General features: G+C 60.0%; 1 protein-coding gene across 9 annotated transcripts; it reads left to right on the top strand.

Moving 5' to 3' along the window:
• The first annotated feature begins 19,341 nt into the window (after positions 1-19,341).
• RXRA (retinoid X receptor alpha) lies at positions 19,342-116,155 on the top strand. Of its 9 annotated transcripts, XM_077139607.1 has the most exons (11): positions 19,367-19,437; positions 28,610-28,705; positions 82,503-82,747; positions 88,118-88,268; positions 89,417-89,596; positions 98,050-98,219; positions 102,169-102,298; positions 105,832-105,964; positions 108,039-108,130; positions 110,406-110,511; positions 112,307-116,155. In XM_077139607.1, the coding sequence occupies exons 1-11, from the start codon at positions 19,410-19,412 to the stop codon at positions 112,452-112,454; spliced, it is 1,479 nt and encodes a 492-aa protein (XP_076995722.1). In that variant the 5' UTR covers positions 19,367-19,409; the 3' UTR covers positions 112,455-116,155. The 9 variants fall into 9 exon arrangements, with proteins under 9 accessions (XP_076995734.1, XP_076995722.1, XP_076995772.1 ...); XM_077139619.1 differs by lacking the exon at positions 28,610-28,705 and having other exon boundaries at positions 19,342-19,437; XM_077139657.1 differs by lacking the exons at positions 19,367-19,437; positions 28,610-28,705 and adding an exon at positions 28,763-29,029.
• The last annotated feature ends 22,065 nt before the right edge of the window (positions 116,156-138,220 follow it).

The following is a 138,220-nucleotide window of genomic DNA, read 5'->3' on the forward strand; positions in this document are numbered from 1 at the left end:
TTCCCATGCCCCATGGCCAGTGCTAAGGATGGGCTGTGCAGAAAGAGTATGTGCTCACTTCTTTTTTCCTTTCTACTCACAAAAGAACCGTTCTGGCCTCCTCTCTACACACTGGGGACATACAGCTTGTGCAGGAACTTGGCGTTCACTCAGAGGCTACTGACCACCCCAGCCTTGGCAGAAGGAGCTATCTTTTTACCCCAGTCAGTGCCCTCTCCCTGCTGTACCCCATTGTCCTTAGTACCGGGCCACTGAGACCATGGCCCCCCGACACAGCCAAGTCCAAGGCCAGCCTAGCCCTGCTGTTTTGCTTTTGACGTGTCTTTCTCAACAATACCCTATTAAAAGTTGAAAATACATTTTCCTCCTGCCGATCTCTTTCCTTTTCATTTAGCAAACATTGATTTTTCCCCCCTCCTGCAGATGGAACAGAAATGAAATCACACGTGTCTCTTTGGGGTGATTTAGCTGTCAGAGCTGGAGGCAATGGGCAGACGTGGGCTTCTCTGTCACCTCATCCACGGGTCACTTCATGACCTCAGATGGTCATTCAGCCTTTCTCCTCCATCGTGTTCCCCCTGGCTAGAGAAAGAGACCCTAGCTGAGCAGGAGGCCCTTATTCGGCAGCCAGAGGAGCCCCCCCCCCAGAGGTTCAGATAAAAGCTGCTGTAAAAAAGCCAAGTTCAAGGTTGTGTCAACACCAAACACCATGAAGTGGCAATTATCCAATTAACTTGAATGGCGTAGACAGCGCCGCCAACGTCTGCTCTGCATACCCCCTTCCCAGTGGTTTCCCAAGCTCAGTCAACTGTGGCAGGCAGAGAAGATGTTGGGAAACAAGGACCGGTTTTCCAGTCACACTCTGACTGCCCCTCTCTGTGCACAATTTCTCCCACTCTAGAGAGAAGTGGGGGTAATAAAGCTGCCTTACCGTATGGGGGTAAGGATTCATGGGGAACCTTGATGCCAGTCCCTGGAAAGACCAGGGAAGTGGGAGGGAGCTTCAAGGGGGTGCACTTGGGGAGGGTGCGGATTTGCATCCAGGACCTGACATCGCTATCAGGGTCAACATGGGCATGCGACTTTGTGCCCAAGTTTCTCCATCTGTTCCATAGGGATTCTCAGAGAGGTACAAGCACAGGGTTGGTGCTCCACAATGAGGGCAGTTGCCGCGGCAGTGATGGTGGTGATGATGTTGATGAAGATAGTGATGGTGATGATGATAATTTTGATGATGTTGATGAGGATGGTGATGGTGATGATGATGGTGATGGTGAGGATGTTGATGAGGATGGTGATGGTGACGATGACAGTGAGGATGTTGATGAGGATGGTGATGGTGATGGTGATGATGGGAGGATGTTGATGAGGATGATGATGGTGATGATGGTGAGGACATTAATGAGGATGGTGATGGTGATGATGATGGTGAGGACGTTGATGAGGATGGTGATGGTGATGGTGATGATGGGAGGACGTTGATGAGGATGGTGATGGTGATGATGGTGAGGACATTAATGAGGATGGTGATGGTGATGATGATGATGACGGTGAGGATATTAACGAGGATGGTGATGGTGATGGTGGTGGTGACAGTGATGATGGCAAAGATGGTGATGATGGTGAAAATAGTGATTCTGGTGTTGAAAATAATGGTGATGCTTGTGAGAATGGTGAGGGTGGTGATGTTGATAATGATGACAGTGATGGTGAAGACAGTGATGGTGACAATGATGGTCATAATGATAAGGATGATGGTGAGGATGGTGGCAAACTACCTGTCTCCTGGGTTCACTGTACAGCCAACCAAGGAAACTGTCTTGCCAGAGGGCCCTCCCAAAGTGATGCCCCTCACCTTGAGTGGTGGGGCCTATTTCTTCCCCCTTTGAATCTATGGCTTACACAACCAATAGAATAGAGTGGAAATGATGCCAGTGTCTTCCAAGGCTAGGTCAGATGCATCTTTGCAGCTCCCTCCAACCCTGGCCCCCTTGGAAAATTCTTGGAACCTTAAGTGTCATGCAAAATGTCTGACTACCCTGAGAACAACATACTTGGACATGTAGGCACTCTGGGTGGCAGTCCAAGTTGAGCTCAGCCTTACAGTCAGCTTTCCAAAGAGCAAGACATGCGAGTGAAGTCACCTTAGGCCCTCTAGTCCAGCCCAGTTGCCAGCCGTAAACCATCAAGTGAAATTAGGCAGTGCCACATGGGGCAGAAGGATTATCCAGGTGGATCCTGATAGAATTCCTGACCCACACAATCAGAAAATATAATAAAATGGCTGATTTAAGCTACGAAGTTTTGGGATAGTTTGCTATGCAGCAATGGAACAATGGGTCTGCATACTTCTGGTTCTCAACCATCCAACACTTCCCTAAAGGAGGAAAGACAGTGGGAAGTGAGGATGGAGCTAGAGTCCAAGCAGGGCAACCGCCTGCTCCCTTCTATGCCCATGCTGGAAGGGAGTGGGATCGGGGAGGCGCTCACAACTCTGAGCACAGGTTCTGCACCAGCCCCTGTGCTCAACAAGCTTCAGGACCATCCTGGGGGAAAGAGGATTTCCTTCGTCACCCATTTTATAGATGGGAATTTGGAGACTCAGAGTCTCGGGGGCTAGCCCAAAGTGCTGGGACCAAAATTTGGACCCAGCTCTGCCTGACCCCAGGTGTGGGCTGCATCCTAAGAAACTGAGGGATTGACAATTAACAGATGAGAGGTGGCTTTCTGAATCTCTTTTTCTCCTCAGAGTCCCCCAGTTCCTGGCCTTGACATGGAATGAAGCCCATTTATCTACCAGATCCCGTCCCCTTCAAAGACCAGTCATCTTCGCAACCATGGGCGAAGTTCAAAGTCTTTTCTGATCAGACAAGCCCAGCATAAATAGTTCTTCTTACTTCATGTTGGGGGCTTAGAAAGAAAAGACAGCCACATGTGGAGAGCCAGGGGGCCCAGCAGAGCCCTCAGCTTGCTGTTTGGGGAATCATCTTTTGACACCTGCTCCGGGGCCCCTGGGGGGCCATGGTCCTGGATACAGAGCCAGTCCTTAAGGTGGTGGGGGCCATAGGGACATGTAGATGTGGGGGTCTAGGATTCTTAGGGGTTTGGGGTGCTGCAGCAAGCCCTCCCCAGCCTGCCACTGCCTTGTGACCATCTGCTCACATGTTTCCTGGAATGGGCTGCTCACTGTCCCCTACCCCAGCTCGTTCCTAGGACTGACGGCTCTTGCTCTCTTCAATCTCTCCAGGATTCCCATCCTGCCACCCTGGGGTATAGAGCAAAGACTCCCCAGACCTGAAACAATAAACTTGGCACCCCAATGTCAGACACAGCTGCTTGCAGTTACCCTGTCCTCTGCACCCCTCTTGCCCAGTAGAGCCCAGTAGAGGCTGTTTTGAGCTGTGAGCTGACCCTCTGAGATCCAGAAAGCCGAGGACTGAGGAGGTGGAGACGCAAGTGAGGGCTCGGAGTTCCAGGTCATTCTGCTTGCAGAGCCCCCTGCTCTCTTCTGCACCACACGTGGGTCCTTGGACCTCTTCTGTTTGTTATCTTTAGGTGACACTCTGAAGGGGACCTTGCAAGCTTGGCCCAGACCACCTCGAACCATCCCTTTTGATGCCTTCTCCACCCTCTTCTCTCCAAAGGAGTGCTAGCACCCAGAGACAGTTTCAGGGCACATTTGCCAGGATCACCTTTGCCCGGGCCACCACCTACCTCTCTCTCCTCCTCCTTGTATTTTGCAATTTTATTGTGGTATAATTGAATTAGCAGCTTAGGTTTAAAGCATGCAATTTGACCAGTTTTGACCCATGATATATACATATATATATCTGTGAAACCATCGTCCTAATCAAGAGAAAGAATATCCCCATCCTCCCCAGGGGATTACCTCTTGGTGCCCACCTCCCTACCCCTTGTCCCAGGGCTGGAACCAGAGCTAGAAAAGGAGGTGCCTCTGGCACAGCGTTTAAAGAGGCACGGCTCTCAGGAGTGGACCCTGCACTTGCAGGACCTGAGAGGGTGGGTCTTGTTGAATTTTGCTCCCTAGCATCCTCCTCCCAATACCTGCTCTGCTCCCCCCCACCCCAGGCGACCACTGATCTGTTTTCTGTCACATACATTAGTTTACCCTTTCTAGAATTTTATGTCTGTTCTGGGGGGTTTTTTTTGGCTGTTACTAAGGGTATTTACTGGGTTGCGAATTGACAGTTCTAAGGCCATGAAAACATCCAAATTAAGGCGTCAGTAAGATGATACCTAGACTCTGACGAAAGGCCACCGGCATCTGGAATTTTTTTTTCTTTTTTGGCTTTTACAAAGGGGATTTACTAGGTTACAAACTTACAGTTCTAAGGTGTATGTATTCTTTTTTAATTGGTTTCATTCATGCATTATAGTCATTTTGAGATCCAGTCATGTTGTTGCATTTATACGTTTTTATCGCTCTGTCGTATTCTATTGTGTGGCTATACCACAATTTGTTTATCCATTCTTCTGTTTGTGGACACTGAAGCTCCCAGATTTTGGCTATTACAATACAACTCCCATCAAAGTGTGTATACAAGATTTTGTGTGGACAAGTGTCCCAGGAATGGAATAGTTGGGACATCGTGGATGTACGTTCAACTTTTTAAGGAAATTTCAACATTTTTCCAAAGTGCTAGTACCCTTTTCTATTCTCACCCCAAGTGGAAATGGTCAGACTTCTAAATTTTAGCCACTCCTGTGGGTGTGTGGAAGTATTTCATAATTTTAATTTGCGGTTTCCTGATGGTTAATGAAGCTGAGCATGTTTTTAGGAGCTTTTTGGCCATTCAGATATCTCCTTTCATGAAGTGTCCAAATCTTTTGCCAATTATTAAATGGGGTTGTTTGAATTCTTCTCACTATTGATATTCAAGAGATCTTTATATATTCTGGATACCAGTCTCCTCTGCGATTTATATGTTACAAATATTTTCTCTCAATGTGTGCCTTGCCTTTTCAATTTTTAACAGCATCTTTCAAAGAATAAAGGTTTTAAGTTTTGGTGAAACCCAATCTATCTTTCAAATTTCCTTTTAAATTTCATGATTTTTGTGTTCTTAGAAACCCATGCCTACCCCAAGGTCAGAAAGGTTTCCTCTTTTATTTTCTTCCAGAAGTTTTGTAGTTTCAGGTTTTATACCTTGCTCTAGACACATTTCAAATTAATGTCTGTAAAGTGTGAAGTAAGATCAATGTTTCCTCATGTCTACCCAGTGATTCATCAGCATTTTTTGAAAGTTTTCCTTTCTCTATTGAATTGCCTTGGCACCCATGTCAATAATCAATTGGCCATGTATTTATGGATCTAGTACTGGACTCTCTATTTTGTCTCATTGATACATAAAAATAACTTTTTTTCCATCAGTGTCAAACTGTCTTCATCAATGTAGTTCTATAGAAAGTCTTGAAATTAGGGAGCAAATTAGGAACAAAAAATTCCAATTTTGTTCACTTTTTTAATAAGTGCTTTGGCCATTTTTCATACAAATTTTAGAATTAGTTTGTCAATTGTTGACTCTATGGATCAGTTTAGGGAAATTGTCATCTTAACAGAATGACAGGCCATAGATGTGGTATATTTATCCATTTTTAAGATTTTCTTTACTTTTTCTCAGCACTCTTGTATTTTTCATTATAAAGATCTTAGATGTATTTTGTTAGACTTATTGCTAAGCATTTTATCTTTTTCTGCATGCTATGGTACGTGGATTTAAAAAAATTTATTTTCCAATGGTTTGTTGCTAGCATATAAGAATATGATTGATTTTTAAAAGTTTGACACTGTGACCCTTGCTTAATTCATTTATTGGTTCTGATAGTTGTTTTGTACATTCCCAGGTGTTTTCAATGTAAACAATCATATCATTGGCAAATAGACACAATTTTTCTTCTTTTCCAATCCTCGTATCTCTTATTTCTTTTTCTTTGTTTATAGCATTGGCTAGAACTGCCAGGAAAATGCTGAATAGCAGTGGTGAGGTGATAACCTGATGCCGTTACTGATTTCAGGTGGCAATTTTGTTTTCACTGCTAAGTATGATGCTGACTTAAGATTTTAGGTGGGTTTGCTCTATCAGTTGAAGGAAGTTTCCTACAATTCCCAGTGGTCTAATTTGCTTGGTTTTTGTTTTTTTTTTTTTAATCATGACTGGGTCCTGAATTTTGTCAAATTCTTTGTCTGAATTGTTTGAAGTGAAAATATAATTTTTCTACTTTAGTTTGTTCATATGGTGAACTCTACTGATTGTTTTTCAAATGATAAATCTACCCTGAATTCCCTATATTCCCCACTTGGTTACAATGTATTATCCTTTTTATATACTGTTGAATTCAATTAACTAACATTTTGATGAAGATTTTATCAAATCTTTGATAAAAGATTTGAGTATTTGATAGAATTCACCAGTGAAACTATCTAAGCCTAGAGTTTTCTTTTGGGGAAAATTTTTGATAATTTCTTTAATATTTAGAGCTTATGAGACTTTCTGTCTTATGCCAGTTTTGATAAGTTTAATTATAAAATTGTTCATTTTCTCTATATTGTCAAAATTTGGCAGATTAAGTTGTTCATAGCATTCTCTTATCTTTTCGATGCTTGTAAGATCTGTGGCGATAATTTCTTTTTCACTCCTAATAGTGGTGATTTATATCCACACTCTCTTTTTAACTTAGTCATTCTAAGGATTTGTCTTAGTTTCCTGGCTGCTATAACAAATACCACACAATGGGACTTTATTGTCTCGTAGTTTTGGAGATTGGGAGGCCTGTTTTCTCCTGGGAATGGTAGAATCCTGGCAGGCTGTTGAATCTCGGGGCTCTTTGGCTTTCCCATCATGTGGCGATGTTCTCTCCTTTTCCCTCCAGGTGCCCGCTGACTTCCAGCTCCTGTGACTTTCTGTCTTAAGGCCTGTAGTAAGAGGAGTAAGGCTCACCGTAATTCAGTTAACTATCCCTTAACTAAAAACAACTTCTTCAGAAGTCCTATCTACATAGGTTCACACTTGCAGGAGTGGGTTAAGAACGTGTTCCCCCCCTCCACATCAGGGTGCATAATTCAACCTACCCCAGTGTTTGCGAATTGTTGATATGTTTAAAGAACCAGCTTTTGGCTTTGTGAATCATATCTTGTCTATTTTCTATTTTCATTGTCTTTATCTCCTTCCTTCCACTTACTCTGGGTTTAGTTTGCTCTTCTTTTCTGTTGATTCAAAGTAAAACCTTAGATCATTGACTTTAGATCTTTTTTTTCTAATAGGAGCTTTTAAAGCTATACATTTCCCTGTAAGGACTGCTTTAGCTGCACCTCATGCATTTTGATACATGAGCTATTTTTTAGATGGCAACATTTTTGCCTGTAAAGGCTGGATCCAGGAACCACCCCTTCCTTTCTTTCCCAGACACTAGGCAGAAATAGTCCCACAATGTGGAGAATTCCTCCAGTTTTGGCCAGCTGTAGAGAGGTAAATCCATCAGTGCCATCCATCTCAGGAGCCATTCTGCCTGGTTTCACTCTGACACCATCTGTCCGTCCTCCGTTGTTGCCAGCAGGAACTGGGCCCCAAGCAGCCCTGTCTCTTATCTGGTGTCATGGCCCCAGTTCATTGGTTCAACCCATCTGTGCCAAGGTCCATACCTGAGGCTGGGCCTCAGGCTCCGTGTATCAAGTGAAGGTCTTGGTCCTTGGGTCACTGTTAACCTCAACCATGTCTGTGAGCATATAAATCTGCATCTGGCCTCCTCATTTAGGTGAGAGATGGAACCTGACTCCTGATAATAATTGTAAAAGGATAACTCAAAGTGCTCTTGTTTCACCCTCCCTACAATGCTCATGGAGTCAGCCTTGCCCCTTTAACAGATGAGGAAACCAAGGCTCAGAGACATTTGAGAGGTTGGTCCAGACCCAGTCACACAGCTAATCCATGGGGGAACCGAAAATTCAACACAGGCCTTGCTGTAACCAAAATCTGTGACTTCCCCTGAGGGCTGGGAGACCCAGTGACCTTCTGCAAAATGGCTAATGCTGACGTGGAAGCTGTGTGGCCTTGGTGTCCTCTTGCTTTAGCTGGAAGTGAAGTGCTGGCCAGGGGTGGGGCTGGGGCCCTCTGCTGTGAGAGTGGTGCCTTCTCCCGAGGGTCTCCCAGCAAAGACGGCTTCCCGGAGAGGGGGGTTCAGTGCCTGGGGTGCATTGCCTCTGGAAGAGCCAGCAGGCCTCCCTGAGTCACACGGATAATTTCTGGAATCCCGGGAAGATTTCTTTTGTTCACATGTTCAAGTCTGTTTTATTCAAAGCAGAATGCATGGCATGTTTACTCTCTATGTGAACCATGCCAAGCTCTTTGGCCCTCCCACCACACTGGGCGAAGGTGATTATTGGTGCACATTTTACAGGAAAGGAAACGGAGGCCAGGGAATTACTTGCCCCATTTCATGGAGCTCCAACCTGCTGTGCTGAGCCCTGGATCATGCCCTGGAGGCACAGACGTCTTGCCCTTTGGACTTCACTTTGGAGGGGAGAAGCTGAGAGGACCCTGCACGGAATTACCCCAGGCCAGTGGGAGTCAGGCCTCACCCCATGGAGACCCCACCCACCAAGCCAGCAGGGGGTCATCTGAGTGGAAATGCAGTGTTTGTGGGCACACATGGCTCCAGGACCCAGCAGACGAATGCCAGCGGGAAACCAGGCTCCCTTATCATCCCTGGCAACCATGGCAGTCTTCCCGCACCCTGCGATGCTGGCTTCAAGCAGAGGTGAAAGGATGCAATGGGTCAGAAGGCCCAGCTCCACCCGCATCTCCCCCACCACACACCTTCGTGGGTCCTGCAGTTGGCAAGCTCCTCCTGACTCCCGTGAGAGGGGGCCTCCATCCAGCCCAGAGTGGCCTGTTGGTCCCCGCCAGAGCAGCACGAGCAGGGCGGATGGGTGTCTGTGGAGGGAGGCAGTGAGGGCTAAATCCTCTCCAATGGGCCAGTGTGTGCAAGCGTGTCACGATGGGGCGTGGAGGGGCCCTTGGAGCCCTTCTTTCAGCTCCCTTGGTGGGCCTGGGTTGGCTGACTCCTAGACAAAGCCTGTAAAAGCTCCTGCAAAAATGGCTAGTGAAGGTCGCTGCGCCCAGGGGCAGGCATGTGAGCAGCAGGCCGGGACCCCCGCGAGGCGCTAATCCCCTGTTCCAAAGTGGAGTTGAAGGGAGGGTGGTGGCCTCTCTCAGCTTCCAGAGTCTGCTGGAAGTTTCTCAGAGTCGGAGTGCTTGGGAGGCCTTGCAAACTGGGTGACCTTGAGCAAAAGTCCCTCCCTTTTGGGGGGGGCCTCCTAGTTCCCATTTGTAAACCTAGTGGGGAGCAGAAGGCTGTAAAGGGCTGAGGGTGGCCTGGGGGCATCCTGAGTCTCATGTGAGCCAGATGGAGGAGGGGGGCGGGTTGGGGAGAGCTCAGCTTAGCTCAGCAATCCTGGGAGAAAAGCTGGCCTGGGTGGGTGAGATTGGCTGTCTCTGGGGCCGAGGGTGGTGTGGACCCTGCAGCCGAGCTGGCATAGGGCAGCATAGGGCTGGCAGTGGGTGTTTGCAGCCACTGCCCCCAACATCCCCTCCGCATGTCTGGGCCTGACCCACTCTACCCTGATTGGAACCATGCTCTAGGCTCCCACCAGACCTCCCTGCTCCCCAAGGGGTGCCCCGGGGGAGCTCAGGGGCAGGGCCCTTCTTTTCTCCTCCTTGGCAAGGTGCCCAGCCCAGCTTCAGGGTTGCAGTCTGAGAGTGAAAGCACCTTGGACGCAGCCAGAGGTGCCGATTTTATCATCACCAAAGCACAGATCACTCTAGCCTCCTGGGACTCCTGCTGGGAGGGTGTCAGTCACCTGCTGGGAGGGGGTCAGTCACCTGCCAGTCAAGGCCATTCCAAACTTTGCCAGCACAACTTTCAGAGCCTGCCTCTCTGCTGCCCCAAGAACACCCAAGCGCCATGGCTACCACTCCGAGCCCCACCCACCCCAAGAAGTCTTGTCCTCCCAACTCCGGGAAGCCCGGCTCTGCTCCGAGACCCCCTCTGGAGCACAGCATCCAGATACCTGGTCAGAAGCCCTGAGCCTCTTAGGGCATGTCTAGCCCCTGGTCTGCATTTGCCCTCCCTGGTCTGTGGGTGTCTGGCTGACCCTGGTGGATGCAGGCTGGCATATGTGGGACTGGCCTGCAGGGCACGCGACCCACACCAAGGGTCCCTTAGGAAAAGGAGTAGGCCGGGCTGCACTGCCTCCCTCCCCATGTGCACTCTCCCCCCTTGGCTCACGGCAGGCCCATTTTGGGGTACTGGGCTCCGGTAACCCTCCTTCTGCTGCTCAGCGAACCTGTTCTCCAATCTCAGCCGCTCGGCCGTCTTGGCAACAGCCAGCCATGCAGGCAAGCCAAGCGGCTTCCGCATCAGCTTTTTCAACTGCTGAAATGATCTCACTTGCTGTGCTGTCGTCCAAATATTTGGGCCATTTAGATGCAACCTTCTGTGCTTGTGAAATTAAGTGTATTATTAATTTCGCCTGGCCCGGTGACAGGGTGGGTAGATCAAATAAATAGCCTCACGGTGGAGCAAGGGACGGGCCAGCTGTTCTTCTTGGCACAAAGTGGACAGAGTGGGGCCTGTCTGGGAGGGGGGCTGGAGACCCCCACGACAAGGGGGACGAGGGGGTCTTCCGGAGAAGAGGAGAGACGGCTCCAGGAATGAGTCTCCATGGCTGTGAGACAGGGTAGGGACGGGGAGAGTCCTTCTGAGGGGGGGATATGGGGCCTGGGGCTGGGGCTGGACAAGTACCCAGGAGCCAGGCCACACCAAGGGTTTAGATGGCTTTCAGACAGGCCTTTGTGAACCCTATTTTTTCTGATTACGAATATTCATAAAGGCTCATTACAGAAGACAAGGAAAAGTACAGGGGAGGCTACGAAAATCCCCACAGTCTCATGACCACTCTTGTTACCATTAACTCATGAGGGCAGGGATTTCTTTCCAGATTTATACATATAGTTTTTCCATTGGAATTTTTCTGTTTATAATTTTAAATTGCCACCGTGCACTTGGCCATGTATTATTTTGAGTCCAGGCACGTATTTTTTCGAAGGACCGATCCAGAACACATTTCACTGGGTGCGTCATCACTGGCCATTGAGGCTGCGTATTATCCTTGTGGCTGTGGACAAACACCCCCCCACACACCGCCCCCCACCACTGTGGCTGAATCTTTCTCTGAGTTCCTGTGTCCTAAGGACCCTTTCTGGGGTGGGGCGTAACTGGGTCAGATCCTGGCAGGGCCTTTGCTCTGCTCTGGGAAGAGCTGATGGCCCGGGAGAGAGTCTGGGAATCACCCCCTACGGGGTGTGGGGTTATTACAGAGGAGGAAACGGGGCTGGGGTAAAGGCAGGCTCAGCAGATGCGGGCAGCTTCCTGGTCTGAATCCCAGGAAGGGGCACCCGTCGGGAAGTCCAGGCACCAACATCTCTGGCTGCCTGACGTTTGTCTAGGTCTGATGAGTAGAGAAGGTCAGCTCTGGGCAGTCGCATGCCAGGAGCTCCCTGGAAGCTGGCCACGCTGTGGCCCTGCCCCCGCCACGAGCTGTGGCTCGTCCTGGCCACGTGTGGTGACCCTGTGTGTGCCAGCCAGGGCGGACGCTCACCTTGGCTGGCATCTGTGCAGATGTCCCACCACTGCAGGAACCTGGCAGCCCTGGAGCCTTTGGGGCACACGGCCGTTCTCTTCCCCCTCTGCAAGGGCAGGACTTCAAAGCCCTGAGACACAGGTCACCCCTAAAACAATCCTGCTTCCAAGGGCCCATGCTACCCACCCTTCACCCACTCTGTGGATGGGGCTCAGCCAGGACAGAATCATGCCCACCAAGAGGCCACAGTGCCCAGCAGGCTCGGGGACAAGTATAAATACCAGGGGGGATGGGAAATTTCTGGCCACATGGCTGAAGCCATGCCACGCTGCCAAAGGCTTCCTGAGCACCTCCATGGACAGCGGGGTTAGGCTGTGCTTTGGCTGTAAGTGCATGGAGGATTCCATGGTGCCTGGACCTGCCCACCCCACCACCCCTGCCTCCCTGTTACTCAGCCGGAGCAGGCCGGGGCTGGCACACCGTAGACCTTATCATTCGCATGAGACCTCCACAGGGTGCAAACTGTTCTGTCTCACCACGCAGGGCTGGATGCGAGCCCCACAACCTGAGAAGACACTCGGGCTCAGATCGGACAAAGCTCTACCCCCCCAAAGACCAGGGCTCCCATGCCCCCCACCTGCCTGGGATTTATCTTGGATACATAAGTACAGTTGGTGAGCCCCAAAAGCAACAAGCAAGAAACAAACTTGGCTTTTTGCAAAAGCTCAACGTCTTCCAACAAAAACAACCAACTTCCAAAAGCAGCTCTATGGGATTAGAGGGACGAGAGGGAATCCCAGCGTGTCCCATCACTGCTCCCCGGGCAGGGGGTGGCTCTCCCCAAACACGCACAACCCCTGTGAGTTGGTCATAAAGCCCTCGGCCTCACTGCCTGAGGGCAAGAGTGACTGTCTGGGATGGAGGGGGTGGGGCGGTTGTTTCCTGATTTGGGTGGTCTGTGAGCCCTGTGTGTCCTGGAGGCACCTCCAGGGCTGGGGGTTGAGCAGGCAGGATCTGGGACCCTAACTGGCTTCATCAGTCCATGCTCCCCTTCCCTGTTTTGCACCTGGCCTTCCACGGAGGCCACTGGAGGAAGGGCCTTTGCCACTGAGCCCACTCGAAGCCCATGGGACCTGTGTCAGCAAGATCTCCAGTCCCCTTCCTGGGTCTCATTGTCCCTTGGGTGGTGGGGACACTAAATGCTAACACTGGGAAGGAGGTGAGGACAGAGGGGCAGTACAGGGTCAAAGGGAGGTCTGCAACCCCACTCAGGGAGCCCCTGACGCATGCCAGGCTCAGGAGGCTCTGTGAGCAATGCAGAAGGAGCTGGGAGCCAGGGGTGCCACCGAGTCACAGGGACTTAGTGGTGCAAGGGCCTTCTGGAGGTGGAGATGACAAGCACTGGAAGGCCAGCGGGGGCAGAGGTAGCAGGTGCCCTAGGAGGAACGGGATCTTCTCAATGAGTGGTGGCAGGCAGCTCCAGGGGTGCAGCCTAGGAAGTGAGACTCTCTGGTGCTGCTCTCCCCTGGGGCTCGCTGGGCCCGGTTGGGGACAAGGAGCTATGAGGCTGCTGGGCTGTGACTTCATCTGCAGGAGAATCCCTCCCCTCTCGGCCCCAGGGCCCACAGAGTCGGCATAAGCTGGGGCCCTGGGGCTGTGGAACAACGTCATTCCTTCACTCCCTCCCTCACTTGGTGACATCTGTGGGGCCCAGGCTGACCCCAGCCAGGACAGACACAAAGCCGGAGGGCCCAGTCCCTGCCCAAGGCCCAGGGTGGGGGTGCCGAGGAAAGAGAGGGACCATCCAGGCTCAGTTGGGGGGTGGGGTCAGCACACTGCCCCAAGGGCCCACCCGGAGCGGAATCTTCCCTTGGAATGTGGCATGGCCGGGTGTCCAGCGGCTGCTCCATTCTGAGCACAGCCTGAGAGAGCGGGAAGGGGCCGGCAGCAGGGACATGACTCAGGGGATGGGGGGCAGGGCCTCAAGGAGAGCTGGGCTGAGGAGTTTGGACTTCACCCCCAGGGCAGTGGTTTAAGCTGGGGAGTGACCAGGAAGGGTGCTGCCCTGTGCTGGGTGGAGACCGGCACAAGACACCTGAGCCACACGTGGCCTTCGCTGAGGTCTCCCGCTGGTCCTGGAGGAGGGACCCCTGTGGGGGGATGGCCCCTGCACTACAGCCTGGAGCCAAGCCAGGCCTACTTTGGAGGCCACCAGCCAAGGCTGCACAAAAATTTGTCCTGGATGGTGTTTGCAGCCCCAGTTGCTGGCAGCCTGGGGGTGGCGAGCGGCCTTTGAAGTGCAGTTTCTTTGGAGGCAAGCACCAGGGAGAGTGAGGAAAACTCTGGGTTACTTTCCCCATTCTTCAGTGCAAAGCGGTTCCTCTTTATGGCCACCATCAATAATCACTCCAGCTCCCCATTGCCGCAGTTGCCACATATATAATATTTAAACCACATTGGGGGGATGACAGAGACATATGGATATTTTTAATCCCAACAGGCTATTACATTCCATATCATGTCTGTCAAATAAATATTATGAATCATTTCCCGTTATCTTTATGGGGCAAGTTGACTTCGTCGGGGAGCTGGGCCACTGGAGGCTCTTTCCTGCATATTTATTCACCTCTTATGTATATGTATGTGAATAGAGGGAGGTTTATGGAGCAACTGCCAATAATAAATGCCCCGATAAGACACATTAGCTTCTCACATGATGGGCAGTGAGTGGAGTGGGCCTGGTGGAGATGTTGGGATCGCATGGCTCCTTAGAACTTGCCCAGGCTCCTGTGATGTGCTTACATCAAGCTCCCTGTTGATACACTCTGGTTTCACACTAAAGGTCCTCTGTGATTAGCTGGCCTACTTTGTATTTCTCCATTTTGTAGAAGAAGAGACTGAGGTCCAGAGAGGGCCCCTGACGTAAGAGTTGGTGGAGAACCAGGTTATGGTTTTCCCTTCCTGGTATCTGCCATTTTCCATACCTGTTTCCTTTCCCTTTTCTCTGGACTGGAACCTTGGCTGGCACCTCTTTCCCAGGCTGACCCACCCAGGGAGGTGAAGGAGATTATTGAAGGCAGGAGTCCAGGTTGGAGGTTCCAGAGCTCGCCTGGGGTTTCTGACCACCAACCTCAGCCCTGAGCCTGCTGTGTGACCTAGGCTGGAGGCCCCTCTCACTGCCTGTGTCTGTGGAACAGGGACAACAGGAGTCTGAATGTGCAGAACCGTATGGGCTTGGAGGGGATACACCTGCAGTGTACCCGGGAAACGTCCGGACCCAGAGCCCTGTGGAACTTCCCGGGCCTCTGCGTGCTCCTGTCCCCCCAGGGCATCTGTGCTCCTTCCAGAGGCAGCCATGGGTTCTGGCCATGGGTTCTGGTGGTGGAACCCACCAGCTCCGGCCCTGGAGCTGCCCCATGGGACTGGTCCTTCTCCACAAGCAGCCTCCAACTACTCAGCCCATTCCCCTGAGCTGGTTTGCTCAGACTACTGTTCAGCCCTTGGGAAATTTGTAAATGGGTTCCCACCTCATGACAAGGGCAACCTGCTGTCCCTAGAGGTGTTGATTTATGGGGTGCCTAGTCTTTCTTTTGCTCCTATACTAGCTTGGGGGTCTAGGGCCAGCCAGCTGACCTCTCCTCCTCTCCCTCCTTTAACCCCTCTCCTGCTCTCCTCTCCCTCTTACCCCTTTCCCTCCCCTCCTCTCTTTCCCTCCCTTCCTCTTCTCTCTTCTCCTCTCCCCTCCCATCTCTTCTCCTTCTTTCCTAGTCTGGACCAGAGCGAGGGCAAGCAGTTTTTCCATGTCTCCTGAACTGCTGGAGGGGAAGGGCACACGTGGTGCAGGGCTGGGATGGGGGCCGGATCCCCTGGGTCCCAGCTCCACCTGGCCCTGCTGTGTGACCTTGGGCCAGCCTCTTGTCTCTCTGGGCTTCACCACCCACCTCCCAGCTTGAGTCATTTGCCACCACAGGCAGAAAGTGTTACCCCCAAAGGAGCCCTGGCAGAGGTCTGGTTGTGGGACTGGAGGTGAGAAATAGCACCCTGGGCCCAAGCAGTCGGAGGCAGAGAGTCTCGCAAGGACAGGCTCGGAGGGCCTGAGCCCCTGCCCTGCCTCCAAACCCTGCAAGGTCCTGCTACCAAGTCACTCAGGGGCTGTGACTCCTGGACCCCACAGACTCTTTTTTCGGGGAAAGACCTGAAGCAGCAATGAGCCCCCAGCAGCCCTGGCCTGACTGTCCAGGCAGCAGCCTCAGAGTGCCTGGCCTGAAGCAGACATGGAACTGTGAGAATATTATTCCCCAAGCAATGCCGCAGACTGTTTCCAAGGCTGAGATGAGACCGGCGCATAGAGCAGGCCAAAGTCCCTAAAAAAGCATCCTTCAGGGGAGGTTAAAAAAAGCCCCAAACAAAAAACAAGAAACAAAACCCTCTTAGATCCCAGGTTGTAAATAGGTGGATATTACTATATAAATATTTTTGGCTGTAGGAGCCCACAGCAGGAAGGCCGAGGGGTGTTTTTTTCCATGGTTAGATTGGACCCGGCTGCTCCAATTGGCAGCCGCTGTCCCGGGCAGTTTCGTGTGGGATCATTTGCACCAAAGAGCCCCAAATTGAGGGGAGAGTGAAAAATAGTGGCCGCAGAAATAACAAGTGGCGTCTTCATTTTCCATCAAGGAGCCAGGTGGGTGTTTGCGGTGGGGCCTCCCTGGCAGAGCGGGTTCCCCTCCTGCCCCTCTGCCCCATGAGAAGGAGAGCACCCCCCACCCCAGCTTTGCTGGGCTCTGGACCCTGAGCTCTCCACGGTCCACGTGGTCTCCAGCAGCCCTGGTCAGAGGCAGGGGCTCGATGACGCCTTTGTGAGTTCCTTGGGCTCGGTGGCCCCTCTCGGCGCCCCGCAGCTCCAAGCCTTCCCTTCGGTGCGGAACCCAAGTGGAAATCTGCCTGTGTGTGGCTCCTGTCTCTAGGTTCCAACAGTTCCAAACCACCCTTGAGTTTTCCGTGGCAGAGGGGTGGGGCAGGGGCACGGGAGAGGAGGGCTTAGGGTGCCAAGTCTGCCCACCATTGGGAGGAGACTTGGGTTGCGCTCGCCAAGCCTTCAAGGCGTCGCGGGACCAGCTTTCCCACCAATGCCCAGCGTGCCGGGACCTGCCGGCCAAGCAGGCTTCTCCTTCCGGGTGCCCCGTGACCTCCCACCTCCAGGCTTTTGCTGAGCCTTCTGCCTAGGTCCTGCATACTCTCTCCTCTGCCTTACAGGACGCTTCTTCCTGTAAAACCCACGTCAAGTGCCACCCATACCAAGAAGCAGCCCTGGGTTCCCTGGCTAGATGTTGCCTTGCCCTCCCATCACTGAACCTAATGCTTCCGTCTGCCTGTCACGTTCCCCCTTTAACTCCAGCTTCTCGTGGGCCTGTCCCGTTTCTCTCTCTGCTGTGGCTCCTGAAGGACAGGATCCCAGACCTAATTCATCAACTTGGAACAACAAAAATAATGATAGCAGCTGCCACTTACTCAGCTCTTGCCTGCTGATGCCAGGCTCTTTCCTGCACTCTCTCATTTAGTCATCTCTGACTCAGTGGGCATGTGGGCTGATGCCACTTCACAGGTGAGGAAACGGAGGGGACGGGCCTGACTAGGGCCACACATGGTGAGAGGCAGAGCTGGACACCGGCTTCCTGCTCACACCTCCACCTGACCGAGGCCGATCCTTGCTAAAGTCTTGACGAGTGTTTGTTGAATGACTGAATGCACCCACAGAGCCTAAGGGACATGGCAAGATGGCAATGCTGGCCCAGTGGTCACTGTGTGGGCCTGGGACAGGCCAGTGCTGGTGTGCTAGGTGGCTGTAAGTTTCCAAGGACAGCCTGGTGGTGGAGACCCATGCTGTTGTGTGCCCTTGTTTGGCCACATTGCCTCCCCCAAGCCTCACAGCATTCACAGTTTTTGGTTGCTGATCACCTGTACTAAAGGGGGTCCCTGGGGGGTCAGAGCACTTGGCCCCTTCTTGCTGTAGCCACAGCTGTGAGGCATCCAGTGTGATGCCAGCAGGCCAGGGTGAAGGCAGCTGCTGATATGCATCACGGCCAAGAGTACAGTCTGGGGGACAGGCAGACCTGAGAACCATGCCTGGCACATGGCCAGCGCCCAATATGTGCCAGTGCCTGAACATGCCCCCTCTCAGTCCCTTTCCTGTGTGTCTGGCCACCCCCAGCCCTGGTGGGGGGAAATCACCTTTAGAAGTGTGGTGTGCCCAGCTGTGCCATGGAACTGGGGATGCGGGGATTAACGGTGGGGCCACATTTAAACATGGGCTGCTGTGGAGGGAGGGCAGGGCCGGGGGTCACACTCACCAGGGTAGAGCTGGGCAGGCAGGCAGGGTGCCTGGGAAATAGCAGAGTAGCCTTCTAGAGCAGGATGCCTGTGTGAACCAGTGAGCCCCTCTGCCTCTGGGAGTGGGGGCTCTCCTCCAGGAACCTGGGTCCCCCAGGGCAGCAGCTTGGCATGGCTGCGCTGGTGCCTGGCCTGGCACAGGCAGGCCTGCTGGGGAGGCTCTGCTGGGCTGGGCCCAGGTAACACGCCCAAACCCGAATTCCAGACTCCCAGATGGCCGACCAGGCCCAGGCCAGCCCGGAGCAGAGGCGCTTCCTTTCGGTTTTAAACAAACAAGTTGGGAATTAAAAAGTCAGTATAGAGAACTACCCAAGCTATAAAAATAGCCACCAGCAGTGAATTCAGTGCCCAGCTCCTGGCAGTCTCGTTCCTTTCAAGAGGTGCCCATACCTTGGGAGTCAATGCCAAGACCAAGTGTGAGCACAGGTCCCCCTTCCCGGGCAGCCTGCCAGCTGCCCGTGGGCTCCACGGGACAGGGAGTTAGGGCTGGGAGGTGGGGAACAGGGGGAGATTCCGGACCAGGGCCCCTGGACCTCTGCTGGCCCTTATTCTGCTGGCCTCAGTTTCCCCACGTATCAACAGGGGTGGGGGTTGGGGGAAACCTGCCCCCCTGTCCCCACCCTGTGGGGGGCCGGGATGGCCTGGGTCTGTGTCCGTGGTGCAGAGTGCAGCTGGCCCAGCTTTGTGTGGCCGCCCCTGTGGCCACGGCAGACAATGGCCCGGCCGCGTCGGGCCCTCCAGCCGCCCTCCTCCTCCTCCTCCTTCTCCTCCTCCTCCTTCTCCTCCTTCTCCTCCGGGTGGTTTCTTTTTTGGGGGCAGGGCCGGGAGGGAATTCCGCCCCGTCCCCGCGCCGGCCCCCGCCGCCCCCTCGCGGCTCCCGGGCAGCCCCGGCGGAGGCAAACTTGCAAGTTCGCTCGCGGCTCGCTCCAACTCGGCGGCCGGGGCGGCGGATCGTGGCGGGCGGCGCGGGCGGGGCGGGGGCCGGGCTCGGGCTGGGCGCACAGGTCCAGGCCGCGGCGGCGGCGGCGCTGCGCCGAGTCCCCGCCCGTCGCGGGCCCCCCGCGGGCCCCCTCCACCCCCCCGCCCCGGCCGGCGCCGCAGCGCCGCGGTCGGAGCGGGGCGCGGGGCGCGCGGGTGCGCGGCGGCGGCGGGTGCGCGCGGCGCGCGCACACAAGTAGTTTACATTGTTGGGCGACTTTTGCAACAACTCGCCGCGCCGCGGCCTCCGCGCGCCGCCGCCGCCGCCGCCGCCGCCGCTGCCGCCGCCGCCGGCTCCCCGCCGCCCGGGCCCGGGCCGGCCGCGCCGGGGGCCGCGCGCTCGGGGCTGCTGCTCGGCGCCGCCGGGCATGAGGGAGGCGCAGCCATGGACACCAAACATTTCCTGCCGCTCGGTGAGTGCGCGCGGGGCGCGGGCGGCGGGCCACCGGGACGGGGCGGCCCCCAGCCCGGCCCCACCGGACTTCCCCGCGCTGGGCGGGAGTGGGCGGGTGGGGGTCGGGCCGGGTAACTTTTCGGGGCTGGCCGGGCGGGGGGCGAGGGCGCGCAGTTCCTCCCTATCCCCTCCCACCCCTCGGGCCCTGCCGGGCCGCCGAGGAGTTCGGGGGAGTGGGAGTGGGCGCGCCGGGCTGGGGGTGCAGGCTCGCGCGGGCCCGTGAGGGCTGCCCTTGCCCTCCCTAACCCCCCTACGCGGCTAGATTTCGCCCGGGGCTGCACCCTACCCCGACCCCTCAGCCCGGCCCTGGGCTCCCTCCGCGGCCCGCGTTCCCAGCCGGCGGTGCAGAGCCGTGCCCGGCCCCCTTGCTGCCCAGTGTCCTGCGCCGGGACCCGGCCGAGCCGGAGGAACTTCTGTGCGCCGAGCCGCCCTCCCCGCATCAGGACGGGGCCTGAGCTGGGCCCCGCTGCCCTTTGCAGCCCCGGCTGCGCCTCCAGCAGGCCCGGGCCGGGCCCCCTTGGGTACGTGTGCCCCTCCCCCCAGCAGCCCAGGCCTGGGTGGCAGGGGCGCCCAGGAGCCTGTGGGAGCCAACATGGAAGCAGGGAAGGCCCCGATCCAGAAACGGGGCCCCTTACTCTGGCCGGCACCCGGGCACTCTCTGGAGCTGGCGGTGTCTTCCCAGGAAGGACACCCCACCAGGCACGCAGGGCCCCTTGTCCTGTACCTTCCTTGCCCCGGCTGCCCGCCAACTCCAGGCAGGAGACCTGGCCCTCGCCCCAGCTCGGAAGAGGACAGGACATGGCCACTAGCCCTCCCCGGGGCTTCAGGGCCAGCCCGAGGCAGGGTGTGTGGGGGCACTTTACAAATGAGGGCCGGGAAGGATATTAATTCGATAGTGGGGACAGCCGCCAGCCTGTCAGGGCTGGGTGAAGGATTTGTGCTGAGTGGAAATTAAAACAGCTGATTATGAATGAAACCTGCGGTCCATCCCCCCGGCCTGCCCACCCCGCTGAGGCCTGGGGTGCAGTTTGGAGGAGAGTCCAGCGCTGGGTGGTAGTTCTCCCTAGCCCGGGAGCTGGGCAGAGCCCGGCACATTTGGTGAGATGGTGAGGTCTGGTTGCTGGCTGGGGAGAGGGTCTCACCCGCTCCCAGGACTCACTCACAGGAGGGCATTATGGCAGGATAACTGGGTGGGGACATTTCAAAGTTTGTCAAATCCGAGGTGACCCACCCTTGGACTTTTTATACTAATGAAGACCAAGCTAAGCGTGGGCCGAGCTGTCTCTCGCAGTCCTGAGGGTGGGCACTCAGACCCACTTTGCAGATGAGAAAACTGGCTGGCAGAGGGGAATGTCTTACCCGAGGTCGTGGGCTACAGAGTGCTGGATTCGAAATTTGAACCCACAACAGTGGGAAAAGAGTCCGGGCAAGCTGAGACTGCTCAGGTTCTCTGTGGGCCAAAGACCGTCTGCTTTCCCCCATGAACGCTTTGTGCTCATATGCATGTGCATATACACGCATACACGCTCAGTTCTGCTCTCCCAGAAGGATGCCTCAGGGAAAAGAATGGTCAGTTTTCTCTGGGCCCTGACATGGCAGGGGCTTGGCTGCACCTTGACTGGGTCCTTGGCCGTGGGAGGGCTGCCAGTGCCTGATGTCCCAGAGGGCAGGGGCTAGTTCCAGGAGTTGGTGCAGGCCGGTGCACCCGGGCCTGGGAAACGAGAGCACTCAGGCCACAGGATGGCTGTGTCAGGGGTCCCTGCGGCAGAGCAGAGGCCGCACCTCCACTCCTGTGCCCTGGGGGCCTGGGTGGGCACTCCCTGCCTACAAGGAGGCTGGGTGCCCTCTGCTCCCTCCACTCTCCTCCCACCTGGCCTGGCCTGTGGCCTCCCAGGCAGCCCACATCCCAGGCCTGAACTGAGAGTCCTGGGCTGTGATGACATTTTATTTTTTTCTAAGTGTGTGACCATCTGTGAAGTCCAGTGGAGTTGAAGGTCCATCTAAGCGGCTACTTGCCTAAGCCTTTTTGTCAGCTTATCCTAATCCTTGTTGGGGGGGTGAGTGTCGGAGTACCCTGCCCTTGTCCCCAGGCCCTGCTGACAGCCTGGAACAGGCCTGGGGCTGCTGAGAAACCTCCACCGCCTCCTTCAGCTGTCTGATGCTTTTGGAGCATTGGGCAAGCAGGGCTCCCTCCTCAGCGTCCAGCCCCTCTGGGTCTCTGGGGGCCCAGGGCACCTGTGTTCCACCTGCCCCTGGGCGTCCCACCCTCTGCCCGTTGAGCTTCTGGGTGAGGGCAGGCTCAGGCCCGATGTCTAGCTCTGGAAGGCGCTCTTGACAAGGCCCCTGCTTTCTGCCTGGCCGCCCAGGCTGGCCGTGCTCCTGCACTGGCCGGGGACTGCTGTCGGCCTAGTCAGGGGGCTTGATGGCTGAGCTGACAGTGTCCAAAGGTTCCAGGATACGGCATACTCTTCCCGCCGCTGCTGGCCCCTTTGCCTGTGGAGGATGGGCTCTCTGAGGGCTGTCAGATTCCTGGGCCAGCCTGGAGCCCGGGTCAGGGGGGCTTCTGGCATCATCAGAGCCCTTGGGACCTAAAATAGAGCACATTCCGGGGCCTCCCGAAATAACAGAGTCATGTGACTCCTGGAAGGCAGGACTTGGAGTCCAGCTCGGGCCTGACGAGGCAGTTCGTGTCTCAGCCTGGGCACTGCCGGTTGTTGGGGCGTTTGTTTGGGTAAACTCCAGAGGGGGGCTCCGCTTGTTGATTGCGGACGTGTGAGGGTGAGAACAGTAGCCCTCAGAGGCCAGCCTGACCATGGCCATTGGCCTTGCCTTGTCTGCATCCATGCCTGGGGCCGGCTGCTGCCCCTGGGACTGCTGGGGTCCAAGCACACAGCCCCAGCCCCAACTCCTCTGGGTCCCCAGGAGGGGCCAACAGAGGGAAGGGAAGCACAGGGTCCCGCCCCCAGGAGCATACGGGGTACAGAGCCGGGTGGGCTGGGTTCCCCACTCCACCGGTTGCTTGCTGGCCTGGCCGAGCTGCTCTTCCAGCTGTGCCTGTCCTTCAGGCCCCGTGGGGAGGTGCGGGGAGTCACACCTCCAGGAGGCCCTGGCCTGCTTTCGCTCTGCTCTCTCCACTTGCCCCCTAGGGCTCAGAGCGAAGTGTTGGTGGGTGGTATCCATGTCCTTTTCTGTGGGCACAGAGTGGGTGCCAGGCAGGGCCCAGCTTGGATGCAGGAGGCCCTGGCATTAGGAGAGGGGCCCTGGTGGGTTGTGGGCGGGACACATTCCAGCTGTGCTGTGCGTGGGTAGGGGTGGGTGGGGAGAGGCGGATTGCCTGGGCAAGCCCGTTTGCTGGGTTGTGTGGGGTCTCAGGGATGTGGCTGCAGATGGTGAGCAAAGCACAGCCTGTTAGGGGATGCGGGTTACTGGGGCCTGGCTCGGGCATTGCCGGCTGACACGGGCACAGGCCCTGGGCTGGCCGTGGGCCAGGGCACCACCGTCGGGGCTTTGCAGGCTGAGGCCTGCCCTGCATCCCTCCACCACCCGCGGGTTATCTAGGTTTGGTGGCCCCATCACCTCATCTGTTTCCAGGGGCCTGGCATTGGTTGGGCCAAGGTGATGCTAGGGTCCCAGGCCTTCTTGTCCAGTCCTCCAAGCTCAGAGAGCCCAGGCCTGGGGCATAGGGGCTGGTGTCCGTTTGGGGGTTTACCTCCTTCCAGATGTTTGTCCCAGTAGGTCGACTTAGGGGATGTGGTGGAAGGGTGGGGGGGGATTTGCATTTGACAAGGGGTGCTGCCACCGTTTGCTGTCTTCCTCCTCCCACTGGGTCACTCACTCCCGCCCTCCAGCCCTTTCTGAAATGGCCCAGCCGTCCCCACGTGGGGGGAGGGAAACCTGGTACCTATACTTTTCTGGAAGGTGCCCTGGCAGGCCCCTGTCTCCACTGGCCTCAGTGCTCTGTCTGTAAAATGGGCATGTGTGTGCCCTCCTGGTGCTGGGGAGGGCACGCTGTGGGCTAGTGGGTGTCAATGGAGCTGCATTCTTTAAAGCCCAGGGCTGCCACCGCATCCTCCCCATACCTCCATGCCCAGGTCAGGGCACTTGCGAGGTCTCCGTTGTCAGAGCAAAATAGGAGAACAAAGCAGAGACAGCCGGTGGTGTCATTAATGGACACGGGAAGGGATGTGGGTCAAGGGAGCAGCGCTCTCCCCCCATTCCTTCGTGCACCGAGAGGACGCTGCTGGAGCCCCTTGTCTGGGTAGAGAGCAGACCCTGCCATGCATGCACCAGGCCCGCGGTGTTCACAGCACCCACCTCCCCTCCCAGGGAGGGATGGTCCCCAAGCACCAGATCCTGCCTGGTGCCCAGACTCTCCCTGGAGGCTGGCAGGAGGCGGTGGGGCGAGGCAGGACACGTTTGCACACCTACTCGAGCCGGGTGTGAGGTGTTCTGAGCAGTTGTGCCCCAGCGCCTCACAGACAGAGAAATTGCACCCTAGAGTTACAAGGCAATTGTCTAGCTCAGCAGCCGAGTGAGTGTGAAATGGAGCAGAAAGCAGCTCCATAAAATTGGCCCAGGCCGGTGTAGGGAGGGGTGGGGAAAAGCAAATGCATGCAGGGTCTGGGCGTGTGCACGCTCACACATGCTGATAGGCACACACTTGCACAGACCCCACTGACATACACTTAACACTGCCACACCCACGTTCACTCATTCGCATGTAAACAGACACTCAGGTGCATTCACAGGCTCACACTAACATTCACCACCTGCTCACACTCACACACATGCACACCCCATATGTACTCTCTCTCCTACTCACCCACACTCATACCATCATACCTACACTACACACACGTTACACAACTCACAAACTCATGCCCACATGCACTCACACATATGCACACTCACATGAACACACATTAACATCCATGCATTTACGTTCACTCACATGCACTCACGCATACACACACACACACCTACTCTCACACATGCGCACGTGCACTTCACATGCATACTGCCCTGGGCCTTCCCAGGGTGGCCCCAACAGACAGTGGACAGGCTCTTCTCAGGACTCAGCCCTGCTGAGCAGTCACACCCATGTGCTTGACTGAGCCTGGGGGCCAGACCTGCTTCCTGTGTCCCCATGGCAGGCTAGAACCCTGGAGTCTGGCCATGGCTCCCTCGGAGATCCAGTTTTGCGGTGGGTTCTGCAGGCGAAGGAGGGGTGCCACAGATTTGGGGCCACCCCAGGTGAAAGGAGGAGGCAACTCTAGCTTCAGCTAGTAGGCTAAGGCTGAGAAGGTCTGGGGTGCAAAAAGAAACAAGTTCATGTGGCTGGAGCCGGGAGAGGTTTATGAGGGATGAGGCTGGAGGGAGACCCAGAGCCTGAGCAAGGACCTTTAGTGCCAGGGCCAGGTCTGGGGGACTGCTGGGCCTGGCAGGGTGCTGGACACAGTGAGAGTGACCTTTCTTGCGTATATGGAGGGTGGTCTGGGAGTAAGGTGGGAGACCCATTTGGAGTGGCTCAAGGCTGGCCATCTCTGGCCAGCTTGCTGGGTCCCAGTTGGAGTTTTGGAGCCCCAGCAGTGGCCAGCAGGTCCCCAATGCCCGGGCCATTTGCCCCTGACTTGGCTGAGCCTTTAGTACAGTGGCTGGAGCTAGGGGCGCCGAGGGGCTTTCTCAGTGTTAGGCTAGGCCCTTGGGGTGTGCTGGGATGGCCTTTCCTGCTCCCTGCCTTGGGTCTACCCTTCCCTGGCCTCCCCACGTAGGAGCCTACAGATGAGGGAGGAGGCCTCCCTGAGCTCTGGCCCCCAGCACCCCAGGCACCTTGTCTGGAGGGAGAGCAGCTCACACCACCCTGTCCCCTCCCTGTATGTCTTCCAGCCCCTTCCTGGTCCTCAGGCCCTTGTCTGCTGTCCTGGAAGTTCTAGCTGTGTGCCCTCTGCTCAAGGCCTGGCTGCTCATGGCATAGGTGAGGGGCCGAGAGGACGTGGAGCAGCTTGCAGAGGGGCCAGTTTCCTGCCCGCCCTCATGGGCCTGGTCTCCTAGGAAGGCGGTAGGGCAATATGACGCTTGATTGAGCCAAACCCTGGCCAGGACCGAGTGCTAGGCCCAGAGGTGGGCTGAGTTGTGGGGCCCCATCCATGGCCCTGTGGGGCGGCCTGGCCTCTAGGGTCGTGGCTGGGAATGGGTCGGCAAGGGTCCTCTGGGGTCCAGCAGGGAGCCTGAAAAGAGGATGCCAGGGAACCGGGGGCCTCGGGGTGAGGGCTTCCTGGGGTTCTCCCTGCCCAAGACACTCAGTGGGTCCCTGATGACCGGCCCTTGGCTCCCAGCTGCTGCTGTGGGTTTCACCTGTGGGGGGCCTTTGTCTGAGACGCTGCTTCACTGGGGTGCAGAACCTGCCCCCTGCATCCCTGCTGTCCTGTCCAAATCCCAGTCGTCTCCAGTATGGGCCTCCTTTTCCTTGACCACCCGCGGGCGCGAGGCTGGCAGTCCAGAGTGTCCAGCGTGGAACAGAGGAAGGAGATCCTCTGGGTGCCCGCAGTTCAAAGCGTGCCGGGTGTGGCCCAGGACCTGTAATGAGGTTACTGATTGAACAGGCTTCCTGGGGCAGCCCCTAGCATCCTGGGAGGCGGGCACCCTGGGAGGGCCCTAAGTATCCTGTAATTGGCCAGTTTCACTTGAGTGACTGCACCAGCCCTGGGCATAGGTCATTGGTGACAGCCCAGGTGGCCCCAGTCACTGTTGCACTGGACCTGAGGTGTTCGCTCCTGGCTGCAGTGTTCCAGGCAGACCCCCAAATGGGCAGGGTGCCCCTCAGGCCCTGTGCGCCCCGTGTCTCTGCTGGAGTCCCCCTGCCCCTCCCCGACCCTGCCGCCTCTCCCCATTCCGTTCCTCCTCCTACCCATTCTCCTCTCTCTCCACCCCTCCCCCCTTCTGTCTCTCCCAGATCCCCTCCCCTTCCCCCCCCACCCCGTTCCTCTCTGTCTCTGCCCCTTCCCACCATTTCCCCTTCTCCCTCTCTCAGCCCCTCTCACCTCTCTTACTCTCTTACCCTCTCTTCCCTGTTCCCCCACCTCTATCCCTTTCTCTTCCATTTCTAAAGTGGTGGGGTTTCCCCGGCTTTGGTCCTGGCGCCACTGTGCGTGCTGTGGGTGGCGGCCCTGCCTCGCGGAAACGGGGGTTAGCGGACCCTGTGCGCAGGTGGCGGCAGCTGGCCACCCATAACGCCCTGTCTGGTTTCCAATGCGTCCGGCAAGCACCCACCCAGGGGGCGGGAGGTGCTCACTCAACCCAAGGAGTGGGGCGAGGACTCCCCGCTCGGGCCCTTTGCATAGCACGTCACCCCAGGCGGTTCTCCAGTGGCTGTCCCCATGGAGCATGGGTCTCGGCTGTGCCTGTGTGGGCTGGACTGCCTCTCTGAGCGGCGCAGTGGTGTCTGTGCTGTCGCAGGAAGGGGTCTGGCCCAGGGAGGTTAGGGATGTGGCCAGTGAGTCCAGGGTCACGTCCTCAAGAAAGGTGTACCTCGAGGTGTCTACCGTGCCCCTCCTGCGGCCCCAGCTTTGTAGCATCCCACGGTGGCTTTGGGGAGAGCCATCAGAGGCTACTGCCAGGGAGATGTTTTGACTCTGGAGCTCTGGGGGTGGGCACTGTCTCTGGGCCACCCGGTCGCCCTCTCTGTCCAGCTGTGTCCTGGGGCCACAGGCAATGGCTCTGTACCTGCCCTAGCTGAGGGGAGTGAGAACAGGGCTGGGGGCTTGTCCAGGGTTCCTAGGGGAAGGAGGCTGTGGACTCTGGGCTGGCTGGAGCGGGGCGTGTGGTCACCTGGCCGGCCTGGGCTGTTTTGAACTGGAAGTGTCAGAGCGAAACCCTTTTGGGCTGAGAAGTGTATTCTGTGGAGGTAGTGGATCTTGAGAATGGGAGGTGGGCAGAGGGGGGCACAGACGAGGTGCTCAGTCCTAGTGTCAGCGGCTATCCCAGGCAGGCCTTTCTGAGCTGGGACCTCCCTCAGCATCAGGCAGTCCTGTAGCCTCATCGAGCCCCTCTTCTCTCCCCTTGCCTTTCTTGGTCTGAGGCTCCAGGCTAGTGACCTTCCCTGTGTGATGTACGCACCCTGTCCACGTCGCCTTGCCTGATGATTGGCCTTTCGTGTGCACCTAGGTTAGGGAGGCTCCGTCCCCCAGCTCTTGAGACTTGGTCTGCTGGGCACACAGCCAGCTTGCAGGACTTGGTGTTTTTGCTTCCATGTTTTTGTTATTTCAGAAGCTATTGGGGGAGCATCTAGGCCCTCCCCCTTCTGCCGTGGGCTGGCTTGAATGTTGTGCTCTGCCCTCTGGGCAGTCCTTGCTGGTTGAGGAAGCTGCAGGTGGCCTTGGCAGCTCGGCAGAGCAGGGGATATCAGCAGCAAGGAAGTCATATAGGAACTCAGAGGAAGGAGCCAGAACTGACTTCTTCGGAAAAGTCAGTGAGGCTTTCCAGAAGAGGGGTTCTTGTAGTTGGGCTTTGAGGGGTGAGGAGGAGTTTGTTGGGTGGAGTATGAGATGAGAATCAAGGCAGAGAGAATAAGTGGACCCTCCCCAGGGAGTTCTGGCGCCAGTCAAGGGTCCAGGGAAGGGAGATCCATGTGGGCATGATGTGGATTTCCCTGGAGAATTCCAGAACCACTGGTCTGCAGGTGCAGCTCCTCTGGACTGCCCCCTAGTTTGTGCACATCTCTGTTTGTGGGGAACCACGCGGGCATGGGTGGGAGAGGGGGTTGTATGGTCAGCTGACCTGGCAATAATTAACCCTTGGTGGAGATGAGACCGTGCCCTGGTAGCCCCAGCCTGGTAGCAGTCAGGCCCCTGGAGTCAGTGCTCAGCTATCCTGACTCCCTCTCTTTCCTGGGCCCTGGAGAGCCCTGGTCTGTGTATGGGTGACCTACCCCATGGCATTGCACCAGCTCAGGGATCCTGGGGCCAGTGACCACTGTTGGGCCTCTTTCTGGGGGGAGGACCCACCCCTGTCTGTGTTCCTGCCACAGCCTCTGCCTCACTCTTCCCGGGGGCAGCTTCAGTGTCATCTGCCCAGAAGTCTCCTCCGTGTGTGAGCCTAGGGCTGTCTGGTCTCATTCCCCTCTCCTCTCCCAGGCAGAAGAAAACAGCTCTGCTGGGACCAGAGTCCACGGGAGGTGGCTGAGCCGCTCCCACCCACCCCAGCCCGGGGACTTTCTGCCCAGGATCAAGGTCGGGAAGGAGGGCCGGGGGGCGGGGGCCTTTGTCATTGGGTGCCAGGCTCTGCTGGGCCCATGCACTGGTGAGGCGGGTCCTGGCCCCTTGAGAGGGGTGGTGCTGCTGGGTGTTTCTTGGGCCATAGTGGGGGTGGGGCCTCTCTCTTCCCGAGGACTGGCTTGGCCCACCTTTCCCAGAGGCTGGGACCTCAGCAGCTTCCCCAGGGTTGGACCTAGGGCTGCAAGGCTGATGGAGGCAGTTCAGCTGGACGGGGTGGTGGCACGCTCGGGGCACTGCTGGCTCAGTCTTGGCTCTGCCACGTGAACTTTGCAACTCTGGGTGCGTTGCTTCCTCTCTCTTTATCTCGGTTTCCTCGTTGGTAAAATGGAAGGAAGGATGTTGGACCCCGTTGAAGGTGGGAGATCCATGGCAGGAGGGCTGCTGACGGGGCCCTCGGCAGACACCACCAGTCGGGGTGGCTTTTTCCCCTGGGGCCTGGAGACCTCAGAGTCTTCTCAATCCAGTGTTCCCAGCACCCCCTCCCATGGGTGGGGTTGGCACACAAGTCCTGTTTACTGCTGAGTCCATGGTGCCAGGCGCTTCCCAGGCCTCATGGAACGTTTGCTGAATGAATTAATGCACTGCAGACAATTCCCCTGGCCCCTCAATTTCAAGAATCTCGGGAGGGGTTGACTTGTCCCTTGCAATTCTAATCTTTTAAAATTATCATTCCTTGAAATGCCATCCTCCATAGGGTCTATTCTGACTCTCCAGGGAAGGGCAGCCCTCTGTTTGCCTGGTCTAGCCAGGCGCTGCTTCCTGGGATCCGGGAGCATGGGTCCAGAGTTCCCTGCCTGGCATCGCCTGCTGCCAGCGGTGGCCCCCACCCCACTGACCCTGCTTGTTTCAGAGGCACTGCTACCAGCTTTCCCTGGGACAGATTCCCCACTTCAGAGAGCACAGCACCCCCAAGGCTGCCCATCGCAAGAGTCGGTTCCTTCTGCTTTTGCTGAATGTGTCATGTTGAAACTTGGCTGAGGAGGCATGCAGACCTGGCCAAGAGATTCACAGCAGACCTCCCTCCTTCCTGCCACCCATCTCTCCATCCGTCCGCCAGTCCTTCTAACTGTCCACATCTGCCTGGTTCCTGCTGGCTACTGGGAAGGCAGAGCTGAGTGAGGCCCAGCCCCCAGGAACAGTGCTCTGTGGTCCTGGATGGGAGGCCTCTCTGAGCCTGTCTCTGTAGATTGGCCTGTACCTTCCTCAGAGGGCAATGAAGCTGGAAGGCTTAAACAGGGCCTAACGCCTACAGTGACCATGGGATTAAGGTTGGCTGTAGTTGATGAGGGCCCTAACAGGTTCAGAACCTCAGAACTGGGTCATGAGGGATGCATAGGAGTTTGCCCAGTCTCTGCATCCTCAGACCCATGTCTTTGCTTGGCACCTTCAGAGACCTCCCTGGACAGATCTTCTTACATCGACAATCCACCCTGCATCTCAGAGGGTATCTTCCCTGGACAAGGATCAGCTCCCCAAGACCAGGGAGTCCCTTGAGGCTTGAAGCCTGTAGCAACTTGTATCTCTGGCTACATTGGAAATAGAGTGAGAATGGAGATCTTGAACCCAAAAGAGAAATGGGACAACAGGTTTTGTTCAGTTCAGTCACTTGTATTGAACACCAACTGTGTACCGTCCCTGAAAGGTCCTGGGGAGAGCCATGCCAGTGTTTATGAGGTGCCTTCTCTGCCAGAGCTGTTCTGGGGTCAGGATGCAGTCTGGGGCTGCAGCCTAGTGTGGAAGAAAGTGTGAGGGGTGTGGGAGGCAGGGAAACCTGTGGGATAGGGAGGGCAGAGCCATAGGGCAGGGGCGGGGAGCTCCCTGGGAGAGGGACCCCCAGTGGGAGGCCATGCACAACACACTTTGGGCATCTAGGGAGAGCCAGGAGGCCCATGCACTGGAACAGAGCGAGGAGGGGGAGAGCCGGGCATGAGTGGGGGTCTGCAGAGCCCATAGAAGGGTCTGGATGTTCTGCCCTATGGAGATGGGGCTTTTGGAGGTTCTGGGCAGGGAGGGACCCATGTGGCCAGAGCTGGCTAGGAGGTGCTGCTCTGTGTTGGGAAATGTGGGGTGGGGTGACAGTCCATGCTGGAAGTGGTGATTCTTCAGGGGTGACTTATCTGAAATGAGGAGTGACATGAAAGGGGGCCCCTTCTTCCTATCCCCTGCTGTGAAAGCACAGTATCGCCTGGCGGGCGGTACAGATGGTACAGATGCCTCAAGGATGGAGAAGGCGAATGGGTGCACGGCCTGCTGAGTGGATGGCCTACTGAGGCATCCCCCTGGGCTCCCCGGAGGAGAGGTTTTTGCACCAGGCTTTGGAAAGTGGGCCCTGCACCCGCACTTTCCCCTTCTGTTTCCCAGATTGCACTTTGTGCTGGGGACCTGGGCCGTGCTCCCACTTGTGAGGGTGAGGAGGGGACGTGGCCGCTGCCCTGATGGACCTGTGGCCTCCAACCTGCCACTGTGATCAACACACCTGGCAGCTGAAGCCCAAGAAGGAGCCACAGCAGCGGGGTGGGGGTGGGGGTGGGGGTGGAGAGGAAAGAGGAGGAGGGTCTCATATGGACCCTCAGCCTGTGCCTTGAGTAGTAGAGTGGGGGTGGTGGTCCTTGTCCCTGCCGTGGGGCGTGGGTGGCTGCCAGCACCCCCGGAGGCCCTGATTCGCTCCCAGGCCCGGCTCTGTCTCTGCCCCAGCTGTGCCCTGCAATTATCTGCTGGAAGAATCCGTTGAGCAGCTGTTAGGAGAGGATATTTCCCCTGCACACACACAGCGGCAGCTGGGAACACCGGGGAGGGAGGGAGATGGCAGGTCCTAGGTCACCGGTGAGCAGCTGACCCGCGCCAGGGAGGCTGGACATACATGATGCGGCCCCCGCCCCCGAGCTCCTCAGGCAGCCCCTGTGTGTCTCTTGCCTGGAAGGTGGCCCCGGGCATTTTGGAAGTGGGAGGTCCCTCCTGAACCCCCACTGGCTGCGGGAGGCATCTGCGGGTGACTCACACAGCCCGGGGTGCAGGGGGCTCATGGCCCACGCTTTGGGCTTCCCCGGGCCTGGCTTGGGTCCCAGCTCAGTTTCCTCATCTGCAAAGGAGGCTCTTGGGGCCCTGCCTCCTGGGTGGTCCCAGGGGTCCCAGGAGTTGCTGGTGGCATGCGTGGTGTATGTTGGTTAAGTCTGTGCTGCATTCAGATGGTGGCGGCTACGGGGCCTTTGCTCTCACCTGTCCCCATAACTCAGTTCCCTGCTGACTTATTTCTGGCTCCCTGTCGCTGGCGTGGGCCCTGGTTTATAAAAATAAAGTGCTGGTGGTGTTTATAGGGCATCCTCGTATAAGGGGCGTGATCTGGGGCCACGTGGCTGCAGGATACGTGTGCCCCATGTCTGGTGCCAGGTCAGCGGGGCATCCTGGGCAGTGCGGTGTGCCTGGGCCAGGTCACGAGGTCCTATGGCACGGTCACCCACTCATGCTCAGTGCCCTGCTCCCGTGCTCTCCCTGGCCTAGATGCACAGAGCAGGGTGTCATCCGTGTGTCTGGCAGCGGCAGTGGGGCCAGTGGCGGCCAGGCAGTTTGGGTGAAGCCTCTGCAGCTGGCGGCGGAGTGGGGAAGGGGGTGGCAAGGACCCAGAGTGGGGTTGATGGGCTGTGTGTGTCCCCCACTGCCCCTCAGCCATCCTTCCAGCCTGGTGCTGAGAGCAGCTAATGGGCCTCTGGGGTTCCTGGGGTCACTGGACCCCCAGAGCAGGCCCCTCCAGGCTCTGTAGATAGCCCACCCTGAGTCTCCTTCCCTCCCCTGCTGACCCCTTGTCCCCCTTACTGGCCAGCCCTGCCCACCACTCCCACCCTACCCTGGCCATCTCTCTGAGAACAAGATGACTGTTGTCCCCACCCGTGGCTGGACACTTCAGTTGGTGCTCTGCCACCCATGCCAGGAGAAGCTTGTTCTCCGAGTGCAGACCTGGGTCACTGGCCCGTGGCTTAGGGCTCTGCCCCTCTTGTCCTCCAGCCTGTCTCCCATGTCCATGGGGCACCCCCTACCCCATGCTCTCGGCTCAGCCCAAAGCATCTCCAGGCCCCAGGCCCGGGCACAAGGAGCGACTCAGCGAGGGCGGGCGTGCTGCCCTCTGCTCCCTCCCCGCCCCGACAGTTCTCAGGCCCATGACCGTCCTTGCCAGGCCCTTCTCAGGGGCTTGGGATGGGGGCAGGCGGATCCATGCCTATCTCTTAAACCAGAGTGTGTGTCTGTGAGCCTCTGTGGGTGTGTGTGAGTAGGTGTGTGTACTGTGCCTGAATGTGAGCAAGTGAGCATTCCTGTGCCCCATGTGAGTGTGTGTGTCTGTGCCCGTGCCTTGTGTGTGTGTAATTCTGGGTGTTTATACACGCCTGGGTACCTTTTTGTGTGTGTGCCTGTGCATGCATACGTGCCTTTGTGTGCCTCTGAGTGTGCATATCTCTGTGTGTGTTTATGTCTTGGTGTCTGTATTTCTGTGTGTGTGCGTTTCTGTATGTTTGTGTGTGTGACCCTGTGTTTCTTTGTGCATGCCTGCGTGTGTGTGCCTGTGTGCGTGCCTGTCTGTGCCTTGTGTGCTTCTATTTGTATTTCTGTGTGTGTATGTGCATGTCTGCGTGAGTGTTCCTGCGTGTGTGTGCGTTTTGCATGCATGCGTGTGCATTTGCCCTGTGAACCACTTGCCCCGCACTGGCCTACATGGGCAAGTCAGGGTGTAAGATGTGCTTGTCTCCCAGCTGCCCATGTGGGGGCCCGGGGCAGGGAGGGTAGGTGCCAGGCCAGCCCATGGGGCCTGGGGTGGTGGGGATCACAGTAGCCCAGGAGTCGAGTGCTGACTGCAGCGCGCTCTGCCCACGTGTGCTCCTCAGCCCTGGGATGTGAGCCCTGCAGCCCGTCTCTGATGGGGAAATCGAGGCAAAGAGGGGCCTGGCTCCTTCTGGGGCCAGGCGGTTGGTCAGTGGCAGAGCTGGGATTTGCAGCCGGGATCTGGGGGCCTTTCCTGGAGATGTTCCCTGCCCGACGCTCCGGGTGAGTGGCTGACGTTCTGGATGCCACCGGGTGGGAGACAGGGACATTGCTTGGTTGGGAGGGTCCTGGAGCTGGGTAGTTGAGCTGAGGCAGGGGTGGGGGGCCCAGTGCTTCCTACACAAATACCAGCACTGACTGGAGCGTTTTTATTTTTATTTCCTATTTTTACTTCCCTGTTGGCTTTTTTTTAGCAATTCTGGGTTAGATGTCCCCTGATCCACCCTTGTCCACCTGCCACCTGGACCCAGCCTGGGGCTCAGACAGGACACAGTGGTGTGTATGTTTCACCCTGGTGGAGGTGTGGCAGCCTGGCTTGCACACTCTTGCTGACGGGGAGCTCCCTTCCTCCCTCCCTCCAGAGCATTTGGGGACCAGCCGCAGGCAGTGGGTGGTGTAGGAGGATGAGCCTTGGTGAGTGACTCAGTTTTCTCCCGCTTTCCCTGACTCTTGGTTGGAGACTGAGGCTCAGGGTGGCTTGACAGGAGGAAGGGTGCTGGTGTGGGTGGGTCTGCTGGGTGGGGCAGACCCTGGACTTGTGGGTAAATAAACATGCCATGTTCCTGCCTCCGACCCAGCTGGAGAACTAGCTGTGCTACAGAGTCCACAAAGCCCACCCTACGGGGCCAGGATTGTGTCTGCAGAGAGTCCGGCCAGCCAGAACCTTATTGGGGGTGGTAGGTGCTGCTGTGTTTGGGACATGGGGACCTCGGGCATCTGGGGGGCCCTTGCCTGCTGGTGTGAACACAGCCCGGGTGTGCCAGCATTTGACTGGGAAAGGGGGTCCCAACTGTGGGATCCCGTGTGGAGAGAGCGCCCACGCCAGAGGTCACCGAGGGCCCATGTGCCTGGCCCAGGCCAACTCTGTTACATTCCATGAATCCGGGGGGCAGGACTGGCCCCCTGCAGATGAGGGGTGGGCTCAGGTCATTTGGCTTGAAGGGAGTGGAGGGGCCCCTCAGAGCTCTTGCCCTCTGTTTCTTGCTGCATGCTTGGTCTTAATTTACAGTCGAGGAAGCAGAGGCCTGAGAGCTGTGGTGGCTGCTTTGTGTCCAAGCCCCCAGCCTGAGCTCCCGGCTCTGTCTTGCTGCTGCGAAACAGGGTTCTGGAGGGCTTCCCGGTGGAAGCCACAGACTTGGGCCTTGAAGGGTAGCCAAACCGGCTGAGGGGGAATAGGGCTGTGGTGGGGAGTCTTTTGTGAAGCCAGGGGCTTCCAAAGCCTAGGGTTGGGGGAGGTGGGCAGATGGTGGGTCTGGGGCAATGTTTCGTGTCCAAGCCCATCTGGGGTTGTGCTTTTGGCCTCTGAGGATGGGTGGGGAGGGGGTGGTATGGGCATTGGCCCTTGCTTGGGATGGGCTCAGCCTGTGTCAGGCCTCTGGGGGAGGGGGGCGGGATGGTGGTGACCCACTTTAACGAGGCGTCTATCAGTGCCCAGGAAGGGGGATGGCCTTCCAGGGCTGTGCCAGTGTCACCTGCCGGGGGGTGTTGCTGCCCAAGCACACGAACCCTGTGACGGTCATGGCCGGGGCTGAGTTCCGGAGGCCCGGCAGTGCTCCCCACACGCATACCCGAGGGGGTGCCAAACCTCTGCCCCTGTGGCTTAGAGCGGCCCAGATTGTTCTGCAAGGAACGTTCTGTAGACTTAGGCCGTCAAGAAGAGCTACGCTTGGGGTATCCAGGCAGGAGGGTGGGAGAGGCTGTGCTCCAGGGAGGGGACACAGCTGCTCTGAGGCCCCCAGGTAGGACAGGCCCTTCCTCGCCTAGGGAGCTCGATTGCCGGTGTGGCCAGGGGTGGCTGGCGAGAGCGAGACAAAGAGGCACTTGTGGTGGGGGTGTGGGGGCCAGGGGTGTGAGCAGCACATGTGGGGAGAATCGGGCCTCTTAGGGCCAGTGGACCCTGTGCGAATGGCTGGGGATTTAAGGGGTGCGTAAGGCCAGGCCAGGGTCTGCCTTTTGGGAGCTGGTCAGGTAGGTGGGCTTATCCATGGGTGCTCTAGGACTGGGTGAGGCAGTGAGGTGGTGGCTGAATGGGTGCTGTGCGCAGGGCTTGGGGGATGGCGGGCTGGGTCCTGCACCTTGCATGCGTGCGCAGTGGCAGCCCGCACAGGACGCCTCGTGCCGTATAAAGCTAACGGGTGTCAGCCCGTTTCTCCTCGCAGGGAGGATTTTCTGCTCCCATTTTACAGATGAGAAGACAGAGGCCAGAGAAGTCAGGGGGCTTGTGCAAAGGCCCACACCCCCAGTCGGGGTCGATTCAGACTCAGGCCACCCCTGCTCCAGGTCCCTGTCCCAGGAGGTGGGGACATGTGGGTGTAGGGCCTTTTCTGAGTGCCTGGGAGACTGTGCCTGCCTGGGGCTGCTGTGCGGAGCTGGGTGACAGTGTTCTCGGCTCCTCCGCCCTTGGCCCCGACCCCGCTGACCACCTGGCTGCTGACCGTGGCACCTCCTCATGCCATGCTGGCTGGGGCCCTTGGGTTTAGGAGGGGCCCCCCCTTTCTGTGTGGACCCTTTAGGGGACATGATGACACCGGTGCTTTGTGCCTCAGGATAGCCCCTGCTCAGAGCCGGGCCCACTGCCTGGAACCCCCTCACAGGGGCTGTGCCCTGTCATCCCTGTCTGCTGTACCTGGTTCAGCTCACGGCCAGCACCAAATCTGCGTCCGCCTGGCATCCTCTTGAACTTGGACAAGGTGGGCAGAGGCTCTGGGGTCATGCCGGCCCCTGCAGGGGGCTTCCCCAGCGCTGGACCCCTCCGAGTCCTGCACTTCTGGTTTGTAACAGGATGTGACGACAGCCCCTGCCTGTGTGCTTGGGGGCCGCTGGGCGTGGACTGGTCCCTCTGTGGGGCGATAAGCAGGAGGGAAGGTCCCGTGTGGCCCTTGATGTCAAGCTGCTTGCCAGCTGGGGACGTGGGGTGCCGAGGTCTTTCCCACGCTGCCGTTTGTCCCACCCACGCTGTGGGTCTCCCGTGTGTGGTGCCAGGCGGCTAGAGCTGGTGAAGGGCGTGGCGGGCTCCGTGCGGCCCTGGGGTGGAGCTGCACCCGTGGGCTGTGTGGTCCGTCTGCGTGTGGAGTGGGCTCAAGCTGCTGGGTGGCGGCGCCCAGCCGTGCCTGTGCCGCCTCGTGGGTTTGGAACATTCTGATCGAGAAGAGAGTGGAGGCTGCCTGCCTCCGCCCTGGCTCTCCCCCAGCCTCCTTGCTATGTCCCTCCCCACCCTCTCCCTGGCCTACTGGCCCTGGCGTCTCCACCTCTGGTCTCCTTCCCCTCACCCTCCAGGAAGAAACGTTTCCCTGGGAGGAGAGGTTCCAGGGATAGCTGGCCCCAGACCGCCTTGGGGCCCTGGAATCTCCCCGGGCGGTGGGGGGGGTGGTTATTTTAAGCCCCTCTCCCTGTCCGGTTCTGCAGCCTTCCCCTGCCCAGGGTCTGGGGAGTCACGTGTGTCGAGGGCGTGATTCCCTGGTGGGTGGGCTCTGCCCGGGGCCCCCTGCCCCCTCCAGCAAGCGCCTCTGAGCTGTGCGGTCGTGTCATTCTGGGTCTGCCTTCTTCCGTCCAGCAGAGAGGATTCCTCCAGCAAAGTGTCTCCTCCCCCAGTTGGGAGGGGTCTCCCCACCCCCCTTCAGACCACATCCTGTCCTGAACTGTCTCCCCTGTGGGGGCCTGCCTGGCTGAGCCCTCTCCAAGTTGAGCCTTGCTGAGGCTGTCCCCTCTGCCTGCTGCCTCTCTTGCCTCCTGCCCCTTCCTCCGGGAGCCTTGTTCTGAGCCCAGCACGTCTACCCTCCCTGGGCTCCTACCTCCCTGGGCCTCCTTTGTGGGGGCAGGAGGCGTGGGGGTGGGGTCGGGGTCCCGCCCCTGGGAGTCTTGGCAGTGTGGACGAGACAAGTCCCCTCTACCTCTGTCCCGGGCTCCAGACCCCCAGCCCCAAGTGTGCCCTGCGGGCACTGACCTGCAGGGATGCTGGGGGTGGGGCTGGCTCATCTACCCTGGGAACCCAGCCTGGTGTGAAGACCTCCACCCTGGTGGAAGGCACCGTGATTTGAGTCCCGCCCCTCAGTGCTCCTGACTCAGTAGTTGCAGGATAGGGGAATCTGGAGGTTTCTTGACAAAAAAACCCCGCCAGCCTGGAGCCCCTGCACATGCCCTGATTTCTCTTTTGAAGGCAGGAAGTGGAGTGGGATCCCCAGCAGGCCTGTGAGCACAGAGGTTGGGGTGGGGCTGGGGGCAAGGGCTCTGGGCTCCTGAGTTTCCTTCTCACAGCCTCTTGGGGCTACACTGACAGATCTTGCTCCTCCCTGCGCCCCAGCCCACTATGGCTCCCCAGTGCCTGTACTACTGACCCGGCCCGGCCCTTACCACACTCCTGCCGTGGCCCTACTAGGCTCCCTGCATCCTCAGGAGTGCCAGGCTTGCTTCCCCCTTGAGATCTCCCCCAAGGCTGCCCCCTACCAGCCAACCTAGATGCTGCCTCCTCCAAGAAGCTCCCCTAGGTTAGGCCTCCTTCCACACTTCTCCACTGCTGGGCTTCCTCTCCCCACACACTGGTGGTGGTGGTGGGATCGGGGCTCTGAGGCCTGGGCTCTTGCTCTGGGCCCAGGGCCCCCTGTAGTCAGATACATGAATATTGAGAAGCAGAGAGGAGGGGTGCTGGCAGCAACTGCCTAGTGTGGAGTCTACCTCCAGGGCCTCCTGTTGTGGCTGCCAGCCTGGCTTGGGGCTGGGCAGAGGAGCCCAGGAGCGAGTTGGAGGCTGGGAATTCCAAGGCTGCCATGTGAGCTACAGGTGAACTGAGTGACTCCGTTGCCCCCTGAGCTTCCAGCTTCTTCCAGTCTTGCAGATTTGGACACCCCTTACCCTGCCCAAATCATTCAGCCCGGAGACTGCCACCCAAGCGTGGGGTTTAGGCAGGGGGCTTCTGCTCTCTGAGCCTCAATCCTCTTATCTGTCCTGTAGGGCTCCTGGCTCCTGCCTGGGGCAGTCTCCAGGCTCCATGCAGGGGCTGGTTAAGTGTAGTTGCTGGAAGGGAGGCTGGAGGCGAGCCCAAGATCCCTGGTGGGATTTCCGCAGCCCCTCAGGCAGTCGGTGGTAGGGGTGTACCTTTGGCTCATGGCGTGTGGGACCCTGCCCTGAGACCACAGTGGTGGGGGCCAGGGGGATGGTAGGAGTTTGGAGTGAGCGTCAGCATTCTCCATCACAAGCAAAGACCCCGTGGCTGGCCATGGACAGTGACGTTGCCTCCTGGGCACAGGCTGGCCTCTGTCCGCCACCTGGCTTCAGTTCCCGCTGCAGCCCGCACCTCCCTCCTCTCACAGCCATCAGCCACTTCCTTAGGTCCCCGAAGGCATTTGTGAAGCACGGAGCTAAAAGTGGCTTTTCCTGTGGTGGTGGGCCGAGCTGGAAGGAACTGTGCTATGTGCCCCCACACCCCCACTGTCAATGCACAATGCGCAGCGAGAGAAAGTGGAGAATAATTACAGTTGCCACACCCCGGTTCATTCATGACTACATCTAGGTCAGCTCCTAGCAAAGAGGAACCCAGGGTGGGACAGTTACAGTGCTGCTGCTGCCTTGGTGTGCTGTACCCAGATGCCGCCTCCAGGAAGCCCTCCTCAGCGGCCTTGCTGGAAAGGGGCTTCCCCGTGCCCTGATTCCCTGGGAAACTGCGTTTCATGGTGTCTTAAGTCCAGTGTCTGAGCACCCCTTTCTCTGGTACAGTGCAGACTTGGCTCCTGTCCAGAGATGGGGAGGGCGGAAGTGGGAAGACTTCCAGGGATTAGGGCACTGCAGGGACAGCCCAGAGTGCTGTGACGTTGGGGACCTCCATGACCCTCCATCATTCCTCATTCTAAAACATTCTCCCTGATCATGCCATCGTGTTCTTGGGTCCCTTCCATGCTGCCATGGGCCTTAGGGTGAAGTCTGAGCCCTAGACCTGGCCCTTCTCCAACACCTCCCAGCCCCCTTGCTCATGGCATGCTTCCCACACAGAGACTGGGCTGGGCCTGTCCCCATTCAGGACCTTTGCACGTGCTGTGTCCTCCACCTGGAGGTCCCTCCCAGGAAGCTGCTGCTTCCCTAAGTCCCGACTGGGATGCTCCTTCCAGGGGGCTACCTGTACCCCTGCTCTGCGCCCTCACTGACCATCACATCAGCCTGCAGGTTTTCCACCCAGCACCGCCCGCTGATTTGTGGGTATCTCCGCCTGTCCCTCAGGCCACCAGCATGAGTGGTCATATGGGCAACGTGTTGGGTGCTGGGCACGTGGACAGAGAATGGGGTGTCCCGGTACTGGAGTGGGCTTGACCGGGGGGGTCAGGGCCCTCATTTTGAGGGTTCTTATGCTGTCCCCACCCCCTGCTCCCTTCTACTTGGAACTAGCTGAGTTTGAAGCTGGAAGTCCTGAAGAAGGGGTGAAGGAAGGGCGCTGTCCTGTGGGGAGTGCCCCCCTTACCCCACACTCATCTCTGGCGGGAGAGGTGTCAGAGGCTGAGATGCACCCCCATTCCCCCCAGCACGCGACCGTTCCCATTTTACAAGGGGTCACTGGGACCTGACCTGAGGCCACTGGGGAGAGTGTCTCCTGGCTGCACACGTTGGCCCAGACCACGGGGTAGTCCCCGTGCAAGTGGAGGGCAGGTGTGTTGGGGCAGTGCACTCACCTGGAAGGCCTAGGTGGCTGCAGGGAGAAGGGACAGAGAAAGGGTTAAAGAGCCGAGGGAAGTGATCCTATGTCTCCTTTCCTATGTGATTTAATAAGAATGCAAATCTCGGCAGGCAGAGGCCGACTTTGCCGCCTGGCCATGGTGTTGACAGATGAATTATGGGCACTGAGTGGTCACCTACCTTTGTCTCTGCCTCCTCAACAGTGCCTGGTCCCCACTCACTGAAGAGGTGGTCTCTGGAAAGGACAGGGTCCCCCTGCAGCCCACTGGGGGTTGGAGCCTGAGGGCAGTCAGAGGATTGTTGGGATGTCTGCCCAGGAAGCAGCCTTGGGGGGTCGTTACAGCCAGGCTGGGGTCACGGCCTCCTCCTCTCTGACTGCACGTGTCCCCCTCCTCCGGAGGAGCTTGGGCACTGGGCTGGGATGGCCTGGCCCCCTGGGTTGATACTACTGATGACCCTGGATACGTGGGGGCGTGCATTAGCAGAGCTTGAGGAGGAGGAGGCAGCCATGCAGAGGCCTGGAGGAAGAACGTTCCAGGCAGAGGGGATGGCACGTGCCAAGGCCCTGAGGTCAGGGGCTCAGCCTGTGGGTGGGTCAGCAGAGAAGCTTCCTGGCAATGAGGGGCCATTGGGCCCAGCCAGAGGCAATGGGCATCAGGTCTACCCTAGCAGGAATAGGGAGCCTTTGGAGGGGTTTGGGCTGGAGTATGGGCTTGGGTTCTGGTGTGAAATAGACCCTTAGGTGCTAGTAGGAGTGGACCAAGGGGCGGGGTGAAGGCAGGAGGCCATGTGGCAGTGGCCACGGTGTGGGGGCGATGGGATGGAGGAGTGGTGCATCTGGGTCACGGTTAAAGCCATGGCCAGCAGGACTGGGGGTGGGCCTGGGGGAGGGGCTCAGGGGACTCTGGCTTTTGAGCCTGGAAGTTGATGCTCTTCATGGGGTAGGGGCAAGTCATGATAGACTTTCCTGGGTGGGTGGGCCATGGAGAGGCCCACATAGGGCCCACCTGAGGGCTGGAGGGGCCAGAGGTTGTGTTGCCCGGCTCCAGGAGTGGAACTGGCCAGGTCTGTGGTTGGCACTGGGAATGCTCCAGAGGGTCCAGCTGGCCCTTCCCACAAGGCGGGCATGACTGTTGGTGATGTGATGGGATGCAGGCCTGGTGGGGCAGCAAGCCGCTGCAGGTGCCCAGGCCGTGGCTCGGATTCACTGCTGTAGCTGTCGCTGTCCCCACCAGGTGTCTGCTGCGAGCTGGCTGCTGGGCTCAGCCTGAAAGTTGGTCACCTTTAGGGAGCATGTGGGGCTGGGTCCCTGCCCGCAGGTGAGTGCTGGCAGGACAGGGACAGCTGCCTCAGGGGGGAGCTCCCCCCCCACACTTGTGCCCGCCATCCCACCAGGGGCCCATCAGGCCCTAGAACCCTGACTTGGCTCTGTGTGGGCATCCAGGCTGCGAGCCCCTGGCTGGGTGCAGAGGAGAGCAATGCCCGGCCTGCCCTGCCCTGCACGCCCTCCTCTTCTGGCCTCTGCTGGTGCCGGGAGGCCCCTCCCCGTGGCCTGGAAGTTTGTCGGCTGGACCCGTGCGTCATGCCGTTCGTGAGCACACACAGGCCCAGGCCCAGGGAACCGGGCTGCCAGATGGCCAGGCGGGTGCGTCCACCCAGCGACCACGGAAGCCGTTGTGCTGATGGCTCGCCGTGATTAAACGACCTGAGGGGCGGCCAGGCCGCTGGACAGTGTCATGCTCTCTGGCAGGGGCACGTGAGCTGGGCTGAGGCTGCATGGGTGGGGGTGGGGAAAGGGGCCCGGCCTCGGGGAGCCCTTGGGACTGGCTCTGGGAGGGGAGCGAACTGGGCAGCATGCACATCCAAGCACACCGGGCCTCTCCCTCCCTGGCCCCCACGGGCCTGCCGGCTGCTTGGGGCAGCCCCTTTGCCCTCCGAGCCTCGGTTTCCTTTGTGAGGCTGCCCTGCATCGTGACTGGTGGCTCTTTGAACCAGCGGCCACATCAGACAGTATGTTGTGGCCATGGAGGGTATCCTGCTCCCCTTTCTGGTCTCTTCTACCACCGCCACCAACCCCCCCGCCCCCAGCAGGCCCAGCAGTGTCCGGCTAGTGCTTGGGAAGGATCGGGCTGCCCCAGGCCATGCCCCTTAGCCTGCTCTCCCCTGGAGTGTCTTTGGGGAGCTCGAGGCCCCTGCTGGGTGAGGAGTCCTCTCAGGGCCGGGTCGTGGCCGCCCCCTCCCCCCAGCCTCGTTCCCGTGCCTCCCTGGGGCCGCCTACCCGAAGTCTCCCACCTGGGCCTCCACTATCCTCTGGGATGCCTTTGTGCCCTGTTCATGGCAGAGGTGAGAGGGAGGTGGGTCGGGTGTGGGGGACAGGGTGATGCTCCGCTGCATGTGGGCGGCCCAGGGGCCCGTGGAGCTCAGTGCCGACCTGGGTGCGCAGCCTGGGGGTAAGCGCCACTCTACCAGGTCCTGGCCTGTGTCCTCCCTGCACCACAAGGCAGCGGTTCCATGGATGGGGCCCCTGACGTGTCCGGCGCGAGCCCGGTGGGGGCCACCACCCTGCAGGTACTGGCAGCCGCCACTGTCAGCCCCCTCTTGTCCCTCTGGGTGCGCCCCTCCCTCTCCCGGGCCCTGTTCCCCTGTGCCTCGGCACCCAGGGTGGTCAGAGGCCGGCTCGGGCAGCCTGGGGGAACTTGGCTTGTGACATCCTCCATGCAGTGCTTACGGGGCCTGCACCCCGTTTGTGAGAAACTTAGTATCGGGGCCCTGACCCCTCTGAGCACTTGGCTTGCTACAGAAGTTAAAATGCAGCTGGGGCCTCGGGACTGGGTGTCGGGGTTGAGGCCCAGGCCTGGTGGGGAGGAGCCGCTGGGCATTGCTGAGTGGCCGGAGGTGGAGGCCCGAGCCTGGGGACACAGAGACCCCCTCTGTGGAATGCGTCCTGGGGGAGGTCACCCCAGGAGACCGGGGTCTGCAGCGGGCTCACCATGTGGTACAGGGCCCAGAGAGGGACACCAGGACCCTGGGCAAGCACGGCTGCGGCCAAGGCCAGGCTGGTCCCAGCTCCCAGCCACGTGCGGTGAGCTCTTTCAGACGCCCTGACATTGTCACCCAACCGCAGTGTCTCCCTGGCTGGGGGAGTCCCCGCGGGAGGGCAGGGATCCTACACTGCGGGAAATGTAATCCCTTCCCTGGCCTGTGAATATTTCATCAACGGATTAAAAATTGAAGCTGACTGTCGTCTGCTCCTCCGGGAGGCCAGTGAGGGTGGCCAGCTCCGTTTCAGGCCAGTTTAGGTATTTTTCTTGATAATGGAGAAGTGTCAATTAGAAAATGACACTGCTGTAAAATGCCGTTGTGTGGCCTTCTTTAATTAAGACTGAGACATAATAACTGATCAGCTGCCAGGGGTGAATCTGTCACCCTCCAAATGAGAGGTGGGTGGCGCAAGGTAGGAGTGGTCAGAGTGGGTGTACGGGAGCCCAGAGGTTTGCAGAGGACACGTGTGGGGTGTGAGTGCAGGCCTGTGTGTGCGGGCACATGTGCACATGCGTGTGTGCAGACGCGTGTGCGTGAGCCTGTCTTTGTTTGTTGGAAGGGTCTGGTTTGTGTGTGTCTGATGAGGTGAGTCACGTGTGTATCTGAATATCTGGGTTGGGGCGGGGAGGTTCTGTCTGTCTCGGTTGGGTGAGGAGGGCCTGTGTGTGTGTCTGTGTGTCCGCATGTGTCTGTGTCTGTGGCAGGGTGGGCAGGCCTGGCTTCTCACTGACCAAGACTCTCCCCATTTGTAAGGCTGTGATTCCATGTGGCTGTGCTGCCCAAGTGACCCCACCCCTGAGAACCTGGGGAAGTGGGAAGGCCCAGTGATGTCTGAGGCACCACCCCAGGGCTGGGCAGCTGGGCACAGTTGGGGGAGGGACCTCTGGAGGCTAGAGGTGGGCCCGCACGTGTGCCCCAAGGGGCGGCCTGGGGCCGCAATGAGGCTCTGGGGTCCGGTGGACTGGCGCCAGGAAAGGGGTAGGGCTGGCCAGGGGGGCGGGGCAGCCCAGAGGGTGAGTCAAGAGGCAAGTCAGAGGGGTGGGGCAAGGGGGTGGGGTGGGGCATAGGGGCAGGGTGAGCCAGAAGGGTGGGGCAAGGGGGTGGGGTGGGGCATAGGGGCAGGGTGAGCCAGAGGGGTGGGGCAAGGGGGTGGGGCGGGGCATAGAGGCAGGGTGAGCCAGAGGGGCAGGGCACCCTCAGAGGAGCAGATTGGGGTAGAGGGGTGGGGAGAGGCAGAGGGGTGGGACAAGGGGGTGGGGCAGGGCAGAGGGGCGTCAGAGGTGTGGGCGCCCCTGGTGGTGGGAGGGCCTGGACCAGGGAGCTCTGTGAGAACAGAGCTGCCCCAGATGGTGCAGTAGGAGGTCCTCAGAAGGGCACATGGCAGTGTGTGTGTGTGTGTGTGCGCGTGTGTGCAGTTGGGCCTAGGAATCACCATCAGGGACCCGGTGCATCAGGCCCTGGAGAAGGATGTGTGAGCCCCGCCTCTCTGCCCCCACCTGGCCCCCGTCTGCCCCCCAGCCCTGCCTGCTCCCACTCGCCCGTGCCCAGCAGCAGACAGAAGTGGCCCCTGGCCAGAGCAGCAGACGGAGGGAAGGTGAGCATCCGGGCCCCTGACCACACTCCTGCCCTGCCATAGCCCTCTGCTTCCCTTTGGTGGGGTTGGAGCTGCCCCTGGCTTAGACAGTGAGGAGCTCGCTGGCTGACTCGCTCGGGTGCTGGGTTCCCAGGGAAGGCCTCGTGCCTGCCCCTGGGTAGTTGGGGGTGCTCTATGTAGCAAGAAGTTTGAGCACAGCAGGGTCAGCTCATGGTCAAGTAGTATCCACATGGGCCTTGACGGCCCCGCCGTGGGGTGGGGGAGGTCCTGCTTGGGGACCCCATTCCCTTTGGGGCTGCCGAACCCTCGTGAGCCTCTTACTGTGAGTGGGGATGCAAGCCAAGCGCCCCCGGGCACCTATGGGGATGTTTGTGATTCTTCCACGCCCCTGGGCCCGAAGAGGTGAGTCCGGGCTGGTTTTTTTCCTGTCTTTGTTTTTCTCCCTGAGGACACTTGTGCCCCACGTCCTGGAGTGGAGCACCTCGGCCAGGGACCAGAGGCTGTGGGCTGGGCGGGGACTGTGACGTCAGTGGCAGCGCTCAGTGGCTCAGGGCTGCAGGCCGAGCAGCCCAGGTCCTTACTGTGCCTGGAGAGTGGGAATGCCGTCTCCCTTTGGAACTGGGGAAGAGGGTACTGGAGCTGCTGGGGTGGGGGAGGGGTGCCAGCGAATGGGGCTGGGGTGTGAGGAAAAGCTGAGATTTTACTTTCAAAACAAGAGCAAACCCTGAGTTGAACTGGCTGAACTGGGGAGGAGCCTTGTTTACTTTCTGGAGTGGACTGAGAGGGCTGCCGGGCCACATCCCTAACTGTCTCCAGCCGGCCAGTGGTTGTGGGCAGCCTTAGGCCAGAGTGGGAAGAGTGAGATGGGATCTCAGGTGGGACACAGTGTGTGTGTGTGTGTGTGTGCTATGTGAGTACACATTTGTCTGTGCAAATGTGCACGTGCACGTGTGTGTGTGTGAAGGGGTATCTTGTGTGCCCAGGTGTGCATTTGCAAGTGTGCCCATGTATGGGCATGTGTATATGTTTGCATATGTGCACGTGTCAATGTGTATGCACACACACCAGATGAGTTTGTATACATGCCTGTCTGGAATCAAGCATGTACAGGTGCACGTGTGTGCGTGTGCAGGTGTGTAAGAGTGCATACACTGCACCTGTGTGTGTGCAGCTCATCTTCCTTCACCTGGCCTAGCCATGGACTTTCCTTATTCTCAGCAGTTCCCCACCCACTTTCTGGGGCATATTGACCTCACTGGCAGGGTCTTTCTGCCAGTGGGGTCCCCGTTGCTTCGGCTGGACAGTCTCCTTCCCGAGCATGGCCTGCACAGTCCCCTCCTTGACACAGACAGAAAGTGGGGAGGTCATTAGGTGCTCTGCCCAGCATGGGGCAGGAAGACCTGTGCCCGTGGCGCTGTTGACGCCAGGCCTGCAGGGAGGAGGAGGGGACCCCCTCTCAGTGGCTCTGCTTTTGGTGTATCCGGGATGTGGCTCATTTGCAGGCATGGGATGCACCTGTTCGGTGAGCCCAGCTACCTGGTTCTCCCCACAAGGTTATGACCTCTTGTTGTGGGTGTCCGTGGAAGTTGGGGACAGCTCCAGACACATCCCCAGCCATGCTGAGGGCAGAATGGTCTGAGCATGGAGGAAAGTGTCCCCAAGGTGCTGGGGAAATGGGATCAGATGCTGCTGCAGAGGGTAGGGCCCAGGTAACTGGTGTTACCTGAGTATGGACAGGTGGCCACCAGGTCTCTGGAAAAAGAATTGGGGTGGGGCAAGGACTCAGACCAAGTGCCATTGCCTCCATAAAATCACCATGTGGTTTGCTCTGAGCAGTTGGCTGGGGCTGCCTGGAGCTCAGCAGTGTGGCATCCTGAGGCCATCGATGAGAGCAGTCCTGGGGTGCATTGGTGATGTCTGCCAGGGAAGAGCATGGGCAGCCTAAGGTGTTGTGCTCGGTAGGAGTGCGAGGGTTGGTGTGTAGGGCTCCCTTGGGCCCGGACTCTGCTAACTGGTATTTTTGGTTAAGGTTTTCTTACTTGGGTATCACATCTCAGGTGGAGCAGGGCAAGGTACAGACCCAGAATTGCGGGGGGCCATGGAGCCCAAGGGGGAATGTAAGTGGCTGCCCACAGGGAGGTGTCTGAAGCTGCCTTTGGAGCCTGCCAGCTGGGCCGAGCTGAGCACCTATAGGCTGGGGAGCTGACTCCTCTGTGGGAGGGGAGGATCGCAGCCTCCTGCTTCAGTGCTCTCCAGCCTGAACCCCAACGGGTTGCTTGCAACAGGCACTCACGAGGCAGGCAGGGGCCCTACCCATTGTGCAACTTGCACCTGAGCAGGGGAATTCCTCCTAGGCCCGGCTCTTCCCTGCCCTGGAGTCTGCATTTTTTGGAAAGCTTCATGGCACTGTTGTCCCAGGGAAGCTAGGGCTTTGAGGAGGTTGGCTACCAAGTGAACCTGTTTTTGTTCCCAGGTGTGGGACAAGCCCTGGGGTGGGGAGGCAGTCTCCTGGATGGCTGCTGGGCCTCAGCTTCCACCTGCAGGGTGGCGCAGCTGGGCCCCTGTGGGCAGGCAGTGTGGATGGAATTGTGGCTGGGGCATTTGTCCAGGGCCAGGTCCCTGACGTGGCTCTCAGCTATGGGACCAAGGCTAGGCTGACTTCTCCTGATGACCTGGAAGAGTGAGCCCTGCTGGTGTTTGTTCCTTTCCCTCCACCTCAGTGGCTGGGGTGGAAGTCTTCTTGGGAAGCGCCCCGCGTAAGCCCAGCTTCCCACCTCTGCAGCCTGCAGAACTAGACTGGTTGGACCCGTGGAGTGGGAAGTAACTGTGTTGGGCCTTCTGTGGGTGGTCCTCACTGTGCGAAGGGGAAGCCCAGCTTGGGGCCCTGGACAAGTTACTTACCCATCCAATCCTTGGTTTCCCTACCAGTAAAATGAGGAAGCAGGGCCTTGCAAAGGTGGGAAATGCTTGTCTAGCTCATACTTGGACACATCCAGGATGTGACAGTGGGTTTTGGGGACACGCGCCTGGCCTCAGCAGAGATCAGGACATACGGGTCTAAGATTCCAGATGGCCAGGCGTAGGGAGGCCTGGAGCTCCCCTTCTGTACTTCTACTATATGCCTGCTGGGGCTTTGTTGGCCAGGAGCACCCTACTGTGTGCCCCCTGGGACCTTGACGGCCAGTAGCGACCCTATTGTGTGCCCACCAAGGCCCGGCCAGCCGGTAATGTCTTACTGCTTGTCCACTGGGTTCCTGATAGCTGGGAGCATCATGGTGTACCTGCCAGGTCCCAGATGGCTGGGAGTGCCCCTACTGTGTGCTGCTGGACTCTGTCAGCTGGGATTGCCCCTATTTGCCTGCTGGGACTCTGATGTCTGGGAGTGCCCTACTGTGTGCCTGTTGGGACCCTCATGGCCAGTAGTGCCCCTACTGTGTGCCCACTGAAACCATGACATCTGGAAGTGCCTCTATTGTGTGTCCACTGGGGCCCTGAGAGGTGTCTGTGTTATGTCTAGAGTTGCATAGCCCTGGACGAGGGTGTCTCGGCCCAGTTTACAGAACATTCCTGCCTTGCCCAAGGGTGTGTCTCCCCACAGGCCAGTGATGACCCGGTTTTCTGAGCACCCACTGTGCACGGGCCCGGGCTGTACACGTATTGGACTGTTCAGTGACTGAGTAGTGCCCTTGGGCCACTGGTGTGTGTGTGGGGGGGGGGTGGCCATTCTCATGGGCTCCCCTGGAAGGAGAGGTGGTAAGCTTGGCAGGGTCGGGGGGATGTCACACACTTCTATAGTGGTGGGTAAAGGAGCTCTACTCAGGGGGTCCCAGCTCCCTTTTCCCTGCCCTCCCAACCCCAGCAACCCCCAAGAAACCTCCAGGCCCCCGAGCGGGGCAGGTGGGCAGCTTGACAGCGTATCTTGATGGAAGGAACAGCCAGGATGGAAGCAAAACAACCCAGCAAAACAAAAATCCACCCCCAAAGCCAGCCCAGCCCACACCCTGGGGCCTTCTTATCTGCATCTCCAGGGCCCTGTTGTAATCCTGGGTCCTGGGCTTTTGGTGAAACGCTGATGGGCAGATATGTGCCTGGGCCCAGCTGTCTGGGGCAGTCGAACAGGTTTGGTTCCTACTGGGTGGAGCAGGCTTTCCCTCTTCCCAGGAGGAGAAACCCGGGCAGGGTTCATGGCAGGGAGGGCCCCCATACTGCCTGCCACTCCCCTGTGGATGAGACTAAGGAGCAGCTTGTAGCTGCTCTGACTAGGGAGAAGTGACAGCAGGGAGGAACTAGAGGAGTTAGAGGACCTTCCAAGAGCTGGGCACCATGGGGTGTGGGTGCACAGACTGACTTGGATGCAGGAGGCCCTGGGCTGCAGTGAGGTGTGGCCCCAGGTGGGCTTTCTCAAACAGGTCCTTACTGCCTGCGCACCTACCCGCTGGCTGGCTCCTCTGGGCCATCCTGGAGTCTCAGCACCTCTCCCAGGTCAGAGTAGAGCCGCTGAATTCCGCCTGGCCCTGCTGGGCATCCTGTCCAGGGGGTGGGCATGATCCTGAGCTGTGCCCAAGGCTAGGCAGACTGTCACCAGCCCCTTTCAGGCAGGAGGCATTGAGGGCACAGGTTGTAGTGGGGGTGAGAAGTTAAGAAATGGGCAGCTGCAGTCCAGGGCCAAAGGGCTAGAGTGGAGCTGGAGGGTAGGCTTCCTGGAAGAGGCAGCAGCCTGTGGGTTCTAGATAAGGGAACAGAAGGAGGAAAAGCATGTGCAAAGGCCCAGAGGTGAGAGAGAATGGGATGCCTCTGGAGAAGTTCTGGGGTTCAGCATGGGGCATGGGAGTCGTGAACTGAAACTGGTCTGGTCTGTGATGGCCTGGGCAGCAGGTTCTGTATGGTGTCTGCATGTGACCTTGTGGTTGATGGGGAGCATGGATGTGTTGTGAGCAGGTGTTGATTGGGCTGGTTTCAAGGAACCCGCCAGCCTTTGGTCTGGATGCTGCCATAGTTGACCAGTGCTGCTCCCTACCCACTGCTTTCCCTCTCCCAGTCTCCCCCTCCCCGGTTGTCAGCTGGATGGGGCAGGGCTGATAGGCAGATCCTCTGGGCAGGCCTGGGCCAGGGCTGGGGCCTAGTGGGGCTGAGCAGCTGTCTTAGGCATGTTTGCAGGTAGGAGGTGGGCCGTGCATGTGGATGGGTGGGGACTGCAGGCAGACAACATTCTCTGTGAAGGGGGAAAGATGTTGGGGTCCCAGAATTCCCCCAGAGTCCAGTGGAAAGGAAGAGATGGGCAACTCGGAAAGGACAAGTTGGAAACAACTGAGAGACTCATACCCCGGGGGGGTCTTCCATCGAACCTTGAACTCCCCTCCCCGTTCCCACTTCTTGGCACACTCTTTGGTAGAGGCCCCCCTCAGTTCAGGGAGCGGTTACTGAGAACCTCCTGGGCAGGTGCCAGGTGGAATGGGCGCAGGAGAAGTCTGAGGCAAGGCCCCAGAGACCCAGACCTGCAGCTGAGAAGTTGGGGACCAGTGCTGCAGTGTGGACAGCTGAGGCTGGCAGAACACCTGGAAGCAGCTTTGACTGTGATGTGTAAAGAGAGGGAGCCAAGGTGGTCCTGCTGGGGGTGAGGGTTGGGGATCCCCTGCCTGCAACCAGGGGCACTTTGGAGTAGAATTCAAAAGCCACTCATCTCACAGTACAGCTGGGGAAACTGAGGCCCAGAGCAGCACCTGCATTTGAGCAGGGGCTCCTTCTCCTGACTGTCTGTCTGATGGACCCACTATGGGAGGCCTGGCCAAGACGGCTGGGTGTCTCGGAGGGGGCTGCCCTGGGCTCCCAGGTGCCGGAGCTCAGTGCTGTTCCCTGGCAATCTTGAGCTAATTAATTACTGCATGAGCAGGCACTGTGTGTCAGGGGTTGAGGGGGCTAGGAGCAGGGGTGGGCAGCCCTGCATCCCAGGGAGGTGGCTGACCCCAAGTGGGAGGGCTGGATTGCATTCTCTGGAACTTGTCTGAGAAAGAGCCCCTCTCCCAGGTTCTACTCTAAATCCCCAAAGCCCAGGAATCATCTGGGGCTGGGAGCCAGGAGAGCAAGGGGTCTGGAGCCAGGCATGGGTGAGGTGGCAGCAGGTATCCCTTCCCCAATGCCAGGCTACCTGCCCCCTGAACCCCGCCCAGCGTGGTCTGACCCTACCTGTCCTGAAGTCTCCAGGAGCACACTGCCTGGCCCCTGGGCCCTCCTGCTGGGTTCCCCCTGGGGCCTGTTGGAAAAGAAGGCTTGGCTCTGGAAGGGGGTTTGGGATGTGATCTGGGTGGGCTGGGGAGGGACTCCCTCAACTGGGGAGGGGGTTCAGATCCAGGCAAGCACGGTGTACAGGATAATTAGCAAGTGCTCATGCTGGCTGCGGGCTGGGGTTTTCTGTGTATTGGATGGTCTCTGCTTGCCGAGAGGTGCCCGTTTTACCGTAGAGGAGGCCAACTGAGCCCCAGCGATAACTCTGCCCTGTGCCGGGCCGGGGTCTCAGAGCTGGGCCCATGTGCGTCACTTTGGAGGGCCGGCCGCCTGAGCCCCTGTGGGCTGCAGATGTTGCTTGTGGTTGGAGAGGGAGCAGCTGTCCCTTCCCTGCAGCCACCCCCATGTGTCACGGGCCTGGCTTTCCCCGTGGCCAGAGCCTTGCGGGCTCCTCCGCCCAGTGGTGTTGGCAGATGTCCTGCAGTTGGACCCCAGCTTATCGTGCCCAGCTCTGAGGTCCTGGGTGAGCCCTGTTTGCACCCAGGGCCTCAGTTTACCTTTCTGAAGGTGTGGCATCATGGGTCGGGGTGGGTCCACGCTGGTGGCACTGGCTCTATGTCCAGTGCCCTAGAGGTGAGTGCCAGCACTGCAGTGATTCGCCTCCTCCCTGGGTGGGATTGAGTGGGCCATGGGCCCTTCCCTAGGTGGAGGATAAATCGGGGATAGGGACTGCTAAGAGAGGACTGTTGGCCGGAATGTCCATGTCTTGGGGTCCCTGGGCATGTGGGCTGCCCCGGGCAGGGCTGAGTCCTTGGGAGCCTCCACCTGGGCTGGGAGGGGGTGGTCCTGGGCCCAATGCTGTGCCTGTGGCTGGAGGGAGGGCACCCAAGCCTGAGGGTGGCAGGGCCATGGGGGAGGGGGGCTGATGTAGAGTGGGGATCCCCGTCTGGTCCCAGACCCATCCAGTGGCTGTCAGCACCCTGGGGTGAGCCCCATTTCCCCCCCCCGCAACCCAGGGTCTGGGAGCCCTTCTCTGTGGTCAGGGACTCAGGGGGTTTCCTGAGCCACCTGCGTCCAGGGGTGCCCTCATGCCACAGGCAGCAGGGTAGCACTTGCAGCCCACCGCAGGGGTGCTAGGCAGGCTTTTCTGTGAGCGCTGAGGACGTTGGGTTGGCACCTGTGTGCTGTCTGAGGGCAGGGGCGCCCGACGTTTTGTGTCTCTCGCCGTTTTAGCCATTTGGAAAACATAAGAGGCTTCTCTGAGCACTTTACAGCTAGAAAAAGAAAAACAACCCTCGAGGAGAATGGCTCCTACCTCAAGGGAGCAGGGGGTTTTGTTGGAGCCACAGATCACCAACACTCAGTTTCTTTCTGTTCCCTAAATCTGAAGGTGAATTAAGGCATCTCACTTGAACTGTTGAGGTCAAAATTGCTCTGACTGTGAAGTTCAGGCGTTAAAGGAGATGGTCCAGAAGCGATGGGAAGGCAAGGTGTGTGTTCACAGTTGGGGCTTTTGGGTGGTGGTCAGGTGGACGCAGGGCTGCTGCCACTTCAGGGAGCACTGCCTCTTCAGGGAGCACTGCCTCTTCAGGGAGCACTACCTCTGTGCCCACATGCTGGGATGGACCAGCCGACAGGCCTGAGGAGGGGTATAGGGTCAGCACCTCAAAAGGTGGTAACGGAAATAGCCCTTTCCTGGGCACCCAGCTGTGCAGGTGGCCTGGCAACCATTCCTGGGCATGGCTCGGACAGGTCAGGTCAGGGTTTTGGTGGGACCCCCTCCCCCAATGCCTGGAGCCCCTCTGGACTCTCAGGTCTGCTGCCTGGTCCTGGCACCTGAAGTGGAAAGTGCTGTAGCTGTGGACAGAGGTAGGTCAGCTCAGGCTGGGTTGTGCCAGGCAGAGGGTGGCAGCCATGGCACAGTGGGAGTTTAGGGAAGACAATTTGAGGGGCTAGCTTTGTCCAACCCTGCCCCATGCTGGCATGCAGCTGCCAGGGAACACCTGGGCCTCAACGTTGGGTTGTGGGAGGAAGGAGTGTGGGGTGAGATGTCCAAGGCTGGGTGGGCCTCCCCGGCCCTGGCTTGGGGTCCCAGCCTTTGAGCATCCTCCATCAGGACCCTGAATCTCTGCCTCTTCTTCCACCCACCTTCCCTGATACATTTGAGGACACTGCCCCAGCCAGGAAGGGGCAGGCCTCCCGCGTCTGGGGGCATCTCCCAAGGTAGAGAATGGAATCTTCGGTGGCGAACGTGGGCAGCGCTGGGGACTGAGAAGGTGGACTGACCAGGGGCCTCCAGAGAGCACCTGATGCGGTCCCACCCCCATAGTCTGCTGCGCCTGGGCCGAATGCTCTCCAGGTCCCCTCTGTACCCTCTGTCGGAGCCCAGGCCAGGGAGACATTTGGGGTCTGGGTGTGGGGTGTAGGGACAGAGCAGACCCCTGCCTTGGCTGGTGGAGTTGGCAGACCCACCTGCTTGCAGGACACATCCTGGGGGAAGGCCGAGTGTTCTTGCGGCCTTGGCTGGCCCATGGGCCGTGGCTGGGCCGGCCGAGACCCCCTTCCCCTCGGTGGCCCCCCAGTGCACTGTGCATGGGAGCCAGTGATCAGGTCGGGTGTGTGGACTGGGGCCACCGGGCCACCCTCAGCCATCATGAGAAGGGCCCATTTGAGACCAATTTGCTGTCCCTTGCAGGCCGTAGAGCCCTCACCAGGGGACGCTGTGAGGGGCTGGGCTGGGCCAGGCAGGTCAAGGGGTGTCATTAGACACTCCCTGCAGGGGCGAGGAGACGTATCAGCTGGAAGAAATACCCGACATCCCCCTCTCCACTCTCATGCCCCTTCCCCCCTCTATCCTGGGTTGAACCTGACCTAGGGCGTCCTGGCTGGAGAGGGCTGCCTGGGGAAGTGAGCTCTAGGAGATTCTGCTTTGCCAGAACCTTCGTGGACCATGGGGGTGTCCATGGCCCATCTGCACCCCACCCCTTTTGGGGGATACTGTTGACATTGTTAGGCATGGCTCATGCCAGGCCCAGCTGTGGGAGATGCTCCCAGGACCCCCTTGGGAGCCCCCTGGGTGGCAGGGCCTTGGGGTGGTGTGCTTGCAGCTGTGCTGGCGCCATGGAGGAGAGGCTGGGCCTGGGAGGCGTCTCTGCACAGCCACTGGCTGGGTGGGTGGCCTCCCCGGGGGGTGTGCTCATGGCCTCCAGGGGGAAGGGCTCATTTTCCTCTCTGCCGTGGCCCCCCCTCTTGGGTCCAGGTCCACTGGGCCTTGGCATGGGCTCAGGAATTCCAGGCTATCTCAGCCCCTTCCAGCTTCCTCAGCAGGGCGCAGAGCTGCTTCTGTCCTCGCGGCCCCATCTGGAAAGCGTTAACACCGTGTCAGCGGCAGAGGGCCGGCAGTGGCGGGCTCCTGGGGGAGCGGAAGCCGCCTCCTCCCCAGCACACCCCCCGCAGCCACTCCTGCCCTCGGCTCCATCCCCAGTGAGTTTGTGGAGGCCAGGCCTGTGGCCAGCAGGGTGGGGCTTGAGGCTGGGGAGGGGCGGGTAGGCTGGGGGGAGCTGGTAGGGTTGAACGTGCTGGGGGAAGGGTGAGAGGTCTGGGGAAGGGGCAGACCCTGGTGGCGGAGGGGGAGGGGCACACCCCTCCCCCATGGGGCTTCTAGGGGCTTGTCCTTGAGGGGCCTTTGAAGCCTGCCACCTTCTAGCTACAGCCGGCCCACGCATATTCCTGGTGCCCACATGTCCCTCCAGTGGGAGACACGAATGGGGGACCCACATCCACTCTCTGGCTCCCCTCCCTTACCTGCCTCAGCTCCTGGCCCCATCCAGCCCATTCTGGGCAGCCAGAGCTGGTTCCCAGGCCTTTGTGCTGACCCTGCAGGAACGGCCTCATTCGGCTGATGACACTTGTTAGTGTGGCCTTCTGGACATTCCAGCCCTGGGACGTCCCTGCCTACCCCACGTGACCGGCCATCAGACAAACACTGCTGGGCTCATGGTGAAGCTGTGCCTTCCTCTCTGGTGCCACCTGCTCGGCCGGGACACCAGGCTGCAGATAGGCCTTGGGCTCCTGTGGCCGCTGGGAACCTGGCTGCAGTAGGCGCGGGAGCAGGGGACAGGCGTCCCCAACTGAAGCCTAGCGGTCCTGGGGCTGCAGCACGTACCTTTAGGCTGTTTTTCCCTCCATCTCCCCCAAGCTGGTGAGGGACCTGCAGCCCCATCATCACTTCATTGTCACTCTAAAGGGCCCGTGGTGCTCATTCCCACGAAAGGGCACTCGGTAAACAGCTTGGGGGTCTCTGAGCCCCATCCCCTTGGAGTAGCTTTCCCTGCTGGCAGAGTCCACCCTGTGCCATCAGGGCTCTGCTGGTGCCTGGCTGAGCTGTGGGAGAACTTAGCCAGGTGCCCAGGGAAAGGTACTGGTCTAATGGAAGAAGGGCAGCCAGGCTGCAGTGAGAATATCCTTCTTGCTGTCCCCACTTTGGGGACCTGTGGGGCTCAGGTGGCAGAGGGCTCCGAGGAGCTGGCTGTCCTGCTTTCACTAAGAAGCCGGTGGTGTCGTCCTGCATTCGACAGGTACACATGGGTGTGTGAACATTTTCATGCCTGCACACATGTGTGTGAGACAGTCAGGCAGAAGTAAAGACAGACAGACAAATGGAGACAGAGTTCCAGAGCCCTGGAGCAGCCCCTGGGCCTGCTGGCTGCCTCTGTGCTGTGGTCAAGACTGCGCCTTCCTGCCTGACCAGGTGGCTGGGGACAGCGAGGTGACCCAGGCCTTGCCGCCTCGTTCCTGTCCCACGTGCTGACATGGAGGCGTGGGCTCCTTGCAGAACTTCCCATGCAGGACTCTCACGCCTGGTTCATGGCTGCTGCTCACCCTGGCTCCCAGGCTCCCTTGGCTGGTAGGCCCAGCCCTGGTATTGCAGATGGACTCTGGGTGCTGCCTTTGTACCTGTGAGGAACCTGCCCTCGCCTGTGCCCATCCTCAAGGACGGGGGTCCATCCCCGAGCCGTGGGCAGCAGGGAGCTGGGAGGTGCCATACCAGGGCCAGCCTCACCCTTCCCATGGCAGCTGGCAGGGGAGGTGGCAGTGGCCCTTTCCCAGGAGCTGCTGCATGTCAAAACCGGTCCCTGACGCAGCCCATGGTGTTGAAATAAGAGCTCGCAGGTTTCCCAACATCCTGTCTTCCGGTCACAGGACCGGGTGTCAGGCGGCCCTCGTGGGGTCCAGGCACCCACTTCCCTCCCTGGGACTCCGTTTCCTCATCGGGTGAGTGAGAGGAGGTCACCCCTCCCTCACGGCTGCTGAGCACACAGGCGGAGGGCATGACGTTTGGCAAGGTGACATCACTCCGGGTCCATGTCATCTTATAACGTCCCCATTTGACAGTGGGGGAGACTGAGGCTCAGTTGCTTGCCTTGGAGTGGAGGGGCGGGATTTGAACGCAGGTGTTTCTGTCCTCTTTTTCTCCTCCCACGAGGAAGAGAAGAGGGGAAGAGGTGGGTGGGGTGTCTGGCTGACATGGGAAGGGCAGTGGCCCTGTGCCCAGCACCCTGCCCTGTCTGAGGGCCAGCCTGGGGTCTGACCTTGGCTGCCCTGAACTGGACCTATAGGCCCTTTGCTGGGCTGGCCACCCTTCTTGAGGTGGGACCTGGGGAGCCTCGGGCAGCCCCAGTGAGCATCTCTGTCCCTTTGGCTGCAGTGGGCCTGGCCTGTGAGTGGGCAGGGAGAGTGGCTGCTGTGGGGGTGAAGTACAGTTGTGGTCCCTTGTTCCAGATAGTGGCTCTAGGGGATACACTGGGGCCCTCCCCTAACCTGGGTGGGTGTTCTTGGGTCTGCTGTTCAGGGGAGGAGATGGAGGTGCAGAGAGACTGAGTGACCAGCCTGGGGACACACGGCTGACAGGCAGGGTCTACTGCTGGACAGTGCAGTCCTACTCTCTGAATTCTGTCTCGGACATGGGAAGAGAGGACACAGTGGAGCGTTATGCACTCAGGGTGGATTCTGTCTGCTGTTCTGTGCTCTGTGACCTAAGCCTGTCTCCCAGCCTCTCTGATCCCTTAGGGGCCTTTGTGGGCTGGGCATGGAGATGGTTGACAGTTCTGAAATCCTGCTCTGTCGGCAAAGGGGCAGTGCGGGAGGCTGGGGAGGGGCGCAGGAGCCGACCCGACCCCAGCCCGATGCCCTGCCAGGCGGGGCCTGGGATTCTACGAACCCTTGTGGTCAGACCTCACCCAGCTGTGGCGTCTGCCTGTCGCCTGTCAGCAGGGGAGGGGCCCCGGGCCGTCTCTTATGGAGGAGGAAGTAGGTGCCCAGAGAGGGCAAGGGGCTTGGCCTGGGCCGCACAGCAAGGCGCCGCAGAGCTGGGGGCAGCACAGAGAGGTGGTCGCCGGGAGACCTGGCCTGGGGAGGTGGATGTGGCGCTCTGGTAAGGTACAGACTGCCGGGGGCAGGGTGGGAGGAGACGTGGGTTCTAGCCTGTGGTCTGTGGCAAGTTTAGCCTGGGCTAGGATGGCAGTCGTGGTAAGGATGGTGCTGACCAGGGTAGCTCTACTTGATTGAGCATGTGCTGTGCCAAGAACCGTGGCCTGTGCCGCCTGCACAGGGGCATCTGTGAGCCCCTCTCCCAAAAGAGGTGGCATCCCTTGGTCTTCATGCTTCTCAGTCAGGAGGTGGCAATGGGCTGGGGCCCTGGGCCACAGCTGGACAACTGCCCGCGTGTTGAAGGTGTCTGCAGGCCTCTTCCCATGTCTTGCCAGACACTGGAGCCCATGGTGTTATACCCGGAGGGAGGTATATGGTGCCTCCTCCAGGAAGCCCTCCTCCATGGTGCCCCTGGAGAGCGCCTCCTCCTCCTGCCCTACTGGGGGGTGGGCCCCTTGCGTTCTTAGAAGAGACCGCTGCCGACCCGCGACTGGGTGTGCCCTGGGCAGGGCCCAACCTGCAGACTGCCTGTTCCCGGTCCAGGGGGCGTGGGGGGAGCAGGCGTCCTCTTACCCAGCGTCTCTGTGCCGGCCGTGTGTGCAGTGTGGCCATCTGTGGTCTCGGTCGATCCTCACAGCCTCTGGGAGCTGTGAGCACTGTCTCCTTTCAGAGTGAGGATGCCGCGAGCCCACGAGGCTGAGTCAGCCGCTCCGGCCCCGCCCAGCCCCGAGCTGGGCAGCCGGAACTGGCACCCGCCTGCCCGGTGGCCGAGGAGGGCTGGTGCCATGGCCACTTGTCCACTTGTCCAAAGAGCCGGCTGGCCCTTTGCAGTGATTGAGGGCCGCTCACTCAGGGTGGGCCGGCCAAGCACCAGGGCTCTGGGGCCCCCAGTTCCAAGAGGAGCATCTGGGGGGGTCTCTTCCTCCTTCCTTCGTGGCCCCTCCCTCATCTCAGTATGTTGAGTTCCAAGGAAGTGTAGCTGTTTCCGTGGACACTAAGAATATGGTCCGGAGCTTCTTGAGCTGCCGGGGGCAATGAGCTTAGGGCAGGGAAGTGGGTACCCGGGTTGCACGGCAAGGCCGCAGCTGTGAGGCATTTGAATCAGTCTTCTGCCTCACAGCCACTTCCTTCTTCTGCAGAAGAGGAAATAAAGGCTCAGAGAGGCCGTTACACCTGCTCAAGGCTACACAGCATGTCAGTGCCTGGGTGACTACTTGGGCCCTGTTACAAACCGGTGCTCGCTCAGCTGCTTCCTAAGGGTGTGTCAGTCCTGCAGCCTTGTCCTGGCCCATTCCTGGCGTTCCTCCCCCTACCCCATCCTCTCTTCACTAGGTCTTTATTTGGCACCTGCTATGTGCTAGGCTCTGGACTGAACACCGGGGATGTCACTATGAGCCTGCCCTCAGGAGCCTTTGGCTAGGTAGGAAGAGGCCCCTACCTGGCTGGGAGGATCAAGGAAGGCTTCTTGGAGGAGGTGTTGTCTAAATGGAGCCTGGAGGACTGAGTTGGAATGAGCGGCCAGGAGGAGGGTGGGGGAGTTGGAGGCCAAAGGAAGGGCATGTCCAAGGCTAGAGGCGAGAGTGCCTAGTGTGTTCTTGGAAATGACCCAGTTCCCAAGGCAGAGGCAGAGAGTGGGCAGGGCCGGGGCACCACAGAGGGGTGTGAGTGGAGGAGGGACCGTGCTTCAGGAATAGACCAGGGTGGGTGGTGGCTGCTGGCCTTGCTGTCTGGTGGGTCCCAGGAATCTTATCTCCCGTATTCCCAGGAATTTTGCTTCCCGGGTGTCCTGGAAATCTTGCCTTCAGTATCCCAGGAGCCCTGAGTGCACTTCGCTGCCTGGCCTGCATCTGGCCTGGTCCCCGAGGTGGCCCCTGGCCCTTTTTGGAGTTCCGGGTGGGCCTGCTGGGGGTCGCTGCAGGAAGGGGCAGCAGGTGCAGCGTTCCAGGCAGGCCCTGGTCCAGAACTGGCCCTGGTTCATCCCTGGGTCAGCCCAGGGTCTGGACGGGCCTGGCTTTTGCATGAGAGGGGCTGGCGTGAAGGCTAGCCCCTGTTTCCCTCTGGGCGGGTGGGCGCAGGGCTGGCAGGGTCGCCCTGGAGGCTTTCAGGCCTGAGGCTGCTTCCAGGCTGCACCGGGGTAGGCCTGAGGGGCAGTGGGCAGGTGGTGCCTTTTAGTAGAATTCAGACTGCTAGAGGAACTCGGAACCTGTGTCTGGCCTGAAGGGCATTTTGGGTGGGGGAGTTGGTCTAAGTGGCTAATCGGGAAGATGCTGATGTCTGTGAAACGCCCCCCAAAGCTAATAGTACACAGCAGCACCCCACAACCGTGATACCCAAGCCAGACAGAAGATTCCAAGCAGCCCCGGCCCCCACCTGCACCGCCGGCATCTTGCGGCCCCTGGCCGCACCCCCGCCTATAGATGATGGTCTCTCTTATCATTTTAAACCAAACTGGAGCACAGATTTTCAGTTTCTGGCAAAGTTGAGCCCCCTCCCACTCGCGAATGGAAGGGGTGGGGATTGACCCCGTGCCTGACCTCCTGTTTGGGGAGCAGGGGGAGACCTTCTCCCACCCCCCCAGGGAGGGGACAGTTCTTGGAGCCCTGGGGCCTGGGTGGGTGCCACCAGTCCCAGCTCCTGTTTTGTCCCTGCGTCTGCCCTGGCCTGGGGCAGGGTCGGGGGTCCTAGGGGTTTCTGGGTACTCAGCAGGGTGGGTGGGAGTGTATGTGCGCCTGCCTCGTGTGATGCTCTGTCTGTGTCCAAGTGTCTGTCCATCCGTACTGCCTCTGTCCTGGAAGTCATCGCCCCCCTGGTGGGGGTGGAGGTTCCCACCGGTGCCTGGTGCCTCAGCCTACAGCTCCTGCTCTGGCCAGAAGCACCTGGCCTGGCGGCCCCTCCCTGGTACTGCACCTCCCCTGCCTCCTCCTCCCTCCTCCGTCCTCCCTCCCTCGCTTCCTCCCTTCTCCCTCCTTCCTCCTGTCCTCCATTTTCCTCCTCTCCTTCCTCTCCTCCTGCCTCCCTCCCTGGTGCACTTCGTGGTCAGGCAGCCTTGGGCTCATCTCTGGCTGGCCGGGGACTGGCCATGTGGCATTGGGCAAGCTGGTGCCTGTGTCTCTGAGCCTCCCTTCTCACTTCCATGAAGAATGTAATGCATATGGTCTTTGAAAGGACCCCGAATAAGGTACATACACTACAAAGCAATTGGAAACTGCTAGTTGCTCTCCTGGGTTGGCGTTTGCAGGGGGAAGCTGGAATGTTGGCACACGCCCTTCCCCATCCTTAGAAGCCCTGGCATCTCAGAAGAGTGAGGAACCTGGGGGCTTAGGAGCTGGGCACAGGACTGCATAGGTGCAGGGTCCTGTCTGAGGGAGGGGTTGCACTGGGGATACAGGATGCATTCGCTTCCCTGTGGCTGGGCTGGCTTCTCGGACAGCATGTCTTCTGGCTGGGAGCAAGTGACTGCATCCGTGTCCTACCCCTTCGCCCTGTGCTTCCTTACGCACCCTGAGACAGCCCACCTGGGGCTGGACCCAGCGAGGGTCTGGCTCTGGGGAGTGGGGACCCCCGTCTTGCTCATCCCTGTAGGCAGGACCTCCGAGGGCCTCTTGGGGAAGGTAGAATGGTATTGCTCTCCACAGGCACCCCCAGCCACTGACGGGCCCATCCGGCCACCCTAGCTGTGCCACCGTGTGCTGCCCGCACAGTCGATGGGTGACAGACAAGTAATAAGACTTGGGGGTCAGGTGGCCCATCCATGGACGCCAGCAGGGCTCAGACCTGTTGGAGTGGGGTCCTGCTGGGGTGGAGGTCCTCCTGGGTCAGGGTTCTGCCTGGTCCAGGCCCAGCCTACCCCGTTGCTCATTCCAGGGCCCCTCAGGGTGAGACCCAGTGGTCGGGGGTTCCCCCGAATCCCAAGCACCTGCAGTGGGGCTGGCCCCTGATCAGAATGCACCCCCCATTCCCCCATTGGGAGGCATAACTTGATAACTTGCACACGTACAGCTGAGGTTTGAACACGTGTCCTGTAGAGGGGACCCATATGTCACCAGGCTCCACCCGTGGGCAGCCACCCAGGTAACTGCTGTCGGTTCTCCCTAGGGCTGGTTTTCTCTCTCCTGAGGCACCAGGGGGACGGAGTTCTTGGGCTGCTGCAGGGCTGGGCTGGGGCCGTGGCCGCGGATGTAGTGGGGAGCAGTGCCGCGCCGCCCGTGTCTCAGTGCCTGTGAGCACCCCCCTCCTGGCTGTCTGCCTTGAGCACACTGCTCTATCCGGGCCGGGGTATGCTCTGCATTAGCAGTTTCCCAGGGGTGCCTTGTGTCCACTCCCCTGGGGCCCGGCCCCCTCCCTCCACGCCCTTGTTGGACATGCCATAGCCTAGGCAGGCTGCTGCCCCTGATGGGTGGAGACGGGCTGGAGTGGGGTCCGGAGTCCAGGTCCTGTGACCACTGCCACCCTGAACTGGATTTGAGGGGAGCGAGGAACACCCCAATTGCCCAGATTTTAGTGTTTATCCTGTCATCTGCTTTCACCCCTTCTTTTGTCTTGTGCATTTTAATCTGTTGCTCTGTCCTGATGTCAAGAGCAGCTCCTGCCCCATCAGGTCCGGGGAGGGGTGCTGGGTGAGGTGACGTGGGATGCGGACCCCTGAGGGGCGAGCGGGAAGCCTCTGCAGAGTGGGCTCAGTGCCAGCCCATGCCAGGTGTGTGGGGACGGCCTGCAATGGCCAGGAGCCTCCGTCCACTGTGCCGTCTTCCCGGAGGCGTGGCCTGCGGACTGGCACAGGCTGAGCAGGTTCCATGCAGACTGTGCTCGGGCACTGGGGACAGGTGCAGCGTGAAGCTGGCAGCTCCCTCCGTTCTGAGCAAGGCCGGAGAGGGCAGGGAGTACAGGTGAGGCCTTGGGCTCCTGGGAGGGGTCCCGGGGGTGCCAGGCCACACCAGATGAGCTCAGGCCAGGTTCTTGGCTTGCTCCTGGTGCCGCGGGAAAGAGGCAAGTTCTCCATGGGCTGGAGCCGCCTCTGGGAGCCTTCTCCCACAGCCCAGGACCGCAGTGTGGCAGGGTCAGCCTGCGACGTTGCGGGGTGGGTGGGGACAGGTAGTGCGCCCGTCTACGGAAGGTGGAAGGGGCCAAGTGCTAGGGGTGCTGGAGGGAAGTGATGTGCTTGTGAGTCAGGCCCTGCTCCGTGGCGCCCCATGTGCTGTCCGGGCTGGGGTCAGGGGTGGCATGTGACTGGAAGGTGACCATGCCAAGGCGCAGAGGCTGAGCCTGGGTTCTTGCCACCTCCCCAGCTGGCCTGGGGACATGTAGCTCCAGCATGTAACTCCAGTTATCTGAGTGTCCCGGGGTCCATAACAAGTGCCACAAACCACAAGAACTTATTCCCTCTGGGTTCTGGAGGCCAGAGGTCCATAACCGAGGAGTCACTGGGTCTGCTTTTCCGAGCCCGGAAGGGAGGGTTCTTCCCATGGCTTCTAGCATCTGGAGGCTCCGGTTGTCCTTGGCTTAGAGACAGTCACTGGGCACTGGGATCTCTGCACTGCCATGTGACCTTCTTCGTGTCCGAGTGTGCAACCGGCTCTCCCTCTTCTTAGGAGGACACCTGTCGTATTGGATCAGGAGTCCTACTCCCGCACCCCCAAAGCGCCGTTTGGCCTCATTGTAACCAATCACATCTTCAAAGACCCTGTTCCAAATATGGTCACATCTGCGTGTCTGGAAGTCAGCACTCGAGCTGATCCTTTGGGGACAGCACTCAGCCCGCAATGCCAGGCTCAGTTACCGGCTCGGAGTCCCGTGGTCGGGTCTGGGATGGGAGCCTCTGACTTGTGTGTGAGTGGCCACTGTGCCTGGCCACTCTGGGAGGTAGCTGGATGTTGCATGTGCCAAGGAAGGTGATTCCCACAGCTGAGGGTGGAGACTTGGGGTCCGGGGGTGGCTGAGGCAAGCTCTTCCTGCAGAGATAGCAGCCTTCTGGTCCCTAGCCACGCCCTTGGCTGTAGCAGGGTCCCCTCAGCCTTGCCTTCCCTTCTGGCTGAAACGGAGATGGGGGTTGGCAGTGGAGCTCCATGTGCTGGTGCTGCTGTCTGTCAGTCAGTCAACATACAGGCTGTGAGCACACTCTCTGGCCTACTGACCTCCTGCCAGGCTGGCGGGCAGGTGGATGAAAGGCCTGGTTGGGGCTGGTGGGTGACAACACTGGGGGAGGATCCCAGATGGGGCTGGGCAGTGCCCACGGTGCCCAGGGTCCTGGACCCCAATCCTCCTGGGAGGGGAGCCTGAGATGGGTGTCCCTTGCTTCCTAGGTGCGGGAGGCCAGTATCGGGCCGGTGGTCAGGGCTGCTTTGGGGGTTCTGAGGTACACCCCTACGGGACAGTGAGTAGGACGACTGCCCCATTGCCGAGGGTCTGAGCAGAGAGAGACAGACCGATGTTGACGGGTGGCGGAGAGGAGGCAGGGCCGTGAGCCTGTGGCCATGGCTCTCCCCAACGGTCTGTGGCTCTGACATCCTTCCAGCATTTTCTCAGCATGCACGGCATGGCTGCATCCATCGGGCGTGCTTCCCACCCACCTCCCCTGGCAATGGCAGGGCCATGTGCTCCCCTCCCTTGTCCCCAGGTGGCCTCCCCTCATTCCTGGAGGTGGACAGGACCCGCCTTCCCCCTTAAGGAGACAGAGACCCTAGACAGGAAGACACTGGTCTGAGCTCACTCAGTTGTCCGTACGTCCAGAGCAGACATACAGATACTTGCTGGGCCAAGTGCCTCCTAGGAGGTAGGCGTCTCCGCAGAGGCACTGGGCAAAGGCCAGAGCCCGGGGGCCTGGACTGTGGGGACTATGGGCCACAGGCCATGGACTATCATCCTGGGCCCCTCGCTGCCCGACATGAACCTCTGTCTTTCCAGAGGCCTCGCATGGGGAGGGCACAGAGCCCCTGAGCTGGGATTTGGGGTTCCTGTCCAGCTCGGTGGGTCAGCATGCTGTCCTCTGAGTGGGTGACCCAAAGTGGAAGCAGATTCGGGCTGAGCCCCCAATCACCTTCGCTGACGGGGGTGGGATGGGCGCTGCCTCCCTTAGGCCGGGGACTCCAGCCTGCTGGGGCTGCTCAAGCAGCAAGGTGCGAGGAGCAGCTGCGGCCCTGGCCTCTGCCTGGCAGGCACGGAGTGGCCTTGGCACTTCCGCCACCCGCTGCCATCAAGCCCGGGCAGGCCGTGTGCCGGGCCCGTGAGTCATGCCCAGTCCCTGGTGACGGGGGCAGGCAGTGGGCTGGCCCCCAGCCAAAGTGCCGAGGCCTGCCTGGGTCCCCGGAGAGCCAGGGCTGCAGGGGGAAGGGGCCCCTCTGGGGTGGGGGTTGGGAGCTGGGGTCTGTGCAGTGCAGGCATCTCCCACCCCCAGGGCCCATGCAGGGGCCTCGGCCCCCTGTGCCGATGGGAGGAGGGGAAAGAAAGAGGCTGCAAGGAGGGCTGCGGGCTAGGCAGGCAGGTGGGGCACAGTCCCCTGGATATGACATTCGGGATGGCCAGGGACAGACGGAGCGGGCTCCTCCCGGGCATGTGCAGTGGCCCGGTGCGTCCGCCTTCCTACCCTCTGTAATGGTCTCTGCCCTTGAGGCTGGGGCTTAGCTGGCTCCCCTGTTGCCCGCACCCCACGCCCACTGGCCTTGCTCTGTCCGCGGCTCCTGTCCCCATGCCAGGCAGGAAAATGAAGTTGGCTCCGGAGCCAGCCGGTGGGAGCTGAGCATCCTTGAGCGCCCCTGCCGGCCCCTCGCGGCCAGTTCCAGTGAGGTCTGAGGTCAGAGGAAGGGCTTCCCGTCCTGGGGTCGCGGAACAGAGAGGTGCAGGGGCCTCTGGAGGCACACGGAGCCCCATCTCCTCCTGAGGCTCAGCCAGTAGGAGATAGGTCAGCCCCAGAAGGGTGCCTCTTAGCAGCTGGGGATTGCGGGGGGCCGGGGTGCAGGCCACTGTGTGGGGAATGGCCGGAGGCAGCACCTGAGAAGGAGCTGGGGGTGCAGCACGGACCCTGCGGGCAAAAGCTCAGGGCGACACGGGGTTTGAGCTCCAGCCTCTTGGCAGCCACGTGACCTGGGCAAGGGGTTTGCTGCCCTGAGTCTCACCTGCTGCTTTGGGGTAACAGGGGAATGAATTTCTGGCCCTTGGAGGGTGACTGGAAGTCCCTAGCAGGGAAGGATTGATGAAAGGATCTAAGGCTATGATGAAGCCTGTGGTGAGGGTGCCTGGCCCAGGCTGGGGGCTGGGAGGGTGCACTGTTGGGGGAGGGTGGGTTCAGATTCTCCACTGGCACTTAACAGGGCTGGGGTGCGAGCCCTCTCAGGCCCTACCAACTCTGGCAGGGACAAGCTTCCTGGAGGAGGTGTCCCTACAGGAGCCAGAAGACCCAGAGGGAAGAGGCCTCTGGGCATGTGGCCAGGGCCTTGGGGGTGGCAGAGCTCTGCCTGGCTTCCCAGAGGAGTCGGGGCAGTGGCTCAGTGGGTGGCTCCACTGAGGACACACGGAGGCCCTGGGTCCTCAGCCAGTTGACACTGAGGCACAAGGCAGTGCCCTGTCTCAGACCTGAGCTGCACATGGCACAGGCTCGGTGGAGTGGCCAGTGGTGCCCCTGCCAGCCATATCCTGGGTGGGCTGTGAGGGGTGAGCGAAGAGAAATTGCCTGGGGATGCTGTCAGTGGGGCCCTTCCTCAGACGCCCTCCTCACCTTCTGCCCCGAGACCCGGGAGAGCCCCTTGGTCTGGGTGCTGAGGCCTCCCAGCCCACCCCCTGCCAGATGTGAGCCGGAGGGAAAGGCCTGCTGGCCGAGCCATGGTGTAGCTGCTAGAGCTAAGTGTACCTACCCACCAGGCTGCTGCCGGCCTGCCCGCCCCCCGCACCCTGCTCTCCTGCTCTTGGGCTGCCAGTTGCTTGCTGCGAGGAAGGAAGCTGAGGTTTGGGTAGTGGTGGCTCCAGAAGGCCCAGGCCCCAGCCTCCGGCCCATGATAGGGAGGGGCGAGGACTAAAGAAGGCGGTGGGGGGCCGTGATGGGGCTATAGGGACCCTCCAGGACAAGAGAGGCGTTCTGGGGGCAGGAGAGCAAGGTCAGGCCTCCAGGCCCTGGTGAGTGGGCAGGCGTCGAGCAGGGGTGGTCCACGAAGCCACCATCTTGGACTTGGTTGGACTGGCGCTATGAGCCCCTTGGGATTCATTGGAACAGTAGGTCTGTGGGATTTGGGGAACAGGGACCTTTCATGTCGCACGTCCGACTTTGTCCCAACTGAGGCCCGGAGGGAGGTGGCAGATGGCATGCTGTGAAGTGGTTAGCACACGGCTCTGATGTTTGGTGTTGGCAGGCGTCCGTGGCGTAGATACATGCATGGTGGAATGGTGGGAAACTGGGGAGAGATGCCCTCTGTACGGGCCCAAGCCGGGAGGGGCTGTCTGCTCATACTGTTTGCTCAGTACCTAATACATTCTTGGTGCTCCAGTAAGCCAGGCCCCAGGCTCACATCGATACTTGGGGCATCTGTGCCCCAGAGGGCTTGGCAAAGAGGCAGGGATGGCAGGGAGGCTGCCCTGAGCTCTGGGTCGCACAGGGGGCCTTCCCAGGTGTCATTGCACACTGGGGCACTATGGAGGGGAGGTCCCCCGAGCATCTGTACCCTCCCTGAGTTCTCCCGCAGTGGGGCAGGGCTGGGCTGGAACCACGGCTCTGTGGTGGTCAGCGGCAGGCAGGTTAGGCAGAAAGAGGTGGGGTGGGCTTTGCCAGGGAAGGTGTGGGAGGCAGAAGCCCGACAACCATGGAGGGGTGGGGGGATTGTGTGCTCCTGAGGCTGGTGCATGTGGGTCCGAGGGACGTGGTGGGCTGACAACCAGAATGTGGCCCCTCTCTCCCAACATGGGGCCTCCGGGCCCCATGTTGTCTCTCGGTTCTGAGAGGTAGCCCTGTGATCTCAGACCTGGCGTGCCTCCTGGGGGCCTTTTTTCCCTGCTTACCAAGGATGACAGGAGTTCTTTTCTAAGTGATGAGGCTTATTGGGCACCAATGAACCAGTTCAGTGGGGTGAAGGCCAAGAGGATTCCACAGGAGCTTCCCTTCTTTCTCCTCCCTGTCTTTCCCTTCCAACCCCACCCCAAACACAGGCCCTTGGCCGACTGGCCAGACCCTCAGGTAACTGAGGAGGATCTGGGGGTCGCAGTTGACCACCAGCCATGACTGAATTGGGCTGGTTTACCTCTTGGAAATAAAGGCTTTGATGCTGATTGGGCAAGAACAAAGTAGGTTGGGCCATGATTTGCAGCCCAGACAGGACCTTGCCAGGCCCTCAGCTATTGGTGGCTTTGCCCAAGTGTGGTCCCACCCTGAACCTGATGTGCAGACAGATTGCAAGTTCTAAGAGGAGTGAATAAATGATCCCCGCCAACATGGGCCATGAAGAAACAGGTCCTTGGAGGAGGAGGGCTGCAGCCTTGGGCCTGTCTAGCTCGGTTCTGCCTAAAATAAGACCATGGGGTTGTTTGCATCATTACAGAAATATCACAAGCTTCTGCCCTACAACACAAACCACATAAAAACATAGAAACAGATGCTCCTTCTCCCACTTCAGAGCCCAGAGTCCCAGACCCCCTCCACTCAACCATGTGACCCCGGGGAATGTCTCCTCATCTTCCTTGCATCCCTAGCTGGGCAGGTCTTCACAAGGTACCTGTTCTGCGTGGCTGAGTGTGGAGTGCAGAGGGAAAGAGCTGGGCTGGGGCCCCTGCCGACCACAGATGGAGCTGGGGTCTGAGACATGCCTGTGGGGAGCACAGCAAGCCTAAACCAGCCCGCGGGCCAGGAATTCAGGGAGTCAGTGGATTCTGTGAAGAGCTCGGGGACTTCAGACAGAGGGGCTGAGGCCCCAGAAGAAATGAGCCGATCCGGGTCTCCCGGCAGGTTGGGGTTTCAGGTGGAGAGTGCAGTGTGAGCAGATGTGTGGATGAGGGTGGGGGTGTGGGGACAGTGACCTTGGGGGAGGGGCACGTTGGCTGGAAGGGGAGACCCAGGCCTGGCTGTGGCTGGTCAGTCTGGAGGGGAAGTTTCTCTGCCACTTCTCCGTAGGAGACTTCCAGGAGGCACAGGCCCCGCCCGGGGAACTGGGGTGGAGTGGACAGTGCCGCCTTCCGCCTAGTCCTGGCCCAGCCTCCAGTGTGGCTGCTGGCTGCCTCCCATGGTTGCCTGTGGGCAGGGCTGGGTTGGAGAGGGGTCGTCCCTCGGTGTGAGAGGGTCCGGGATGTCACTGCAGGAGACCTGGTGCCGCCGGGTGACACATAGGTGGCCTGTCCATCTCCAGTAGGGGTGCTGACAACCGGCAGGAGGCATCCGGACAGGGCAGCCCAGCATGCACAAACTTGCCTGGGCTTTGGGGCTCCCAGGAGCGAGGCAGAGGACCCACTGTGCCCCGGGCTGATGGCTGTGGGCTGTGCCCCTGCACCCTGCTCCCCCCACCTGCTGCAGGCTTGGCTGTTGGCCGATGGGCCACAAAGGGCATCCTGTGCATGGAAGAATAGACCCCTTGTGCAGCCAGTGGGGTGGGGTGGGGAGCCACGAAGGCCTCGTCCCCTCCCCTACTTCCCGCAGACATCCCTTGGCACCCAGCGGGTCCATCCTGTCCTGAGCAGCCCTGCACCCTGCTGCTGCCCCTACACTCTGCTGCCGGCCCTGGCATTCCAGGTGCCAATCCTCGCCAGCCCTGCACCCCAGCTGGTGGGACACCCTGCCTTGTGCCTTAGGGTCCCTTTCTTGGCTGTGCCCTTCTCCTGCAGTGACCCCGCCCAGACCCCAGGCTTGCTGCTGACACACCAGGGCATCCCCCACAGAAAGCGATGTGCTGGGAGGGCATGCGGAGGCAGCAACCCCACCCCATTCATTGTACCCTCCTGAAGGACATGTCCCGTCTTTGCTGCAGTCGTGCAGAGGCACTGCCAGCCCCAGCACCATGTGGCCGGGGAACATGCCTGGCAAGGTCACCCGGCTTGCACCAGCCCTTCCGTGGCCGGCATGGCACTCCCACTTGCTGCCCAGCCACAGGCAGGGGGACCCAGGACTGAGGAAGTGAGGCCGGGATCTGTGCCCTCTCCCAGCACGCGGTAGTTGTCCCCAGCCCCTGGGAGTGGCCTGTGGCCACAGGTGTCTGGGCAAGTGTGGTGGGCCGGGCAGACCCTGGGAAAGGGGAACTTGGCCACAAGGCCACCGTGAGCACCATTTGCCTGCTGCTGGCTGCCTCGGCCAGACGCCCGTCCCCTCCGAGGCCCCCTTCCGCCCCCTGGCCACCACGCTGCAGCACCAGAAGCCCCAGGACGCGGAGCCTGCAGGCGGGGGGCTGCCGGGGCCCAGGCTGCCCCTGTGGTGGGAGCTCACGCCCACGCTGGCCATGAGGCTGCACCTGCTCACCTCTCTCTCGGGAGGCGGCCAGCGCTGGCGGGTAGGGGGCTGCAGGTGGCTGGCAGGTGAGGCGGGTTCAGGTGGGCGCTGGGAGGTACCAGATGTCTTTTCTGTCAGGGATGGAGCTCATGGCGGGTCTGGGACTGGGGGACCTGGTGAGAAGGCTGGGTGGGCACCGGGGCCGGCTCTGAGTACACACTTGGGGCCCAGCTGGACAAGGGCGTCTGGGATGTGGCGCTCTCCACTGTTCTCCAGGGAGCCACTGTGGGTCGCTGGCTCCACATGGGCACCTGCCGCTGGGCAGGGTCCAGCGGCTGGTCTGCAGACCTCGTGGCCTGCATGGGAGCCTGGCCAAAGGCACTTCCTCCAGCTGCAGGGCCCTGAGGCTGAGCTGTGGGTCTGGCAGGCGTTCCCACCTCACCTTGGGGGTTGAAAAGCTGGAAGAGCTTTGTAGACGGGGTGGGCGAGTGGGGCGGGTGGTGGGAATCTGCTTGCTCTTGGATGCCATAACCCGGTCCCAAATCTTGGGGTCCAGGGCCGGGCAGAGCCCCCATAACTGCTTGTTGAGCCCAGGATGCAGATCCTCTGTGAGTGGTGGCAGGGAGGGGTGGGGTGTGCAGCCAGCCAGGCCTGATGGCCCCAGACACCTGCTTGATCCTGGGTCTCGGTTCTCATCCTGGGACCCCTGATGACCGTCCTGAGGCCGGGGCATGGGGTTGGGGAGCATTGCAGCTTGGGTGGCGTGGGGCATGCCAGGAGGGGGATGGCTGGTGGGCAGAGCCCCACGCACAGGCTGGCAGCCCCTCTTGGCAGGGAGTGGTGAGAGGTGAGAGATGCAGCAGGTCAAGGATGACATCGCTCCCTCGCCGTGCATCAGGCATGGGCCCCATCCCGGGTCCTTGCCTGTCTCCCTTCTCTTCCTGGCTGTAGTGTTAATCCCAGGGACGCTTGTGCGTTCAGCCCTCCCATGCTCCAAAGCCAGCGTGCAGAGCCCACTTATCTTCCCAGAGGCATCCTTCCAGGGCCCAGGCCTCCCGGTGCCCAGTGGGGACGGAATGTGCTGCGATTCCCGTCTCCTCCCGTCGCCTGCCGCCTGTCACTTCCAGCTGCCGCGGTTTGCTCTCTGCAGTTGTGAACTCTCTGGGAGGTCAGCCAGGGCAGCACGTTAGGGTTGCTTGTAAAACCGAGTCAATAGGTTTTGAATGAGGCAAGTGCAGGAGGGTTTTGGCTTCTGGGGCCAGTGGCGGCATTTTGGAAGTTGTAGGTTCTCCTGTCTAGGACAGGACAGGGGGCTGGCTCGAGATGTCTGACCTGGTGGGACGGGCTTGGGCGTGGGCAGGTCTGAAACCTTTCTGGTGGGTGCCCCTGGTAGGTGCCAGGTGGGCATCTCCCTCTCTGTGGGAGACTCTAGGAGCCAGGAGAGCTGGTGGCCGCTGCCTGGCCTGATTCTCCCAGGGCTGTGGTCTTAAGCCCCCGTGCCCAGCCCCCCAGCACCTTAGCTGGACCCTCCTTGCCACCAAGTAAAAGAAAGCATCTGAGAGGGGTTGGTCACCAGTTCCCGTCAGCACAGCCCCTTGCTTCACCCCCTGGAACTGTCCATATTTCACGGGAGTTGTTTGCAAACAGCCCTGTGGGGATGGGCATGATAGAAACTCACTGGCCCCAGCCTGCCCTTGCCCCATGTTGATTCTGGCCAAAGCCAATAGTTCAGGGAACACGTTTTTGTGTGATCTGGAGAAATCTGTCAGGATCTATTGGGATGCTGGCGATTTGCAGTCACCTGCAGGATGGCAGTGAGGGTGTGCAAGATGCCGTGCTCGGGGGCTGCCCCTGAGGATCCTGTCTGGTGGGGCGTCCAAGTGCAGCAGGGACCCTGTGCGATAGAGCCTGGGCTCCCCGCCTGTCGGGGAGGTGCCTCTGACCTGGGCCTTGAACAATAAGACGCTTTGGAGAGGCTGGGGTGGCCAGAAAGGGCGTCAGGGCTGAGGGTTTTGGGGGTTGGGGAAGAGATGGGCCACCATGGAAGGTTCTGGCAGGCACAATGTGGACTGTGGCAGCTTCAGGCCCTCCTACCAGGTGACCAGCAGTGGGGATGCTCTGGGAAGGGTGTGCCAACCTGGCTGTAGCCTGAGCCAGCGCCATCCAAGCATGGCCATTTCCAGTTCTCTTTGATGCAGAGGGGGTCTGCGGACTATTCTTGTGGGTGGTGGAGAGCTGCCACACAGAGGGACGCCATGAGCATCCAGCGTCCGGAGAGAGGCTCTCCTCACTGATGTCTGTCCATCTGTCTCTCCTCCACAGGCTCCTGTGGGCAGGACTAGCCACTGCTGTGGGGGCCATGCTGTAGCCCATCTTGGGGTGACATCTTGGGGTGGTCAGTGTTCGAGGCCTGCCTCCTGCAGGAAGCCTTCCTTGACCACTCTCAACTCTACATGTTTTGGCTTGTGCTCACCCAGCCTTCCTCTACCCAGCCTGGCCAGCAGTGCTGGAGGAGGCAGACGGTCTAGAGAAGAGGGACGTCAAGAGGAAATTGTCACATGGGTCTGTGTACACATCAGCAGCCTCTGGAGCCCTGCCTGGCACTCTGACTATCCGCTGCAGCATGCTGTGCTGTGAACGTGCCGGTGGCTGGACTTGCTGAGCTGTGTGGGGTGGGGCTGCCCTGAGGACAAACTTGGCATGGGAGCTAGGGAAAATGAGTGAGTGGGAGTTAACTAGTAAGCGGGTAGGGAGTTCCAGGCAGATAGGGTGGCATGTGCCAACGCCCTGCGGCAGGCGGGTTTACGTGCATCTGAAAGAGGCCAGTGCTGGGGGAGAAGCCTGTGGAGGGGGCAAGGGTGGGTCTGGGGTGGGAACCTGGTGTGGAGTGAGGAGGTGCCCTGTGCAGGCCTTAGGGGCTGCCTGGAGGAGCTTTTATTGGCTTTTAACCACCTCAGTTGGGTAGGGCAGATGGCCAAGGTCTGCTGTGCTGGTCCTGAGAGCACAGATGGAGGCCCCCCAGGATGTGGTGGTGCAGCCCCGTCAGGTATGCGTCCTGCCTCTGAGTGTCTCATGGGTAAGGCCTGGTCTGCCCACACGTCTGCCAGCTGGGCCCCAACGTGGGGCTGGGGGCTGCTGCTGAGCACGTGGGTGGACCTCCCACAGGGGCCCGTGCAGACGGGAAGTCTCCCTCCCGCTGGGGCCAGCGGACCTGTGGTGCCATGGCAGTAGGTTCCTACAATGTGTGTACTGGCTCAAAGGGTCCCCCAGAGGAGCTCCCTTTGAACCTATTGAGGGCTTTGCTTAGCCCTGCTCACCTGGGCTTCTCTGCTCACCCCACCCCAGCTGCCGAGGGGGCCCTGGGCCCACCCCAGCCTTAAGCTCTGAGCATTGTCCCATGCCTGCAAAAAGGGGGGTTCAGGCTTGTGGGTGGACTCGGAGCTGTCCCCAGGGCGTCCCCTCCACCGCTTCCCACTGTGGGGTCCTCAGACTTCAGGGTCCCACTGGCCACCTGGTGTGGAGCCCTCCCCCTGCTTTCCCAGGTGGGTGCAACATGGGGTGGGGCTCCAACATGAGCATCTATGAGTTTATCCCAAAAAAAGGGCTGGAAGACGAGAAGGGAAAAGAGCCCCAAGGTCTGGTAGAAACCACACCCATTCCCCGAAAGCTGGGCCCTCAGCGTCGGAGTTGCAGAGCACTGTGGTTCAAAATGAAACAAGAATCATTTCTTTTCCTGTTGAAAAGAAACTGCCTCAAGCCTCCCGCCCCCCAGGCTGGGCTCAGAGCAGGTGGGGATTTTACCAGGAATTCCCCTCCTTCCCACCCACCGACCCTCTGCCAGGGCCTGGCAGGCACCCCTGCAGCTGCTGGGACGGTTCCCGGCCTGGCCTTGGAGAGGTGAGCGCCCTTCCCACTTGCCATGCACCTGGCCGCCTCCCCATGGCTGGGACCCTCAGGGGTCTGGGGGCGCCAGCTACCCTATCCCTTGTGGGGTGGCCTGGGGTGGGGGGAGTCCTGGGGATTCCAGGATCGGGAAGCCCAGGCTTTGGGGCCCAGCTCCACTCTGCTTGGGCAGCGCCTTCCCCTCTCTGAGCCCCCCTCCCGCCCCTTGCAGTGGCCATACCTGCACGCCCAGCACAGGCCTCAGCTTGGGCTGGCGCATAGTAGGTGCTCAGGTGTGCAAGTGCCCTCCACGCTGGCCCTAGTCTTCTCCTGGCACCTCAGCCCTCAGGGTCACGTCCCACCGGCCTCGCCCTGCATGGCCTTGAGGCCACCCTGGGCATCAGAACCTCCTCTGGCCACACAGCATTCAGGTGCAGGGCTGGGGCCAGCGGATGTGGGACCCAGCTCCTTGTGGCCCCTCCCTGGCCCCCTCCCCTTCTGTCACATCCGTTCCCTGGCTGTGCCTCCTCCCCAGGAATTCCGGCAGGCCTAGGGGTCTGGGATCTCCCCCAGGCAGTGAGCCTTTGGCTGTGAGCAGACATGGGCCTGAGGGAGGGGCACGTCTTGGGGGCTTGAGCCACAGAGCATGGACAGTGTCTCTCAGGTACTCAGGGACCCTTTGGCACGGTGGGGACACTAAGCCCACCATCCCAGGCCTCACCGCCAGGCCTGGGCTCTGTTCCAGGATGCAGCTGGACTCCGTCCTGGCTGGCCACCCTTCCATTCTGGGTGCCTGGAGTGGGCAAGGCCACCTGAGTCCCCAAGCCCCATCCCAATGGTGGGGGGACAGTTAGGGACCCCTCATGGTAAAAGCAGATGCCTTGGAGCAGCTTTTGAGGCCCCAGGTGCTGTCCACAGTGGCCTCCTCTGAGGTTTCTGCCTGGGGCTAGGTGGAGCATCTCACCTGGGTGGGGGGTGGGCAAGAGCCTCTGGACAAGGACTCCAGAAGGAGTCTCTGGGTCCCACAGCCTGTGCCCAGGTCCTGCCCTCCCACCCCAGGCACCCATCCTTGCCAGGGACAGGCCCTACATCTGGCCCCAGAGGCCCAGGAAGGAGGGAGATGAAGGCAGGGGCTCAGCCTTGCTGGGCAGGTGTTTGGGGAGTCTGACCCCTGTGGGGTGTCGGAGCTGGGGGTGGGGCTGGGGCATCCATGTAGCAGGTCCTGCTGTCCATCCTCCTGAAGCTGTGGTGGCCCGTTGGGGGATGAGGTGGGGAGAGCTGGTCCCTGCAGTTCCCAGGGGCACACAGGTAGGCTGGAGAGGGGAGTGACACAGCAGGGGCGGGGTCAGAGTGGGGAGGGGTTCGGTTGAAGTCAGCCTGAACCTCCCAGCCTACTGCCCCTCCCCACACGACCCCCAGTGCACTGTCAAACTGTGAAGAGGATGGCTGCAGTGTCATCTACCTGCCCCGGGACTCTGTCATCTCCTCTACTGTAGTGAGGGGCAGCACTGTCCCCAGCCGAGGACACCCAGACAACAGCCGCCCTGGGCAACCCTCAGGGGTAGGACAGGGAGTTCTGGCTGGTTCTAGCTGGACCTGGTGGGAGGGCCATGGTCGCAGCCCCGTAGACCCTGGGTTTTAGAGAGCATGGGCCTGGGGTCCTGGTTTCCTGCAGTGACCCTAGTCCTGGTGCCCCAGCCTGTTGGCATCTTCACTCTTGAACTCTCTCCTGAGCACCTCCTGGGCACAGGTGCTGACCAGCCATGGCAATCTCTCCTGGCCCCTCCCTCCTCCTAGGTGCAGGTGCCAACTGGCCACAGAGCCTCCCCTGGCCACCTGCTCTGGGGTCATCAGCCCTTCCCTGTGGTGGCTCGGCTCCTGCCTGCTCATACGGCCGGAAGAGCCCCAAACTGTCCCTATGCCACATGCAGCATCCTTCCCAGCCCCTGGGGTCAGCTCCCATGTACACAGCGGCAGGGCAGTGGTCAGCTCCCATCTGCGTGCGGGCGGGATGGGGCGCTCAGGTTACGGCAAGGGTGCAGACGTGTTTGTCATGGACTCCCGCTGCCCCTTTGGCCGTGCAGTCACGCTGGACCTTTTGCCACAGAGGGTGGTCTCCTGTGTGGGCCTTGGACCCTGCATGGAGCATGTCCCCAAGGGCCACCACGTCCTTGAACCTGGGGAGCCTGAGGTCTTTCAGGTCCAAAGGGCCCAGGGTGGTTGGGCCTGCTCCCCAAGCCCAGTGGTTGTCCTGGCGTGGGGGCCCTGGCCAGGGACTTGCAGATCGTGGCTCTGCCTTTGTGTCCCCTTCCCTGGGAAACTGACCACCACTCCCAGCACTCTGAGTGCCACCCTGTGTCTGTAATCAGAGGTCAAAGTTGGCACGTCCCCATCGGGTCCGCGGTCCCTAGGGCCCTGCTCAGAGCCAGGCCCTGACCCCGCATTGGGGGGCCAAGTTGGTTCTGGAGGGCACCCAGCCGCGTGGCTGCCCCTGGCCAGCTGCACAGAGCTGGTGCCTGCTTCTGCTGATGTGGGCGTGTGGGTGGCATTGGGGGGCATCTGCGCCGCCCCTCCCGGGTCTCCCGGTCAGGTGCAGCCTGGGGGCCAGCTCATCTTGGTGGAGGCAGCAGCACAGAGGCTGGTGGACTCGCTGGGCCGGGCTGGGGGGGGACGCTTGGAGATCTGAAGCCACCTGCCCTGTGGTCCCATCGGACTCTGCCTCGGAGTCTCCCTGCCCTAGGGAGGGGACTGAGGGAGACTGGGGCTTCTCCTGACTACCCCTGAGCACTGAGCTGGCTCGAGTCCCCCTGATTAGGGCCGACATCTGGGACTGGGACCGTTGGCTGGGGGCAGGGCAGGATGACCTCCAGGGAGCTGACACTCGACCGGAGGCGTGCTCTGGGGCCAGCAGCCACGGGCTCCGATCCTGGCTTCCCCTCCCCAGAAGGTGGGCCTGAGACCCCCACACAGAGGGGGGTCTGCCCTGCGTCAAGAGCTTTTACAGGGGCAACTGAGGCTCAGTAAGGCCCTCGGTCAGGGTGTGGTGGGCCCTGTGGCTTCAGGGTGGGCAGGCACCCATTCCCACCCTCTGCCAATGCTTCCCGCGTTGGAGGGCCTCTGTCCACCCCGACCCCTGCCTGCCTCTCCCTCCTCCTGCTCCAGCCGCCCTTGGCCTCCCCAAACCCTGTCGCACCGTGGTACCTGCCCCATCCCCACCACAGTGCCCGCCACGGCTGCCACTTCTCCCTCCCTCGGGCGGGCAGGGGAAGCAGCACTTCCGGAAGGCGGGGGCTGGAGGTGGGCGCCCCAGGAAGCTCCTGAGGGCCCACTAGCTTCCCGCCGCCGGGTTTCAGTTCCGGGGGTTTCCCCAGGCAGGCAGTGCAGTGTGGCAGGATGGGGACGGGGTACCTAGCCCCAGAACCCTGTTCTTGTTGGGGTGTCTGCATGCACCTGTTTTTCAGCAGTTACCTGAGCTCTGTGTCTCTGAGCTGCCCTCCACTCCTGAACCAGCCTCCCTCCCCACCTCTGTTCTGTGCTTTGGGGGTCTTGCGTTCTCTTTAAAGCCCCTCAGCTCTAAGCCACCTCCGTTTTCCCCAGGCTCACTCCCTTGGAGGGTAAGAAGGATGGCCTGTCCCTTGCATCCTCTGAGCTTGGTTGGGCCCTGGATGGCACTGCCTCAGTTTCCCCACTTGGAGATCTGGACACTTGACCTGGCCCCTGGTGCCCTGCCCGTAGCCCATGGCTCTGCCACGATGGGTTCTGAGAACTCCAACAGGGCTTTGTGGGCTGGAGCCCTGGGGGTTCACCCCCTGCCCGTCAGGCCTGGCATTTCCTGCCGCCTCCTCCCCTCCCCGGCCTGCCAGGCAGAGGGCTGAAGGAAGTTGGTGGGGGTTCCCCGGCTTCCTGCTGTGGGGCTCAAGGGGGCCAGGAGGGTCCCGGTGGGCAGCCCAGAGGGACTCTGCTCGGAAATTCTGGCTGGCAGGGGCATCTCTCTCCTCTTCCCTGGGACTGTTCCTGAGTGAAGGTTGTAGTTTCTCCTTGCACACCACTATGACAGGGAGTTCACCCCCTCATCAAGCCATCTGTGTTGTGGCTGCGAAGCAGTCACCATGACAGTAGGCTTTATTTTAATTTTGTTAAATGGCACTTTTAACCACAGAGGTCTGTCTTCGGGGTCTGGGAAGCTAGTCTGTCCCTGCTGTGGAGGCTGAAGCATCCCAGGGCCCCTGGTCTCTGCTCCAAGGCTTCTCTTTCTACTCTCTGGGGATTTGCAGTGGAGGGTACGTTTGGAGATCTGGAAAGCTTCTCATGGTGGAGGAGGGACCCACCTACCACCTCTTCCCGGCAGCCCTTCTAGCCTGAAATCCAGCAGCCCTTGTGTGGTCCCTTTGTCCATGTGCGGGTGCAGGGGGCGCCTCTACCTGGCCCAGGCCTGGCCTCTCTGCTGTCTGTCTGTCCACGGTTTTGTGGGTCATCAGCTCCTGGGTGCTCTGGGGCTGTGCTGTCTTACCCCGGGGCTGGGGTCCCCCTCATTGCTGAGGATGCAGGAGAGGGAAGGTGAGTCATGGGGGTGAGATCTGGGGTTGGGGGGCCCAGCGATGCACTCATCCTGCGATTTTGAGATTGGGCCATTCAGCTTTGCCACTCGGCCCCCTCCTCCTGAGGTTCCCTGGCACTCGTGTTGGCAGGGAGTGCTGCCAGCTGGCTCCGGGGGCTGGGGCATCCGAGGCTGACCATGGGCCCCGCCAGCCCCACTGTACCGTGTGGGAGTGCATGTGAGGCGTCATCAGATAGACACGCGGGGATGGCTGATGACGGGCCCTGCCAGCCCAGAGTATGGCTTTTTAAGAATAACACCTTATCGCGGCCACTGCTTATCGGCAGGTGGGGACAGATAAATGGCCCGGAAAAGGCAGGGCCGGCGAGCACGTGGGGGACAGGACGGGCGGATGGGCGCGGCTTTTCTCTAAGAGCAGAGGATGTCTGGGCACTTCTTGCCTTTTCTCTTTAACATTCCTTTCCCAGCCAGAAAGTGTCTCTGTCCAGAAGACTCCAGAAAACACACCCAGCCCATTGTCACCCAGGCTCCGGGAACGTGTCTGTGTAGACGTTCTGTGTAAACAGGAAGCACTGGGGACTGGGGGCGTGGGGGGGCCGTGGGAGTCATGCTGAGCGGCATTGTTGGGGGTGGCTGCCCCTTCCGGCTTCGGGACCCCCAGGACCCACTATCACCCTGTTAGTATGACATTTTGGAGCAGTTGCTGGACCCTTGGTCCTGCCAGTTAGGCCCAGCAGGCAGGGATGGGGTGCAGAGAGGACTGGGGGGCCACTAGGTCTAAGGAACCAGGCCCCCGTTTGGGAGGTAGGCTGCACCATGGGCTTGAGCCCCGTGCACCCCCCTTTCCCCCCGTCATCTCACCCTTTCCCCGTTCCCTTCCTTACACCCCTGCCATCCTCTCCTGTCTCCTCCATCTGACTGGCTCTTGCCTCCTGATGGTTCTCAGACTCCAGGTGTGGGCAGTGCCTGGGGGGCGGGAGGGGAGCTTTGGGGTACAGCCTGGCAGCAGGCAGCCAAACAAGCTGCCTCCTCCCTCCCTCCCTCCCTCCTTCCTTCCTGCCAAAGCCTTCTCCTGCCTTCTCCCTCCCCTTCCTGCTGGGGAGAACAAACAGCAAACCAACCCTGAAGCTTAGGCCCAGACCCTCCATTCAGGCCTGGCCAAGCCCAAAACTGAGCCGAGGGGGCCCAAGAAGCTCTCCCTGGGCCGTGGGTGGCCACAGCCCTAGGAGCTGGTGTTTCCAGGTTGACAACTCTCTCCTCCTCTCTGTCTGCCCCTCCTTGGCAGCAGCACTTTCTTTGGAGAGTGGTGCCCAGGAGCAGGGGCCCCTCTGAGGGGGTGGCAGGCCCCAGCAGTGGTCGGGCAGATTGTCTCAGAAACGCTCTGGTCCCCTCCCCTAGCTCAGAATCCCCCACCCCCAGTCCTCCTGGGATTACCTGGAACAGGGGTGTGTTGGGGCAGGGGTAAGGGGGATGGGAGGGCAGACAAGCTGAGAGCATGCAGCAGTGACCTGTCCCTCCTGGCCCCAGAGCCCCACCGTGCTCTCAGAGGCAGGAGGAAAGGTTGAGCTTCCCCTGGGTGGGGGTCTCGGTGTTTGCCTGCCCAGCCTTCCCAGTGCCCACTGGGCTTAACCCTGACCTTTCTGTCTGTGCTCTCTGGTGGACATAGCTGCAGAGAGGTTTGTATCCAGGGAACCTGGTGTTCTTTTCTCTTCCACCGCAATTGATGGGTGCTTCTCTGAATGACGCTGAACTACTACTGGGATTGTGAGCTCTCTCCCACCCCCAACTCAGCACCAACACTAACCTGCAGGTGAGCGTGACAAAGGGAACCAAAGCTGAAAGGGAGCAGCTAGCTGGTCTCCTCGCTGAGGGCCAGGCAAAGTGGGGCAGCATGGCGTTGTTATGGGGGCTGGCCCCAGAGCATTCCAAGGGTCCCAGCCAGGCCCCATTTTGGATTGTGACATTGGGCAACTCTTGAGCCATCTCTGTGCCTCTTTCCTCATCTGCCATAGGTGAGTGGTGGTGTCTTCTCAGACAGGGTCACAGAGAGCCCTGGGTCCTGCACTGTGAGAGCCAGGATCTAAGGGTATTCATGCTCAGTGTGTGGCCTGCTTTGGTATCTGCCACCCTTGGACCCGCTCCCCTGTCTGTATTCTCTCATCAGCTCTCGGCTGCTCCCTCCTAGACCCGGATCTGAGGAGTTCTGAGGAGTTCCTCTGTGCTTAGGGACCTTCTGGCTCTAAGAATTTGGCAGCTGCACCTGGCCCCATCCCTGCTCAGGGAGTTTAATGACTAATAAGGCTTATTTGCAGTACCATTCCTTGCCAGTAGGTGCCGTCACCATCAGATTCTAGAATTGCTGTGGTTTGTGCTTTTGAGGTCTGTGAACCAGTTTACTCCCTCAGTTGAGAATAGGGAAAGTTTCAAATGGGTCAGATGAGACTTGTTTTGCCACTGGAGTCCGTCCCATTTGAGTGAGATGGCTGGTGGAAGCGACCCGTCTCGCCCACCAGCTCCAGGCTGTTTGTAGAGTGGTACCTGCCTTGGATGGTGGATTCCAGCGTGCCAGAGGCTGCCTGGTGGAGGTGGGCACACTCTCCCAGAGCAGTGGGTCAGGCCCGGAAAGGCAGGGCCTTGCGTTTTCCTGCCTTGCTCTGCGCATCCGGGGTGAGCACCCGGGCTACCTGACCCCTCTGGGCACTTTCCTAAAACCCTGCTTAGGAGCACAGCTGTGGCGGAGTTAGATCTGTTCCAAGTTCCGACCCCACCGGTGGATGTGGTGTCATCAATTGCAGGTGACAAGTGCAGAGGAGAGGGAGGTTCTCTCACCAGGCTGTCGAGAGGATTGAGCCATGCGTGTCCAAGCTGTTTTCCTGCTCCAGGCCTGGCCTTCCATGAGCACCCAGGTGGCAGCCCTGAGCTGTGAGCTTCCCGGGAAGTGCCCCGAGGCCAGGGAAGTGCCGTCGTCTGCGGGGCGGTGGGGCTGGTGCTGCTGGGGGTGGCCCTACCCCACCATGCACGTTGGGTCTGGCCGCCTGGCCCGGTCCACAGTGCCCAGGCCTGTGCTCGCAGTTGACTCCTCAGTGTGTGCGAGAACACTCCGTGGACAGGAGGGCCTGCGAGGGGGAGCCGCTGTATTTGGGCCCCCCCAAGGTTAGGTCCCAAGGCCCTTGGGAAATACTTTCTCCCCACAAGTCTCCCTCCTGGTCGGGCTGCCTGCTGCCTGTCCAGGATGAAATGCAGGGACCTCATCAGCACTCATTGGGGCTTCAGAGTCCCCAAGGTGAAAGGCCGCATCGGGGGAGGGCCCTCCACCTACCAGCCTCTGGGTGCCTCTTCAGTCTGGGCACACACCTGGCCCTCCGCCAGGCCCACCCGGCAGCCCCCCCATCACACCACCCTCGCCACCAGGCTTGACGCATTCTGGAAGTACCGGGTGCCTCCTGTGCTCCCTCCCCAGGGCCCCATGAGAGCCAAGCAGACCCAGACCATGGGGTTTTGGCCCCACTGCCCTGGTGGCTAGTGGCCAACCAGGGAGGGTCTGGCTGCTGGTGCAGGCCGGCTCTGCCACTGGCCTCGGTTTCGCCATCTGTGAAGTAGGGGTGGCAGTTAACATTTTACTCCACTCGAAGGACAGAGACAATTCCTGGCATGTCATGGGCCCTCCCAGAACATGAGTCTGTGCCGTGCTGATTTCTGTTCCCTCACCTCACCCCCTGTGTAAATGGGCAGAGGGGGCAGGCCTGGGGTGTCCAGGGTTGGAGCGCATTGGGGCTGGGTGCTGCCCCTTTAGGGTGCTCAGGGTAGCTGCAGGCCCGGGACCGACCCACATGTAATCAGTGCACGCTGCCTGGTCCGACAGCCTACCCGGCCCCGTGCACCGTCCATGGCTGGGAGAGGACGCTGGCTCCCCAAGCCCCCGCTCTAACCACCCTCTGTGCCTTCTTTCTTGCAGATTTCTCCACCCAGGTGAACTCTTCGTCCCTTGGCTCCCCGACGGGGCGTGGTCCCATGGCCGCCCCCTCACTGCACCCCTCACTAGGGCCGGGCATCGGCTCTGCACTCGGCTCCCCAGGGCAGCTACACTCGCCCATCAACGGCATGGGCCCGCCCTTCTCTGTCATCAGCTCCCCCCTGGGCCCCCACTCCATGTCCGTGCCCACCACACCCACCCTCGGCTTTGGCACTGGCAGCCCTCAGGTGAGTGAGAGGCTGGGGCCAGGGAGGGGTAGCTGGAGAGGGGGTGGGGCCAGGGAGGGGGGCAGGGCCCATGGAGCCCACATGGGGAAGCTGTCCCTGGAGCCCTGCCTCGTGCTGGGCCCTGGGCACTGGACCTCACACGTAGGGCATCTTGGCATCGTCCCCTCCCTCAGAGGGCCTCAGAGGGCGACGTGCTTTAGCAGGGGTCTGAGCCCACGTCCGGCTGGCTCCAAACTTGGGTGGCTGGAGCACCATTGGCCCGTCTGGGTATAGACTTGATGGGACTCTGTCCCTTTGGGGCTTGCGACACCCGAGCAGGGTGGGGGACTGCCTACTGTCTGGAACCGTGGAGCCTATGCACGCCCGAGCTCCTGGCTTCTCCAAGGCCACCACCTGCTGGGAGGGAGGCCTGAGTCCCTGATCCTGGCTCAGGTAGGGAGGTAAGTCCACCTGGTAGAGGTGGACTTGGCCTTGTCCTCTTTCCTGGGCTTTCTCATTGGCTGTTGCAAGCCAAACCCAGCAGAGCCCCCTCTGTGTCTGGGAGTGGGTGCAGAAGGTCTACGGCCTCGGGCAGCCGCCGTGTGCCCCCTTCTGTGAACGCAGCTGCTCGACGGCCCCTCCTCCACATCACCTGGCCTTCTGGAAGCAGGCAGAGGGCCAGAGGTACTGGCACAAGGGAGGTGCAGGCCACCTCCCTGGGCCTGACTGGGTTATTTTTGGCATGGCTTCCCCACCCCCAGCATGTTGGCTGATTGAGGCCACCACAGCGAGAGGACAGACGAAGGTGCTGGCCGCCACTTGTCCCTTGGAATGGTGGGGGAGGCTGGCCCCTGCCGAGGCTGCTGACTGGGCCTGGCCCTCCAGGTCACCCAGGGCTCATATACAGCCGGCACCTGGTTTGAGTTTCTGTTGGGGGCAGAGCTGAGGCCTGTGGGGGGTTCTTGTGTCCCCACTCTGGGGCAGAAGTGGGTCTGCTCATGTTGGGGTGCTGTTTACAGGGCAGTGCTGTGCCTGCTGCGGGTTCTGCTTGGCGGAGGCCTGGGCACTCTCGGGACCAGTGGGCAGGACTTCTCATTTGGCCCTGCCAGGGCTCTGCCAGCCCCTCTGTCTCTCAGGGCTCAGCCCCTGTGGCACGGGTGGGTGGCCCAGCTGCCAGCTTGGAGCAGCAGACCTGTCTGGGGCTCTCGGTCCTGCCAGGGAAAGTGGCTGTGCAGCTCCATCGAGTACTGCCCCACTCTGCCAGTACCGCTAGCTGCGGTAGGTCGAGGGCCAAGCACATGCGCCCCTGTAGCTAGCCCGCATGCTTCCAGTCCCCTCTGTGCCCAGCACCCTGTTCTGTCCTGGGGAGGGAGGAGCATCCGTGGGAGCCAGGAAGGGCCCTAAGGTGCATCTCTGGGGCCCTGAGGCTTGCTGTGCCCAGTCTCCTACACAGTTGCCCTCCCTGAGTGCCTGCCCCTTGCCTGGTAGTGCCTGGTGTCACCCCCTGACGTGAGGCCTGGTCTGTCAACCTGTTCTCCTGTTTCCTGCACTTGGCATGGCTCCTGGCGCACAGTAGGTGCTCTGAATGTAGGATGCCCATGAGTAAGCATCCCCGGCCCCTTGAGGCTGATAAGCCGCGCCAGGCTAAAGGAGGGGAGCAGGCCCAGTCTGCCCTGACATCCTTGTCCTGCTGGTCAGCATCTGTCTATCCACTCACCAGTGAGTCTGGTCCCTCCCTGGTCTGAGCTGCAGTCTTGGCCTCCAGCCGCCTTTCTCAGGCAGGACCCCAGCCTCTACCTCACCCCTCTAACTCCTTCCCAGGAGCTGTCTCTCTGGGTTTTGGCAGTTTGTTTGGAAACCTGGAGTTCCCCTTGTTCATGGGCGGGTGGGTGCAACTCAGCGTGGAGGGTACCCCAACCCCCCGCATGACAGTCTCAGAGGGGAAGCCATGAAGCCTCCCAGGTGAGTGTGTGCCCTGGTTCACTGGGCAGCTGGCACTGCCCACGCCCTCCTGTGGGGACTGTGTTGTGGCTCCCACGGGTGAGTGCCCATATCAGCTGAGCGAGCGCCACGTGTTGGCAGCTGGGCAGGGCCCAGTGTCAGGCATGCACCCACCCAAAGAGAGTGTGCCAGGGGCGGGCACAGGTGCAGGGAGACCCAGAGGACATGGCGCAGAGCAGGCATCATGCCCTAGTCTGGCTGTGGCAGTGGGCTTTCTGCCCTGCTCTGGTCGGGGCTGGTTGGGGGCTGTCCTGGGCCCCGGAAGGAAGGGCGAGGTGGACATGGAATGTGGGGTGAGCAGCCAGGGGTGGGTCAGGGGAGACCCGGTTGGGGCTGTGATGAAACCGAGGTTCTGGCAGGGAACCGAAACAGATGCCAGGGATACGAAAGGGGAAATGGGACTGGACGGCCACCGCCCTGGCCTCCTAGAGGATGGGGTGGGGGTAAGGGCTTATGCAGGAGGGGTGCACATGTGGCAGAGTGAAGACCCAGGGCTGCCCCTTACTCTGTTCTGGAAGCTTTGAGCCAGGAACCCAGGCCATCAGCTTGGAGCTAGGAAGGGCAGGAGGGACATTTTCCTGGCTAACCATGGCCTTGCACAGTGCCCAGGTGCCTAGGCTGGAACTGGCAGTGGTTTGAGCCCAGAGAGGCAGAGAGGTGGCCCCGGGGATGCATGGGGACAGGGCTCCCACCTGGCCTTCTCTTTTCCCAGAGCCTCTAGCCATCACTGGGCTGACAGGAAGCCCGAGGCCCCTGGTGGGCAGGGGTGACCCAGCGTGCAGCCTGAAGCCAGCCTGACCATGCCCTAGCTGTTTGGGAAGGGTGATTCACTGCTCTGCTCTGTCCTGTCCTCCCTGGAACCCCTTCCCTGGTGGTGGCAGTGGCCAGCCCGCTTTGCTTCTGTGTCCTGCCTCAGTATACCTAGGTCAGACACCAGACCCAAGGCCCTGCACGTGGGCGCTAGGAGACAGAGCTGGTGGCCCCCACCAGCCTTCCCACCCTTGTGTGATTTGGGACATCAAAAGAGGAAATACACTGGTTCCTCTCTTTGGTGCTGCCTGGTGCCTGGAGCCCTTCAGAAGCACAGCCCCAGCCCCCTAGCATAGTTCAGCAGCCATAGGAGTACTCGGGTCCAACCTCAGGCTTCTGGGCCACTTGCTCCCTCACCCTCCATGGCTCCCCATAGCTACATAACTAGGAGTGAGCCCCTGGCATCTCCAGCCCGGTCCTGCCCTCTGCCCATTGCTGCTTCCATCAACCCACCTGTCTCTGGCCTGAAATACCCAGCCCCAGGTGCAACAGCTTCTTTCCCTTTTCCAGACGGTCCTTCTTCGCCAGTTCCCCTCCTTTGCTCAGCCAATGCCCTCTGACTGGGACCTGCTCCAGTTCAGTGGCCAGGAGAGTGGCCATCCCTCCTGGCTGTGGCCGCTGCATGCCAGACTCCACAGGTCAACGTGCTGCCTGCCCCGCGGCTGTATCCCATCCCAGTGTCTGCCTCCAGTGCAGGCGTCGCTCTTGTTTGGATGTGCAGTTGGGAGGCATGGGCTCTAAGTGACTGGATCGTGTCCTAAGAGTCACAGAGTGGAGGGCGGAGGCAGCATCCGAAGCCAGGGCTGTCTTCCTGGAAGCCTCTGGGCCCCCGGGAGGAGTAGCGGATGGCCCCCTGCCCCTCTGCCCCGCAGCCTGAGGGCTGCCCGCACTCGGGTGGGTGCTCAGAGAGCTCTGCATGAGAAACACGCAGCCCTCCTTGCTGAGTGACTCTGGGCAAGTCCTGCCCCTCTGGGGCATTGGTCTCCCCCTTCTGCAGCATGGGGGGTCATGTACCCAGAGTTCCCACTGGCTGAAAGAGGCTGGAACCCCAGCTTTGCACTTAGGGCCTGCATGCCCTCAGCTGTGCCCAGGCCTCGTGGCCCTTGTGCCTTCCTCTGGGAGATGGGGAGCAGTGTCTACCCAGAGTGAGAGGCGAGGGTGTGTGCAGAGCTGCGGCTCAGGGAGCACCCAGCCCTTGTCCGTAGAGCCCCATCCCCTCCTCCATGCCCTCTTTCTGGTGGAAAATGCACTTGCTGCCTGCGGCAGCCCCACCCGTGGAGAGTTGGCAAATTGCCGGAGACGCCACTCTGCCCTGTGGTGTAGGCCCGTTCCCCTCTCCCCCACCAGGCTCTGCTCCTCACAGTTCCCGCATAGGGAACAGATCCCTGCCTCTCTGCAGCCCACCCACCCAGACTTCCTGGGCAGGAGATGGACCCAGAGCTGGCCCAGGGGGAGGGGAATCCTGGGCCCTGAGGTGGGGGGGGGTTCTGCTTGGCTTGCTCTGAGCCCCAAGTCCTTCCTGCCCCATTAGAAGGGAGAGTGGGAGCAGGGGGCCCTGGGGAAGGAAGGAGGCAAGGCCTGTGAGGAAGAAGCGGCTGGGAGCTACCAGGGGGCAGCCCACCAGCTGCTGCCTGCCCCCCCCCACCACCACCAGGGACTTCTGTACTGCCTGTGATTTCCGCCTTTTGGAGGGAATTTGGGGAAGTGGGGTGAGGGGGCTGCCTGGCCTGGGGTCCTGCCGGCTGGGAGGCAGGCTGGCTGGAGGGACGCAGGGAAGCCTCTGGGCCTTTTGCGCTGACAGGAGACTTAGGGGTGGAAGCAGCGGAATCAAAACTGCTGTGTCATTGAGGCCGCGGCAGCCGTTGTCAGGGTGACCGGGTGAGTTTCCCACGCTTCCTTCTGGCACGGCGTCAGGCAGGCCCGCTGTATCACGGGTGGGCGGGCGGAGGGCCGCTAGGTGCACGGCATCCACGGCACCTGGGCACCCGAGGGGTGTCCCTACCCCTCTGTCCTGGCGCCGTGCCATCAGGCACCGTGGTCACTGCCCGCCACGCCCCCGGAAAGTGGTGGCAGAAAACCTGTGAGCTGCAGGCTGGACCCCACGCTCCTCGTCCCCTGGTGTCCTTGCCTGTGGTTCAGAGGCCCCAAGGGTGCTTCCCCATGGGGCGCTGTCCTGGAGCCCATACATGTTGTTGGGCCACCCAGTGCAGGCCTGGCCCCGGGGAGATGTTCTGGGGTGGGGGAGGGGCGTGAACTGGGCCACTGGGCACCTGCAGGAGTGGTGGGTGGGCCATGCTCCCTGGAGGCCCAGGGTCTGTGTGGGATTGCGGGGCCTGGGGGACAGGGGGCCTCCCTGACCAAGATGATCTGGCTGGGACTCTGGGGACCAGGCGTCCAGCTGGCACTCAGCAGTCCCAGCCCCGCCTGGAGCCTCAGTCTCTCTCTGTGAAGTGTGCAGGGTGGCACTGCCTTCCTTGCCCAGGCCTCCGGGAGGGGGGCACCATACCACTCCCCAGCAATCCCCCAGCTGCCCAGCCGGCCCCAGCTCCCAGCCTCACCTGCCCCCCCCACCCCACGCAGCTCGGCTCGCCCCTGAACCCCGTGAGCAGCAGCGAGGACATCAAGCCCCCGCTGGGTCTCAACGGCGTCCTTAAGGTGCCGGCCCACCCCTCAGGCAACATGGCGGCCTTCACCAAGCACATCTGCGCCATCTGCGGAGACCGCTCCTCAGGTAGGGCGCCGCGGGGCGCATGGGCCCCAGTGTCCTGGGCAGGCGAGTCAGCCTGCCCCCACAGTGGGCCTGGACGTGCTGCGGTCTCCCGGCTTGAGGCTGCTGCTGCTTCACATCAGTGCATCCGTCAGCGTGGTGGGGGGCCAGGGCGGTGGGCACCGAGGGCTGGGCCTCTTCCCTGAGCTGTGCCCAGCGTGGCGGGCTCCTCGCATCTGCCACGGAGCAACCCGCACCCCGCACCCAAGAGGGCCCGGGCCCGCCCTCACCTGGGGCGCCTGTCACATCGCAGGGTGGGCAGTGCCCTCGCCCATGACAGTGCCCACCAGGCCCCCTGCTCCAGGCGGGTTCCCGGCATGCGCTGCAGGGGGTAGAGGGCGCAGGGCAGGTCCGGCCAGGGGGCCCGAGGTGGGATGGTTCTGAGATCATCAGGGCAGGCAGGGCAGGGGGCCTATGCAAAGGCCAAGTGCAGGGGAAAGGGCTGACTGCGGGAGCAGCCAGGTGTGGTGGGAATGCGGGGCAGGTTCCCAGGGCATAGCGGGGATGCAGGGCAGTGGGGAAAGAGTGCAGGGGCCCAGGGGTGCTGGGGTCGCAGGAAGTAGTAGGATGGAGGCCCTGGGCCATATGGGCAAGGTTCCAAGGCTTTGGAGATATGGAGATTGTGGGACAGGGCCCGGGGATGTTGGGGCTATGGGCAGGAAACACAAATGGTGGGGTCAGGATGCAGGGGTCTGGAGGTGGTGGGGGGACATTAGGTGAGACCTGGGCACATGGTCTGGGGTCTGGGGCAGTGGGGACAGAGGCTGGGGTAGGGATCTGGGGTGGTGGAGACAGGGGTGAGACCTGGGAACAGGATCTGGGGTGGGGGTCTGGGGCGGTGAGGACAGGGGCTGGGGTAGGGATCTGGGGTGGTGGAGACAGGGGTGGGACCTGGGAACAGGATCTGGGGTGGGGGTCTGGGGCGGTGAGGACAGGGGCTGGGGTAGGGATCTGGGGTGGTGGAGACAGGGGTTGGAATCTGGGGCAGTGGGGACTGGGGCTGGGGTAGGGATATGGGGTGGTGGAGATGGACTGGGGTGGGACGGGGGTCCAGGGTGGGGGGCCAAGGGCGGGGTCCCGCTGGCGTGCTCTCACAGCCCGCCCGCCCCCAGGCAAGCACTACGGCGTGTACAGCTGCGAGGGCTGCAAGGGCTTCTTCAAGCGGACGGTGCGCAAAGACCTGACCTACACCTGCCGGGACAACAAGGACTGCCTAATCGACAAGCGGCAGCGCAACCGGTGCCAATACTGCCGCTACCAGAAGTGCCTGGCCATGGGCATGAAGCGGGAAGGTAGGCTGGCGGGCGGCAGGCAGGGAGCGTGGGGAGGGGCGGGGGTGGACAGGTAGGGCGGGCAGGCCAGCCTCTCCTCCCCTGGGTGGACCCCCAGTTCCGTGTCTGTCCTTGCTTGGAGCTTAGGGCTGCGGGGTGGCCTGAGAATAGTCTGGCTGTGGACTTGGGGGTCCCCTGTGCTGGGGGCTCCTCTACTGCAGAGGCAGCGCCTTCCTGTAGGAGGTGATGAGCCGCCTGCCTGCTCTCTCTGGAGCCGGCCTCAGGGGGTTCCTCTGTGTATCGTTCCGGCTGTCCAGGAAAGGGGTGGTCAGGGGGTAGGCTCTGGGGGACAGTGGATTCCAGAGACCACTATTTCTTGGGGGCGGGGAGGTCATCCTGCGCTCTGCTTCCCCCCATAGCCTCCTCCCGTCCTGCCCTCAGAGCAGAGCCTCAGGCTTCTTTGATTTGGATTCTTAGGCTCATTTGATGGACAAAATTTTCAGGACAGTTTGGGGAGAGGGGGTGGCAGGGAAGGTGACACCTCTTGAGGCTTTGAAATTGCCATGTTGTCCAGCCAGGCCTGGGTCTGGGCCCTCAGAACCCAACCTGTGCTTAACCTCCTCTCAGCCCTTTACTGTCCTTGGGCCTCAGTTTCCCCATCTGCAGTGTCCCCACCTCTCCTTTCTGGTCTGGATATAGGGAGATGGTGTGTCTGGCTGGCCTTATCCCCTGGCCTTGGGGGTTGGGAGGTGCTGTCTGGAGTTAGGATCTCCGTCGTCTCATCCTGCAGAAGTCTCTCATCTCTCCACGGTAGCTCTGTCCTTTCTCACCATGTGGCCAATTGCTTCTCTTACCTCCTTCACGGCCACCCAAGTGAGAAATGGAGCCGCTGTGGCACTGCTGGCTGGGCTCACGTGCTGGCAGGGTTTTGCATTCAATTTTCATTCTTTTGTTTTGTTTTGTTTTCTGGCACATCCTCAGCCTCATTTGTCCTCATTGGGAAACCGAAACCTCAACTGCTGCAGGATTTCCCTCTGAGGCCGCAAGGCTGAGTGGGGAGCCTGGTGGGGGCCGAAAGCCTGGGGCAGCTTGAATCAGCTTCATTAGCCAGTGCCATTCTCGGGATGTAGAGGACAGTCAGGGAGGGTGGTGGGCCTGGGGGAGCCGACTCTGCAGGGAGGGGAAGCCGTAGGCTGGAGTGCTGAGCCACGCGGCTGCTGCACATGAGGTCTTTCTGATTGGATACTTGACCCAGTGTGTGAGTGGTCAGAGCTTGTTCAGGCCTGCCCTTCACTGTGCAGGTGAAGAAACCAAGGCCAGTAGATGGGGCTGGAGGATGGCATCCAGTGCCCAGTCCAGACCTCGCTCCCTTCAGGCAGTAAGAGGGCCTAGAAAATGTGAGCCCAGCTTGTGGAGGCAGATGCCTGTGTAGTCAGGGAGGACTTCCTGGAGGCAGTGAGAACACACTGGCCCTGAAGGTTGGAAACTGGGCAGGGGCAAGCATGGGGTCGTCAGTGGTTCTCATAGGTGCCCAGGTGTACAGGCATGATTCACTTGGCATGGCTGGAATGGGCGCCGTGGTGCCTGGCCAGAGGGCAAAAAAGCATCTGTAGGGGCAGAGTGTGGCTTGTGGCTTGTGGCATGCAGCTTGGGGCTCCGGCTCCCATGGGTCATCAGTGTTTAGTGCCACTCGACCCCCACGGCTATTCTTGCCAACTTCTTGATGGGGCGTCGTCATCACTACACTTCGCAGACAGGGATGCCGGGGCCCAGGGGTGGGCAACTGGAGCAGGTCCCGGGCCCGTGCAGGGTGGGGCCTGGCCCTCAGGAACCCCTGCAGTCCTAGCAGCCCTACACATCACTTCCCACTGCATACTCACATCTGATGAATGGATCTCGTGCTTCAGGCTGTTCCCCTGGCAGAGAGTGAAGCCCTCCAGACGGGATTTATGTCTGTTACAGAAATACCTGCTGCCTTCAAGGATCTAACTTCCCTTTGTGTCTGGCTGGATTTATAAGTTACACATGTGCAATTAAAAACTCTTCTCCAAAGCGCTTGTGCTGCAAACACAACAGCCGTAGAGCTGCCCTCCCTGGCAGGAGGGTGGTTTGGTTCGGGCTGGCTCAGGAGCTGGTGCGATCAGCCCTTGGCAGGAGAACCTGTGTGCACAGTTGGCCCTGGGACCCAGCGCTTGCTGGGGAGGAGATGCCCCTGTGTGGCCCATGGAGCCTTGTGGAACTTTCTGAAGCCTGAGTCCCAAGTTCAAGGCTGGAGGTGGCCCTGAGGTCAGCCCACCCCGTCCCTGCCCCCCCCCACCCCACCTCCCTTCCTTTGCCTTCCTGGGCAGACCATCCTGAGGAGGTGCCCAGCTTGCTGACCCAGCTGCCTTTGGACAGGAGAAGTGAGGGACAGGAGTTATCAGACCCCAAGAGCCGACCAAGCCCCTTCCCACCAGGCGCACAGCAAGCAGCTGGACCAGCTGGCCTTGGGCCCTTGGAGAGGGCAGCCATGCCCCCAGCTACTTCCGCAGATGTGGAAGCACTGAGGCTGGCAAGGGATGCCGTGGGCGACAATATCTCATGTTGGGCAACGGTGGGGCCTGCACACACAGGTAGACTGGTTCCACGGCATTCCCGGGACTTGGCGCCGGCTCTCCACCAGGCCGAGGCCCTGGCCTGTCTGCTGGGGCACGTGATAGTGGTCTTGGGGTGGTGATGCAGGGGTGCCCAGTCTGGTGGGGGAGACCTGGTGCCCATCCTGGGGTGACACTGGCCCAGGCTGGAAGGGGCTGCACCCCCATCTCACTACTGCTCCTTCCTTCTTCCTCCAGGAAGGTCTCTGCCCATTTCCTTCCTGCCTCCCTTTGCTTCCCACTCCTGTCCCCTGGCTCTTAAAGTGAAAAATTGGCAGTGTCTGGTTCACATGCACACTGTGAGTGTGCATGCGTGTGTGTATATGTGTGTTTATATATGTGTGTGTACATCTGTATATGTATGTCAGTGCATGTGTAGTGTGGATATGTATTGCGCACCTCTGCATACGTATGTACGTGTGCACATGTGTAGATGTATGTGTGTACACGTGCAGGTATTTGAGTATGCTGCTGTGTGTGCATCTGTGTGTACACCCATGTATTTGTGTATGTGTAGAGTATGTGTGTACTTTATGTGCATCTGTGTGTGCACATGTGCATAGCATGCATATGTACCTCAGTGTATATGTGTGTATGTACATGTATGAGTGTGTGTATGCCCTGTATATGTGTGCGCACACACATGTGCATAGCATGTATATGTACCTCAGTGTATATATGTATGTATATGTGTACATGTATGAGTATGTGTATGCTCTGTGTGTGTGTGTGCGCACACATGTGCATAGCATGTGTATGTACCGCAGTGTATATGGTATGTGTATATGGATGTGCATTGGTGCATAGGCCCCTGAGGACCCACACTTTCCTACTATAAGGCAAGAGCTCTGGCTTGTGTCAGTACTGGTAGAACTTGGCCTTTCTGAGCCTCAGTTTCCTCATGTGATTCCCACAGGCATGTTGGGAGGTGACCCCCCTGCACCTGGTTCGTGGTGGGGTTGGAGAGTGGTGAGGTTGGAGAGTGCCACTGAGATGTGTGTGTGTGTCTCATGTGTGCAGAGTGCATGCCTACGTCACATCCCCCTGGGAGCTGTGCGAGCTTGGCAGGCTCCCGCTGTCTGGGCCCTATCACCTGTCCTAAAAAGACACGGTTGTGCTGGAACACTTGGGCGAGGTTCTGACCCTGTCTCTCCGGGACCTGGCCCGGGCTGGGCACCCAAGGGATGCTTTGTCCAGTGGCCAGAAGAGGGGCCCACAAGTCCCCAGCTGCACCCTCCAGATCGCTGACCACCCTTACCACCCCCTGCTGGCTCCCCACATGGTCCCTGGGGCCTTGGAGAGGAGGTTCACAGGTCTGCTGATGCTGGGGGTCCCGGCGATTTTGGGGGTTGAGTCTGCTTGGGAGGCGCCCTCCCCTCTCCAGGCCTGTGCGGGGCAGAGGCTGGTTGGGGAGAGGGAGGTTGGCCCAGAGCTGGGGACTGGCCAAGTGAGTGCCGGGACCAAGGGTGCTGTGGGGGGGGGGGCGTGTGTGAGGACTGAGGCCGCACCCAGAATCCCTAGTCTCCACTGCCCCTCCCCCCCCGCAGCTTCCCCTCCCCCGCCCCCTGCGCGTGCTCAGGCCCTGGAAGCAGAGGCGGAGGCGGCCCGTGTTTACAGACGCCTCCCGCCCCAGGCTCCCCGGCGCCAGGGAACGTAAGTCAAACATGACTACATCTGAAAGGTGATGGAGCTGGCAAAACATAAATCCCCCGGCTCCCTCCGGCCCCCTCGCTGTCTATAAATAAAATGATAATATTTATAATGACGCTGCTCAGCGCTGCCTGGGCCCTTCACGGCTTCAAAGTGCTTTGCAAAACATTCGCTAATTAATCCTCGCCTGCCCCGCCGAGGGGCAGCTGCCGCAGCATACCCAGCCGCCTGCCTGCGCCACCTGTTCCGCCCAGCCCCGGGCGCTGGGGTCTCTGCAGCACGGCCCCCACACTCAGGCTGCCCTCGTCCTGAGTGGGAGAAGGGCCTCACAGCTGCCCTGTCTGGGGAGTAGGGCAGGCTCCCCGGAGACAAGCGCGGTGGCTCTGAGGGTCCCCTGTGCGGGGGGCACCCTTGCCTTGGCGGATGCCGACTGATGGGCCGCGTTCTTATTTGCAGATGAGGAAACCTGAGCACCGAGGGTCCCCTATTTGCAGATATGGAAACCTGAGCACCGAGGGTCAGGGGACGGGCCCAGGACTCACAGGTGTGAGTGCCCAGGGGTGCCAGCAACCTGAAGCTCGGCATGGCCCCAGGAGCTGAGCCATTCCCCCGGGGCTCTCTGGGCTCTGTTACCTGACTTAGCACGAGGCAGTCAGGCCCCGCGTGCCTCTCGGCTAGTTCCGGGTACTGATGGTTTAGGATTCTGCCCAGAGGCTGAGTCCAGGACCCTTCTGAGTCTGGGTTCCCGTCATTCGGGGCTGCGCTCTTGGCAGTAGTTGGCCATGATCAGCCTGTGCAGGCCTCTGCCCGGTGTGGTCATTCGGTCCCAGTGGGCAGGCTCTCTTGGGCCCGCAGCCACATCCTTTGGTGGGAAGGTGACAGGAGAAAGTGGCCCCGAGAGGGTCGTGCAATCCTGGCTGTGGAGGGGGCACAGCCAGGGGCCCCCTCCCCAGCCCCCACTGGGCTCTCAGCTGCCTGCCTGCCTGCCTGCCCGCTTGTAGCCTCCACCCCCCACTTTGCTGTCAGGTTTTTCTGGAAAAGCCAGGCTTGCGAAAGCTCTACCCGAGGCCTTCTGCCTGACTCCCCGGCCCCACTGGACAGTCCAGAGGCTCTGACCAGGTCTCCTGTCCGTGAGTCCTGCCGTTGTGGATGGAAATGCTCTCACTTGAGTCCATCCTTAGGGCCCTGCAGAGCTCAGCCCCTGGCCCAGAGTGGCTCTGGCTCACCAGCTGCTGGCTCAGGCAGGGTGCAGGCCTGTCCCAGGGGCGCTACCACCTGGAGGGGGCCTGGTCAGTCCAGCAGGGCGAGCAGTTGGTGTGTGGGGTTGCATGGTATTGATGGTCGGGCTCTTAAGGGTTGGGTGCTGGGTAAGGAGAGTGAGTAGAGCTGGGCCCCCAGGCCAGCCACAGCCTCAGGGGGTCTCTCACACCCCCCACTCCCAGCCTGGGGAAGTGAGAGGAGGGGGCCCGAGGAGGAAGTGGCCACTGGCCAACCGCAGCTGTGCAGGGAGGACACTGAGACAAGAGGGCTGGACATGGCAGCCGGCAGCCCTGGCCGGAGCCTAGAGATGGGCAGGTCTGGAGGGAGAATGGGGTGCAGTGATTGCCGACACCTGTGAGACCATCCACCTGGTTTGTCCCTGCTGGTAGGGGATGGCTAAGAGGCTCCCGGTCTGAGACCCAGGAGGTCCCAGATGTAGAGAGCCCCTCTGAAAGATGCTTCCCAGGGTGTCAGGCACCAGGGAGGAGGAGGAGGGGGTGTGAGTCAGGGACCACCCACCCCAGCCAGTACAGGAATGTACCCAGCAGGAGGACAGGAGAGGGCCTGTGCTCCTGTCCCGAAAACTCACTGAGACCAGCTGTGTGGGAGAGGCTCTAGGGAGGGAGCAGAGAAGGCTTTTTAAGGGGAGTGGGGAACATTCAACCGTGGTGGGGGTGGCAGGCTTTAGGGACCCCAGAACCCTGTGCTGTCCCAGCTCTGCCATCGCCCAGCTTGGACAGGCCTCTATGAGTCTCAACCTTCTCATCTGTAAAGTGAGGTTATGACAACATTCACTTTGTTGGAGGCAGTAGGATCAGAATAGAACTAGGTCTAACCAAAGCCCGGCACCCCAGATTTTAGGCCATGCACCCCACATGTGGATTGGGATTTGTGAGGAGCAGGGCAGGCTCAGGGGACCAGGAGCTGAGTGGCTGATTCTGTGCGGCTCTGCCCAGACCCCAGGCAGGTAGGGTTGGGGGGATGGGCCACAGTCCGGGCAGGGCAAGGAGAGGAGCTGCAGGAGGGAGCATGTCACCTCATGCAGCATGGGGAGCTCCTGGGACAGGCAGGGTGCGGGCCAAAGTGGGAGGGCTTGGAGCTGGCTTTGGGACATGGATCTGGGGTGTGTCAGAATCGGGAGGGGTTTGGAGAGATCAGCCCAGGGGCTGGGAGCTGGGGAAGGAAGGGAAGTCATGGGGGCCCAGGCCCCTTCCATGACTCACCTTGGGCTTGGCATGTGGCCGGGCCATGAGCCACAGTCCCTGCAGTTGTCACAGCAAGCCCAGTCAGGGCTGCTGTCACCACACTGTCCCAGCATCTTCCTCAGGACCCCGGGGCCGGCTGTTGATCAGGGTGGGCTTGCCACGACTGTGTGGTGCTCCTGCTTGGGGGGCAGCAGCCAGGCAAGGCTGTTTAGGGGTCCTGAGCCCCCATGGTGGGCAGTGTGGCTGGATGGGCTGGGCCCTCAGCCAGCGTCTCCCTCTCTGGGGTGGTTTCCTGGGGTTGGGCATGAAAGTACCCACCTGGGAGTCGGGGCCACCTGCGATCTCCAGGCAGAGTGAGCTGCCCATGCCCAGTGGGTGTTCTTCCAGCATGTGGGTGGGGCACAGCCCTGGGTGGTGGGTCCGGCTTCAGCCCCCCCATTTCCTGAAGCTCCATGGGTTCGGGGACTCTCCAGGTCTTTTCCATCCTGGGCTATGCAGTGAGGGAGCTTGTTTCCAGGACTTGCTGCCTCAGTGTCCAGAGCTGTGTGGGGGACAATTCTCAGGATGAGGAGGCCCTGAAAATTGCCTCGTCCAAGCTCCTCTTCTTTGGTGGGGTCTCCAGAGGCCCAGGGAAGCTGAGGTCCATGCCTGCTGGAGGTGGAGGGCTGGGGCTAGGCCGGCCATGCTGCATGGAAGAGCCAGAACTGTGGAGGCCGTGGGTCCTGGGGGCTGTGGGGTGGACGTCCAAGGCCTCTGCTCTGTTCAGCAAAGCAGGAGGAAGCAGGGGAGGGAGCTGCTGCCTGCATGTGGGGACATCTGTGAGCGCCCCAGGAGGCTGGCCGTGCTGCTTGGCTTAGTCCACAATTGAGGCTGGGGGCAGCCCTGGGCCAGAGGTGGTCAAGGAAGGTGGATGTGGGATCAGCCCAGGAGGCTGCAATACCCTTGGATGCATGTGAGGTCTCTGGATGGGGACTACATACTCTTGAGCAAGTTGGGGGTCTGTGAAGGCTGGACTTGGGGTGCCCTGGCCTACCATACCCTCCCCCCAGGGCTGATGTTGGATGAGCCTGTCTCTCCCGGCCTCCTGGCCACCAGCCTCTAACTGGGACCCCAAAACCCGACCATCCCTAACCACCCTAGCTGGCCTGTGTGCCACCCTGCCAGGCCCCCTCAGACACCCTGTGTCCTGCCAGTTTGCCCCTGTCTTGGGGTCTCTCTCCTGGCACTGGAGGGGCTTTCCAGTATATAAATCTCATCCTGGTCCTTTACTGTACCAGATTTCCTGACACCGTTACATGGGCCCCCTGCTCATGCCCTGCCTTGGACCCTGCCCACTGCTGTGCCCTCCCATCATGGTGCCCTCTGCACTCAGCGCATCGGCCAGGCTGGGCGTCCCTCTGGGCCTTTGCATTTGCTGCTTACTTGGCCTGTGTTACCTCGTTCTCAACGTCACCTTTCCAGGATGCTTTTCCGCCCTTCCGTGGCCCCACCACCCATCCATGCCCCTCTTGCCCTGGACCGGAAGTGAATCACTGGCTCTGTGAGCATGCCCCCGTCTTGACTGGCCCCAGCCTGGCCCCAGGCAGGCACCTGGTCTGAATGGGGTTGAAACAGCCAGTGTAAGGGGGGTGTGCTGTGTGTCCTCAGGGCTCATGGCCCTGAGAGGCCCAGCGCCCACCCTGCCTGGCCCTGCCTGCACTGACCTCCCTCCCCGGGCATGTTGCAGCCGTGCAGGAGGAGCGGCAGCGGGGTAAAGACCGGAACGAGAACGAGGTGGAGTCCACAAGCAGCGCCAACGAGGACATGCCCGTGGAGAAGGTCCTGGAGGCCGAGTTGGCCGTTGAGCCTAAGACAGAGACCTACGTGGAGGCGAACATGGGGCTGAACCCCAGCTCGGTGAGTGCCGCCGTGCCCCTCCCCTGCCGCACACCGGCCTCGCCTAACCTGGGCTGTGGGTCCTCAGTGGGGCCCGGCCTGGGGCCCAGGTGATGGGTGCCTGTCCCACAACCCTCCCTGTGTGCACAGGATGGGTGGACCCCAAGGCAGCCCAGTGGAACCCTGCTCCCTACTGGTCACCCTTCTGCAGGAGACAGCAGGAGGTGGAGATGGGCAGAAGGGCTCTGCAGGCCACCAGGTGGGGTTCCGGCTCTGCTCGGCCACAGCTGAGGCCCAGACAGGTCCCTGGCCTCGTGGCCCCTAGGGTGTGCCAGCTGGGAGGAATCTCCAACGTGTGGTTGCCGTGCTCGCTGCTAAAGCAGGAGCCAGCCCACGTCCCCAGCCAGGCCCTTGCCTTCTGGAACCTCCCTGCCCCTTCTTCCCCTGATGGGCCTTGCTTTCCAGCGCCCTGTGGCCCCCGTGCTCCCCACCACCCAGACCACCTGGTCAGCCACGGGTCAGGGCGGGTCCTGCAGCCTGGGCCCCAGGGGCAGGGTCCTGACACCCCTCTGCCTGCCTCCCCTGTTCCAGGTTGGGGTGGAGGCTGGACGTCAGTTGTGAGGATTCCATGGGTGAGCAGAATCTTCAAAGAAAGTTTGGGGGATCAGCTATGAGTGTCTGTCTGTCTTTATATTTTGCCAGTAAGGATATTACTTAGAAAGCAAAAAGCCGTTTGCCATCTGTCCTCACAGTCATTTCATACAAGGAAAACGGTGTTTTGTTGTGCTGCAAACCGACAGGGCTTGCTCAGAATCTGAAAGGACGATTCTTTAAACAACTGCGTTTTACTCGAGCAGCTCGTATTCCTGCCTTCCAGATTCACCCTTGTACTGAGCTCTTCCTTCCCGGCTGGCCTGGGTCCTGCTTCTGGGCGGGTCTGGCCAGATCCCTTTCCTGGACAGGCAGGCCGAGGCCCCTGAGTGTGGCTCCCCCGCGGCACCTGGCCCCAGCATATGGTCTCAGCACTGGGAGCCTTGGGCTGCCTCGCTGGGGGGCTCTTGCTTTGACCTCTGGAGGCGGGACGGGGCTCCCACTCCCTGACAGTTTTTCCGGGTGCAAGGTGGGAGCTCACAAGACCTCCTGTCAAGGGGAGCCCATTTTGTCTCTATGAGAATCGTAAGATCGGAGAAGTTAAGCCCTTTTCTGAGGCCACGTTGCAGGATGGCATGCAGCAGGCGGCACTGGAAGCCCCCATGTCTCCCCATCCTTGGGAAGGGTCCCCCAGGCCTCGCCCCCTGTGGCACAGAACCATAACCCAGCACCTCTGTTCATGTGGACCCCACCTCTCCTTTCCCTGGGCCTTGGCTCTGAGCCCCTACACCCTGTGTTTTGTCCACCCTCGATTCACAGGGGACATTGGACCCACATGCTGCTTCCCAGAGCCCCGGCAGAGCCACCTGGGCACCCCCCGAGTCCCCAGGGGTACAATTGGGCAGTAACCAGGGTGGATGACAGGTCCCTGGGCCAGGGCTTCCCAACAGAGCCACCTGTGCTATGACTTCTTTGAGCTTTGAGGCTCTAGTCTCAGGTCAGCATGACTCCTGCCCCCAGCCCCCTCCCTGTGGGCAGTGGGACCTTGCCTGGCTTCTCCAGGTCTGCCTCTTCCCCAGACCAGGTGAAGGCCCTCGGCTCTGACCTTCACTGGCTGTGCTGTCCCTGGTCTGTGTCTCCAGTTTGGCCCCCACCTTAGCCCTGGGGAACCTACCTCCCTCTCCCCCCCATCCTGGTGGTTCTTGCGTCTCTCTGCCAAGTGTTTGCATCATGGAGATTTGGGGGCTAGTGCTATCAGCAGGTCTGGCCCAGCTTCCCCGTTTCAGGTGGGGAAATGAAGGCCCAGAGAGGAGGCAGGGGGCCCTGGTGTCTGTGAGTCTGTGGCGGAGCAGAGAGTGTCCATGCCTGGGACTGGCCGCTGCGCACTTGGCGATGGGGTGGGCGTCCCCCAGGGCCTCATTTGGTGCCCCGTGAGCAGACACTCAGCCTGAGCTTTCCACAGCCCTGGCGGAGGGCTTTACTGCAGGAGCATCATCACCTCCTTCACCTACCTTTGTTTATTCAGGAATTTGGGGACCCGGAAACCATCAGGAAGCAGGGGTGGACATGGCCCCGCCACACAGGGCCCACCCGTCCTCAGGGAGACATGTGGTGGCCTCGGATGATGCCATGGGAACTGTCACCCACGTTGTGGGTGAAGACCTCAAATGAGGAGAGGGAGGCTGTCCCTATAGGGCTTCAGGGCTGGGACATCAGGACAGACCACGTCGGCAGCCTGGGTTCCAGGACTGGTAGGGGAAGGCCTAGTCCAGCCTTAATGACCTCCAGGCTGGGTGGCCCTGGGCCTGGCAGGGTGATAGACACCCAGCTGCCTCGGGCAGCCTCTCATGTGACCCTCACCTTTCGGGGTGCCCTGCTCAGGTAGACCAGAAAGGAGGGTGGTCTCCAATTAGCCCCATCTGAGGTCTGGGAGGTGGGACCCAGCCATCTGGAACCCCAACTGGTGTCACTTGCCATGGAGTGCCGGGGTGGGGTGACCCCTGGGCTGTGCAGCTGGGCCTCAGGCCACACAGCTACCCAGTGGGGACCTTGTGCAGGTCAGCTTCCGAACCAGGCTGCCTTGTTGGTCACACGGGTGGTCACCGAGCTGCCCCAGGCACTTGGCACAGACTTGGCCCCTGTGAGTACTCAGGGTTCTAGTGGATGCCTCAGAAGTTTGGCCAAGAGCGAGTGTGCAAATGCACAGTGGGCATTTCAGTGTGGAGGACATTCCAGGAGGGCTTCCTGACAGAGGTGGCATTCTGTCCACCCCTTGTACTTGGGGTCCAGGTGCTGCTCTGCCCACATGCCCCAGGTCTGTACTGACCACCTCTCCCTGCGGCCTCAGCTCCCCTCTCTGTATCCCTCAGCCCCATCCCACCCCCTACAGCCCAGTACCCCGTTTGCCACCATCACCTTCCCACTTAGGCTCGTAGCAGGTCCTTCCTGCAGGCCCGGCAGTGTTTAGACTAAGCTCTGCTTACGGAAGCTTTTCAAGGGAGGCATTTCCTCCTGTGTGACGCCGCCATGGTCTCCGATGGGAGGGACCCTCGTGTCCGGTTCTCTGTGGCCAACTCAGTCCCTTCTCACTCAGGACCCCAGGGTTGTGGTTGCGGGCTCTGCCCTGCCCTGCCCCTGGGGTCACTGAGGCTTCTTGTCTGTGGATAGGCTCTTCTGGTTAGAACATTCCAGAAGGCCTGAGGCCGCGTTTCTGGTGTTTCAACCTGCTCCCAGCCTGCACTTTCCCCTCCGTGTCTGTTAAAAACAAAGAACATTTGTGGGCCCAGCAGCTCATGGGTCCCCCACTCCTGCCCACCGCATGACCCACTGTCCCCTGCTGGCATGTCTCCCTTCTCCGCAGGTACTGGGGCTGTGTTTGAGTTTCCTCTTGCCTCCGTAACAGGTGGCCGCAAACTCGGTGACAGCCCTGCAGAGTTTCAAGGCGAGAAACCTGAAGTGGGTCTTGCCAGGTTCAGCTGTTCGCAGGGCTGGGTTCCCCCAGAACCCCGGCTGCCCACTTCCAGCCTCAGGCAGCTCCAGCCGCATCCCTTGACCCTTGGCCCCTCCTCCCTCTGCAGCCAGTAGCCCAGTGCTCTCTCCCTGCTGTCCGCCCTCTTCTCACGTCCCTCTCTGACTCTGACCTGCTGCCTCCCTCTAACAAGGACCCTTAGGGTGACAGGGGGCCCCTCGGTGATCCAGAGTAGCCTCCTTTCTCAGGGTCCTTCCCTTGGTCGCATCTGCCGAGGCCCCTTTGTGGAGTGGAGGAACGGCCAGGCTCCGGGGTCGGGACCTGGGCCACCGTGGGATAAATGCATCCAGGCCGTGCTCCCTGCAAGCCTCTTGGCAGAGCCCTGACGCCCAGTCTCTCTCCCCGCTACAGCCCAACGACCCTGTCACCAACATTTGCCAAGCGGCGGACAAGCAGCTGTTCACGCTGGTGGAGTGGGCCAAGCGGATCCCACACTTCTCTGAGCTGCCCCTGGACGACCAGGTCATCCTGCTGCGGGCAGGTGAGTGAACATGCCCACAGGGCTGGGGCTGGGGCTCCAGGAGGGAGAGGGGCCGGGGGGGGTCCTACGAGGATGGACTGATGCTGGGGTACCCCTTCCTTGTGCTCCCTGGGGCTGTCAGGGGACAGTCTGTGGCTCGGGACCTCGGCTTCCCTCTCCTCCCTTGTGAGAAGGTAGCTCTGGGACTGGCTTCTGGAGAGGTCAGGGGTTGGCCAGACACCAGGGCCTGTGGACGCAAGAGGCCCTAAGGGGAGGGGGGTGCATCGGCTGGGGCTGCTCAGCCAGCCCGGAGCCCGACCTTGCACCCAGCGATGGCTTCAGCTCCTCTTCTAGGCTGGGCTCACTGTGCAGGTGGTGGGTGCACAGAGAACGCACGTGGAGTGCAGTGATGGAGACACTGGCCAGGGCTGTGGGGAGCCAGGTCCCTCCCACTGTGGAGCCTAGATCCCTGTTCTCACCCATTCTTTGCTGAGCAAACGGATGGGCCATGGGCCTGGGGCCTTAGCGCAGGTTCCCATCTGGTGAGGGCTGCTGGGAGTCCCACCACAGTCCCAGGAAACCGAGTCTCCTGCCTGGCGGGCTGGCTTCTCCACACTTGCCCTGAGCAGCAGACCTCATCGGGTCCCTGCTGCCACTCCACAGGTTCGACACTGGCCTGAGCGGCCTTAACCAGATGCAGGAGAATCAGCCTCGTGGGGGTGGGTCTGCCCGTGCTTCCCGGGCACTGGGGTGGGTGTCTGTCCCCCCTTCTCCGGGAATTCAACATGTGACCCCTACGCCCTTTGGACACTGACTTCTTCTAGGGCGGGCCCAGTGTCTGCCTAGAGGTACAGGTGCACCCGCCCCCCTGCCCTTGCCACCCCTCAGGGCCTGTGCAACCCTGGCCTTTGGAAGGCCCCTGCAGCAAGGCGGGGGCACCTCTTGGGGAAGGAGGGGGCTCTTCCTTACACCAGACAGAGCCTGCTGGGAATGCTAGTCACTCATCCAGCATCTTCCACTGTGACTCCCCGCCTGTGACCGGCGGGCAAGATGCCTGGGCAGACCAGAGGCCTGGGGCCGAGTGGTCATGGTGGCTGTGCCCGCCGCTTCTGACGTGACATCTTGCCCATGGCTGGGGCATTAGGACCCGACTTCCAGCTCAGATGCTGACCCACAAAGGTGCCAGTGGGCAGGGAGGATACTGAGAGACACCAGCCACCTCCATGGCCAGTGTGCCTAGAGCAGCTCCAGACATGGTGCCAGCCACTTCCAGCCTGCTGCGCGACACTCGCCCCTCTCTCCTGGAGCGTACATGCATCCTGCCCCCCAAGCAGGTGTCCTCCCTAGCCTGGAGACTGGGAGGGCCTGTGCTGGCAGAGTGGCTTGGTGCCTAGCCTCAAGTCCCCAGCTCTGCTGATGCCCAGCCCCAGGGGCTCTGCTCACCCCTAAGCACCCTCCCGTTTTCTGATCCTCTGTGGCGGGGGCCAGTGGCCCCAGTACAGCAGCCCCCAGAACAGTGGTGGCTTCCAGCCTGGTATCCAATTCCCTCGTGTCAGCTGCTGCAGGGCCAGGTGCCCTTCCTGGGAGTGGGTTCACCCGATCGTCTGGCAGGCCTTTAGAAGTAGATTGTCCCTGAGGTTGCTACAAAAGGGGCTCCTCTTTTTTGTTTTCCTCTGCCTCGTTCCTGAGGAGGATTTGGCTTAGCTCGCAAGATACCAGCACGAGGTAAGGAAGGAGCTGGCACGTAGGCCTGGGGGGCAGTAAGGGCACACCAGCTGGGTGCAGCAGCTTGCTTGCCCTACCTGTGTCCCAGCACCTTCCTGGTCTGTGTGTCCTGGGCCCTGGCACTCAGCAGCCACCTCCTGCCCCACTGTGCTCCTGGCCTGTGCCAGACACCATCCCGAAGGTCTCAAGGCAGTGGGAGAGGTGGACACCCCAGAGAATAGCTGATGCCAGCAGCCAGGCCAGGTCCAGAGAGGCTGGTCTGGGGGTGGGAGATGCTGCAGCAGGTTCTGGTGGCAGGGTGAGAACATGTGGGGCCAGGTCTGCCCCTTGCAAAGCCCTGTCCCCAGCCTCCTGGGCCGCTTGGTTCCTGCCCTTGGGCAGCAGGATGTTCGTCTACCCTGGACCTGATCAGGAGAAAGAAGGGAGGAGGGGCCCTCCCTAGGAGAGTGCTCATTAATTAGGACAGAAAAGCTAACATCCCAGGGCCACATGAAAAAGGTCCCCATGTGGGGCATAGGGAGGGACCAGGGGTGGGGGATGGGGACAAGGCCCTAGGTTCTAGTCCTAGCTCACTGCGTGATTTTAGACAAATCTGTTCCCTTCCCTGGGCCTCAGTTTCTCCATATGTCAGGTGGAGGTGGGGGTCATCTAGATCAGTGTTCCCCAAAATGTGACACTTTAGACCTTTTGTGGTTCTGAGAGCAGGATCCTAGTTCGAAAAGACTTGGGCAATGCTTGGTTGAACAAAGAAAGATGTTTTCTCTGCGGGACTTGTCAGAGCTCTTAGAATGCCAGTATATACTTTAATGGTGCAGAATGGAGGACAGGGGGCCAGGCTCCATAGAAAGGGGTTGGGGAGTGCCAGGTGCTGGCTGTTCTCTGCATCCTCAATCAGTTATCCCTCAGAATGTTCCACGTCCCTGGGAGCACAGCTTTGCCTTCATGCCGTTCACACTGTGATCTCAGTGGGCCCAGAAGCTGCATGGGGCCATCCTCACCAGCGCACCTGAGCCAAGGTGCTGCACACCTGCAGGCCAGGGTGTCACATACCTGGGGGGCAGAGGTCAGCACACCTGTGAGGGGTGAATGAGGTCGCATCTGACACCGTAGCCAAGGCGCGGAGGGCATGGGCACAGGTGGTTCCTGCAGTTGCTATTCTGTAGGACGAGTCATCTCGCCAGCTTCTGGGAGCTGTGGATGTCCTCATGGACAGAGGTTTCTCGCACTTAGAGTTTTGTTTCCATACGCTTTTCGTAGCCTTCTGACGTCCGCCTGGTCTGCTTGTATTAGACCCTCCTATAACACAGTGTCTCATTGGCCATGTGGCTCTGACATGCCTTGTCTGGGTTTAATAATTTACCTTCCACTTATCACACATTGGTGGCCAAGAGTTAGCTGTCAGGACTAGCCTGCACGCAGCTGTTCCAGGGCTGTCCGAGAGAGAATCCACGCAAACCGCTGCACACGTGCTCTGTGGCGTGAGCTTTCCGTGCACATGGAAAAGAAACTTCTATGAGCACATGGGTCTGGAATCTGGGTTAAACAAAAACTACAGTGGGAGCTCATTGCGGGACTTCTCAGGACCTTCGCGGTGCTCCTGGGAATAGTGAAAGGAGGAGGCATGGAGGATTTCCCAAACTCAGGTGCTGGGGAACCTTTTTTCCAGTGGACGCCATGGGGCTCAGGTTCCATGGAGCCCGCTGTGCGAACCCTGCCTTGGCAGAGGTGGGTCCTGGACAGTATGTGCTGCCTTTGGGGGGCCAGGGAGGGGTTGGGGAAAGGGCAGCGCCTGAGGACAGGGGAGTGACCTTGTACCTTCCTCTCCCCAGGCTGGAATGAGCTGCTCATCGCCTCCTTCTCCCACCGGTCCATAGCCGTGAAGGACGGTATCCTGCTCGCCACCGGCCTGCACGTCCACCGGAACAGCGCCCACAGCGCAGGGGTGGGCGCCATCTTTGACAGGTGCGGGCAGAGGCTCTGGGTTCCCCCCACTGGCCTGTGTCAGGCCACCCCCAGCCCCTTGGTGCCAGGCTCAGTGCTTTCTGCGTGTGAAGGTCATAATCTGCCTCCTGGAGAATGCGGGACACTCAGAAAAAGGCCAGGGAGAAGGCTAGAGCCCCTTCTAAGCCCACACCAGGGCTCAGTGGTTACCACAATTGCTGTCAGGGTTTACTGGCTTCCAGTCTGTTTCTTAACCCTGGAAATGTGGACTTTTCCCTAGAAACGAGTAGCTTCCTCTGCAGATACAGTTTTGTGAGAACTTGTAGACTCACCATAGATGCTTCTAAGCCGTGCCTGGCGTGCATCGAGCCCGGGCATGGTGGTGCAAGCTGCCTACTTAAACTGATCCCCGAGGCCCCTCGCATGGGCGTGTTGAGAGCCCTGTGCTGATGTCTTCAGGTGGGCCTTGGACTCCTCAGTCCCCACCTCCGCTGTGTCAGCATTCACATGGAAGGGGCAACATGGGGTGGAGGGTGGACATACGTCTGAGAGCCGGCCACCTCTCTGCCTCCATTTGAGTTGCTCTCAAACGCCAATCCCGTTCACTCTGCTCCGGGGTGAGGGGGGAGCGGCTGCCCCAACCCTGTCCCTGCCCAGGCCTGGGCTGTTTGGAGACCTGGATGTCGGCTCCAGCTGGATGGAGCAGGAGAGCCTGGGAGAGGGACCTGCAGCATCAGGAAGGGGCAGGCAGAGGGATGGGGAGACAGGAGGACTCCCAGGCCAGCCTCCCAGTGGGAGAGCTTGGAAGCTTCAGGTGGTGGTTGATGGTGAGCAAAGACCACCCACCTTCACCACAGGGGAAAGATTGCTGCCCCACAGGATGGTTCAGGTAGGGCTGACCAGCAGGCCCCTGGGAGCTCCTGGATGTAGTCCTGGAACTTAAGCTCTGGGGATGTCAGCCTGTGCCAAGTGCAAATAGTATCTTATGGTCACACGGTGGGAAAGTGCTGGTTTACACGAGGCAGTATCTGCTGCGGGACTTCACAGAGCCTTTAACAGGGCCATTGTACAGAGCGAGCCCCAAAGGAGGCTGCTGGTGGCAGTGCTTTCTGCTGTGGGGGTCTCCTCTTGTGGGGCACGTCTCCTCAGGGGTCCCACTTTGCAGAATACAGCTTCAGCCATGTATCCAGCTGATGCAGCCTCATCCCAGCTCATAGAGAGGAGAGGATGACAGTGGCACCAGGGCTTATATTCTCTACCCTTCTGAAGGGACGGAAGCCTCGGCCTTGGGACTTGGGCTCTCCCTGCCCATCTGTCATGTGCCTAAATTGCAGACACCTGAGGTCTGATTTCTTCCCTGGAGAATGTGGACATCTGAGCTACTGCCCTCACATGTCTACTCTTCCGTGCTTTCCAGATAGGCCACGTCCCTCCCCAACCCATAGTCCTCCACCCTAGGGTACTGTAGCTCACCTCCCAAGTCCCCCTTGGCCTTCCACCTGAAGTGTTTTCTGGGGGCTGGTGGCAAATCGCTGGGGTTGGAGAGGGGCCTAGCCTCAGACGCTTCCAGAGGGGCCAGTAGAACTCAGCACTCAGCTGCTGCCTCTCAGGCACCCCAGAGAGATGGGGTCCCCACCTCTCCGATAAGGCTAGGTAGGGCTAGGCCACCATGGAAACCTGTGGCTTGGGACAGAAGTGGAGATACCCTATGTCTGCCGGCTCGTCCTCTAGGAAGGCCGTGCCTGGGCAGGTGTGGCCCAGGCATCCCCACAGGCTGAGAGGCCTGGCCTGCAGCTGAGCGGGAGAGGGCAAGAGGATGCTGGCCCACACCTGCCCCCTCCGCTGGCCCACACCTGCCCCCTCCGCTCTGCTCGCATGAGGCCCTGCCCGGTGCCCAGGCCCCTGCTCATAGACACCTGGAGGGAGGAAGGAGGTGGGCCATGCCTTGAACCGGACCAGGGTGGAGGAGTGGGTGCTCCAACGTTTCCTCTTTGCCCTTTTCTGCACCCCCTGGGCCAGGCCTGGCTGCCCAAGCCCCCCGAATCCTGGGGCCCCCAGGGCATGGGCTGACAGGTGCTGGCCTTCTCCCCCACAGGGTACTGACGGAGCTTGTGTCCAAGATGCGGGACATGCAGATGGACAAGACAGAGCTGGGCTGCCTGCGTGCCATCGTGCTCTTCAACCCCGGTATGCTATCCCTTTGGCCTCCGGGTGCCCCGAGATTCAGTCACCCCAAACCTGGGGCTCTGGGGGCTCAAGAGAGCCTGAATTCTCCCTCCAGCCCCACCACTGAGTATCTCCCCATTCCGAGCCTCAGTGCCCCCCTTGAAACCAGGAAGGACAGTCACGCCTTCTGCATGTGCCCTCGTGAAGAGCGGATGAGGTTGTTTGTGCCAGTGTCAGGCCGGTCTCTGCATGCAGCCGGTGTAGTGACCAGCGGTCCTCAGTAGCCTCAGGCTCCTACCCTTTGCACCAGAATTCTCAGCTCAGGAGAGCAGGCTTTATTCCAGAACATTCTGGGACCCAATAGCCTGCCCTGAACTGTGATCACCAGCCTCATGCCAGGCTTCGGCAGAGCAGGCCCTTCTTAGAACCCTGGCGTCCTGGACGTTGCTGGGATGTGGGGCCTGGGCATGGCCCTGGGAGGGGAGGCCGAATCTGTAGAGGTCCCCTACTGGAATGCCTGCTGGTCCTGACCTTGCAGCTTAATGGGAAATGCACCTGAAAGCTGCCACCTGTGTGCCATCAACTCCTGGCCTGGACAGGGGCACATGGGATGCTTCCTCCAGGAAATTTGGGAGGAGGCCTGGTGGAGTGGGTAGTGGGGAGGTGGAGGTGGGTTGGTGGGGCAGCCCAGGCTGGTTCTTGAAAACCTTGCTGAGTTTGGGCTTCATCTTAGGGGCTTGGGGAGCCCCTCAGGATTTTGGTGGGGAGGGAGCCGACCATGTTTTTGTGTCTGAGGACTCACCACAGCTGGAGGGGACACAGAACAGGGGCTGCTGTGAGCATCCAGGTTACTGCAGGAAGCTGGTGGGGGCAGTGACATGGCAAGGACTGGCCACTGTCAGGGCTTGAGGCACTGGGACCCCTGCCCTCCTGTCACCTCCCGCTCTGGGACCCAGCTGGGTGGCCGTGGGGAGAGCCCATTTCTAAGAACGTGCCAGCACACAGTTGTGTGCACATCCATGACTGAGCCAGCGTGGGAGGCTGTCACATCCTCAGCCAGCTCTGGTGGGATCCCCATTCAAGTGCCCAAGCAGACTGGCTGCCCATGCTGGCTTGCTGACGTGGTGTGCTGTGGGAGGGAGGGGAGGCCTAGCCCGAGCCAAGGGTGGCCCAGGGCCTGAAGCAGGCAGGACCCATGGTGGGGCTGTGTTGTGGGCCAAGCCCTTAGGGCTCTTGGAGGGGGCAGAGCCCACAGAGGGCCTGGCGGTGCAGAGCCTGTCAGGAGATGCCTGGGTGGTGGAAAGACTGTGGAGGAGCCTAGTGGGGGTGGCAGAGCCCTCAGGGGTGTGGTGGGGGGCAGAGCCTGTTGGGGAGCCTGGCGCCTTCCCAAGTGCAGACTCCAAGCCTCTGTGACATTCACACTGGGCCTTGGTGCCCCTGCTCGGAGGCCAGCCCACTGAGATGAGCCATGGGAGCCCCATCCTGGGCCTCAGAGGGAACAAGTAGCAGGCCTGTCCCCTTCGGAGGCCCAAGGGCTGTAGCATCTTCCCCAAGTGGCAAGAGGAGAGGGTGGGCTCCAGCCCCTGCCCCAGCTCTGGGATGGACTGCATTTGGCTGGGGCCAGACCCAGTGCTGGGTGGGCCTGGGGCAGGAACTGGGGAGCGCAAGAGGGACTTCTACAGTGCAGACCCCGGGGATGGAGGATGCATATGGGGAGCCAGCTCAAGAGCTCTGGGCACAGGCCAAGAGGGCAACTCGGCGTGTGTAGGGAGTGGCGTCGCGGGCTAGGGGCTCAGCATTGACTGGCATGAGGGGCTCTGGCCACTTCAGAATGCCCTGTGACTTCAACCACGATGGCACCAGAAATGGCCCCTTGCTCCTTGGTCCTTCTCGGGCCCCGGTGGCTTTGGTGGCCCCAGGCTCTGTGCCTGCAGGCTGCCCCTCCAGACCCTCCAGGGTCCTGGGCTCAGCTGGTGTGCTTCCAGGGTCTCGCAGCCCACTGCACGGATCGGGGTGTTTCTGGGGAGAGAGCTTACAGGTGTCTTCAGTAAAAGCCACCGTCAGCAGGGGTCTCTTTCAGTTGCCATGGCAAGCAGGGCAAGAGGGAAGCCAGGCTCATGACACTGTACCCGTGGGGAAACTGAGCTCTGAAGGTCAGGGTCAGGGCCCAGAGTAGGTTCACTGTGGGCACCCCCTCGTTCCCCAGCCATGATGCCTCCGGGAGTGGGTGGGACAATGTGTCCGGCGTGTCCCAGGTCTGCAGCAAGGGGCTCTGACTGTGTCTTCTCCCTCGCAGACTCCAAGGGGCTCTCCAACCCGGCGGAGGTGGAGGCGCTGCGGGAGAAGGTCTACGCATCCCTGGAGGCCTACTGCAAACACAAGTACCCAGAGCAGCCCGGGAGGTAAGCTCTTGGCCAGCGGCACCCGCACCTGGGACTTGCTTTGTGACCCCACCTGCCTGCAGGACACGGCTGACCCTAGCCCTCAACACACTTTTGGGCAAATGAGAGCAGGACTTCTGAGCTCTGTGGCCAAGCCGTGAGTGGACAGGCCCTGGCTATCCATACATGCTCTGCCCCCTGCAGAGGCCAGTCCCAGGCTGGCGAATTTTCAGTGCTTGTATTTGTTGAGAGAATAGTTGAAGTCGGAGCTGGTTCATGTCTAACGTAGGTCGGCAGTAGCATACAGTAGGTGCTTCATAAATGCACATGGAACAGGGGCTGAGGACAGAGCTGGTCTCCCCTGAAGTCCAGGAGGGGTTGTGTCTTTTCTGGGTGCACAGTCCTGGGTTCCCAGTGGGCACCCAGGAGGAGGGTGGGGAACACGGTGGATTAGTGGCAAGTACTGTCAGTTGTCCTGATTCCACTCCCTCCTCAAGAGGGCACCTCCTGGCCCAGGCAGAGGGGTGTGGACCAGATGGGGAGCCCCTCTACGCCCCCGGGGCTCCCTGGGCCCGCCCCGCCGACCGACACCTAGAGGGTTAACTGGTCCCGCTCCCTTCACAACCCTCATCTGGTTTGGTTTAAAGTGAGACGTCCCGGGAGATGGTGGCGGCGGCCTGTTTTTCCTGGCTCTCTGCCCACGGCCCATCTCGCCAGCTCAGCAGAAACAGCGCGCTCCCTGGCCCCGCTCCAGCTGCGAGGCTGCCTTCTAGCTTTCAAGCGCGGGTTGTCCCACAGCCAGCCACGGGCTTTTCCCCTGAAACGAGGCGTTGTTGGTGATTAACGGGGCCCGCGTGAAGCGCCAGGGCGGCCTGGAACCATCCTCAGCCTCTGTCACCCCTGAGCCTGGAGTGGCTGACCCTGACAATCATCCTCCAAGACACACGCCCCCTCCCCCCCAACTGTGACTCCTGCCCAGTCCCCTCCTCAGGAAACTCCCCAGGGACGGGGCCAGGCCCACACACCCACCCACCCCCAGGCTTCCGCCAGCCTTCCTGTCTGCGACTCTGACCCCAGCTCAGCAGAGCCCTTTTTGGGGAAGGGGCCCCAGACAGGAGGCCGAGGGAAGAGCCTCTCCTGAGCATCCCCGGCTGTACGCACAGAGCTGTGGGAGGGGCTTGCTGCAGCACAGACCTGCTACCCATCCACCGTGGAGGCCCAGGGCCCAGCACCCCCATGACTCCCTGCCACCGCCAGGTCCAGCATGTCACCTGTGACGCTGCCCTCTCATCTCTATCCCCGCCCCCCTGTGCCAGCACTGGCCCCACTACCTCTTGCTAGGACAGCTGCCACAGCCTTAATCTCCCCATGGCAGTCAGGGTCATTGCTGATAACTTGTACATCCATTCACATGCTCTCTCCACTACTTAAAATCCTGCTGTGGCTCCCCACTGCCCTTGGTGAAAGCCTATGTCTTTGAACCTTCCCCACAGAGCTGTCCACAGCCCACCCCAGCCACTGGTTTCTTCCTCCTCTCTGCTTCTCTTGGGGTCTGGGTGCTGGACCTGGTGGGTGGCAGGGGGTTCTGGGGGTGCTGGCGGCCTGGGCCCCCACCACAGATGGGTAGCAGGTCTGTACCAAAGCAACCCTGCAGTCTCCTCCAGCCTCCTGTGTTTCCTCTGCTCACGGTGCCCCCTCCTCTTCTCGAAAGACAGCCTGGCCCTCACGCTGTCTGCATCTGTGAGCTGCTGCGGCTCTTCCTGCAGCGGGGTGGAGGTGGTGGCCCCTGCAGCTCACCCACCACGCCTTCCCACAGGTTCGCCAAGCTGCTGCTGCGCCTGCCAGCCCTGCGCTCCATCGGCCTCAAGTGCCTGGAGCACCTCTTCTTCTTCAAGCTCATCGGGGACACGCCCATCGACACCTTCCTCATGGAGATGCTGGAGGCCCCGCACCAGATGACTTAGGCCTGCCCTGCGCCCACCGCTGCCCCTCGGCCCACCCTCCCCGCCCCTCCTCTGCCCGGCCTCTTCGGACCTTGAGGCTCAGCCTGGCGCTGCTCTGCCTGAGTTGCGCTTGTCATTGGGTCACCACTTGGTTTTGGCCAAGGGCAGTGGCTTTCCCAGGCGACAGTGGGAGCTGCGAGAACTGGGGTCAGACCCAGCCGGGTCGTGAGTGTCTGGGCGTCCTGGGCCCTGGAGCCCCGGGTGGTGGCAGGGCGGGCTCATTTGGGTTGCTGTTTGCTATTGCTGGTTTTGGAAATATCCCTGCGTGGCCCTCCCGTGGGGAGCGGCCATGTCCGCCTCCTCGGTGTGGGGCCTGCTGGCCCACCTGGGGTCAGCAGGAAGAGCAGGTCAGGGGCAGGCTGGTGCTTCACTGCAGAAGACCCCCAGCCCCTGGGAAGACCGGAGGGGACCGTGGGACAAGCGTGCTTCCCTTGGCCCAGAGAGATGACTGCGTGGTCCTTCTTCCAAAGATAACTGGCAGTCTAGCCCCGAGCCCGTGAGAACACGAGCTGACCTTGGGGTGGGGGGCTGCTGGGGCATGCCACCCGCCCCTCCTTGGCACAGTCCTGATTTTAGCTTCCACCCATGGTCACATTCAACTGCAACCTCCTGCCATCTAGCCACCCCTGAATCCTCTTTGAGTCTGCCAGGTGGGCCCAGGTGAGCCCCTGGTTCCTTGAGGGCCAGCCCAGTCTCAGGCAGGGCTGGGTGCCACTCTCCAGGGGCCTTCCTGGGAGGGCATGGACCGTGTCGAGGCAGATCGCTGATGTCTGTGACTGCCCGCAGCACACACGGGTCTCCTTTTTTGGCATCCCTAGGGCTCGCAGGATGAGAAGGAGCAGGATTGCTGGTGGGTTTCCCCAGGGTTCTTCAAGCAGCAAGGACGTTTGGGGGAAGGGAAGGCGGCAGGTGCCAGAGGCTTGTGGGGGCACTGCACCCCTACTCACCACCTTCCAAGGAAGGGTCCAGCAGGCCATGTCCTTGAGCACTGCTCGGTCACTCTGCAGCCACGGGGCTCCACTGGGGGACTCCTCACAGGCCCTCTTCCCTGTCTGCGTCCCAGCACCTTTACATCACAGGCCAGCGGTCCCCAAGCCATTGTTTTGTTGTGGGCCGCTTTATCTACCCTGAGCTGCACCTGGGCGCCCCTGGGCCTCTGTTCCAGTTGAGGACTCAGCTCAGGCCACCCCCTGCCCAGCTCCCCCCGGCCGAGCTTCCTGCCAGCCCCGAATCCCTCTGGCCTCTGGAGCCCAGCCCAGGTGGGGTGCTCTGCCTCCTAGAGGGCTCTAAGGTTGAGCTGACCTCTTTGACACCGTCACCCCCACATTCATGTTTTGGACCCTGTGTCCCTTGCATGCATCAGCAGTGGGCACCAGAACAGGGTGGTGTGATTGGCCGCTGGAGACTCTTGCCTTCTCAGCTCGCCGGGGGAAGTGCTGCAGTAGTTGGGGGAGCGTAGCCAGGCCCCCACACCTCCCCACCCTGCCGTGCTCCCTGAAATGGGGCTGGAGCTGCTCTCCTCCAGGTCTGCGCCCCATCTGGTCCAGAGAGCGGCCCTGGGGCTCCAAGGGGCTGGGCAGGGAAAGGGGCTGACTTCCAGGGCTCCGTGGGAGAAGAAACTGTCCATTCTTTGCCTTCCAGGAGGCCCGGCCAGAGCCAAGTGTGAGGCACCTGGGTGGAGGCTACAGTAGAGCCTGGGCTTGGATGAAGTCTGTAAAATATTCCAAAAACATCTCCTTCCTCTCCGGGCCCTGCCTGGGAGCTGCCCTTTAACATGGAGGCTGCAGGGCCGGGTGAGAGAGCAGGCGCCTGGGATAGGCGTCCCTGCCACGGGCTCCTGGCTGGCCTGGCCCAGAGACGGGACTCAGTCTCCCATCTGTCTCTGCCCCCAGACACCACCAGGAAGTCCTGGCAGCCTTGGGGGGCACGGTGTGACTGGCAGAGTGACAGGGCACTCTTGGGGACTTCTGCCCGCTGGGGGAAAGTTAGAAAGCTGCCACAGCCACCCAAGAGCCCTTGGTGCCTTCTGCAGCCAAGCCCACCCATGGCGGAAACCCGGGGACAGGCCAAAAGCCCTGTGCCTTGGGGACCCCTGCCCTCACCCCTTGGGCCAGCCGGTGCCCGCCGAGCCTTAACCACCACCCTTGAGCACTGCGGGTCCGTTCCACCTTCACGACCTCCTCTCCACCTCTGGTCCCGTCATCGTACATGCAAGACTGGAAGGGAAGCCTGGGAAAGGGGCAGCTCGCTCGCTAGGAGTAGGACTTCTGTTTAACCGGACCTTTAGGATTCTTACAAATCTGGTTCAATTAAGGTGATTTTTTTTTGTAATTATTATTATTATATTGTTATTATTTTGGTGGGAGAATCTTTAATTTTCTAAAGATAGCACTAACATCAGCTCGTCAGCCATCTGGGCCTGGCTGTGCGACACAGGCCTGGAAGGCTGCCCTCTGAGCCTCTGGAATGTCCCACGGCGCCACCCCCCGCAGTGCTGATTCGTAGAGCAGCGAAGACGCCCTGCCGGGGTGTGTGCAAATGGCAGACCCAGGCCCCAGCTGCCCCACGTCAGGTGTTTTCCGTGGTGCCGCCAGCACAACCCGGACGCATACAGCCTCCGGGGGGGTGGGGAGAGCGCCACACGCCCGCCGTTGGCACGTTGTGGCATTCCCGAAGGAGGCTGGGACCTCCAAGGCGCCGGCCTGTGGGGAACCAGCTGATGTCCCCATGGTGGAGTTGGGGTGCAAGGCCCGGTGCCCATCTGGGTGTGTCGTGCGCAGCCTGTACATAGGAGCCACCTGCCATCAGCGCACAGCATTGTACAATGGCCACCGACGTCTCCTGTTTATTTTTAATCAAGACTTCTCTTTCTTTCTCCTATACATTTGCTTCATGTAAGCAAGTACCTAAGGACCCCTCCTCTGGTGAAATCCGGGTTTGATTGAATATCTCAAGGCAAGGAGATGCATCTATTTTAAGATGCTTTGGAGCAAACAGCTTTAGCAGTTCCCAATCTTTAGCAAAGCCTTAGACGGGACGAATCGCTGACACTTTACACTTTAGAGAGGATGACAAACACACAGAGAGAGTGCAGATAAGGAAAAAAAAATGTCTAAAGCATCGGGAAAGGTAAAATATATATATATATTTTTGTACAAATGTAATTTTATCCCTCGTATACTTGGATGATGTGGCGGGTGGGGGGTGGGGACATGTTTTGTTTCTGCTTCTAGAGATTGAGGCGAAAGCTTTCTCAGAAAGACGTTCCAACACGGAGTGAGAGCAGACGAAGGGGCGCCTGTGACACAGCATAAAGGCTTTGTACCAAACGGCTTCAGATACATGTATTTTCTCCTTTGGGGCAGGAGGGTGGGCCTGAAACTTTCAAGGGTTTTCTTCCCCTTTCGAGTAATTTTTACAGCCTTGCTCTGTTCTGTCCTTGCTGCCAGCCTGCCTTCCAGCGGCACTGACTGTGAAATTACTTCCCTACGTGATTGTTCTCTTAAAAAAAAAAAAAAAAAGTTGCGGCCACAGCTGCCAGGGTTTGACGAACAATGGTGTTAGAATTGTGCAGGAAAGAAAAAAAAGAACCACCAAGAAAACCTAAGAGGAGAAACAAACAAAATATGAGCGTTTAAAAATATATTACCATTCAGTTCTCATTTGTTCCGTGTCAGGGTCTTCCTGTTCGGGTTTGGGGTTCAGCGAGGCTGGGGGCTTGTGGGAGCCACCCCTACGTGCAGCAGGAGGGCCTGCTGGTCACCTGGGCCCCTGGCCAGGACCTGCCCAGAGAAGGTCTCAGGCGCCACCCAAAGGGCCTGCCGAGACCCCAGGCTTCAGGCCCCCCACACTCCCGGCCCACCCTCTGTCCCTTCCCTGTCCCCCGGGCAGCCTGGGGGCGTGGGCCCCTCTCAAGGGGTGTGGGTCATCGAGGGAGCGGGCACTTGCAGAGCTGCATGTTGCCGCCTGCGGGGCCCCGTGCCTATGTGGGTCCGGGAGGGGGAGACCTGCAGCCGGGGCGGCCAGGTAAGCGGGGTCTGTGGCTGCTGGTGGCCACTTCCTGCCACCATCTGCCCCATTGCTGGCGGTCCATGCCTGGCACTTCCACATTGTCTGGATGCTGAGCTGCGCTGATAGTCCCCCGAATGCTTCGTGCACTTCTGCGTTACTGGTCACTCTCCCCAGGGGCACCAGTGCGCCCTGAAGTCAGGAGCATGGCCTTGAGCGTCCTGCCTCACAGGTGGGCAGAGGCATTGCTGCGGAGAGCGGGTGTGGCTCTGGACGCTTCTGAAGCGGGAGACAGTGACCCCGGGGTGTGACCCCTTCAGGGCGAATCATCCCAAGGCTTCTTCTGAAATTACCCCCCACGCCTGCACCCCCAGGGAGAGATGGACAGGTGAGCAGTAGGGAAGAAAGGCCAGCCCCTGGAGGCAGGACACCCACACCGGCATCTCCTACCACCCCAGGGATGCCATGGGGACAGGCTATACCCAGAGATCCAAGACCCCCAACCTCCGCTGAATGGAGTGGGTGCAGAGAACACTGTATAATTTCCCTATTTGTTTAAAAGCTGCTGGCAGCCTCCACTGCCGACCTCCAAGGGGCCTGTCCTCCCTGGGTAGGTGTCCTCCACCAGGACCCGGCCTGCGCTGTCCCCAAACCCACAGGAAGCGTAAGGCTCAGGGGTCTCCGGGGCGACAAGGGAAGTGAAATCGCTGCATCTCTGTAGCTGTCAGCCTGCTGCTGCCACCTGACCTCGCTTTATCAGCTCACTCTAGTCTGCTGTAATAAAACGCTGCACCATGTCGCATGGCCGCTTCTTGTTCTGGAAGGGGTCAGCCCCGGGGCCTAGAGGTTGAAGGGCGCTGCTCCCTGAGGAGGGGCCTCCCCAGAGCCCCCGACAGTGTGGCCTCGGAGCCCTGGGTCCCGCTCTTCCTCACCTGCTGTCCACACACAGGTGTGGCAGGCGCTGCTGGGAGCTCGGGCAGGGTGCCATGAGGACCGAGCAGTGGGCGTGGCAGGGCCCGAGGGACACGCGTCGAGCTGCCATCCTCCCACAGGCTCTGGCCACATGCATTCCGCGCCGAAGGCAGGCACCCTTGACTCAAAGGCCATCCTGCCTCCCACCCCTTCCCCCTGCAGGTAGGCTGTCCTGCTCATCCGGGGCCACCCCCAGCACTGGGCGTGGCGTCCATGGTCATCTCTCTGCCTGTGAGTGGACGTGCCCTGCACCAGGAGCCTGGCGGGGAACACAAGGGAACAAGCGAGGGGCGTGTGCTTCAGTGGGCACCAGGGTGGGGTCCCTACTGAAAATGGAAGCACAGGGAGGGGCTGTCAAGGGCAGGCCAGGCCTGAGGGGACCTCCCACGGCACCCCATGCCCTCGGTGCAAGGCATGGGCTCCTCATTCCGACTGGGGTGTTGTGGAGGGCCATGGGCTGGGGCTGAGCGAGCTGTCCCTCTGCTGACAGATCAGGGGTGGCCTGGCCCAGAGCAGGCAGGCGACTGAGGCCCCAGTGTGGGCCTCTCCCTCCCTAGCCCGGAGGGCACCAAGCATTCTTGGGTGTTCTCGGTCCACCCTCTAGGGAGCTCTTTGGGGTAGGATGCTTGGAGGAAATGTCAGGGCGCCCTGGGGGAAGGTGGAGCTGAGAGGTCAGCTGAGTCCAGGCGGGACTTGCTGCCGTGAGCCCATTCAGTGTCCCCCGAGTCCCCCTACCTCCCCCACAGCCCAGCAGAACCCCCAGGCTGCTCCTGGGCATTGCCTGGCAATCTGGCCTCGGGTCTTTCTGCTGCCTCTGGTTGCTATAGCGACCCCTGCCTGGGGCCATCCCTCTGGAGAGAGATGCTGGGCCTGATGAGTTTATCACTGGCAGACACAGCTGTGACAGGCCCAGCCGGCCGCAGGCTTGGACCTGGAGAGGCGAGGGTGGGGCCAGTGCTCAGGACTCGGCGGGGAGGAGGGGGCTTTAGTTTGGATGGGATGTGAGCATCTGCTGCACCCCAGGCTCCGTGAAGGGTGCTGGGGCTCCAGCAATGGGCAAGACACACATGGGAAACGATGGCTTCCTAGAGAGAACAGAGAGAATGGGGCGTTGGGGAGAGGTCCACTTGGCCTCTTGGGGGTCCTCCGAGTGGGGAAAGGCAGGACCAACCTGGGGGGGTTGCAGGGTCATTGTTGAGGCATGCAGACCCCCAGGGTAGCCCAGGGGTCCCAGCCTCACTCCCGCTGGGCCAGCACGGAGCCGCACGGAAGAGGCCAGCCTTCGGCCCACGGACCTTTCTTCCTGTCCCCAGAGAGGAGCCCACACGTCCAGTGACCTCACAGTTGGATAGCACAGGCCGTTTTCCACCTGCCCTCAAGTGGCCTCACGCCCTACAGAGATGCTCTGAGAGAAGGCAGAGGGAAGTGGGAGGGGCCGAGCACCCTGGTCAGCCCCCTGCTACATACAGCCCCCCAGCCCCTCGGAAGGAGGAGTCCTGCTCTGGCTAGGGACAAGGCTGAAGCAGACCCCAGCCTTTCCTCAGGACTGCCCCCGAAACCCGTGGACAGGCCTCTGAAGACATCTGGACACAGTACTTGCCCCCTAGAGTTGGTGCCCAGAGCCCCAGTGTCCACTCTGTCCATGGAGGCCTCCCCTCCCCAGGCCAGGAACCACAGGCAAGGTGGCACTGCCCCCTGCTGGACATGCTGGGTAAAGCTGGCTCGAGCCCTTCCAGGCCTGTCAGACCCTTCTGGAGCCCTGTTTGCAGTGTTTCCCAGTTCGGAACCCCCCAGAACTTTGTGAAATGCTGACGTTCAGCGGCACCCCTGTAGATTAGGCCAGAATGACTCAGGGCAGAAGCCGGCATCTGCATTTCTCAAGCACAGCAACCCCTGGGAGCACCGTCCTACTGTGTGCAAGGACCCTCTCCAGGGAAGAGGGGCGCGGGGTGGGGGGGGGGTCCAGGCAGGTGAGGGGAAGAAGCAGTCGGTGCTCCAATTCCCAGCTCCTGGCTCAGCACCAGAACATTCTGCCTGCCCCCCAACCCCAACCCCCAGTAAAGTGGCTTTCCACCTGGGGAACAGGTGTGGGTTTCAACCTTTGCACCTTCTCCCACCACGCCTGATCAGCCCCACTGGGGAGGGCAGTTCTCTGTCCATCTGTGGACAGAGGGGAGACATGGTAAGTGTCATGTGACAGAAGTTCAGGGAGGTGATGTCCCAGCTGAGCTCTCCCCAGAGAGAAGCGGCTTTTAGCTCCATTGTTCAGGAGGAGAAACTGAGTCAGGGGAAGTGATGCCTCAGGGTCATTTTGGGTGGGCCCGGGACGCCAGGCCCTGAGTCCAGGTGGGTGCTTTGAACAGAAGAAGACTCCTTCTCTGAGGAGCTCGCTGTCTGCCAGGGAGGGGAGCCCTGCATTGAGGTCGGGTGTGGTGCAAGTCAGGAGGCCGGGGACCTGCGAGCCCGCTGGTCACCCACTCAGAGCTGAGACGCTGGGTGCCAAGCCCAGGCCATGCCGAGGGGTGCAGGTGGGAGCCACAGGTACTGGGGTGAAGCAGCCCAGGCAGGGGAGATGTGCTGGCCAGAGGCAAGCTGGCACAGCTTCCTCCAGCTCTTGGGTGTGCCCCCCCCCCGCTGGAGGACAGCTTGGCAGTGCTTTTTCACAAGGTCCTACGTGGCCTGTCAATAAGTCCTCCAGGTGAGCGCTGATGTCCACACCAACACCTGCACACGGGCATGTGTCACAGCTTCATCCGCAATTGCCCAAAGCTGGAGGCACCCAGCCTATTGCTCCACAGATGAACGGATAAAAAAATTGTACTACAGTCAACAAGTACAAGGAATAAGCTGTCAAGCCACACAAAGACATGGAGAAAACTTGACGTTGTCTTGCCAGTCTGAAAAGACTATATAACTCCAACTATATGACACTCTGGAAAAGGCAAAAACATAGAGACAGTAAAAAGATCAGTGGGTGCCAGGGGTTGGGTGGGGCAGGGGGAGGTTGAATAAGGGAAGCCCGGGGGATTATTTTTTTAGGGCTGTGAGTTACTTTGTACCACACATAACTGGGGACCCATGACATTATCCCTTTGTCAAAACCCATGGAATTTTACATCACAGGGAATGAGACTTACTGTATGCAAATTAAGAACTATCTAGGAGGTCAGGGAATCCCAGGATGGAATGCAGAGTACGAAGAAGAATTTAATTGCATTATGGATGTACGAAACAACCTCACTGAAGGGGTATGGAGAACACACCGATTTGAGGTACTTTGGCAGTGAGTGGGGCATGTTAGACCCTGGACCAAAGAGGGTCTCCCTAACCATTGTACTCTGGTTGGAAAAGCGGTTTCCTATGGGATACAGGTTATCAATTCTGAAATCACTACACATGTATACTGGGACTGAACAGTGCAGTGAATGGATGGCAGCCAGCAGGAGCCAGCTTCGTCGTCGTTGGGGTGGGAGGTTATAGAGAAGCAAAAGGAGGAGCTAGAATAAGCCAGGTAGGGGTGGGTTGAAGTTCATCTTAGTGGGAACTCATGTCTACTTTAATATGCAGACAGGTGGTTCCATGAAGAAACCCTTACAGGTATGTGTTAGTATGTCGTAGGTAAGTGTACGCACACATTTCCTGGATCTGTCAGTTCAGAGGGCCCAGATGCACTCAGTGACCCCCAGTAGCCTTGGCACACCCAGAAACCCAGATTTTGGTTTCTAATACCTTATTCCAATTCCAATTGTCTGTCCGACTGTCTGTCAGTCTTCTCCTGTGGCTTACATTTACTGCCATGTCCAAACTACCCCTGCTAATAAATAACCCATCACAGTGGGTTAAGGGCCCCATGCTTCAGTCTGACTTCATCACACTAGGACCTCTGAAGGTCCCATTTATCAATGAGTCCCCACCCACAGGACTGGGGTTCAGACTTGAACATGTCTTCATGGGGGACGGGACCTGTTTCACCACAGGCAGGAGGTAGAGAGAAGCCTGCAGCATCTTGTCATGCAAGAAAAAGTAAAGATGTGGTGAAACAAACTAACCCCCCCCCCTAGAAAAACAGAACAAAACAATAGGGGAAATGTCAGACAGAATTGGTGCTTACTGGAAGTGCTGCCAACCACCAAAGGAGGATAGGTGGAGCGCAGGAATGAAGTCCTATTGGGTTCTAAGCCAGAATACGCAACAAATATTCCTAGGTCCATACTATATAAATAAATGGTTGCATAAAAAACAAATGGTGAAGGTTAGTGCAATGGTGGCTCAGGGTCAGAATTCTTGCCTGCCATGCCAGAGAGCCCCCCACCCTCAGAGGGGGGAGCATAACTTCCCACCCCATAAGTGTGGGGTGCACAGTGACTTTCTTTAAAAAAGACACAGCCTGTAAGGGAAAGGGAAACTTTATGATGGAGAAACTTGGCAGATACCACCTCAGCCAGGTAATTAAGCCAATGGCAAGAGTTGTTGGCTATTGATGTCAGGGACCTGGATGGGATGTGGGGGGTGGCCATCACCTCCCACAAAATCCACCTCCCCAGATGCCTCACCCCTGTCTCGACCTGGGAAAAGCACTGGACAAATCCCCATCAGACAATCCTCAAAGACAGTTCCCCTCAAGGGGGTTTGAGAAAAGGCCATTGCCTTGCAGAACTCCGTGGCTGCTAAATGTGACATGGGGTCCTGGGACAAAAGGGGACATTAGGGGAAAACCAATGGAACAAGCTCAAGTATAGACTTTAGCTAATGTTAGCATTTCCATGCCGGTCCATCAGTCATGACGTAGCGGGCACCCTGAGTGAGAAGTTTGCACAAGGGACCCTGGGATGGGGGAGGGGTTGTAGGAAGTCTCTGGGTGTCCCCACAACTTTTCTGTAAATCTGAAACTATTCTACAATACACGTTTATTTAACAAATTAAAGCACAGTCACAACCTTTTGCCTAAGCACTTACCTATGGACACCAACTCTTTACTGAAGACCTATCGTGAGATAGTCTGGCTGTTGTCAGTAAGAACTTCGCCTTTTCCAAAGAGAGTCTATGTCCAGGGAGCCTTCGTTTATATCCCACTTCAATCAGTGAGCCAGAGAGCGAGAACAAGAGAGAATGAGGAGTGGGGGTCTGCTGATGGGAGACCAAGGCAGTGGCCTGCTAGCGGGCTGGCTCTCCCCCCACCCCCTCTAGTCTCCCCTCCCCACTTCCTTCTTTCTTTCATTCTGTCCCTCCCTCCTCATTTCCCTCCCTCCCTCTTCTCTCTTTCCCCCCCTCCCTGCCCCTCTCCTGAGGCCCCTTCCCCTGGGCATGGAGGGAGACACTAGCTGCTTCCTAAGGTGACAGCTCGTCTCCAGGTGTCCTGGCAGTCAACCTGGCCCGGGCGGGAGGAGGTTGGGGATGGGGTGGAGAGGGGTCCCCAGGGAGAGGGGGCCTGTGGGTCGGCCCTGGGGCACCAGCCTTTGGCGGCCCTGCCTCAGCGCTCGCCCCCTGCCCCGTCTCCCATGTGCCTACCTCACACACAATTTAACAGGGCCGGAGCCCTCCAAGCCTTGTTTTAACCCCACCGGATGCTCCTTGGGGAGTCAGGGCAGCTGCAAAGAGCGACACAGGAGAGGAAACTGGGCTCGGAGAGCCCGTGCAGGGTCGGGGCTGGACCAGACTCCCCAGGCACCAGCGTGCGGTGGCTCCTCATGCTGCCAAGAGCTCGGAGAGGAGCTCCCTCAGTGGTCTCCAAGGGGAGCCGTGGGCCACATCTGCTCTGTCCAGGAGAGGAGCGCAGCTGGGAAGGCTCCCATGCAGCTGCTTCCACCCTGGGCTCATGCCACTGCCTCCCCCTGCAGAGCTTTCACAGAGAGGGGGATGCTCTGGGCCTCAGTTTACCCTCTGCTGCAGTCGTGGGGATGCGTCTGATCCAAACCAAGGACCTACTTGTGGCACGCACACGTCCTGTAGTTCAGCCGCCTACATGGGGCGGGGCCGTATGCTGTGGGGTGAATTGGGGAGGGGCATGCTGGGTGGGGGCTGTGCCCCCCTGCTGGACTTGAGCCCCAGGCTGCCCAATATCTTACGCCCTCTGTGACTTGGAGTCTAGCTCTGCCACAAAACATCCTCCAAGTCCTAGTCAGCAAGACTTCTGGTTTAGAGGGGCCAAAGGACCTGACAGTCTGCAGGCCGGGGGTGGGGTGAGGGTGGGGGGAGGTGCTTTCTGATAGAGGAGACAGGGCTTTCCAAGGATTTCTCAACTGTCAGGGGTTGGGTGGGAGGACAGTAGGGCACCCTTGTAGGAAGGGGCAGCCTGCAGGGCTCCCATGATGGCTTGGGAGGTGGGAGACCCAAGGGTCCTGCTGATGGGGTCCGGCCTGCACTGGGACCTGGGCCCAGCCTCGGCAGCCCTGCTCCTGGGTGGGTGGTCGTGTGGGCTCTGGACACACACGCATCAGCTTCCCCACTCACTCGCCGCAGGAGCCCCAATTTCTCCATCTTTGAAATGGGCAAGATCCCAGCAGTTGCTGGTGCGTGGTAAGCTGAGCTGAGAGAGCTGACGGGGTGTGAGCTACAGCCCTGGCATCTGGTGATGGCACCACTTGACCAAGAAATGCGACTACCCTGGGCCTGGCTCTGGAGCCCTGGTGGTCTTCCCTACGAAGGTCCTTTTCCTGGGCGCCTGAGGACGCCGCCTTGGCATGCATGGAGTTCCTGCCAAACATGTCGTTTGGGGACCAGAAGAATCCCCGGGGTGTGTGCGGGCTCCACCCCAGTTGGGGTGTCACAGGGTCGGGGCTGTGAGTGGGGGAGGGCTCACCTGGGCTGAGTGAAGTAGCGAGCGTGCAGGGTCAGCGGCCCAAGACACCGGGCTCTACAAGGTCGCAGGGCCCCTGAGTGGGGACAGGCCTGTGGGCAGGGCCCAGGAGTTTGCCAGTAGGTGCAAGTCATGAACATGTGACATTTCCATTAGGAAAAAAGCAAAGTTTTGTGTAAAACCACAAGTGAGTTAGGAGCAAAATGAAGGTGGGTTGAGAGGGCTGTCTTGAGTTATTGACAAGAAGAGAACATAAAATTCATCTCAAGTGTCAGATCTTTACCAATTCCAGTGAGCAGCAAGAGCACCTCAGAACACTGGATTGAGAAGGATTCTGAGGCTTTATCTCAGCCCAATAGATAGATGCTGTGATTGATCAGTTTTACCTTGGCTTTAGAAGGGTAGGGGCTGTGCATTCGCCAGCCTTATTGGAAAACTGTTGGTTGCAACTTCTTGTTTTAGTGGGTCAGCTGGAAGATGGGGTGTCAGAGGGTGGAGGGCTTAAAGGTCCAGGACGAGCCCTGGCAACCCCCACCCCCTGATTTTTGTGGTTTCTTTCTCTGTTGGCTGCATCAGCCCCTCTTAGGAATCTAGAAATGCTGCAGGTCCCTGGACACTGTTCTAGCTGCCCTGACCCCCACCCCCACATCTCAGGTAGATGACTTGGTCCAGTTAGAAGAGCTTATAGAGCTGGGTTGCAGTTCTCTGGGTTGACAGTGAATGGTGCTCTCTAATTATTCCAAGCTGAAAGTTCCATAAATTTGCAATGATGGGATTATAAAACCAAAAGAATTCTCTGATTGAACATGCTCAGTAAAACCCATCTCTGCACTCTGATATGAATCATGATGTTGGACTAAGCTGGCCTCAGGGGAAGAGGCACGTAGTGAAGTGTGACGCCGGCATGGCTTTCTCTCCACGGGAGGGGCAGTAACAGTTGAGGGTAGCTACCGCTAAAGCCATCTTCCCTGCAATCCAAAACAGTTACGAAACGTATCACGACTTCAAATTTCAGCTTTTTCCCCAAAAAAGCCGTCGGCGTGGCCTGCCCTACCCTCCCTGGGGCTGTGTAAGATGCCTAGAAGGAGGGGAAATCATCAGATGCCTGTACCTGGAAGGAAAACTGCAGGCCGCGCGGTAGGGATGATGCAGCTGCCAGCGCCGCTCCACCACCAGAGGGCAGCGTCGCCCCGCGGAGGACGCTCGGCCCTCCAGCCACGGTGGCCCCTGCTGATTGGCTAAGCCCTGGCATCTCCCTGGCAACCGCCTCCGCACCTCCCTCTCTCATCTCCCCAGCCAGGAGCACAGGGCTGGGTTTGCTTCGCAGCTCCACCTTTCCGCGCTGGCCCCAGACGGTCCATGTGTGAGGACGGAAGCAGCGGGGTAAAGCATCTCCAATTCCATCTTAGCTGGTGGGTCTGCTTCTCCCCCTAGCGCTTATCTTTCCCTCTCCCTGCTCTGGAAACAGAGCAAAAAGTAGGGGAGAGATATTTCAGTGCGGGGGTGAAGGCAGTGAAACCCTGAGACCTGTGCTGTGGCTGTTAGGCATCTGGGGTGATTCTCTGGGCAGAGCTGGGAGTCCCCACCCCCGCCCCCCAGCCCCCACCCCCAGGCTGGTCGTCCCCCACTCAGTGGCAGGGAGTGGGCTGGGGAGGATTCATGTGCTGAGGGGAGCCAGGAGTACAGACCCCTGGGGTCAGGCTGGGGAAGTGGGGTGCCTGGGACACCCACCCCAGACAAGTCCAGGGGAGGCAGGGGACCCTTGTCCGTGGCCAGAACTTGCTGGTGTAAAATGCGTATGAAGTTTGACCTCCTTGGACCCCTAGCAGGACACGGCCCTGCTGCCCCTAGAGCCTGCCAGAGGCCTCGCGAGGGCACCTTCTGAGTCCAAAGTGAGCGGGACAGCAGGAAGGGCAGTTGGGGCCATGCCTGTACCTGCCCAGCGGCTCCAACCACGCTAAGTTCTCTGAGGAAATCAATGAGTTGGGGGCGGTGTGGTGAGTGTGAAGTGGGCAGGGAGAGCAGGCACCCTTCTAGATAGCTTGATCAGGGTAGGCACCTCTAAGGACCCAAGGATCAGGGAAGGACCTCCCAGGTAGGGGTAACAGCAGGTGCAAAGGCTCAGAGGCAGGAGCAAGAACAGCTTGCAGATAAGAGAGAGGCAGGCGACGCATGGGGGTAGCGGGGGCCCAGGTTGGGCGAGGGCCTGAGGCATTCACGCAGCTTAGGAACAGCCAGACATCTGGTGGTTCCGGCCGCCTCCTCTCCCCAGCCTTCCCATGACACTTTGCCTCTTACCAGCCTTCCACGAGTGTTCCCTCCTGTAGGGATGGCCAGCGCCCATCTTCCTCTCGTCCCGCACACTGGCCGCTTTGAGCCTTGAGGCTTGATTGAGAGCATGTTTGCAAACCTCTGGGGCTCCCTGCTGGCCGGAGGGCCCCATCTTCTCCTGTGGGTCCCCCAGAGACCCCAAAATTGGCCCAGGAACCTGGCGGGGCTGATCACATGACCTCACCCCAGAGGAGAGGGTGGTGCTCAACCAGCTTCAATTCCCCTAGGCGCGGTTATGCTGGGGCCAGTCAGAGGCACTGGGGCAATGGTGATGGTCTCTGGCCCAAGTACCAGCGCATTCGTTCATTTATTCATTCATTCATTCAGCAAACAGTGACTGGAAACCTGCATGGGTCAAGCTCTGTGCTTGGTGCCAGAAGGAATCAGAGCTCGAGAGGAGCTCGGGCTGGTGGGAATATAATGGGGGCCAGATATGTGACTGAAATGTGCTAGCAGCCACGTTTAAAAAAAGGAAAAAGAGCCACGTGATAGTTTTAACGATGAATGTTATTTCACTCAATATATTCAAAATATCATTTCAACATGTACTTAACATTAAAACTACTAATAGGGTATTTTTAATTACCAATCCATTGAGAGTTGGTGTATATTTAATAAGGCACATCTCAACTTTGAGCACCCACATTCCAAGTGTTCAAAAGCCCAACATGAGGCTAGTGGCTGCCGTAGTGGACATTGAGGATTTGGGTGTTCTTGTGGAGCAGCCTGTGGGGCGCAGATGTGGCTGATTCATGCCAGGAGGAAGCCTCATTCAAAGTACAAAGAGGAGGGAGCAGCCAAAGGGGAAAGGGCTGGAAGGCTTCCCAGAGGAGGGGACAATTGAGCTGGGCACTGAAGGATGACTAGGAGTTCTTTGGATAGAAAAGAGGGGAAAGAAAATTTTCCAATTTCATGCCTGGTACACAGGGTAGGGTTTATAGTGACCAAGTCAGGGGCTGTGCTGGTTTGAGAGGATTTATATACCCTAGAAAATCCATGGTTTAATCCTAATTCATCTTGTGGGAACAACCATTTCTTTTAATCCCTATTCAATAGTGCAGGTTGGAAATTTGATGAGATTATCTCCATGGAGATGTGACACACCAATTGTGGGTATTAACCTTGAATTAGAGGGAGATGTGACTCCACCCGTTCCAGGTGGGTCTTCATTAGTTTACTGTAATCCTTTAAAAAAGGAAGCATTTTGGAGAAAGTTTCAAAACAACAGGAGAGCAACAGAGCAGAGTCCACCAGCTGGCGACCTCTGGAGATGAAGAAGGAAAATGCCCCTGGGGGAGCATCATGAAGCAAGAGGCCCGGAGAGGAAGCTAGAAACATCGCCATGTTCACCATGTGCCTTTCCAGTTGAGAGAGAAACCCTGAACGTCATCAGCCTTTCTTGAGTGAAGGTGACCTGTTGTTGTTGCCTTAATTCGGACATTTTTATGGACTTGCTTTAATTGGGGCATTTTTATGGCCATAGAACTGTAAATTTGCAACTTAATAAATTCCCCTTTTTGAAAAGCCATTCCGTTTCTGGCTGTATTGCATTCCGGCAGCTAGCAAACTAGAATAGGGGCCTTCAACTGCCTGCCCACCCCTTGTATAAATCATCTTATTTCTGCCTCTCCAGCCTGTATTGATGGTTCTCCCTTATAGTTATAGACCAGGAACTCTGGCACCATTTTGGGATCACCCGCTGTGTGCTAGCCTTATGCTTGCTTTGTGCCCAGAATCCGGGTGGATGGGTCTCTGAGGTGCAGGGCTAAGGCGGCCCTCTGCGCAAACCCTGATTTGCTCTTGGCTGGTGCTTGGACATCTGCGGCGCCTGGGCAAACCCTCCGGCCACGCTCTAACCTGCACTTACCTTCCTCTCCACAGATGGTGCCCCTTGGAACTTGATGCTGATCCAGTCAATCAGGAGACACATTGCCTTCTTTTCTGTTCCTTAAGACCCTGGAAGGCTGTGACCACGCCGAGGTGGACCCTAAATGCTGAGCTGTGGCCAGGCCGTGGGGCTGTGTCTCCTGGTCCAATCACTTTCTTGTAAGGATTTTCCGAGGTCACTGAGACACATGCCCGGGGCACGCACAAGACTTCCGGAGCCTCCAGGGCCGTACCAGGGGAGGAAGGGCAGCCCCTTCTGTGCTCTAGAGGCTTCCACTCTCCCTTCTGTACAAAAAAGGGTAGTCTGGAAGCAGCATCCTGTGATTCCATGTGGGAGGGGCAGCAAGAAGCACCCCTTCCCCACTGTCTAGAATTGCAGCATTTGGGCTTGCTCTGCTCCCCCTGCCTCCCCCCCCCACCCCGGGGCCACTTGCTGCCCCTTCACATCTCACGTGGTGGGAATCTGTTCTTCTGGAGGATCCCAGGGAGCTTGAGCAGGGCCCAGGGCTGTGGCTGCCACTGCAAAGAGCACTTGCCATTGAAAGCCAGGCTCCAGGCCTCTCCAGCAGGGAGTCGGCCCTCGGGCAGCGTGGCCCTCGGTTCCCGGTGGCACAGTTCCTCAGGCACTGGGGCCCTGTCCTGGCAGATCCCCTGCTCCCGGGGCGGCCCCTCCTCTCAGCCGCAGTGCTCAGAGGCCAGTGGGCGGGCGAGGGGAGGTTTGGCTTTCAGCTCTGTCACAGGCCAGCTCTGCGACCTCGGACACCGCTTGTCCCCACCCTGCCCCTTCCAGTCTCCAGCCCATCACCTGTGAAATGCTGGTGACAACAGTGCATCCTTCTTCAATGCCACCTGGTGTACGTAGGGCAGGGTAGCAGTTTTGCTTGTGGCTTTGCTTCACCCCCTCTGACCTACCCAAAGTTTGTGCAGGTCTGCTCCCTCCCAAAACGCTCCTGGCAGTCTTGCTAAGCATTTCTGTTCCCTGGTCCTTAAGGCAGATGAGGGGCAGGTGCAGGCCAGGGCAGGTGAAGGACAGGTGCAGGCCGGGGCAGGTGCAGGCTGGGGCAGGTGAGGGGCAGGTGCAGGCCGGGGCAGATGATGGGCAAGTGCAGGCCGGAACAGTCGAGGCCCTGGGGTTCGGTTTCTAGCCCGCAACCCACCTAAGGCTGTCTCGTCTCCAGCTAGGAGACGCCTTCCAAGACCCAGTTGGTTTTGCCGTGACCTCTCTTCATCTGTTGCCCCCACCCCACCCCGTCCCCAATCCCAGCTCTCCCTGACCAGGCCCACCCCCAGCACCCCAGAGCCCTAGGGAGAAGGACGCCGTGGCAGGTGGGATCACCTCTCTGGGGAAAGAGCATGCTGCCTGGGGCCGGGGGCTTGGCTCAGCCGTCTGGGCACAGAGAGGCAGCCAGGATGGAGAGGACGCTGCCCAGTAGGACTTTGACCAGGGGGACAAATGCCACCGAGGAAGGTGGCGTGCCAGGGTGAGTTTAGCTGGGGTGCAACGAGGCTTCTCTGTCTTTCCCTCTCTCTGATGGGAACTGGGGGCTGCCCCTCGCCAGCTCTGGGGATGCCAGGAGGGGGCTCGGCGTGGTAGGCTGGCAGTCCTGCAGGGGCCTTCGTGTGTCCGAGGTGCCAACACTCTGCGTGCCCAGCCTACCGGCCTTGCCCAGGCTGCTCCCTTCGCCTGGACCCTGTTTTACCCTCTTTCCTGGGGGAGAACCTGTCTCTGCTTTGAGGCTCAAATGCCACTTCCCAGGAGCCCTCGGGAATCTGCCTCCCTCCCCAGTCCCCAGGGGACATGCAGTGACCACACCTGCCCCAGGTGAGCTGGTTTATTGAGGTCCCAGTGAGTGCCCTGCGCCCAGGAGAGGACCTGTCAGGATAGCACATGGCTTTAACCTGCTGCCCCAATGCCCCTGAGCACCAGGCCTGGGCGTAGATCAATTTTAATTGAAGCTCCCAACAGCCACTTCTGGACGTGGGCACGAGGCTCCGCCTGGACGCGGGGCTTCCCCCAGGCTCATGTGGAAGCCTCACAGCAGGACTCGCAGCCAGGCCGGTCAGAGCCCACAGCTGCCCTTGGCTCCTCTGCCCTTTTCTCTCCCGGTCATGCCCTCTGCTCAGCCCCACGGCTTGGGCCCGGCTGGCAGCCCCCAGTGGAGAGGGGCTGTCCCCAACGCCCTCTGGTCCCATGCCCTGTCCCCTTTGGTGTCCAGACCCCAGGCTGGGGATGCAGAGGACATGGACCGAGCCCAGGCACCGCCCCCCGGGCCTGCAGACGTGGCCGCCCCCACCCTGCCACGTCGCAGCTTCCACCCCAGCAGGCAGGAAGCTGCTCGCTCCTTCTCTCTCTTTCTGTGAATTTTTGGAGGGTTGTTGTTGCAGGAAACATCTGGACAGCGTCCAAGGAACATAAAAAAAAAAAGAGGGAGGGAGCGCGAGGGCGGGGAGGAGGCAGGGGGTGGGGGAGGCTTGGGAAAACCATCTGATTTCACTTTGCAAAGACAACTGCAATTATGCCTCTGAGGGTTCTGCAGTCACTTTAGATTCGAACCATGTTGGGTGATGTCAGTGGGAAAGTATGAGGCCTCGGCATGGCCCCGGCACACAGCGCAGAAGAGGTCCCCGCCTGGCTCCTGGCCTGCGGGCAGACGGCACGGGAGCCCCAGGGGTCCTGCAGGGAGATGAATAGCGGGGCCCTTCGCACCGAACTCGCTGGGTCTTCTCTTCCCAAACAGCCGGCCTCACCCAGCCGGGGCCAGACCGCCCACGAGGGAGGAGAGGGTGCCATGGCCACGTGGCCCTCCCCCAGTGCCCAGGGGCCCTTGACCCTCCCACTCCCAACCCACCGGCCCCATGGATGGAAATGTCTAGGCCTTTCCTCGAAAGTGCTCCCCAGCTTTGCCATGCGGGTCCCTCCACTAGTGAAACTCCAGCCGCTAGACAGGGCTCCAAGTCCCGCCAGGGGGGTGCCATGGTTTGGCCCTTTGGGAGCCCCCACTTCCAGCATGGGCGTGCTCCAGCACTTTCCACAGTCTGCCCTGGGGCTGGAACGGGTATGCCTGTTCCCTCACGGCTTCCTGGGCTGCTGGCCCGGCGGGTCCTGGGGCAGGAGCTCTGCAGGACAGGTCTGTCCCAAGGACACATCCTGGAGCCAGGGTCCCGGTCCTCTCTGAAGTGAGAAAGGTTGTCATCCTGGTTGTGCACAAGAGGTTGCTGAGGCACTGTGACATCTGTGGCAGGAAAGCTGCTCCCACCCCCAGGCACTGCCCCCCCTCCCCAGATGGTACCCAGAGCTCGGGCCTCACCTGGGGGCCTGTCACAAGCCCCTCCCTGCCTCCAGAGCCAGGGACCCCCATCCACGCCCCCCGACCAGGAAGGAGAGGCAGCAGTGTTGGATACCAGGGCGGATGGTCCTTCGTCTAGCCTAGAGGCGAGTCCTGACCCACTGCCCGGATGGGCGGGCGCCTGCGGGCCCTGCGACCGAGCCCTGCCCTGCGAGCTCAGCCCAGCCCAGGCCTGGAGCCACCCTCCAGTGTCTTCCCTGAGCAAACCTCCTGGGGACCTACAGATCCAGCTGCAGCCACCAATCAGGACATTTCCCAGGCGGGAAGCAGAGGGGCCCAGAGCACAGGCCACCTCCCACCCAGGCCGTGCTGGCAGGGCAGGCTGGGGGCAGAGGGCCCCGGGGGTCTGCCCTTGGGTCTCGGCCTGGAAGGGGCCCTGGGACCTGGAGGGCTAGGGGGCGGCACCTGGCCGGGACACGTCTGTCTGTCTGGCAGAGATTCAGCGGCAGCAGCAGCGTCTTGAGTCATGGGCTGGGGCCTCCTGGCCTCTCGGGGGGCCTGAAGACATATTTTCCATGGAAAGCAGCCGCTGGCTCTCGGCCGAGCGGGGAGCTCTCGGCCCTCCCTCGCCTGCTGGGGCCTGGCCTGGGCTGTCCTAGGGGCTGATTCTCTCTGCTGGACTTTCCATCGGCCTGGGGCGGGACCAGAGCACCAGGCCAGAGTCAGAGCTCAGGGTGCTGACCTCAGTTCTGCCCCCTGCGAGGAGCCTGCCCGCCGAGTCTTGCTTTTGCTGCTGACCTCTTGGCAGGGTCTTCAGGGTTCCATGGAGCAATGGACATCAAGGGCCCTAGCTAGCGACGGGGCCGGACCTGGACTCAACAATCTTCATTGTCCCTGTTAGGGGGAGAAGGGATCTGGGGCTTGGGCTGTCCTCCTGGGAGCATAGAAAGAAGGAGCAGATGGAAGTGACGCATCTGTCGAGTGTTAGCAGCCCCCTGGAAGACCCCCAGTGGAGCCCTGATCTCTGAACCTGCTGGGGGGAGGGTCAGAGAACCCTTGGGCCAGTCCTTTGTGGGGGCCCTGGCTGGGGTGGGTACCCAGAAACCCTCCCTGGAGCACCTCCAAAGCCTAACCGCCCTCCTCTCCCCACACACGGGAGAGGAAGCTGCAACCCCCAGAGGCCTCCAAAATGCATACAGAGGGTGGCACTTTGGGCCATGGGCAGTGGGTCCTTGGTGAGTGCATGTGGGCCAGGGTCAACTGGAGCTCATGGGGCCTCCCTGCCTCCCCGTGGAACGGACTGGCCTCAGGCCAAGCGTCTCCACCCTGGGCAGGGCAGTCAGTGGTGGCTGGCTAGTAATGCCCGAGGTGGATTATCCTTAAGTGGTCCTAGTGAAGTGGCCACTCCACCTCTACCCACTACTTCCTCCAGGAGGTCCACCCAGCCCCCTGTGACCTGTGTCTCCTGCTCCATGGGTGCTGCTGGGCTTGGCATGTAGGCCCTGCAGTCCGACCTGTACATCCACCGTGTTTTCTGTCCACAGAAGTCCTGTCTCTCCAGAGAGCGGGGACCCCTCGGAGGTCAGGCCAGAGGGCCCAATCAGCTCGTTGTCCAGTGGGGCTCCTCGCAAAGGCTGGCTATGTAGACTGAGGGCATGGAGGTGGGTGTCAGGCAAGTGGGCCTGGAGGGGGACAGGGCTGGGCTGGAGCCCCAGCTCCCCACCCTGCTGTCTGGGTGGCCTCAGGCAGGTGGTGGTCACTCAAGGCCTTGGTGTTCCCTTCGTGAGAGGGGATCGTAGAGTACTCACCCTGCGTGGCTGCTGGGAGGGGGACGTGGGATGGTGGGTGCATGTCCGTGGCTGGGAGCTCCCGGGGCAGGGGGCGAGGTGCCTCTCCCTCTCCTTCCAGCCCTGCAGCCCCCACTGTCCAGGCCTCCTGTGGAAGGCTGTGAGCACCTTCTCCATGTCCTCCGAGGAACTGCAGACCATTCATGCTAGGTTCTCTCAGCCCATGCAAGTACCCAGTTTCTTCTTAAAGATTTGCCTACTATTCTAGCCAGCCTCGGTGGAGCTTGCTGCAGCAGCCTCTACTCTGTGCGGTAACTGGCAGTGCTTTGGGCAGGGGTCTGTGCTTGACTCCTGAGAGAGGTGGTCTGCAGCCCCCCGGGACATGGCCTTGCCCTACAGGGACACTGAGAGTTGCTGGATTTGAATGTCTCGCTCAGACCCGGTGCAGTGACCCTCGGGAGGGGTGACCAACTGTGGTGGTTTCATGCTGCCGACGCCTGGGTGGGCCGTGGAGCTTGTCAGAGCTACGACAAAGGGCTGGGACTGTCTTTTTGCTGCTCCCTCTGGCTGGCCAGGGGACATCTTGTCGGGTGACCTCCCAAACCACCCAGAGGAAGCCTTTGCTTTGCAGATTGGGGAAACTGAGGCCTCTAGAGGTTATAAGAGTCGGTACCCAGCGAATCCTTGATGGTGGCAGCTTGTCACCTTCTGAGTAACGGCCCCTGGAGGAAGGTGAAGGGCAAGGTCCTGCCGAGAAATGGGTGAGCCACTTGATTCAGGTATTTTGAAATGAGTTTACTGGTGTCACAGCATACAAAGGTGGGGTTGGGTGCAGGGGACCCACCTGGTTGGTCCAATCCCAGGGGATGGTAGCAGGAGGTGCTGCCCACATGGCTATAGCTGAAGGGGCTGAGGTAAAAGACACCAGGCCTGGAAGCAGGGCTAGGGACACATCCGGCTGTCACAGCTGCTGTGACAAATACACAGGCTGGTCGGCTTCAACAGGGATTTGCTTCCTCACGGAAAAATCAGCAGTAAAATCAGCGTGTCGGCAAGCTCACACTGCCTCCCAAGTCTATCACATTCCGGAACTTCGCCTCTGCTCTGACGCCTGGCCCCCTCTCTCCAAATGTCCTTTGCTTCTAGGGACTCAGGTCGGTTGGGACTTAGGGTCCACCCTGATTCAGCTGGGCCTCACCTCAGCTAATCACATCTTCAAAGACCCTGCTTACAACTGGGGCCACCCCCCATGCTGTGGGTGAAGGCCTTGAACTGGGTACATGATTCCATCCGTGACCCAGTAGGGGGACCACTGGCCAGTGCTGGCCTTGGAGAGGGACATGGGGCGCAGGCGTCCTAGCCGGGAAGAAGCAGAAGGAACAAACTCTGTCTTCTGGTCTCCCCTCTGCCAGCACTCCTAGCTGGCCAGGCCCCTAGCAGACTGGGGTGCGGTTTTGAGACCATATTTCAGGAAATGTCTGACCAGGGCCCCCCACCCTTGATTTCCACGAGACCTCAGTAAGAAGCCACAACACACTGCGTCTTGGTTTCCTGCGGCCGCCTCACTGAGAGCACAGTCTGAGTGGCTTCTAACGTCTGATCCACAGTCCTGGGGCGGAGACATGGAATCCAGGCATGGGTGGGGCCGCGCCCCCTTCCAGCCTTTTCCCGCTTCTGGGGGCCCTGGGATTCCCATGGCATGTGGCCGCGTCCCTGCCTCTATTGCCCGTTCACTTTCTTCTCCAGCTGTCTCTGTCTCTGTCTCTTACAAGGAAGGCCGCTCTCATTGGACCTAGGGTCCTGCCCAGTCCTGTCTCAGCTCCTCTCCATCCTTTCCTGGATGAGTCACCAGGACCCTAGCTCCGAATCAGATCACCTCCTGCAGTTCCCAATGGACATGGATTTGGGGAGACCCTGTTCATCCCTGGCATGCTGCGGGGACAACTTGGCCCCAGCCTGGGAAGCAGCTGGCCTCATTCCCTGCCTGGAAGCAGTTCTCCATCCCCGTGTCATGGCCATTTGGGGCCGAATCATCCTTTGTGGTGGAGCCGGTCCTGTGCCTTGTACAACACTCGGCAGCATCCCTCACTGAACGCCAGTAGCACTTCCCAAGCTGAGATAACCCAAAATGTCTCCTGCCACTGGCAAAGGTTCCCAGGAGGCAGAATCGCCCATGTCCTACAGAGATAAATCCCACGAGTCGGGCGGGGTCCAGGCCAGCACGGTTGTGTGGCTTCTTCCAAGAAGCCTCCCTGGCTCTCAAAGCTGCTCTCCCCATGTCAGGCAAACCCACCTCGTGGTTACCCGTGGTGCTCCACGTCCTCCTCACGGGAAGGTTCCTCCCCAGGTCAGCCCAAGGTGCACCCGCCGTGGCCGTCCCCCTCTTTCCCAGGGGACATCGCTGGCACACGCCCTTGTGTGGCCCAGGTGAGCACTCGCAGGCACTGTGCGGTCTTTGGTCACTGGGCTGAGGCTGGCCCCACGGGTGCTGGGGACCAGATGCCCACAAGCTTCTCTGCCCCCGCTGGGGGCCTCTGGGTCGGCGGTGAGCGCTGTTGGAGGAGCACGAACGCCCCGCGAGCAGAGGGCAGGCCTGGGCTCGCAGGGTGGAGCAGCTGCTCGGCGGGGCCGCCTGGGTGGCCCTTCCCCAAGAGACCTCCTGGGGGGACAAATGTGGCAATGGGCTCCAAGAAGGGAAGATGTTGGCTGGTGGTCAAGTCACACAGCTGCTTAGCGATACAATCCTGATTCGAGCCCAGGCCTGGCAATTCTTGGACGCGCAGGGCTTGTTCTCACCGACGCCTGGGTGGGTGGATCTGCGAAGACACCTCCGGAGGTGAGGGCTAGTGAAGGACGGAGGTCCCCCTCGCCCGGTCGGCCCTGAGGCTGCTGCTACTGGTGCCAGCTCACGGTGCACCCTTCCAGAATGCTCCGTGCACATTCCACCTGAGACACACCCTCAGGTTGTCTTGGGATGGGTCACCGCAATGCACACGCTCTTCTAGAACTTGTTCTCTTTCCCGGCAAAACACCAGACCCTCTTTCCTGGTTGTTGGGTGTGGAACTGCCCCATTCTCATTTTTTTTCCCCCAGCTCATTTGTTTTAAAGCCACTTTATTCCCACACTGTACCATCCATCCAAAGTGTCCAATCAGTGGCCTTCACTATATTCACAGAGTTGTAGTTTGAGCACCACGATCAATTTTTGAGCATCCGTTGCCCAAAAAGAAAGCTCCATGACTCTTCTATCTCCTCTTACTGACACCTAGCACTGGAGTGGGACCTTTATTGCAACCAATGGAAGAATAGTAAAATATTGCTATTACCTGTCGCCCGTAGTTTGCACTGGGTGTATTTTTCCCATATGCCATCCTGTTATTGACACCTCGTAATAGTGTTGTGTGTTTGCTCTAGTTCCTGGAAGGACGCTTATATCTGCACCATTAGCCCCTTCATTGTCCACAACAGGGTTCCCTGAGTAGTCCAGCCCCTCGGTTCATTCTCCGGTTTCCCTTCAAGTAACACACACGACCCTAAATTTGCCCCATTCTTCTGGGCTCTGCCCGCCCTCGTGCTTGGTGTCTCCGTGGCTCTGCTCAGGGGTCTCCCCCGAGCTGCTGTGGACAGCCTCTTCTCCAGGATTCCCCCAGGGCAGCTCTCTAGAGGTGGCGTTGCTGGGTGAGTGAGGGTGTACCTTCGACATTGCAAAATGTGATGGGCGCTCAAGGGGCACCTGTGACCCCCCTAAAGAGAAAAGTGTAAGGAGGATTCAGAGTTAACAGCCGGCAGCCCTTCGCGTTGTGGAAAGTCCCTCTCTAAAGAGAGCGTCTTCAGTTGGGCCAGGGTCTCCGCCTCTCCTCTCAGCGAGAACAAATGGCCCTGGAGGACCCGGGGGACACATGGCATGTGGTGGCAGGGGCCAGAGAGGGACGGCGGGCAGGAGATTTATGGGGCTGGTTGGAAGCAGCGCTCCAGGCACCCCTTGGTCGATGGAAGGTCCCCCTTATCTGTAAGAACTCAGCCCTGCTATTAGAGCAGGTGTCAGGCCTGTCCCAGACCGCAGGCCAAGGTGGACGCTAGGTGACCCTCCTGCCCACACGCGTGACTCTCCCTCGCACTGTCCCTGGGGTGCTACAGATACGGGTGCAGGCTGTGGAGGGAGCCTTGTGGGCAGTTGCTGGGGGGCCCAATGTGTACCCACACACCAGGGTGAAGGGGAGATAAGAGCTGAGTGGCAGACACCGGGTGGGACTTGTAAGGTTTGGGTCCTGGGTGAAGATGCTCCACCATCTTTCTTTAGGTCAAAGGCCACCCCAAACTTGGCAGCTTACGATGCCGCCGTGGCTTGTTGTCTGGCACAGTGTCTGTGGGTTAAGGGTTCAAGAGCAACTGACTGGACGTTTCAGAGCAGGCCGAGGGGTCGGGATGTGCCATGATGGGAAGGCACGACGGGGGAGGGTTTGCCGCCAAAATGCCCTCCACAGCCGGGGGCCTCCTCTCCTCTCCAATAGCGGCCCAGGGGCCAGGGTGCAGCTGAGCACCTTTTAGGGGCAGCTGCGGACATTCACCCACCCCCACTCCCACGTTTTCCGCTTGTCACCTGGCCTCTCCGAGGACCTGCTCGGGCTCAGCAGGGGGCCAGCGGTGGCCCTTCTCTGA

This window comes from Tamandua tetradactyla, chromosome 2, assembly GCF_023851605.1.
Source record: "Tamandua tetradactyla isolate mTamTet1 chromosome 2, mTamTet1.pri, whole genome shotgun sequence".
In the NCBI taxonomy this organism is placed as follows: Eukaryota; Metazoa; Chordata; class Mammalia; order Pilosa; family Myrmecophagidae; genus Tamandua; species Tamandua tetradactyla.

Excerpts from the sequence above, each read along its gene's own strand:
- RXRA (XM_077139605.1), top strand. The coding sequence starts at position 57,591 with ATGGAGGAGGAAGTAGGTGCCCAGAGAGGGCAAGGGGCTTGGCCTGGG. Across the intron at positions 82,748-88,117 it reads TTGGCACTGGCAGCCCTCAG|CTCGGCTCGCCCCTGAACCC; the intron begins GTGAGTGAGAGG and ends CACCCCACGCAG. Across the intron at positions 89,597-98,049 it reads CATGGGCATGAAGCGGGAAG|CCGTGCAGGAGGAGCGGCAG; the intron begins GTAGGCTGGCGG and ends GGCATGTTGCAG.